Raw genomic sequence first — 131,614 nt, forward strand, 5'->3', positions numbered from 1 at the left:
ATAGAGAAAGAGAGAGTGGAGATAGAGCGAAAGAGAGAGATAGAGAGAGGGTGATAGAGAGAGAGAGTTGAGATATAGAGTTGAGATAGAGCGAAAGAGAAAGAGGGTGATAGAGAGAGAGATAGAGAGAGAGAGAGAGCGAGAGAGAGGGTGATAGAGAGAGAGAGAGCGAGAGAGAGAGATTGAGAGAGAGATAGAGCGAAAGAGAGAGATAGAGAGAGCGAAAGAGATAGAGCGAAAGAGATAGAGAGTTGAGATAGAGCAAAAGAGTGAGAAACACGCATACATAGCCAGTGAAAGATAGAGAAAGTGCGAGACAGATTGAGAGGTAGTGAGCGAGTGCGTGAGGAGGATTCCCCAAAGAAAATCGAACCTGTGTTGCATCTTCCCTCTGTGCAGCTCCTCCTATACCCTCTTCCTTTAAGGTTGCGAGCATGAAGACGCCTCTGCCGTCTCCCGTGTCTGCGGCTTTTTCTGCCCAATAGCGGCTAAGCGCCTCGGCGAGTTCAGCCGCATGCATCGAGACTGGGGTGTCTGACTGTGTCTCTTTCTCTACGAGGCTTTCTGAGGCAGCAGCATGTGCTGCAGCAGACGCTTGCACGGCGGCAGTTGCAGAGGCAGCAGCTTGTGCATACAGCTCTGCGAGGCTCACCATGGAGGCAACATCTCCCTAAAAAGAAAGCCGCTCACGCACATGCGCCGTGCCAAAAAAGCCCTTTGTTCCTTTCGTAAATGCATGCTCCTAGAGAAGACCCCTCCCCGCCTTCCCCCCCTATTCGGCGATCTTTACTCCCTTCCGTGTGTCACAAAGCCTTTGGTTTATTCTGCACTGCTTCCCCATATTGGCAGTCAATTGAAAAACATGTACCCCCCTAGCTCCTCTCCCCTGAGCTCCCTTCCTTCCCTCCTCGAGCCTGCCCTTCCCGCTGTCTGCGCTGACTGCTCGCTAGACACGCCTTACACCCCTTCCCCTCACATACCTGTAAGGCGGCTCTCCTAAGCGCAGCAAATCGACAGGCTGTCGCGGGGGGAGCTCCTGGGATGTTGAGAGGCTCAGGCAATTGCAGCCAGCATCTGACAAACTCGGAAGTTCGCAGATGCTGCAGCTGACTGCGTGCGACAACTGCAGCGCGAGCAGCTGCAGACGAGCCGAGCATGCTCGCCTTGCATGCTTCCCTCGGCTCGAACAAGAGGATTTTCTGGATTGCAGGATCTCCCTCCGCATGCAGTCGCTGACGCTCAGCATGCGCAAACGGAGATACGCGGCGATCAAGCTCACACATGCCAACTGCGGCAGCCACCCTTGCTTCCACGTCTGCTGCTGCAGCCACTGTCTGCGACATTCCTCCTTTTCCAGCTTCTGCAGCACCTGCTGCAGCCGTCAAAGCCACAGAGGGATCAGAATAGCGACTCAACAACAACCTGCGAAGGGCCTCCTCTGCTGAGCCTTCGTCGGATTCTCCAATGGCACCGTCTGCCTCCACTTCCTGCTGCTGCTGCTGTTGCTGCTGTTGCTGCACGTCTTTCTGTACAGGGGTTTGCGCTGCGCTTGCCGATTCAGCAGCGAAAATCGCAGCAGGCACTGCTGCTGATGATGATGCAGGTGCTGCAGCTCCTGCTCCTCCTCCCTCCCCTGCTCGCACGGAAGCCTGCTGCTGCATGCTGCTGCCTTCTGCAGCAGCAGCAGCAGCAGCAACTGCGAAGTCTGCTTCTAAAAGTTCTTCCATGAGCACTCCTAGTGTCTTCTGCCGCTGTGCATGCTGCTCCGCTGCATGCTTCCACAGAGCAGCGGCAGTCACATGAGCTGCTACGTGCCCTACTTCTGAGAGCAACAGTTGAAGCAGCAAAGCCCCCGTGGTATCGTCGCTGCGATGTGCATGCAGAGAAAGCGCATGCAGCAGATTCACGCGGCGGTGCAGCATCGCTACTTTCTCCAAGACCTGAAGAGACACCCCAAATCGCACGTACACCCCACACAACATGCAGAGGCGCACGATTTCCAGTCCTAAAGAAGACAGCCAGCAGGTCGAACTCAAGAATCATGCAGCAGCTCATGTCACACACATACAAACAGATAGACACATGAATACATACACATACGGCAGACATACACACGCAGACATGAACAGACAGGCGAATACACACGAACAGACATCAACATAAGCATACACACAGACAGACACAGACACACAGACAGAAGCAGACAAACACAAGAATACATAATAACACACAAATACAGAAACAAAAACATAGGTCTGAGCGAGCGAGCATGGTTCAAGCCGCTCCAAAAGGGTACGAAGAGGCCTTTCGGCAGCTGTGCAGCAGAAGCCTGAGAAAGTAATGTTAGGAGTGGCGAAAGCAATGTGAGGAGTGACGAAAGTAATGTGAGGAGCGGCGAAAGTAATGTGAGGAGCGGCGAAAGTAACGTGAGGAGCGGCGAAAGTAATGTGAGGAGTGGCGAAAGGGACGTCACGAGGAGTGGCGAAAGTAATGTGAGGAGTGGCGAAAGTAATGTGAGGAGTGGCGAAAGGGATGTGAGGAGTGGCGAGATCGACGAGCACAGAAAAGGGGGCTAACCTTGTAAGCCATGTTGCATCGATCCTTGGGGGATTTGTGCAGCGGCGAGGCTCCCTGCAGCAGCAGCAAGGCTGCGCTGTATGATGCCTCGGGGTGCCCAGCGACTGCCGCTTTGGAGAAGTATATTAGAGCCTCAGTCATGTTGCCGACTGCAACAAGCGGCTCCTTGTCTGCAGCAACTCCTCTGCCCCCCACCGCGGCTGCAGGAGATGCCCCCAGAGGATCTGCTGCTGCTGCTGCTGCTGCTGCTGCTGCAGACGCTGTGGTAGGCGCTAAAGCCGCAAGGTGTGCTGCCGCGTAGAGCACCTGCGCATTGCTATCTCCCAAATCAGCGGCTATGCGCAGCGCCTCGCCTGTAGCAGCAGGCAAGGAGAGAAGCAGCAGCCGCAGTTCTCGGCAGGGGAGCATGCTCGAAAACATGCCCAGCAGCACCAGAAATAACAGCCAGAACGGCGGCAAGACCAAGAAGAAAACTGTCTCTTTTAAAGCCCTCAAAAGCTTGAGGCGCTCAGAGATGAGTGCACAGGGCAGCGCAAGACAGAGGGAAATGCCTAGGAGGAAAACAAAGGCGGCAAAAAGCGCTTGAAGTCGCAGATTCGCCACAGCACTCCAAAAACGCATTTCTTCAAAGAAACGCAGCACGAAGAAAGTGCATCTCAGAGACATAAAGGAAGGGAAGAAAGCAAGGAAGTAAGGAAGAGCGGTAGTAAGAAAGCAAGCAAGGAAGGAAGGAATAAAGAAAGCAAGGAAGAAAGGAAGGAAGGAAGGAAGGAAGGAAGAGCGGTAGTAAGAAAGCAAGCAAGGAAGGAATAAAGGAAGAAAGAAAGCAAGCAAGCAAGGAATGAAGAAAAAAAGCAAGCAAGCAAGGAAGGAATGAAGGAAGGAAGAAAGAAAGCAAGCAAGGAAGGAATACAGCAAGAAACAAAGCAGAAAAGAAGAGAGGCGAGCAGTGAAAGCCCCTTCCTCCATGCACCTGCCAGCGTCGAGTTCGTCTCTCCTGCAAATCCGAATCGCCACGCTAAATATCGTGCAATCTGAGGGGCAGATCCTTCGCCCTCAGACATTACCTGAGGCAAAATACATTTCTCATCAAGGGAAGCCTTACACCACAAATCATTCTCCTTACCATTCCTACGAGCAGGCGCATAGAGATGCCCCTGCAGTTCAGTGTGGCATGCGAGAGGCAATTACAGTAGGAGAAAATACAGACAGGACGAAGCAATACACCCGAGAAAAAAAGAGCCTGTACATACACTAGAACTCTTCATAGGAGGCGCAGACAATGCGGCCCCTAAGCACTTAAAAGGCAACAGCCTGCTTCTGCCCTTCTCTACCCCTTTTTGCCGTCCAACTGCTTCTTTCTCTCTGTTTTCTTTTCTCTCTCTCTCTCTGAAAGAGATTCCTCCTATTTTGTGCCTGATCCAGCCTTGCCTGCTTCAAAAGAGGTTCTGCCGGGTGCTGCACTTCCTCCTTCTTCTTGACCTCATCCTCCGCCTTTAGTCCTACAGCCGACAAAACGCTTCGCCATGCTCCCTGAAACAAACCACCCCATTCTGCAGGAGCTTGTGCTACAGCGTGCCTCCCAGCAGCCGCTAAGCCTCCTGTCCCTTGTATCCCTCCAGCTGCTGCTTCTCCTGCTGCAGCTGCTAATCCTCCTGCTGCTTCTCCTGCTGCAGCTGCTGCCAATCCTCCAGCTTCTCCTGCTGCAGCTGCTGCCAATCCTCCAGCTGCCCCTGCTCCTTCAGCAGCTGGCAATCCTCCAGCTGCTGCTGCTCCTCCTGCTGCTCCTGCCCTTCCAGCTTCTGCCGCTACTTCAGCGGCTGCTCGAGCTGCTGCTCTTCCTCCAGCAGCAGCAGGTGTATGGCCTTCTAGGAGCAGATGCGCAGCGGCAAGCGCTGCATTGGCATCGCCTCTCTCTGCTGCTTCCGTCCACAAGTCTAAGGCGCGTTGCCGATTTCTCGGAATGCCCGCTGCACAGAAAGAAACCCGCAGCAGAGCGAGTCAGCACGCATGCGCGCGTTGCGGTGTACAGACACCTGTCTGCTGCAGCGCACTTTGCATGCAGCAGCGTCCCTCAGGGCAGCCAAACGCAAAAAAAAGAGCGGCAGCTCGCCTCTCCAGACAAGCGCAGCACGCTGGAGAGGACTGACGAGCAACAAGCAGGCAGCTAAGCAAGAAGAAACTCCCGCTGCTCCTGCGCATGCAAGCGAGACGAGAGGAGAACGCCTCCAACACCGCTCCCTACCTTCTGGACTGCCGTGGAGGTACAGATCAGCTAAGGCAGCAAGACCTTCAGGATCGCCATCTTCTGCGACTGCATGCACCAGCATTGCATAGTCGCGGCTGTTATGCGGTGCAGCAGCCTCGGAGGGGGGGCCATACACGATCGGCTCAGGACGAGTCAGCAGTTCGAGCAGCTCGCTGGGAATAGCGTCTTTCGAGGAGAAAAGACTCGCCGGCGAAGAGCTGTTTCTGCTGGCATTCGAAGGAGCCGCGAAAGTCTCCGCTTCCCCAGGGGAGCGCAGGAAAAACGAAGGTGACACGCGCATCCACGAGCCGTATTGCTGCTGCTGCTGCTGCTGCTCTAGAGCTGCTGCAGCAGCAGGCAGCATGTGCCGCAAGGCTGCCGCACAGTCCCCCGCCTCTTCGCTTCCTAAACGATCGAAAAAACACACACGGGCAAGCAGCAGCGGCAACAAGCTCGCACGGATTGACACCGACAACGCGCACGAGAGGAAGCAGCGTTGCAGTGCAAAAACGCAGAGAGAAAACGAGAGAGGGAGAAAGAGAGAGAGAGCGAGAGAGATAGGCACAGACAGACATACACATGGACACAGAAACACAGGCATATATACATGCACACAGACATATATCCATGCACATAGACATAAATACATACACATAGACATACAGACATACACACAGAAACACAGACAGATCCATAGACAGAGACACGCATACTGAAAGAAGGGAAAAAGAAAGGCGTCCATCGAACAAGCCGCATCAGACGGCTCCTGCTGCGGCGTTCTCTAGAGCCTCCCTCCTCACCAAGACGCTGCAGTGCAACCAGATAGCTTGCATCCTTTTCCTCCTCCGAAGGCGCAGATATGATACCTGAGCCTTCGACTGTCGCTCCACCTTTGCCTATTGCAAACCTCGATCGCTCGGCTGCTGGCGACACCGATGCCTCGGCAGAGGCATCCTGCAGTGCAGCAGCAGTCTGCGTGGAGGAAGCAGCAGCAGCAGCAGCGTTGTTGTCAGACGAAAAGGTCGGAGGTATCTGCATCGCCCATAACGCTCGCTGCGTTCCTCCCGCATCAAGCCCAGGAAAACTTCTGGCAGTCCGCAAGTAGTAAGCTGCAGCCAGAGAAGCAATGGGGTCGCCTGCATGCGCAGCGAGGAGATACTTAATCATCGGCGTGTCTGCCCTGCAGAGAGACAATAATTCACACACATTCTTGATACACATTTTTACATAGATTCTTGATACACATTTTTACATAGATTCTTGATACACATTTTTACATAGATTCTCGATACACATTTTTATACACACATTTTTATACACACATCGTTCACAGATTTTTGACACACACATCTTAATACCCATTTTTCACACATTTTTGATACAAATTTTTGATACACACATTTTTGATACACATTTTTGATACACACATTTTTGATACACACATTTTTGATACATACATCTATTACATAGATTTTTGATACACATGTTTTCATACACACATTTTTGATACACACATTTTTGTACTTTTTTTCAAATAGATTTTTGATACACATTTTTAACATTTTTTTGATACACATTACTGATACACATTTTTTACACTTTTAATACATTTTTATTCGCATTTTTTATACACAATTACATTCATGTACACACATTTACACACATTTATACACATGTTTTTCACACACTGACACACAAGTATGCACATGTACATACATTCACACACATTTATAATACACATTTTAAATACATTTACATACATTTATACACAGACAACAGCCATGGAGGAAGCGCAGGAGAACAAAGCATCCTGAGAGAGGGGCACGCACGCGAGGGCGCGAGGAAGGGGAAAAAGCAGGAGAAAGAGCAGAGCAAAAAGGAGGAAACGGACAGGCGGGGGAATCCATGCCTCCACGCTTGCATAGGATGAGCGGAGGAATGGCTGACATGAAGAAAAATACTGTTAGCTGAATGCGGGGAAAAGGGAAGAAGGAAGGATGGGAAAGCTCCCTTGAACCCCCGTCCCCTTACCCCCAAGAGCCGAGGCACTGGCGCACTGTCTATCTCTATTTTTTTCTGTCTACCTCTTTCTCTCTCTATCTTCTTTCTCTCTCTATCTTCTTTCCCTCTCTTTCTCTCTCTATCTTCTTTCCCTCTCTTTCTCTCTCTATCTTCTTTCTCTCTCTTTCTCTCTCTATCTTCTTTCCCTCTCTATCTTCTTTCTCTCTCTTTCTCTCTCTATCTTCTTTCCCTCTCTTTCTCTCTCTCTCTTCTTTCTCTCTCTTTCTCTCTCTATCTTCTTTCCCTCTCTTTCTCTCTCTATCTTCTTTCCCTCTCTTTCTCTCTCTATCTTCTTTCCCTCTCTTTCTCTCTCTATCTTCTTTCTCTCTCTATCTTCTTTCCCTCTCTTTCTCTCTCTCTACCTCGATCTGTCTCTCGTAGACAACACCCGTCCAGCAGACGCAGTACCACGCTACGACAGTTCGAAGGCTGACCTGCTCTTTCTGACGACTGCTTCGCGGTTCGCGAAGAGCGAACTCTGCATGAGGGGTGCATCGAAAGGGCCCCTAACAGGAGGAAGAGGGAGTGTGTGTTTCGGCGAAGCCAGGAAGACGGTAAGCGAAGAAGCGCTCTGCTGTAAAGCCCAGCCCTCGCTCCCCAGAGCGAAGGACGGACAGCCTAGTGACGACAAGAAGCCTAGACGCATGACAAAGCGCAATTCATCAGGCAGCAAACTGGCGATGCGACTGCGAAAGAGAGAAAAAGCTTTCGCTCGCAGAGAGCAGCGCGTGCCTCCTTCGCTTCCTTCGTGCACCGCGCAGAGGGGGGGGAAGGAAGGCTAACCAAGCACCCCCCGAAAGCGAGCAACACACACACAAAGGGACCGCAACATCCGCGAGAATGCGACGCACCATCAAGCAGAAGACACAAACTGCAGGGAGGCTTCTGACCTCTTCCCATGGCAACAGCGCGTGACACCAAGGAGAGATCTCTAGGCCAGCCCCCAGGCAGCTGCAGCCGCCCCTCGGCGTCTGCAATGCCGAAAAGAGACAAAAATGCAACCACTCCGAGAGCCGCCACTCGCTGCTGCTGCTGCTTCGCCGGCGGCAGCTGCTGCAGCTGCCGCTGCACGGCAGCGCTGTGCTGCGGCATGGGCAGCAGCGGATCTGGCAACAGCGAGGCAAAGCGACTGTCGTAACCCTCTTCTTTCGACTCTTCCTTCCCAGGCTGTGGCTGCTGTTGGTGCTGTTGCTGCTGTTGGTGCTGCTTTCGCTCTTGACGCCGCAGTTCCTGAGTAAGAAACGGCTGCGCCTCCGGCAGCTGCAGCACCAGCCGCAGAAAGGAATACGCGTCTCCGAAACTGCCAACAAGGCGTCCTAAGCCCTCCCTCTCACGCGCCAAAGCCTGCGCAGCAGCCATCTCCGCCTCTTCTGCAGCCGCACCAGCTGCTGCTGCTTCTCCTCCTGAGACGGCTCTGCTGCGGAGAGCATGCAGCATAGACAGCTTCCCAGACGCATAGACGGCAGCAAAGTCTAAAACGTCCTCCGGCACAAAAAGGAGGTCTGCAGCAGCCATCTTGCTGCTGCTGCTGCTTTTGCTGCTGCTGCTGCTTTTGCTGCTGCTGCTGCTGCTGCTGCTGTCGCCTCCGTTGCTGGTCACGCCAGCAGCCTGTGAGTTCTCATTAGCAGCTGACTGAGAATTTCTAGCGGATTCTGCATTTGGAGCAGTGCGTTTTTCTGCCGTCTCCAGAGGCGGCATTGCAGAAACTGCAGGTGCCCCACCAACTTCTGCTGCAGGATCTCGCGTCGGGAGTCTCATTTCTTCGGCTGTAGATACAGTGGAAAGCAGTCCGTCGATGGCTGCAGAATTGGTGGGAAATTCGGCAGATGGTGGGGGAGTGGCTAGTTTGCTTGCGCTCTGCCCCCCCCATCTGCTGCTGCTTTCTTGAACTGCCGCAGCTGTGGCATCGGCTACCCCTGCAATAGGCCCTCCTTCTCTTTCCAGGAGGTTAAGCACTAACGCATGCACCCTGCAGCACAAGAAAAGAACACGCACCAGCAGTGGCAGCAGAAAAAGGAGCAGAAAGGCAGACGGCAGCAGCAGCAGCCCCCAGAAACAAGAAGTCGCCGCGAAAACACCACGTCGAAAAACGCCAGAGAGGAGACACTCGTAAAGAGGTGGACACGTATACATATATACATGTATAGCGAGAGAGACATGCAGACACACAGACTTGGAAATATGTGCATAGATATTTACGCACGAATACACAGATGTAATACACGTAGAGAGATAGCCACACGTGGATACATGTGTGTATAGATAGATATAGATATATATATGTATACAGATACATATCTAGATATGCATATTCACATATAGGTCTTCAGATAGACCGATAGAAACATCGTAAAAGACTGTATTTACATCTGTCGTTCCTGTGCAGTGGCTTCAGCTTCTTCGAGTTCGTGATCTTGCAGAGGCGTAAGGAGAGCGCCAGTGGTAGTGGGCCCCTCCTGGGCGCTTCTTGCGACAAACCAGGATTGTGGATAATTGTCTCTGTTGTACAGAGCAGCTCGCAGCAAAACTCCGCGTTCAATCCTTTCCCACAGCGCCTCTGACCAGTCGGGCAGCAGCTGCGGTGGCTGGAGCTGCTCTCGATGCTCTCGCCATCGCTTGCGCAGCAGCGGTTTCAGTTGCTGCAGCAGCAGCGCAACTTCTTCGCTCCCTGAGGCTAGCTGAAAGAGGGTGTCGCCATCTGGCCCTTGGTAGAGTCTGTGTGTTGAGCCTGAGGCAAGAGCTTCCTCGATCTCGTCTAGCCAGCCGAGGCTTCCGAGAGTTGCTCCCGCTCCTCCTTGCCGAAGCGCCTCTGTCTCCGCTAAATCTTCCGGAGCCTCCGCCTCGTCTGCGCTGCTGCTGGCATCCGGTAAAGGAGCCTCCTCCAGTTCATCAGCAAACAGCTCCTCAGGCTCCCCTTCGTCCGCTTCTAAGTGCACGACTGCCCTTGCGCCAAAAACTTCCTCTGCCGCAGCAGCAGCAGCCGCCGATCGAGGGCTCCCCCTCGGAAAAGGGGGGCATGCAAGGAGGAACAGAAAAAGCAATAAAACGAGCACGTATAGCGGCTGCTGTCGCTGCTGCAGCACCAGCACGCTGGAGGGCGCCCTCTGACACATCTTGACGCGGAGAAAAAAGAGAGCAAGAGAGAGTGTTTATGTGCTTGGGTGTATGTGCTCGGGTGTATGTGCTCGGGTGTATGTGCTCGGGTGTATGTGCTCGGGTGTATGTGCTTGGGTGTATGTGCTTGGGTGTATGTGCTTGGGTGTATGGGTGCCTGTGTGTGACAGAGAGGGAGCGCTGCTGTCGAACGAACCCCCTTTCAAGTGGAACCAGCAGGAGAAGCAGCGGCAGCAGCCGCCGCTGCTGCGGCTGCTGCACCCGTGTCAATGCTGGTGCAGCCGCTGCTGCTGAGGGATATACAACACTGACTGATGAACCACAGTGCTTTAGCCGCCCCCCTCCTCCAATGTTCAAGTTGTGCAGCACACCAGAAACAGTGTCACTTTCCCAGCCGCTACGGCGCACGCAGCTGCGCCTACAAGAGAGGCAGCAGCAACTGCTGCCGCTTCCTCCTGGTTGCTCAGAGACAGACAATGAATATGTGCATATATGTTGTACAAATGTATGGAGAGGCAGACATTGGCCAAGAGGAATCACTTCCAGCGTCGCTGCTGCACAGCCGTCAAAGGGCCCCTTGAGCAAGTGAGCAGTTGAGCCAGGAAAAACCACCCCGAGAGCAGCCGCTGCAGCAGCCGCGGCGCTTTCTGCGGCTGACTTTGCAGTCCAACTCTTGTTTCTACAATTTAAGATCCCACAGCAATGTTGCCATTCGCTAGAAAAGGCAGTCTGATGATGCCGCTGCCGCCACTTCTGCGGCTGCTGCTGCGTGCTGCTGCCGCTGCTGCAGGGGGGTTGCTGCTGCTGGCGAGTGTGTGTGAGCATGCATACGCGGAGCATGCGGCTCTCGCACTGAAACAGCAAACTCCCAAAATTATGGTGACATCCTAAGAGCAAACTTTAAGGAGCAGTCCCTGCGGCTGCACTTGCTACTGCGACTGCCGCTGGCGCCACGGCTGCTACAGGAAGGCTTGGACCGGTGGCTCACACTGACTGTACGACAGTGCAGCTTCAGTCTTGCACCAAAGACATGAGTGCTATGAAAAGGGCTCGTTTTCGCCCCCCGCTTCAGAGGCTGCTGCAACAGCAGCAGTCCTGCACGCAGCAACAACTCCACGCTGCCGTTGCCTCACGCATACGCATACACACATACACACAGACATACACGCATACACACATACACACAGACATACACGCATACACACATACACAGACATACACGCATACACACAGACATACACGCATACACACAGACATACACGCATACACACAGACATACAGACATACACGCATACACACATACGCATACATACATGACAGACCTTTCGCTGCGCTTATTTGTCTTCCTTCGCTGCATGCGCGCGCCAGCTCTTGAGCGGATAGGATTGGGTGCCCTGTGGCTTTTAGCCTTCGCCGTCCCCTACACAGGGGTTGCCATTACGCTCAAAGGTTCCCCTCTCCTCCTTCCCCCCACTCTGTTGTGCAGGTGTCTTCCCCTTCTGGAATTACCCTCGGTAGTTGCAGTACATTTAGGCTGTGTGTAGCACGCAGCTCCCTAGCATGAAGAGCGCTAACACGGCTCTCTGCGAGGCGGCTCCCGTGAAGCTGTCTGTAGGACTGAGTGCGCCTTCAGGACTGCACAGTCGCTAGGCGAAGCAGAACTGGCAAAAATTGAATGGCATATCCCTTCCTGTGCAGGGTTGTTTGAACGCAGCTAACTATACACCGGAAGAACCCTACACAGCCCCCACTTATCGACTCCTCACATAGGCCTTGACGTAAACATGCATTTCCAAGCGTTGTTTCCATGCAGCTTAGGCGCCACTCTCGAATAGCCTTCGCTAAAGAGGAAGAGAGCGGCTGCTGGCAGTTGCGGATAACAACTCTCCGCATAAAGCCAAACAAAATCCAATAAGAGTGGTGGCTGGCGAATGTTTTACACTAGTCCACTAGAAGGCTCCACGGTGTGTGCAGGATCTGTCTTGTCAATATCACGCGCCTTTAAGGCAGGAAGAGGCTCTGTCACAAGCATTCCCACGAGCAATCAACCTAAAAAATTTCGCCTAGTGCGCTGACGCAAAGCAGCCACAGGCTGCTACGCTTTCTGAGACGTCGCCTCCGACAAATAGCAAACACCGACTTTATTTGATGTAGCTAGAGACCGTCCACTACACTGGTGCCCATACAAACACACAGAGAGACAGACAGAGAGAGAGAGAAAGAAAGAGACAGAGAGAGAGAGAGAAAGAAAGACAGAGAGAGAGAGAAAGAAAGACAGAGAGCAAGCGCCGGTACGGCTCGCCAGACGGGCTTAGCGAACGGTGTGGCTGCTTTTAAACGGGAAGTTCATCCCTTTTGAGCCGCCCTTGCACCACTGGTGATAAGAATCGAGGCCTGCATGTATATAAAATATATAAATAATATATATAGAATATATATATGTACAATGCATGGGGGGTATTAGATGCAGACTGTGAGGGTGGTAAATGCCGACAATCGCAGGGCCCTCCTTCCTTCTTGTTTGCTGCTAGAGGAAGGCAATAGTATTTGTACAGAGGGTGAAACTCCCCGTGAAAAGAAGCCATGAAGGCTGCCTGCGAGGCTTCCCTGTAAGTTCTGTGGGGAACAGCGCCCACGCTAAAAAGAGACTGTGTTTCCAAACCGTCGCGCATGCATCTGGTCGCGCAGCTAAACTCCTAGCTAGCTGGTGGCACTCCCGCGAGCCCTCTCTTTGACATCGAAAAGTCAGAGGTTCTGCATGTTCAGCAGACGCATGCATACTACAACTGACGGGCGGCAGCAGCAGCTGCTGCTAGTGCAGCCGGAGAGGCGTTCCTCCCAGGTTTGTCAGGCTTCCCTTCTCGCTGAAAGGCAAGAAAATAAGTCTATCAAACTTTGATGCCTTCAAGAAGGCACTAAGCAGTGCTGGAAGGGCGAATCCACACACGCCGCACCGGAGATACAAACACCTGAGAGCAAGTGAACATAAGTGCCACACAGTGCCAAAAATAAGAACTCCCATGCCTCCTCCTTCTCCTGCTGCTAAAAACATCCAACATGCAACAGTACTTTCAACCTTCAAGAGCAAAGTGCAGTGCATGCACCCGCGCATGACATCGGAACAGGGGGAGGTTTCTCTCTTTTTCTTTATCTTTCTCTTTATCTTTCTCTTTCTCTTTCTTTCTTTCTCTTTCTTTCTTTATATTTATCTTTATCTTTCTTTCTTTCTTTATATTTATCTTTATCTTTCTTTCTTTCTTTATATTTATATTTATCTTTCCTTCTTTCTTTATCTTTCTCTTTATCTTTCCTTCTTTCTTTATCTTTATCTTTCTCTTTCTTTCTTTCTTTATCTTTCTCTTTATCTTTCTTTCTAAAGGGCAGCCTTACAAAGTCTTGACCACTTCCCTTCCGAATCGGACAGCTCTCCAAGCAGCACACCGCGAAATCCACTGCAGCCGCAACGGCAATCGCAGCACCAACCGCAAGAGGATTCAGCCGAAGAGGTGCCACAGCACCAGAAAAAGGCACCAGGAAAGACGAATGAGAGCTCTTTCGCCTGCAGAGAGCAAGTGCAACTCCTCATACCTGGCACGCTTGCAGAGGTGGCGCCTGCGAAGCTCACGGGAACAGTAAGAGTCGCTTCCCATCCCTTTTTTCGACGCCATGCAGACAGCCTCCCTGGAGCTGCAGCATGGTCTACTTTGCAGCCGGTAGGCGTGCAGCCGCCTCTGCTGCACTCTGCGAGACATTCTGCGGAAGGCAGCAGGGGAGGATGCTCGAGACGCCTCTTCCAGCAGTCGCTAGGAATGGCGTAGAGGAAGCATTCTGAGGAAGCAGCGTCGCTGCCGTCCTTGCTTTCACTGCGTGTGCTCGCAGCATCCCTACTGCACCTGCTGCGTGCGGTGCGCTGTCTCTTTCTTGGAAGGAAGGGGAAGACACGCTTCTCCACGCATTGCTGCTGCAGACACCTCACCGCAGCAAAAGCCAGCGAGCACGCAAGTAGGCACGCACGCCTTTAGCAGTGTGGCTTTTGCACTTTAAACCTTCTCTGATCCCTCACTGCAGCCGAAACAGCAGCAGCCAACCCAACCGCAGCAGCAGGAGTGGCAAGGCGAGAATTCTCACCGACAGAGCATCACGATCCGCTGAGTAGTCTGTGCCTGGTGCCGCCTCTACAGCCGTGCAGGCTCCAAGGCGAACTTGGGAAAGAAGGCTGCAATGGCTGCTGGCAGTTACAGCCTTCAACAGTCCAGACGGGTGGGAAGCAGCAGCTGCTGCTGCAGCAGCTATTGCTGCTGCTGCTGCTGCTCTGCTGCGTGGTGCTGGCGCTGCAGCAGCAGCAGCAGCAGCAGGTGCCCGCAGGGGAGAAGTGTGGCGGGCACACACAAACAGCGGCTTCGTCTGCTGTTGCTGCATGCAGATCGACACTTTCAAGAAGATCGTGACACCCCCGCTGCAGCAGAGAACAAGTGGGTTTGGATACATCTCGAAGACACACATTCCCACGAGGCTGCTGCTGCCGTCCGAAGAAGTACAGCCAGCAATCCCAACTGCCGCTTGTTTTGCTGCCCCTGTGGCAGGCAGCAGCGCCGCAGAGCTGCTGTCTTGACTAGCTGCAGCCAACATGGTTGCAGCTAGCTGAGCACGCCACTTAACGCCCTCGACATGAACGCGTCTCTGCAGCTGCTGCTGCATGGGAAGCTCACACGAAGCTGCACAGCCGTCTTGCGCTGCTGTGGTACTCGACGCTTCTTGCTGCAAGAACGCTGCAAAGGGTGGAAGAGCTGCTGAAGTGACCAAGCTGTCTAAATGCAGCTCCTGCTGCTGCGATGGCAACAGCTGCAGCAGCTGCCAGTGTGGCAACAGTCCCCCCGGCTGCACGGGCAAGTGCTCCGCATGCAGCAACGCGTTCGCAGAAAGTGCCTGCATGCGTGCCCCTAAAACTGCTGTCTGATGGGGAGCAATCTCCTCTGCGGCAGAGGCTGCTGCTGCCGCTGCTGTTGCTGCCGCTGCTGCTGCTGCTGCTGCTGCTGTTGCATGTACTCCCGCAGCAGCAGCGCTTGTAAGGCGGCTCCTGGAAGTGCCTGTGGCTGTTTCGCTTGGCAGCTGCTGTTGTTGTTGCTGCTGCTGCTGCTGTGCTGGCGTGAGGCATGCATCCAAATGCAGCAGCGCAAGGGATGCATGCATGCGCGCTGCTGCACGAAAGACGACACGGGGTTGTAGAAGGCGCAGCAGCAGACGCAGACGGGGTGGTCGGCAGTCGAGCTGCGTTTGAGATGCTGCAGGCAAACCAGTGGTGCTGCTGCTGCTGCTGCTGCTACCCCGTTCCGCGGCAGCTGCTGCAGTGTCATCTTCGTCCTCCGCTGCAGACGCTGTGCTGCGTCGCACGTGGAGGGTAGCAGCCGCAGCAGCAGCAGCAGTAAAACGCGCTGCTGCACCTGCAGCAAGGGGGTCTGCAGCAGCGCGAAGCTGCTGCAGACGCCACACCGCAGCAAGATCTACCTCACTTGGCATCCAAAGCAGCACTGCCGCGGAGTCGCGAACATGCGCCATGCCTTTGCGCACAGTGGCAAGTGCAGAAGCAACGTCTTCCCCTGACACTCCCCCAGAAGCAGTGGGTGCAGCGGCTGTGTCCTCTAAACGCCCTCCTGCTGCAGTTGCTGCAGTTGCTGTTGCTGCAATTGCTGATGCTGCAGTTGATGCTGACAATGCTCTCTCTGCAACGTCTTCCTTAGATGAAACAGCTAAGGCAGGAGCAGAGGCTGCCACTGCCACTGGCGCTGCAGTCACCCTTCCCGCATCAGATGGATACACACAAGGCCGCTTCCATTGCTGCAGTTGCTGCTGCTGTTGCTGCTGCTGTTGCTGCTGCTGTTGCTGCTGCTGTTGCTCTGCAGTTTCTGACCCCCGTGGCAACGAGTAGTAGTCTGTGCGACTGCCCTTCCGCTTTGCCTGATACTCTCGAACTCCACCCCCAGCCTGTGCGTGTTGGTGTGTATACTCCACGCCAGACGCCCCACACATGTGCAATGCGCACAGCAAGGGGTCTGTAATCCACACTTCGCGAAGTCTCTTTGATGTAACCCTGCCAACGCTACTGCTGCTTGTACTGCTGCTGCTGGCAATGTTGCTTGTTGTACTGCTGCTGCTGGCAATGTTGCATTTACTGCTGCTGCTAGCAATGTTGCATTTACTGCTGCTGCTAGCAATGTTGCATTTACTGCTGCTGCTGGCAACGCTGCATTTACTGCTGCTGCTTCCCCCCGCCAGTACAGAACCTCTACAAAGGGCAGCAGCCCTTCGAAGAGTTTGCAGTAGGCTTGTGTAGCGACAAGGAATTTCTTGGTGGAGAAGATGCCACGCTTCAGGAGTGTCGAGCCAAGTTCCCGAGCAGATTTTGCAGTTGCTGCTGCAGCAGTTTTCGCTAATTCCACCGCTGCAGTCGCAGCAGACGTCGCTTAGGTGCATCCACAGCCCGTCAGCCAAGGCAACGGCGTTCAGGGGAGCGCCATGCCCGCCATCTGCACGAGCGGCGCTGCCTCTGTTGCTGCTGCTGCTGCTGCTGTCGCTGGCGTTGCTGCAGACGCCAGACCTGGCTGCAGCGGGGAGGAAGCACGAGGGATCCGCCACGCCTCCTGGAGCAGCAACGCGAGCAGACGAGGAAATCCGCGGGAATAGAAGGGTCCTCGAGTGAGGCTTCCGCCTCTGCCCCTCCCCCCTCGCTCCTCGCCTCAGGTGCTCGGAGCGAGCCAAGAGACCTCTTTGCGCAGCTAGCGTCAGCGCGATGAGGCAGAGGTTGTCTTGCAGCGCCTCGCGGAGCTCAGGGAAATGCAGCAGCAGCGCCTCCTGCCGCTGCAGCACATCCAAGGGCAGAACGGCAGCAGCACGAGCACTCCAGCCCACGCGCGTGGCTTCCAGCGCGGCGAAAGCTCTCAGCTGCAGCAGCAACTGGTGCTGCTGCTGCTGCAGGAAGAAGAAGAGGCGGTGCTGCTGCTGGTCGAGCGCGAAGCTGCTGGAGGAGCGCCTGCCGCCGAGCGTCGCTGAAGCGGAAAAGGTCTCTTTTCCTAAGGCCAAAAAGGCCTCTACTGCCGCGGAAGCCTTCGCTGCCTTCGCGGCTGCAGCGCTAGCCAGCTGCTGCAGCGAGGCGGCGTTCGGAGGCGCAGCGACGCACAGATGCAGCAGCGTTTCGCGCAGGTTGAGGGCGCCCAGAGGCTCCAGACGCACAGCCGACCGTCCGTGCGGATCCGCCAAGACTCGAAACGCCGCTTGGCGCGCGGCAGGGGGGTACAGACGAGCAATCCTGGCTATGCAAGTCAACACGCAGGCAGCCGGCCCCCCCCCCCTGCCGTCCGTGCAGCAGCAGCTGCTGCTGCTGCCGCTCGAGGCAGGCAGCAGCAGCAGCAACCCCTGCAAGGCTGCCTTCGCGGCTCTTGCATTGTGGACGCTGCAGCAGCCTAGCATCTGCAGGAGCAGCTGCCGCGTCGCTTTGCTGCGCTCGTGCAACAGAGGCGCCACAGCGCGTCGAAGAGATCCATCACGCAAGGCAGACACGCGAGACAGTTCTACAGCCGCGGCTGCCACCATCCGCTGCACCTGCAGAGCCGGATCGCCGATGAGATCCCACAGGAAGGACTGCAGCAGCAGCGAAAGCTTGCTGCAGTCTCCCCGCTGCCGCAGTGCATGCAGCAGCAGGAGCAGCAGCTCGGCAGCCGCGGCTCGCACCGCTTCCGTCTGATCGTCGAGACGCAACAGCAAGTACCCACTGCACAAAGGCAGGGTAAAAATGCGCTGCAGCTGGAGAGCGCCTAGCTGCTGCAGCTCCAGCAGCTGCTGCTGCTGCAGCTCCTCCAGAGCAGCCACGGCAGCCCGTCCGCCCCCCCCACGCGCTGCCACCTCTGCAGCAGCGGCAGGCAACGCAAGCTGCTGCTGCCGCTGCTGCTGCGGAGCAGCTGCCGCAGCAGCGGCACGGAGGGCTGAAGACTGCCGCTGCAGAGACAGCATCGGATTCGAAGAAACTGGCGGAAAAGACTCCCTCTGCAACGCAGAAAGCATCTCATCCTCCTCAAGGACCCCTGCAGCCGCTAACGGCAACATGCCGTTCAAGGCAGCAACGCGCACAGATGCACAACCGTCCGCTGCAACAACCAGCAGACACACAGACAGACAGACACATGCTCACATGCATACTCACATGCATGCACGTAGCACAGTGTGTATGCATGTGTGTGCACATACACACATACAACTGCCTTGCCAGCAGGGGCAGGAAGAGACTCCTCAGCACACCCCTTTTTCTTTTGCGAGGCAGGAACAGAGGGAAAAAGGGAAATACACACATCACATACGCACAACACAAACATACACACACAACACATACACATACAACACATTCATACAATGCATACACATGCAACACATACAAATACACATACAAATACACATACACACAACACATACAAATACACATACAAATACACGTACACATACACATACACATAAATACACATAAATACACATACACATAAATACACATACACACACACATACACATGCAACACATACACATACAAATACATACACACATACACATACACACATAAATACACATACACACATTCACACAACACATACACACAACACACACACATACACACATACACACAACACACACACATCCACACAAAACACATACACCCAATACATACACATACACTGCAGCGGCAAAGGGGAGAAAAGAGCGATAAAATGGACGTAAACGCACAACTCAAGTATGAAAGCCCCACAGCGCAGACGCGCATGAGAGCAAGACAGCGTTGCTGCATGCTGCGGAGTTGCTCCACTTGTTGTGACTGCTGCTTTCGCTGCAGCTGCTGCAGCAGTCTGCCGCTTTCCTCTCGAATGCGAGACGCAAGGGCAGCTCCTAAGGACCAAAGACGCGTCGCTGCAAGACGAGTGGCTGCGTCGGAATGCGTGAGGAGGGCGGAAGCCATCAGGTGTACATACAGCGCCCTCAATGCCTCAACAACGTCATTGCATGCGTCTACATCGACTTGCTGCAGCGGCTTGAGAAAAATTCCCCCCCCAACAACAGCGTAAGACGTGAGAGACAGCAGCAGCTGCAAGCCTTCGTGCTGTGTCACGGGATTATGATCCAAAAGTAACAGAGGCAGCAAACATTGCATTGCGCGCGCTAAGACATGGCATATCCGTCGGCTGCTGCTGCTGATGCTCCCTGAGGGCAGAACTGCATCAATAGACAGCTGCTGCTGCTGCTGCTGCTGCTGCTGATGCTGCACTGCTCCCTGATGCTGCTGCAAGAATCCATCCCCCGCCCTTTGCGCGCCGACAAAAGACAAACGCTGTTGCTGCATAGGCTGTTGCTGCTGCTCCTGCTGCATAGGCTGCTGCTGCTGCATAGGCTTTTGCTGCTGCTCCTGCTGCATAGGCTGTTGCTGATGTTGCATCCACTGCAAGGGAGGCTGGTGGTGGTGGGGTTGTTGTACTTGCCGCAAATGCGGCTGCTGATGCTGCTGCAGAGCTGTTTGGCCGGCTGTTCTCTGCACTGGTGAGAGCTCTGCATTGGAAACATCATCCGCGCAAGCTACCAAAGGAGAGTGCAGGGAAGGGAGAGTCTGCTGTTGATTCCCTTGCTGCGACTGTGTTCTTTGCTGTACCTTCTGAGGCTGGCATTGCTGCTGCTTCCACGGGGGCAGATCAGAGCACACACCGCGCTGCTGCTGTAGATGCTGCTGTTGCAACTGTTGTTGTTGCTGCTGTAGATGCTGCTGTTGCAACTGTTGTTGTTGCTGCTGTAGGTGCTGCTGTTGCAACTGTTGTTGTTGCTGCTGTTGTTGTACATGCTGGGGGTGTTGTTGTTGCTGCTGCTGTAGATGCTGAAGGTGCTGTTGCTGTTGTAGACGCTGCTGCGATTGCAGTTGTTCTTGTTGCTGTTGGAGACGCTGCTGCGATTGCTGTTGTTGCTGTTGCTGTTGTAGACGCTGCTGCGATTGCTGTTGTTGCTGCTGCTGTTGTAGATGCTGCTGCGATTGCTGTTGTTGCTGCTGCTGTTGTAGATGCTGCTGCTGCTGCTGCTGCGCAGGACGGGGATTAAAAGAGGCCGAAGGTTGCTGCACTTCTAAGAAGCCTGGAGGATTTTCAAATACTCTGTATTTCATGAGCTGCTGCGACTGCTGCTGCTGCTGCTGCTGCTGCACACCATAACGACGTGGCGCAGTCTGGAAAATGCCAGGAGGGGAATCAGGATACGCTGGCTGCTGCTGAGGCGGAGTTTGCTGCAAAAAATGTGGGGGTTGCTGCTGTTGACGCGGTATAGGCAAGCCTGGAGGAGTCAAAAGCGCGTTTGTGGACAGTTGTTGCTGTTGTTGCTGCTGTTGCTGCTGCTGGTGCTGCTGTCGCTGCTGTTGTTGCTGCTGTTGTTGTTGCTGCTGGTGCTGCTGGTGCTGCTGGTGCTGCTGGTGCTGCTGTTGTTGTTGCTGCTGGTGCTGCTGATGATGCTGATATATGTGTCGGCGCTGCTGCAGTGGCTGCTGCGCATGCTGATCAAGAGCGTGATGCAGCAGATGCTGTTGATGCTCTGGGTGCAGCTGTGAAGTCTCCCTCTTCCGGAGTAGGAGGCCAGGGGGGAAGTGCTGCTGCTGCAGCTGCTGCAATTGCTGCACAGGCGGGGGGGTTGGCTGCAGTTGCTGCGCGAAAAGAGGAGACGTTTGCTCCCCATGGTGGATCTGCTGCTGCTGAGGCTGCGTGTAAAGGGACTGCAGTGCCAGACGCTGATACTCTTGGCCTTCCCAAGGCAGTTGTTGAGCGCGTTGCAATTGTTGTTGCTGCTGCTGCTGCAGCTGTTGTTGCTGCTGAAGGCTGCGTGTGGCTGCTGAAGCCTCCTGTTGCTGCTGCGGCGTGTAGGTGAGGTGTGGCTGCGACGACTGCACCGATGGAAGCGATGGTTGGAGTCTTACGGGCTGGTGCTGTGCCTGCCAGTGCTGCTGCTGCAGTTGTTGTTGTTGCAGCTGCTGGTGTTGCAGCTGCTGGCGTTGCAGCTGCTGCTGCAGTTGTTGTTGTTGCGCCTGCTGCAGCTGCTGCTGCGTTCGCTGGTGGGGGGGGTGTATGCCGTCCATCGGGAGTCTCGGGAGAGCAGCGAACGCCTCCGTTTGCTGCCAACCCTCGACTTTACGGAGGCCCCTTAGGTGTCGTCCGTACTGCAGCGCATATCTGCGGGGGGAAATGCGCTGAGGCGTTCTTGGAAGGGAGTTTAGGGAGGTGCATGCTCACAGCGCTGCCGCTGCGGCGGTTCTAGTGGCTGCAGCTCCCTCGCCCATTGTTTGCGGAGAAAGAGCAGAGAAAGAGGTGCTACGGAGTGTCCGCACAGCTTTGCGTTGGTGAGGGGAAAGGCGAAGGGGGGAGAGCCGTGGCGAGAAGATCGCAAGATCCTTCCGCCTGGTAGCTGCTGGCTGCTTCAGCGGAAGTTTTGCTGCTGTAGCGGAGCTACGCGCTTGTGTGTCGTGACGCAGGCTTTTCCGAGTGGCAAGGCTTTTTAAAGAGGCACTTTTTTTAAATAAGCGGCAAGAAAGCGTGGACTGTGCGCAAAGCGTCTCCGCTTCCCAGCCCAGCCTGCCAGGGAGCCTCCCCAGGGGTGGTCGTCTCTGCAGGCAGGCACTATACGTGGAGTCTCCGCTCGACCTGTTGCTCTTCTCGTCGTCCTAACAAATATAGAAGAAATAAGGTCGGCAAACTCATGGCCTGGTGAAATACCGCGTGTGAAGAAGCCGCAGCACTCCCTTGTAGAGCCGCACTTCTGCTGAGAGCCGTACGAGGAGTCGTTCGTTCTCTCCGGAGGGTCGCCTCCGTCCTCGTCCAGGGCGACAGCGCCTCGCAGCGATTTATCCGGGCCCATTAATTTGGAATTAAGCCGAAGAGACACCCTTTTGAAACCCCAGAGGAGCTTTCTCCCCGCTAGAATTGGCTGTAAGACCTCCTCGCTAGCCGAGGGGGGTCGACGGAGGGTCACTTCCGCGATTCTGACGGGCTCGGCGCTGGCGCAAAAACCACACATTCCCTCCCTGAGTGCCACAGGCTCTTCTTTCATGAATTTAGATCAGCACAGCACTTCCTGGTGTCGAATAAACGGGGGGATCCATCGCGGAGGCGTCGCGTGTGGCTTGCGAATTTCCTGCCCGCCTTCCTACGCCCTCGAGGATCACCGGATGGACAGAATAAGCGCACCTTCGGCACGCTACCTCCTCCTGAGGATCTTTTCTCCCTCGTCTGCACAGCATCGTGCGCCTCCGAAAACGCAGGGGTTCCGAAAACGTGCGCTAAGATTCCCCTGGAGGGGCTTTTGGCTGCGTGTGCTCCTGTCGCCTCTGCCTCTGCTGCTGCTGCTGCTTGCTGCCGCAGCAGCAAGCGGCCTAGAAGATGAAGAGCCTGCCAGACCAATCTTGCAGCTCTCCCCCTCGGGGCGTTTGTCCAGTCTTTGGGAGAGCCAACAAAAAGCCATAGGTACGTCTGCGGTGCAGCGCTGCTGCTTCGCCCTCCTCCCTTGCACGACGGCTCGCACATGCTTGCTTGCTCGCTCTGATAGCCGTTGCGCTTGTGCTTGCTGTCTTCGCCGGCGCCCTTCCTTCCTCTCCGGAAGCAGGGGGGGAATCAAGCGGCGGAGATGCGGACGGACGCGACAGCGAAAAATGCTTCTGGAGGGATATCCGACTCGGCGTGGGAACCGTTTTCGCCGCAGTGCCCTTTGGAGTGCCTTCTCCAGAGGCCTGCCGCGCGATCTGCAGAGCAGCCGCTCCTCGTTGCAAATACTTTCTCTACGCCACCAACAAACTGCTGCCTCTAGGAATGCAGGTATGCAGCTGCTCCTGCTGCCTCGGCCGTCAGCTGCATCCACGCGAACTGCTGACGCTGTTTGGCGTATCCCCTACTTCTACTTCTACCCCCTCAGAGAGCTGCCGCTACAGTCAGTGCTGCTCTCAGTGCTGCTTTTGGTGCTGCTGCAGAGCTCTTGCCATTTACTTGCAGCGGCAGAACCTGCTCTGCCGGTGTCTGGAGAGCTGCGACAGTGGCTCGTGCTGGTAGGGGGACCATCAGAGTGCTCGCCGCAACATCCTGAGCGACCCCTCCAGCTTCTACCTGATGACACGTGTGCGTAGACTGCTGCTGGGGCATCTGATTTCGCTTCTAAACAAACAAAGAAGGCCTCTGCCCTATTAAAGCCCAGACGCGTATGGCGTACAAGCGATTATGGCCTTAGAATCGACGGGGGAGAAGGAGGCATTCGTTGCTGCCATAGAGAAGACACCCCCTTCGGCACTTCTTGTCTTGTTTCGCGCAGGCGTCAGCAGTCAGATCTGCGACACCGCAGGGCTCTTCGGTCTAGGGGGCAGCCGATTCGATCCGTTTTGCGCCAAAAAAAGCAGCACAAGCGACGACAGCAGCAGCAGCAGAGAGGTGCTCCAGCAGGATACGCCGCTTACCCCTGAAGACAGGCAGTATTTTTGCTCCAAGCAGCTCATGGGGCTTCCTTGCTGCACTCGATGCGGCGACTCAGACTTCAATCTATGTCCAGGTAGGTGTTCGCTGGCGTCGATGTTGTGTGTGCTGCCGCCAACGCTGCAGTCCACATGTGCTAACAGGTGTATGTACCCGTGCATGTACTTGTGTGTGTGCATGTGTGTGTGTGTGTGTGTATGCATGCATGTATATATATATATGTTTATTTGTTCGCAAGAGTGTTGTTTGCACACTTCACACCATCGACTGCGCTGCATGTGTATGCCTTGAGAAAGCCACCCTTCATGCCTTGCCCCTTGCCGCTGAAGGCATGCTTTGGAGCATGCATGCCGTCAAAGACTGTGCCTACTGCTGCTGCTGCTGCTGCTTCTGACACTCTGTGTGTGTGTGTGCTTGCAGAACAGGCGTGCGGCAGTCCAGGTGTGGATTTCCCTGATGGTGAGGAGCTGGGATTTGTCGCCGGGGGCATCCCTTCTCCTGCCGTCTGCAGACGACTGTGTCTCGCTGCTTCTGGATGTACGCACTACTTTTTCTGGACCTCTTCCCTCCTGTCAGAGTCTCTTCGGGGGAGTTGCAGCCTCAGGCGCTACCCCAAGCTTTCTCAGGAGCAGCTGCACGAGCAGCTGCAGCAGCTACATCGGCAGCAGCAACAGCTGAGGGATGAGCGCCGCAAGAAGAAGAGAGAGGCGAGAGAGGCACGCAGACGAAAGCGCATGCAAAAGCAGCAGGAAAAGCAGGAGCAGCAGAAGCGACAGCAACGGCAGGAGGAAGAGAACGCGGAGGAGAACAATCTAACTAACGAAGGGGGGCAGCACCAACCCGAAGAGAACCAGACATGGCGCATGCAGCAGCAACGCCAAGCTCAGCAGGCAGCCACTTCACAGCTGCCGCAAGCACCATCACAGCAGCAAAAATATCATCAGCATCGCGAGAAGTCACAGGACGTCAATAGTCGAGATGCTGCAGCGCCAGAAGCAGAACCCCTACAGGTCAATCGGCAGCAGCAGCAGCAGCAGCAGCAGCAGCAAGAGCCTTTCCAGAAGCAGGTGCCAGATGGGCAGCCACGGAGGCTGGAGGGCCTTCTGCCCGATGCGGAAAAGCTTGACACCGTGCTAGAGAGAAACGGGGATGCTGAAAATGGATCGACGGAGGCAGAAGAAGCGGAACCAGAGAGGTATCGAGGCACTGAAGGGTCAGCAGCAGCAGAAGCTCCAGAACGCGTGTCTGCGCGTTTTTCAAGAAACAGCTCTGTCGGTAGGAGAGACACCGGAGAGGCTGTAGCAGCCATACGCGCATCCGAGGAACCTGCGGCCAGGGCACCGCGTGCCGAAGCCTCAGAGAAAGCAACGCGAGCTTTTGAAGGGAATGAAGTTGATGTTGAAGGAGGCTACGATGAAGAAGACGACGATAAAGAGCATGAGGAAGAAGCGCAAGTCCCCTTCCCAACTCTGCTACCAGGGGCGCCGCATGCGTTCCCCATTTTCCAGAAGCGGCGGCATGCACCGCAACAGCGAGAGCAGCAGCAATGGTCAGGAGAGCCGCAGGAGAGGGGGGAGGCGGAGCACGACGACGACAACGATACGCAGCACCCACAAGCGCGAAAACAGAAGGATGTGGCATCATCGATGGTCCACTCGCCGCGTGGTTTCCAAGCGGCGTGGCAGTCTTCCGATTTTTACTGGCACTTTGGAGCAGCCGCTTGCGATCCCCCCGCGAGGCCGACAACGACCACGACGTCGCCTCCCCCTCTCCCCGCGCATGCGCAGCTTCCTAACGCATGCGAGGAGCACGACGCGGATTACTACGGGCACGACCTCTCTCGCCGGGTGGCTTTGAGCTCTCTGGAGTGCCAGGAAAAGTGCAAAGAAACCGAAGCGTGTCAAGGCTACACCTTCCTGCCCAGACAGAGGATCTGTCTCCTAAAGTGGATGCTGCTCCCTAGGAAGGTCCCCCACTTTATAAGCGGTCCCAGGTGCTGTGAACAGACACCAGAGGCGGCGCTGCTGCTGCAGCAAGAGGGGCGAGCACCAGAAGAAAGCATGCTGCGGACTCAGCAACAGCAACCGCAGACGCAAGACGACGCGGATAGCCGTGCGACGGCGTCTGCCACCAACCACAAGTGTGGCGCTAGCAGCGGCGGCGGCGGCAGCTGCCTCAATAACGACCAGCGCAGCGCCAGCAGCAAAAACGCCTGCCCCCCTAAGCGCACTCCCATGTGTCTCTGGCCAGGAAAGGGGCTTCCAGGAAACGACCTAGGCCCTCTCCTCAAGGAATGCGCCAGTGCAGCAGAGTGCCAGTTGCAGTGTGACCAGCATCTGCAATGCGGCCTGTGGGTGTACAGAGGGTCTCCCTACGAAGACTGCCAGCTCAAGGTGCTGCCTGCTGCTGCTGCGAGTGTGCTTGCTGCTGCCCCTGTCACTGTCTCCTTGAGTGCTCCCACATCCAGCGTCTCTCCGGATGCAGCAGTGGGCGTAGACACCCCGAAGGACCGGCTTAGCAGGCGTCAGATTCTATACCGCACAATCGAGAAGAATGGAGGCTTGTTTCCTTATGGGCATGCAATTACGGGACTGCCCGACTGCCCCTTGTTTGGAGACCCCTCGAGGAAATCCAAGCCGCGGTGGAGGGCCTTAAAGCAGGAGGAGCGCAGACAGAAGCACGAGCGAAGAAAGGCTGAAAAAGCCGCCTCGAGAGCTACAGCGAGACTCGAACGCACTCGACAACGGAAGCAAAAGAAGCAGGAAGAAGGCCTCGAGCGCCAACAGCAGCAAGACCGGCACGCAACGGAGCAGCAGCAAAAAGAAGCACAAGAGTACGGAGGAGAGCAGCACGAGCAGCAGCAAAAAGAAGCACAAGAGCACGGAGGAGAGCAGCACGAGCAGCAGCAAAAAGAAGCACAAGAGCACGGAGGAGAGCAGCACGAGCAGCAGCAAAAAGAAGCACAAGAGCACGGAGGAGAGCAGCACGAGCAGCAGCAAAGAGAAGCACAAGAGCACGGAGGAGAGCAGCACGAGCAGCAGCAAAAAGAAGCACAAGAGCACGGAGGAGAGCAGCACGAGCAGCAGCAAGGATATCCAGATGCGTTGCTGCCAGGGAAAGAGTTAGAGGCGGCAGCGTTTGTATCCTCAGCACCCGAAGAGACACGAGGCACCATGCAGTTGCGCAACCAGAGAGACGTCCCCGAAGAACTAACAGCCAGCTCACAAACGCAAGAGCCGCCACAGATCCACCGCGAACAAGGCAAGCAAGCTTTACAGTCCTTGCAGCCCTTTGAGTGGACGGCAAAGGCCAACCCGGAGCACACCCTAGAGGCACTCCTAGCAAGGCCGCTACAGCTGCTGCAGCCACTAGAGAGCTCATCCCTCATGCAGAAGCCGACGCTACAAAGCGACTCTTCACGCCCAGGAGGGCTGTTGTCTCAACCGTCCTTGACGCTCGCTAACGCAAGTGGGCAACAGCCGCAGCTGCTGCAACTGTTTCAGCCTCTTTCAGCACATCAGCGGCCCACGCACGTGTCACTGCGGCAGGAGACGCAAGGGGTGCCCTCAGAAATGCAGTATCAGCCAGCCTCACAGACTCAAGGTGAGCAGGCACTCCAGACACAAGAGGTAACACCGCCTCTACACGAGAAGCAGCAGGACCACCCACAGCAGACGCCTCCCCCGCCACAACGCGAATCGCGGCAGCAGCAGCTGCAGCCGCTGCAGGAGACGGAAAATCAGCAGCCCGCAGCACCGCATTTTTTGCCGCTTCCACCGGTGCTTCCCAGCAGAGGCGGATTGCAGCTACCCCGCCTGGAACGGCAACAACAAATGCTCTCGAGGACGTGGCCTCCTCGTACTCACCCGCCACTCCGGAAAACAGCAGCGAAAACAGAGCTGCCTCAGCAGTTTGCCACACAGCCAGAACAAGAGCGCCAGCTGCCTCTGTCCCCCGGTGCATTGCCCAAAGTTCGAGGCTTCCTGCACCAGGGAGGGCACTTGCTAGCCAACCGCCAAGCAGGGCAGCCAGTGCGAACCCCTCATGCGGAACCGAGTCTCTTCGGGAGCTCGCTAAGCGGCCGTTCGACGCCGCTGCCGTCTTTGCAGCCTCAGCAAGGGCGAGATCGGCAATGACTGCAAGCGCCTCGCAGAAGCTGTGCAAGAGGAGCGGCTTCGTGTAGGGCGAATTTGACAAGCGGCAGCCTCGCGAGCCGAAGAGACGGCGGCTGTTGGACTGCGCTACCTGCAGAACTAGCAGCGCCTCTAAGCGCATGTGCTGCTCGCTAAACCGTCGGCGCCTCCCTGTGTGCGTGAGGGAAGGTCAGTCCGGAGGCAAGGGAAACAACAGCAGCATCGTCGGAGTTAATAGCCCGAACAACCAGGGAAGGCAACGGGAGCGCTCGCTCAGTTGCATGCCATGCTTACAGGGCTTTTTCAGAAGCTTTCGTGGCGGGTGCACCAAAGCCAGCGGCAGCGAAATCGTCCGCAAAAAACGCCGCAAAAAAGGAAATATGCTTGGTGGCGGGGGCCAGTTGTTTGCACCACACGGGTTGGAAAGAAGCAGAGTCATAGAAATCTATGCAAGCCGTGCAGATCCTCCATACGGACGGTATTACATATTGACACACACCTCCTGTGAGGAGGCGCCTGGTGCGTGTTTCCCGCGAATGCGCCATCAGCAGCAGTTACAGCAGCAGCTACAGCAGCAGTTACAGCAGTTACAGCCGCAAGACCAAAAAGACAGCAAGATCGACCTCCAAAAATGGCAGGTCGACCTCCTTTTGGTGGCAGCAATCATGCACGATACGGAAAGCGCTACTGCTGCGGCCTAGCAGCGGAAGCCCACCGTATCATGCATTGAGTCCTTCTTCCTTTTTCGAGATCTAAATGAAGTTTTTATGGTGCAATTCTAGCAATGCACCGAACTTAGTTTCTAATTGATGCATGTTTTCCGTGCTAGTAGCCAGAGAGCGGCGTTTTGTGCAGCCGCATGCCTTCAGTCATCCGCTGCCGACCGACGCATGCGATCTCTGTCGCTCTCGCGTATGCCACCACAGTTGTCGATACCGCTGCTGCTGCTGCACGAGCTGTCTTGTAGTTTTTGTTGCTATTGCTTAAGGACTGGCCAGTGAATGGAAGCTGCATTCGAGACACGGCTGTGCATAAGCTGGATGTAGTAGTATTCGTATGTCGGTGGTCTCTGGCACGGCTACTGCCCAACAGGCCTAAAGCACACGTGGAGGGGGGAAGGGTTCGTATAGCTCTGAAGGATCCTAGTCACTTTCCTGCTCGTGTTTGCTGCTCACCTGTCCTCTGCTTGCCTACAATATTTCCTGAAGGCTCCTCGACACCACAGGACGCCATGAGGCCGCACTCTCGCCGCAGTAGTAGTACACAGCACGCCCAGCAGCGAGGTGGCCGTTCGGCTGCCAGCCATCGAGCAGCACCAGATGCATCGGAGGAACCAACGGAATCCTGGAATAACATCTCTAGTGGCCCTACTGAGAACGCTCTAGACGCTTCTCGCAGCAGGAAGGGCAGCGACGGTTTGCGGCTCCTCTTCCACACGGCGTGGCGTACATACACCGCAAAAAACCCCAAGCACGTACAGCTCCTCGATGCGTTCATAGTTTGGCTGGTGGTGACGCTTCTGCTCCTGTTGTCTTTTCCAGTGTTTTCCAGAACGTCATTCCCCAAACGTTCCTTCACAGCCGCTGTCTTTTCCTCCGGAGGAACAGCCGCCCTCGCCGGATGCCTACGCGCTCAGGTATGCGCTTTCTGCTTTTCTCGTCATAGGCTATTTTCGATTCTTCTGCCTCTTCGTGCCTGCTGCTGCACGCCCCCCTCGTGTGTCTGTGAATGTCTGTGTCTGTGAATGTATGTTTTTGGTGTGTCATGCACAGCTGGTGGACCCTGAGACGTTCCGGCTGTCGGAGGCGAGAGCAGTAGCAGACTTTCTGCTATGTTGCTTAGTTCTACAGATACTCTGCTTCTGCTTTCTTGGGTAAGAGGAGCTGCGCCTTAGCAGCAGCTCGGCTTCCCTCCCGCGAGAAAAGGGTTCTCTGCTGGGGATACAGCAGGCGGAGGCAGCAATAGCTGCGTTGCCTCAGGCAGCTAGGGATGGGTTTCTTGAACAGCTTCTCTTCCCAGCGAGGCGGCTCCTCGAGAGCCTCCTGAGAGACCGCCTCCGCACATACGTGTACCCCCAGTGTCGAAGCAGCCGGTGACACCGGCAGAACGCAATCGTGTTCATCTACAGCGGCAGACATCGAGGCAGACATCAGCCCGCGATGGTGCACAGCCTAAAGAGTCTGCTCCCGGCATGGCCATGTAGGCGGCCACTGCGCGTGTGGCAGTTGCAGAGCTCCCGTAAATACACAGCTGCTAACACAGCCACAGCTGCAGCGGCACATGAAAGTGTTTTGGCTGCTGTTGCTCAAAAGGTTTTTGGTGCACGGTGTACTTCGTATGCATTTGCTGCGCAAATGATTTTGCGAAACTATTTAGTTAGCTAGATACATGCCCCCTCCTCGAAGGGCAGCCTCTAGCCTTCCGACTAGCGGGAGGGGACTTTGGAGTTTGATTTTTCTTCCGAGGAGCTGGAGGGGGGGTGCCGCGACTGCGTAGACGGCCGTGGCGTGCAGCGGGAGCCGCCGGTACGAGCCGAATATACACCCCAGTCGGCAACTGCGGCTGCAGCAGCAGCGCAGCCGCCTCCAGGATACCTCGGGGAAGGGGGGTCTTTAGAACTTGCGCACAGAGAGCGCCATTCGGATGCGACTCGAGAACTGCCCCCCATAATCTTCTGCTCAGTGGCGTACTGCTGCACTGGCAGTCTGACACCTGCGCGTTCGCGTCGCCAGCTGCGGCGAGACTTCCACACGCCGCTTTTTACCTCTGCCAAGTCGCTGTGCCGCTGCTGCGGGGGATAGCGGCTGGGTTGCTGCTCTGGAGGGGAATAGGCACGGAAGTAGTAGGGTGACTCCGGGGCAGAAGGCTTACCGTAACTGTGCAAGCGCCTACGCGGCTGATCCTCCTGCTGCTGTTTCTCGCTGCAATACTGCGACATTTCGCGCGAAGGCGGTCTCACCTCTCTGGAAGCAGCTCCGTGACTTCGCCAAGCGACAGCGGCGGAAGGAGACTGCGAGCGACGAGCCAGCCTACGAGGGGGGAAGGGGCCATGCGGTGCGCCTTCCCGCGACGCCTCTTGCAGACGCCAGCGCGGCTGCTCTTCCTGTCGCTCTTGCCGCTGCTCGACGTGCCCCCCCCTCGCATGCCCAGACAGCACGGGAGAAAAAAGCGCTTCCTCCTCCTCGCGATGCGCCTCGACTCGGTGCAGAGCAACCGCTTCTCGTGCAAGCGCGGCTGCAGCTGAGTCACCCTGAAAGCCTCGCAGGCTGAAATCTCTTGGAGGCAACAATGCCTGTGGCAAAGGCAGCTCAGGCCTGCCGCTGGGGTGTCTGCGGAGATCTTGTTTCTGCTCCGTTCGTTGCGAGGGAAGACGCACCAGCGCCTGCACCTGTTGCGATTGCCTCTTTGCATGATGCTGATGTTCATATTCATGCACACGCTTCTGCTCCTCCCAGCCTCTCTGCCGCTGCTCGGGGGGGTAATACTCGCTACATCCTGCGGCGTGCTGCTCGCTGCCTCTCGACTGCCTCACTCTCCTCCACTGCTGCTGCGCCTCTTGCTGACGCCAATCCTGCTCTTCCTGATGCAAGCGCCACCCCTGCTGCCTATTGCTGCGCTGCTCGTGTGTCAACTGCTGCCCCCCTTCGTGCTGCTGCTGCTGCTGCTGCTGCTGCGCAGCTCTTGGGGGGAGGCATTCATGCCGCTGCTGCTGCCGCTGCTGCTCAGCTCTCGGGGGGAGGCATTCATGCCGCTGCTGCTGCTGTTGCTGCCGCTGCTGCTGCTCAGCTCTTTGGGGGAGGCCTTCATGCCGCTGCTGCTGCTGCTGCTGCTGCTGCTGCTCAGCTCTCGGGGGAAGGCGTTCATGCCGCTGATGCTGCTGCTGCTGCTGCTCAACTCTCGGAGGGAGGCCTTCATGCCGCTGCTGCTGCTGCTGCTGCTGCCGCTGCTGCTGCTGCTGCTCAGCTCTCGGGGGGAGGCGTTCATGCCGCTGCTGCTGCTGTTGCTGCTGCTGTTGCTGCTGCTCAGCTCTCGGGGGGAGGCGTTCATGCCGCTGCTGCTGCTGTTGCTGCTGCTGCTGCTGCTGCGCAGCTCTTGGGGGGAGGCCTTCATGCTGCTGCTGCTGCTGCTGCTGCCGCTGCTGCTGCTGCTGCTGTCGCTGCTGCTGCTGCTGCTGCTGCTGCTGCTCAGTTCTCGACGCCCCTTCATGCCGCTGCTGCTGCTGCTGCCGCTGCTGCTGCTCAGTTCTCGACGCCCCTTCATGCCGCTGCTGTTGCTGCTGCGGGGGATTGCCAGGCGGAGATATTGCGTCCTTCTGAGCGAACGCTTGCTGCAGGTTGGCGTCTCTGCTGCTGTTGGCGTCTCTCCTGCTGAGGGTGCTGCTGCTGCTCTTCCGCACGGGGGCACTACTGAAGCCGCCTGCCGTTGCCTGCGGCGTCTGCCTCTGCTGCTTGGCATCTGGTTGTTGCCACTGCCGATGAATTTCTTGCCTTCGTTGTTGAGGCTGAAGAAGCCTGGAGAGCTGCGTCTTTTCTTCTGAGGCTTTCAGTTGGTGTTTGCCAAGCCGCTGCAGCTGCTGCTGGTTGTGCTCCTCCTCCTCCTGCAGGGGGAGAGGCGGCAAGCCAGTCGAGGAAGCACCGTTTTTCTGCGTGACTTTTCGGCGAGAACGCTGCGAATCTGCAGAAGGAAGCGCACTCGCGGGCAGCTCTGCCTGCGGCTGTCGCGGCAGCTGCCGCTGTGGTGGCTGAAAGGAATGAAGCTCCGAGGCTGCCACGCAAGTGTCTGCCTCGCGCCGTCCCTCGCGCATGCATTCGGCAGCAGACGCCGCCGAATGCATGGGGGGGAACGCTGGGCAGGGAACGAACGATGCAGCTGGAGCGACACTGGCGCAAACAGACCGTGCAGCATGTGGCGGGGGAGGGGGGGGCAGCTCAGACAAAGCTGACGGCGACATGCGCAGCCGCAGCATTGCCTGCTGCTCATCCTGATGGGAAGATGCTGCTGCAGCAAGCGCAGCAGTACGCGGTCGAAGCAGAGGCATGCGCTGCTCAGCAGTCTCGCGGCTTCGTGCAGCTTTGGCTTGCAGACTCGAAAGTGATTGAGCTGGGGGATGCTCTGCAAGGCAAACACGCATGCGAAGTCTATCGCCTGAATGAAACGAGATGCCTATTCGCGTTCAGAGCAGCAGCTTGTCTTCTGCAGCGCAGACAGACGTCCACACAAGACTCTGAAGCGCAAAAAGACAGGGGATACACAGCCTCCTGGAGGCGCTGTATCCTCTGCTCTGCCAGAGAGAGAAGCCACTTACCCCTCACAGGATATCTGCTGTGCGTACCCACACAGCTGCTGCTTCCGAGAGATGCCGCCTGCGCTTCCTGCTGCTGCACTGTTTCTCCTAAGCCCTCTGGAAGGTTGGGTAGGTAGAAACGCGCTTTTTCAAGGCAGCAACTGCTGCTGCTGCTGCTGCTGCTGCACTGGTAGCGTGCCTGCTTGAAGGACCTCTCCTTACCGCTCTCCCAAGGCGCATCACCTACCGCTGCACTCAAACGAACAGCATACACCGCAGTTGCTGCCAAAAATCGACAAAGTCTCATCACGCTGGAATCAAGAGCAGCAGCAGTAGCAGGCAGCAGACAGACAGACGCCAAACAGCCATCTGGAGGTGTCGCAACGGCGGCAGTATCTCAAGAGCAGTAAGCCAACCTTCATGCACTGTTCGTTTCATCGCATGCCGTATGACGCCCTCTCCACATGGATCGCCTTCCCTGGTGCACAGAAGCACTCTGTATGGTCTTCTTTCCTGCAATACAGGAGCTGCACGCTGCCGCTGCTGCTGCTGCTGCTGCTGCTGCTGTTGTCGCGGCAGCAGCAGCGCGCGGCGACCCGCAGATTCGAAGGCACTCAACGGTGTATTCTCCTTGATGCCTTTTGCCGTCGCAATTGTGGGTGCTGGATTGAGCTGAACTCGTCGGTGTCTGTCTGTCACTGCATGCTCCTGCTGCTGCACGGCGTGTGGAGGGTGCCTCTCGAGTTCCTCCATTTCGTGCAGGTGCTTTAGGGCAGGCTTTGCATGCAAGCAGACGCGAATGCTGCGATTTGTGCATCCTGGCGAGGTGCTCCGGTAGGGGGGAAGCGCGACTGGCTGTTCGTAGTGGTGGTTGTTGCGGTGTAGACGTATCCTGGGGTCGCTACGTTTCTCTGGCAGTGTTGTTTCTCTGCTCCTGAAAGAGGAAGGCGCTTCGACAGAGGCTTCATGCCACCTCGGGGTAGCGGCAGTGCTGCTTCTGCCGCGCAAGCTGCATGCGCAGTCGAGAGCCGTAGTAGTAGAGGGAGCTTCGAGATCCGGGGGGGGGGGGAAGGGGGGAGGAAGGATGTTGTGATGCCCCCTAGCCGCAGAGGCAGGATGGTGACGACTGCCTTTGCCAATTGCCGCGGCAGCAGCAGCAGCAGCGGCAGCTGCTGCTGCTGCGTCTACAGCGCGCGCAGTCTCGTCATATGCCGCATGTCTGTCTGCAAGGGGGGGGGCGGTGACGAGACAGCTGCGAGAGGGGGGGGGGCTGCTGCTGCTGCTGTTGTTGTGCAGCATGGTCGGATCTGTCAATACGCCTTGAGGTGCCTTCTGAGGCAGCCAGCTGTAACGACACTGCTGGCGTTAGTTCGCGCGCACGTGGCTCCGCAGTGTCTACCCAGGTGCTCGGCATCTCCCTTCCGCTTCGTCCTGCTGAAACAAGAAGCGCAATTGGGGAAGAACGCGTGCAGCAGCAGCAGCACTTCAAGGGCTGTCTGTCAGTTTGTGTTGCAACGGCTGCTGCTGCGCCCAGTTTCAATAGTCGCTGCAGCGGAGGCTGCTCATGCTGCTGCCGCCTCGACAGCTACAGCAAGCGGCGAGATATCAAGCATAAAGCAGCACATTCTTGGCGTACTGCATTATTGCGAAGTGTGCAGCCTTTTGTGTGGCTCTTCTTGTGCTCGGCTTGCACTGCAGGAGGAGGCGCTGCCGCTGATGCGGCGTCTGCTGCATGCAGCCGCATGCAGCAGACACCGCGTTTCCACAGAACCATGCGTGATAAAGAATGGGGCAACCTCTGCAATTTAAAGAGTTAAGAGTTTTATGACTTTGTGTGTGTGTGTGTGTTTGTGTGTGTGTGTGTGTTTGTGTCTGTGTGTGTGTGTGTTCGTGTATGCCTCCTTCATGCGCCACTGTCTCCGTCCGGCTGCTGCGGCTGGTGACGGCGTTCTTCGTGCTGGAGGCGCTTCGATCCTTCCTGCCTCTCAGCGAAGTCGCTTTCCAGAAACGTGTTCTAGAAAACGTTTTCTTGGGCTTTTTCGAGGGGGGGAGGCGTGCTCGCGCTCCCCGGGGGGTACGGGGGAAGGGGAAGGAAGGGATTCTTCTGAATTGGCGCGAAAGCAGCGTTCTTGCCTTAGAGTTGCTGAATGTCTTCTGCTTCTTCCGCGGCTGTAGGCGGCAGGGGCTGAAAGCACGTTGAAGTGCATCCGCAAGGGAGGCGTTGTTCGATATATATATAAATATATCGAGTGCGTGGCGTGGTGTGGAGTGGAGTAGTCAGTCACCTTCAAGCAAGGGCCACATTGACAGCAGCTGCCGCTAGCGCTGCTGAAGCGGCATTCAAATTTTGTGGAATTTCGCGTGACACTTCAGTGGGGGGTGGCTGAAGGGGCGGCGCTCGCAGATGTTGGGGGCAGCTGGTAGCCGATTTGGCCCCTCTCAAGCAGCCGGGTAAGAAATACAGAGAGAGAGGGAGAGGGAGGGAGAGAGGGAGAGAGAGGTAGAGAGACAGAGAGAGAGGGAGAGGGAGGGAGAGAGACAGAGGGAGGGAGTGAGGGAGAGAGAGAGAGGGAGGGAGAGTCAGAGAGAGAGAGGGAGAGGGAGGTAGAGAGACAGATATATATATAGAGACACAGACACAGAGAGAGATACAGACACACAGACAGATACAGACACAGACAGATACAGACAGATACAGACACAGAGAGAGAAGAAGTCGAGTAGTGCTTTTACGGGAGGCTTCCAGGAAGATTTATGTGTGTGTGTGTGTCGGACTATGTGTCTCTGTGAGGATGCATGTGCATCTGTCTGTGGTCGTGTGTCTTGTGTCTGTGTTTTATACGCTTGCAGACTGAAGGTTTGTTGGAGTTGCCATGTGGGAGTGCCGCGTGGGAGTCAAAAGGAATCTGGAGGCGCTGACGGGGCAGCAGCAGCAGCAGCAGCAGCCGCAGCAGCAGCAGGCTGGCGTGCTGTAGCCGCTGACTTTGCCGTGGATGGCTCGCTGTTGCTGATTGCGGCAGTAGGAGGAGCAGAAGGCGGCTCAGCGAAGCTGCTTATTGTAGATCTTAAGGCAGGGAGGTGGGTGCATGCGGAGAGGGGTGTGTTGCACGAGCTGGGGAGTGAGAGCAGGAGCAGTGGTTTTTCGGGAAGGGTTGGAAATCGAAAATATGAGGCCATACGTTAGGAAGCTTTCCGAGCGACTGGAGTCTGCGCTTCTTCCAAGGGGGGGAGGTGTCTGCTCCTGCACTGCTGCTTTGCTACTGCGGCACTTTTTCATTGCCGAAGCTGCGGGGAGGGGGGAAAGGAGGGGGAAGAGGGGGTTAATTGCTTGCTCCGGTGATTTCTCTCTCTCTCTCTTTCTCTCTATCTCTCTCTCTGTATGTATGTGTGCTGCCTTTGCTTTGCAGTGTGGCACGTGTGTACGACTGCCCGGAAGGCGGAGTTTCTTCTGTGCGTTTTGTTGCAAACTCGACAGCCGAGTGTCTCCTTGGAGGTGGAGAAGGAGAAAGTGCGTTCTCCGTGCAGGGGGTGGGATTGTGTTGCCGAGATGTGTGTGTAACGTCGGAATGTTGCTGCAAGCTTAGGTGCCCCCGTCCTCCCCCCCGGATGCTGCTGCTGCTGCTGCTGCTCATTTTATGCACAAGCATATGCCTCTTGTGAAGCCGACGCTTGCTCTTCTTCTGAACACTGCAGATTCTGTTCGCCTGTGGGGTTTATTGGAAAATCGACTCGTTCTGGCCTATCCCCTCCCCGCACCGTAAGACACCTTCACGAGCCGAAGATTGCAAAATTCAGAAGCAGCAGATAAAGACAGAGAAAGAGATACAGAGGGAGAGAGAGAGAGGTAGACAGAGAGAGGCAGACAGAGAAAGAGAGATCGAGAACGAGGTATTAAACAGAGAAAGAGAGATCGAGCAAGCTAGACAGAGGCGAGCACGTGGACGGAGAGAGAGAGAGACTCTAGTGCTGCCGTTCTGTCCCTCCATGCCCGTGCCTGTTGCCTCCGAAACAGCAGACCCCTTTTTATGGGAGAGGACAGCTTTTTGGAGGGATATACCAAGGTGCAGTATGCACACCTTGGCTGGGTTTCTCGCTGTGTGTCTCTGTCTGTCTCTGTCTGTCTGTCTCTGTCTCTCTCTCTGTCTGTCTGTCTCTCTGTCTCTCTCTCTGTCTGTCTGTCTCTGTCTCTGTCTCTCTCTCTCTCTCTCTCTCTCTCTCTCTCTCTCTCTCTCTCTCTCTCTCTCTCTCTGTCTCTCTCTATTTTGATGTTGCTGCCCTTCCTCTATTGCTGATGTCGTTTTTTTGCAGCCTTACAGGAGCAGAGGGGCTGCTGGCGCATCCCCGGGAGCGGCTTTTTTTGGCGAGCTGCACGAACGGGGCTGTCTTTCTCTTTGACATGAAAGAATTGCATCCGCTGGTATGAGATCGAATTTTGCTGACGGCGTTTCGGGTAGCTGTTCGGGGTGACTCTCTAAACTCCACCTTGTTGCACATATTTCTGTGGCTGCATGGAGACTTGTATCTGTGCAGCGACGACACACCTCGTGCTCCTTCCGCTGCTGCTGCTGCCTTAGGAGACGGCGGCCTTTCGAGTGCCTCTTCACGTGCAGAAAATATATGTTTGCATGCGTATTGCGGCTGCTCGAGGAGCACACACCACGGCATTCTTCTGCATGCTGCGAACGGTCTGCCTGTGCGGGGGCTTATTGGTCTCCGCGGGTACATCCGTCTCCAGAGCATACATAGCCTGCGCACTGAGAAATGTCGGATTTTTCTTTGCTGCACAGGCTAGCATGCAGTGTAACAATCCTCGACCTTGCATTGCGTTTGACTTGGATGGACTTGTCTTCGCTGTTGCCCGATCGCCTACGCATGTTCACCTCGTGAACAGCGAGCTCACAGATCTCGTCAGCTAAGGATAGCGCAGCTGCATGTTTGCTGTTTTTTCCCGAATTCTCGATGCCACTTTGTATAATACCACGAGGTGGTGGTGTTGATTGCAAAAACGAGCTGTTTCCGCTGCTGCTGCTCGGATCTGCTTGCCAGCCTGTGTCGATACTCGAGGCCTTTCAGGTGTCTGTCTCATGGGACCGTGTATGTGACGCACCGAGTTTGTGTGTATTTATATCTGTATGTATCTCTTTGTGCGTATCTGTATGTATATGTGTGTGCATGTGAATGTATTTCTGCAGGATGTTTGTGTGTGTGTGTGTATGTATGTATGTCTGTATGTGTTTGTATGCGTGCAAATGTCTTTCTCTTGCTGTGTATATATGAATGCATTTTTTCTCTCTCGCTCTTTGCTTGTGTGGTATGTGTATGCGTGTATGTACGTGCATGTATTTCTGTCTCTCCCTTGATGTGTATGTATAGATGCACATGTATGTGTTTGTTTGTCTCCTGCCGCTGCAGCAGGAGTTCTCTGCCTTTGATTTATCAGCCTCCCTAGATCCAGGCAGCTGCATTGCGGTAGGTTCCCCGTGCGTCAGCCTTCTTGCTGGTGATATCGTGCTGCTGCTGCAGCTGCTTTCGAAAGGCGGCAGGCAAAGGCTGCGCTGCGTTCCATGAAGGCGCCCTCTGCGGCACTGGAGCGACTCTGCCGCTGCTTCGACAGACAGAAGTGCCACCCTGGGGCATCTCGAGGAGCTGCAGGGGACAGATCGCGTGTAGCTGCGCGGATTATCTTTGCGATAAATTTGCTTTCGCTGCGAGACTTGAGATGGCGTCCTCGGGTGTGCTGCGCGTCTGCAGAGTCTCTGCTTCAGCCCTGACGGGGAGGTCATTGCAGTAGCAACCAACCGCCAACAGCTCTTGCTGGTGAATGCATTTGAGGGGCACACGGTCAGTCTTTTCTCCGCCTCCATTTGCCTTGCTCGCTCGCTGGGCTTCGTTCCTTTGCCCCTTTTCCGCTAGGGCACAGAATTGGCTAGCCGACTACTCGCGGGTTGGCGCGTCAACTGGCGAGTGGCGAGCTACGCTTGCCACCAACTGCCCGCTGGTGTCTAGCTGACACGCAGTCCTGGCGTAAACGCATACGGCAGCTAGCCAGCGAGGTGGCTACAGCCGAGTCGCTACAAGGAAGGCCCTCGTGCAGCTTTTATTAAAAGCGTATGTTTGTTTTCGACAGCCTCTCAGGGGGCTTCCTGCGGCGCCACTGCATCTCCTGCTGCTCTGCCTTTGCTGCTGCTCTGCCTTTGCTGCTGCTCTGCTCTTCCCGCATGATGCAGATGGCAGAGCTCTGTGAGGCTGTGCCAGACGACCCTCCGAGCGCGTGGCTATGCACTCCTTCCTTCTCCGGCAACAGTCTCCTGCTTTTCTGGTCCAAAGACACCAGCCTATACGTCTTTCGTGTGCCGTCAGCTGCGACCAGCAGCAGTCAGCAGCAACAGCAGCAGCAACAGCAGCTGCTGCAGGCGAAAGGCGTCAATACAGCACTCTTGGTCGCCCAGCACAAAGGCCATTCGGAGCCTATTTCCATCGCCAAGGCCTCTTCCACACATGCCCTTATCCTCACAGGTGATCTTTTGACGCTTTTTTCGTTGCTAGGAGAGGGGCGAGGCGTCTTGTGGGACTGCTTCAAGGATTTGGTCGTCTCATGCCCGCCAAGCTGCCAGAGACACTGCACGAAGGGGCTTGCTGGCTAACTCAGGGTGGCCTCTGCTTACACGGGATGGCGCATGCATGCAGCAGTTTACGGGAATTCTCTGCCGGCAACTGGCTTGGGGCTGCGCGTCAGCACGGAGAGCTCTGTTGAAAGGAGCTCATGCAGTGAATGGGGGCGTGGGTGGGTCTGTCTGTCTTCGTATGCATGTATGTTTTTGTGTATGTATGCATTCGTGTGTATGCATGTATGGGTGTGTGTGTTTGTGTGTATGCATGCATACGTGTGCATGCATGTATGTATACGTGTGTATGCATGCAGGCGTATGGATGCACGTGTATGTATGCCTGAATATGTATAAATGTGCATGCATGCATGTGTGTGTATGTGTATAAATGTGCATGCATGCATGTGTGTGTGTATGTGTATAAATGTGCATGCATGCATGTGTGTGTATGTGTGTTGCTGTGCTTCAGTGGCGGGCGCTGTCGCTGCCCTGTGGCAGCCCGCGCAGCAGTCGTGAGTTGCATGCGTCTGCTGGTGCGTGTATTTGTGCGCTTGCTGCACCCGCGAGGACTGCAGGGATGGCAACTATGTGCAAGCCTCGCGATTGCTGCAGAAGGGTAGCGTTCATACTGAGTGACTGCAGCGGAATTTGTGAGGCCCCCTGCCCGGTGGTTTTTCTTTGTGTTGTGGAGCTTGGGGCTGTTGGCGCTGCTGTGTCCACTGCTCGCATGAGCGCAGCAGGCGTGTAGCGGGTTAGCCGTGGTGCACGCAGAAGGCTTTCCAAGCCTGTGTGGAAGGAAAAAGGGGCTGCTGCACAGAAAGACGCCTCGGATGGGGTCTGTTCAAGTCTCTTGTCACGGGCTGGCTGCACCCACAGCAGAGGGTGTGTTGCGGCATCAGCGTTTGGCCGCCTCGTTGGCGAGTCTGCGAGCTTCACATTTGTGCAATTAAGTTGCCACACACTGAGTTGTAGGAAGTGAGGGGGCAGTGTGTTGCCACGAGGGGAGGGAAGGCACAGGTACCGTCCGGGGAGGGAAGAAAGCAGACAAACTCTAGCCCCCAATAAACTTCGTAAAAAGGGGGACCAATGTAATACACAGCCCACTTGGGAGACTCAGAGACTCTGGGCTGGCACTAGCACTATCCCTTTTTGTTGCGTTCCGCGTTTTTTGCCCGTGGTGTCGGATGCTTTGCTGAACGCCCCTTCATTACACCCCGTGGGCCTAGTGCTGCTAAGGGGCAGCGGGAAGACTGCGGTCCTTAATACATAAGCAAAGCCATAGGGAATTCGCTGCCTGCCGCGTCTGTTTTGATCGCTGTATAGAACTGTAGTGCTGACGAAGGGGGTGGTGGGTGTGGGAAGGGATCCAAGTGAACAGTGCGAGGGCAGCAGGAAGGCTCTCTGACGCTGCTGCCCTCTTCCTGCAAGGACCCCAATACCAACCTGGCTGGCTGGTAGGAGCATCTCGTTTACGAGTGCTCGTACAAGTCTACTAGATGGCGGGAAGGCTCTGAAAATGCCGACATTGCTCTAGCCCTTTGGGGGAAGACCTCGACACCTGCCCCTAGGGGACGCAAGCTGACAGCGGCGGCAGGGGGGCCCTTTGGCTGCAGAGAGGAATGGATCCTCGTGGAAACGCTTGACCATTGCTCTTAGAATAGTACTTGGGGGATGGGATGCGGAGACAGGCCCGCGAACGCTAGAAGCCAGTTAGCTGATAGCAGTGCTGGCAAGCCATGTACGCTGGCTGTACAACTCTTGTGCCATAGAAAAGCCCACCTGAGAGCCCCTGCGGTATCGGTTCCACGAAAAAAAACATCCAACCGGCATCTTTCTCCGTTCCGACATTCATGATCGCATAGCCTAACGGGGGAGCGCATTTTGAAGCTGTGTTTTTGCGCTCTGTAGCCACAGGTTTAGGGTCGTCTATCATGCTGCTACAGCTCTCGCTCCTTCCCTCCCACACCTTGGTGGAGGAACCAAAAGGTCTCGTTTGTAGGGGTCCTTCAGGATTCCCCTGAGACCTCGCTTAGCTCTACGCCTTGGCCTTGTGGCTGGATGTATTCGGCAAGGCTATATCCTCTGTGTCTCTTTCTCTCTCTCACACGGCTCCTTTTAAGGGAACCGGTTCCGTCGTGGCACAGCAGCCTACTGACAGGCGCGCACGGTTTGAAAACCTATCGAAGGCCTCCCTACCCAACGCGGCGGCCCTTCAGCACTGATTGCGGAGCAACAGGGGGGTTTCTTCGATGGGGAAGGCTATTGCGACACTCGCCCGCGCGCGAAGTCACCCTGCGTTGCGACGTGTGCAGCTTATGGCCCTTTGGCTGTCATGCGGGCCGTCAGTTCGGACGACCAATTGATTTCTGTAGCAACAGACGGAGTTGCTGTGATGGGGAATGAGAGGGAAGTGTTTGTTTCGCTTTTGAAAACTGTTTAGGGCCGCCGGTCACTTACCGGAAATCTACGCGGCGTGTTCAAAGAATTCGAGGGTCTGCTGGCTACCCTGCGCCGAAGGAATGAACACTTCGAAGCAAGGAGAGAAACACACTTGAGAATAGCTATTTTTATGGCTCTCCACAATCCAAGGAAGCGCAGTTTCAAGGCACTCACGTGGGGAGTCGCTCGGGGTACCGCCGCCGTGTGGTGGCGCAGGGGGGCTACCCGTTTTCCCGTGGCCTCTCAAAGCGTTTCTGAAGGGTACAGTGGAGGCGAGAAGCAGCATTATTGCATTTTTTGGGAATTCGGCAGCTTGTATAAGTGGGAAAAGGGGCATTGTAGTGCTTGCTACGGGGCGGCTAGCCAGAGGGGTGAGCCACGTCCCGAGGATCCTTCCCTGAGGGGGCAGTAGCGGAGTAGGCACCTGCTGCAGTGGGGTACCCTTCCTACGTTTTGTCATGAGGCTGTTAGGCTTGAAAATGAATTTCGTGTGTTTAAATTGCTTTTAGGTTAGCGGGAAAGGCTTGAAGGTGTCCAGGAATGGGAATTAATGTGCCCTGCATGCGGGCGGGGAGCAGCAGCAAGCAACTGTAGCAGCAGCAGGTACAACACAACAGCGCCTCCTGTGGTCGAGGCTGCACCGCTGCCCATGTTACATAGCCAAATACCAGTTCATGACCACGGTGGCACTTGCAGCCTATTGCGGGAGTGGAGAAGATGTGCTTTATCCACAGGAGTTTGCAGAGGAACTACTCGAAAAGGCCTTAAATAATATGCCCAGCTCTCCCCCTGTGCCTCATATTCACACAGCAGTCCCCGCAGCACCAGACCACCAAGCGCCATATATTTACTTACACTCTTCTAGCGCCCCCAAGGAGGCCCCTTTAAAGAAGACCTTCTGTCTTGATTGGCTTTCCTTAAATTGATTTCTACACCTGGAAGACGCAGAGCTTCCACATGGCCTCAAGAGGGACCCCTCCCAGCAAAATCAATACAACACTGCCCCTTGCGATACACTGCGCCAGCGCAGGCGCTCTCTAACACAGAATATCCGCCACTCGGCCGGTGCTGGAGCTTGTGCGCGCGAAGAGGGAATTTTCTTTCCCTTTGATCCCTCGCAACAGGACGTTTTGGGGTCGTCAGGCGCTGCCACTGGCCTCCCTTCGCCACAGGAAGCCACGCGGCGAGTTCCCAACTGCGTTTGAGGCGGGAGGATCATCCCCTCTTGCTAAGCCACTGGTGTTGGTGCAGCTTGTTTTGGGTCCAAAGTGGCCACGGGCTTTTTGCGGGCTATCCAGCAGTATCCGTATCCTGCCTTTCTCTTCCGCAATATATATGTGTATATATATATATATTCATACGATCCTTCCCCGCGTTCCAGAAAGCCTTTTGATCCTACCTTCATACTGCGTATCTTCGCAAGCACGGATGCACGTGCACACACTACATAGAGACATGCAGGAAGCCTGACCTGACCAGCACGCGAAGTGTAGTTAGAGCAACGCCCCCATCGACGCGAAGAAGAGCAGCAGCAGCTACAGCAACAGATGTCTTGCTGCATTGGCGCGAATCGCCACTGTCTGCGAAGGAGGATCGCATAGTTCGGAGACGTTCAAAGGAGTTTGTCCAGTAGGGCCTCGTGCTCTGTGTGCCTTCAAGAAAGCAACGAGCTTCTTGGCTCTTTCCCAGGTTCCTCGCGGCAGCAGAGAAGCTTGCAGCCTTTGATGCAGTAAGCCTGCGAGCCACTTTGAAGGGCGCCGTCCCTGTCTGCAGGGAGGCGGTGTTTGCGGTTTGCTCTGACTTCACGATGAACCCTCCGATCGCGCGCATTCCGCAGCTGTCTTAGAGAGCACCCCACCCCAGCAACAGCAAGGCTCGACGAAAGCAACGCAGCAAGAGCTGCTTCCACGCGGCAGTGGAGGCAGCCTCGAATGAGGACTGGCTGCTGAGCACTATCCCCGGCGTCTGTGTATGTGTGTGTATGTACGGTAGTAAACGTCCCCATGCAATTGAGTCCTCCTAGTCCGTCCCGCAGCAGGGGCGGTTCCAGCAGGCTCCTTGGCGAGGAAAAAAAAACGGCGAGTCGTCCTCCTAAGGGGTCTTATCTCCCTTCCGAACTGCTGATCGGAGGCTGCAGCTCGCGCTGGTCACCCTCGATCCCCTTGGCGAATCCGCATCCTGGGGGGGATGGCGAAGCCGCCCCCCCCCTGGGGGGCCCCCCCGCACCGCCAGCCTTCGGGAAAGCAGGCTCCTCCCCGCCTCCCGGAGGTGACCTTCTCTCGCCTCCCTGGGAGCCAGAGGCGAAAGAGCTCGACGCAGGGGGCCCCTCGGATCAGCGCCTGTCGCTTTTGAGCACAGCCAGCGAAAGCACAGCCGTCTCCCTGCTTACTGGCGCTCTCCTTAGCCCAGCCGAGTGTCTCGGGGGGGGGCCCCCCTCGAGGAGCCCAGCCTCCCCGCTCAGCCCAGCCTTCTTGCTCGTGGGGGACCAAGGCAGTGGGGGCCCCTCAACTGTCTCTTCCCACAGGCCTAGTTTCCAAGACGGGCTGTCTCCGGCGCCGCAGCTTGCCGACGTGCTGCAAGGTCGTCTGCTGCTGGCCCCTCCGGAGCGGCAACACGAGGCGCTGCAGGCTCTCGGGTGCAGCGCTCGGGAGAGCAGCTGCAAGCAGCAGCCGTTGCCGCGCTTGCTCATCGAAGGTGAGGAGGGTGGCGGCAAATCTAGGGGCCTCCCCGAGGAGGGCTTGCGAGGCTCCCGCGGGAGGCGAGCTCCCTGCTGCCACCACGGCGCAGAGCCATTCGTGGCTCCTGCAATGCAGCCGGCTTTCCAGCGGCGAATGCCAAATGCGTCCTGTCTCCTCCCTCTGAACGCCGCTATTCACCAAAACTCTTGCAGTAGCAGCTCTGCAAGTAGCAGTGCCACCTTTCAAGGATGCGGTCAGCGGCTGGCAGCGCTGTTGCTGCATCTTTCTGCATCGCCGCCCTGCTGCAGCCGTAATTCTTACGGGAGTCTGCAGCTGCACTGGTGCTGCTGCAAGCCCTCCCGCCGTTTCGCTGCTGGCAGGCTCTGAACTGAGGACTAAAGGCCTCTGATGTCGCTTTCTGTGTGCCGTAGGCGATGAGGAAGTGCCGCCTCCCCAACAGCAACTGCTGCAACTCCAGCAGGGGGGGCCGCGTAGTGCAGCCGAAGGCAGCAGCAGCGGCGCCGAGGGCTTGTGGAGACTCCCCGGAGACTCTGCAGTGGAAGCACTTCTTGCGTTGTTGCAGCAGCATCCAGCCCAAATCCAACCCGGCCGGCAGCAGCAGCAGCAACAGCAACAGCAGCCACTGGATCTCGTGCCTTCCAGGAAGGCCTCTCCCGCGGAGGGGCCTTTCAACTCTTGGCACAGTCGGGAGCTTATAGAACCACGACAGCGAGGGCTTTCAGAGCAGACGTCTGCTACCGTTGCTGCTGCGGCTGCAGTCGATGATAATGCGAAGCCGCCGTTGCTCCTACTGAGGCAGCAACATCAACAACAGCAACAGCAACAACAGCACCAACAGCACCAACAGCAACAACAGCACCAACAGACAGCATCGAACAGAGGACCATTGATCCGCCTGCTAGATGAAAAGGAGGCCCCTCAACTGGAATGCCCCAGAGGCGACAGCAACGCGCCAGGCGGTAACAGTGTAGCAGATGGGCTGAAGGAGGGAACTGTTGAATCGCAAGTCTTGCTGCACTTGATGCAGCGCTTGGAGGAAGGCGGCACAGGAAGTCGCGTGTCGCTCTCGCTTCAGCAGCAGCAGGATGCCAACATTCAAAGGATGACAGAGAGCCTAGGGCTGCTGGATCTCAGCGAGGACAGCAGCGCCGGCAGGAAGGTAAGTTCATTCAAAGGTTCCGGCGTGCCTCCTGCGAAACAGCAGCCGCATCAACAGCAACAGCTCGCTGAAGAGCAGCTTTTGATGCTGCCGTCTTGCTTGAAAAAAAATAGCGAAGTGTGTGAGGAGGGACGCTTTGGAGCTGGTGGCCGACAGCGGCGCCGGAGAGAGAGACGCAAAGAAGGGAGATTTTCTGTCTCTTCTACCGCAGGACGCGATCCTGTACGTTTGCAAAACCGTTGATTAGAGATGCGTGGAGCACCTCGCAAAACATCCTGTGTGTGAAGCCAAGCCTCGCGCGCGGCTCGTGTGTTTAAGCCCTCAACTTTGATGTCGGACTCGAAGAAAGCCTTCGGTGCTCGAGCTTGCGGTGTGTGCCCCTCAGATTGAAGGAGCTGCGCTGTCGTCTAGTTGCAGTTTGCTGCTGGAGGAATGCAGGCTGAACGCAAGAGATCTGACACCAGAGGAACTGAGTTTGGTCCTAGTGCGTTTCTGCTGCACGCGAAAGGCTTCGCGCGCTCTCTGCTTATGCTGGTTCTGATGCTTTTGGTAATGCTGGTGCCGCCGTAAGAGCACTCCCGCCTACTTAGCATCCCCCCTTTCCGCCTGTTTTGTTCGCAGCTAGAGTTTTCTACCAACGCCCTAGGAGCCAACATCATCGTGCAAGTACTCGATAATGCCACGGAGGATGCGAGGAGGCTGCTGCTGACGCAGTTGGTGCCCCACATCCGAAGCCTCTCAGCAGACGCTGCTGGGAGCACCATCGTGCACAAACTCTTGGAAATCTGTATGCTATACCCCTCCCGAAAGTGTGGTGCAGAAGCTGGATTGCGCCATTCTGCAGCGGCAGTTGCTGCAGAATACTGCTGCGTGCCCCACACAGCAGAACCCCACTCGCACCTCTTCATCTCGTCGGCTTGTCGCTATATGGCCGCCGCTGACATTTCCTGCTGCGCTTAGGCCCTTCGGAGGAGAAGAAACTGCTGCATGCGCAGCTGCTTATAGACGTCCAGCGGTTGTCTTTGCGGACTTATGGTTGCCGCGTCATCCAGAAGGCCCTTCATGTGCGTCTTTTTGCTGCTGCTGCTGTGTGTGTGTGTGTGTGTGTGTGTGTGTGTGTGTGTGTGTGTGCTGCTGGGCTTGCCGAGGTAGCTGCTCCTGCTGCTCTCCCGTCGTGTGTGTGTCGCACTCCTCTTGCCAAGACATGTGGTGTCTGGCCTTCGCGGAGGGCGGCCTCCCTCGCTACGTACTGCTGCTCCTCGGAGATTGCGGCCGCCTTCCCACGGAAGCAGCGGCGGCAGGGCTGAGAGGAGTTCCCAATTAGACCCAAAGCGCTCCATCTCGTAGTGTTTCAAATGCTGCCTCTTCTTGCGCTCAGACTCTTGATGAGGACGACCGAGTGACACTGGCGAGGGGTCTGGAGGGCAGTGTGTTGACTTGCATCGGTGACCAGAACGGTTAGTTATGGAACGCTTGCCTCTTCGCACCCGTGTTGTTGTTGTTGTCCCTTCTCTCTGATGTCTTTTGTCAAGCATGTGTTTGTTCTTTTGCCTCCTCTGATCGAGTTCTGTGGTGTCTTCAAAAAAAGAAGTCCACTCAAGGACTGTACTCGTCGGAATCTCACTCTCGCGGCACAGCCGTTCCCCCTCACGTCGCGGTCTAAGCTATTTAATTCTCTCCTTCTGTCTTGGTTGTTGTTTTTCTTCTACCTCTTTGGCCTGAGCGGCCTTCCCTTTTTCGTATGTAGGTGTGTGTGTGCGTGTGTGGTACTCGAGGCCTCCTTGCTACTCCTCTGTGTCTCACTGCATAGAACTTCTTTCATCTAGGAGTTGGATTGCATTCTGCGCCCGTGTTTTGTGCTGTGCGTTTACTGAAGGAAACCACGTCATACAAAAGTGCATCGAAAGGCTGCCGAGGGGCGGTGCTCAGTTTGTCTTGGATGCAATTGCGGGACAGGAGGCGAGCCTCGCCTCCCACTGTTACGGCTGTCGGATCATTCAGCGTCTTGCCGAGGCTTGTGACATTGAACAAATCGTGAGCAGCCTCTCGCACGTTTCCCTGCCTCTTGCCCTTCGCCATTCAAAGCTAGCCCTCCACTTTGGGGAGCCTTTCAGGCTTAGCGCGCGCTGGACGTCAGCAGAATGCTGCTGGCACCGGTTAAAGGGTGAGGAGTACTTGTGCATGCGTGTGGCAACCTTTTGTGCAGACCCCGATGCTGGATGCAGTCATGGCTTCTCTGCGCTCTTTGACTGAAGATCAGTTCGGGAACTACGTCATTCAGCACCTCCTAGAATACGGAAGACAACGAGATAAGGAGTAGGGAGGCAGCACATTACTGAAGAGGTTGACGGAGGAGGCAAGAGGGGGGAGGGCGATGAAACAGAGGCCAGTAGCAGCAGAAGCCCATCAACTTGCAGTGCAGCCCATGCGAGGGCAGCTCCGTTTTTCCTGCCTTCGGGAGGGACGTTTTAGAGCACAGCTGCGCCATGGCAGGTGAGGGGACAGTTTCTCAGCAACAAAGCATGCGACTGCATGCGACTTCTCTTGGGCTGTGCAGGGAAATCGTGGAGCTGCTGAAGGCCAACCTGTCGAAACTCGCTACTCAGAAATACGCATGGTATGCAGAGCCTTGTCGCTTGTTCCCTGATGTGTTCACTGTTGATCGGAGCGCAGCCGGGGCTCTTTGTAGCTCTTTTGCATGCACTGTTGGGGGCGGCATTGCTGTTGCTCCGGCTTCTCCAAATCAGCCAGTACCGTCGCATGAAGCCTCGGTATGCGACTTTTCCCTGTAGGCGTGCTGTTTCAATATGCTGCCTGACGCTTGCAGCAACGTTGTAGAGAGGGCGTTAAGCCTCAACACGCTTGGTCGAGCGCAGTCCGAGCTGCTAGCGGTCGCGCTGCATCCCGACACACAGTGAGTGCCTGTGCCCCCTGCCTCCCTTATATCTGCTCCCATTACATAGGATTTCTTGCCGCCATCACAATACAGGACCATATAAAGTTTCCCTAGGACAGCATGCCTGGATTTCCTAGGCATAATACCTGCTGCTTTCCCATCGTGTATCGTCGGCTCGGGGTTAACCGGGTGGCTTCCTCTACCCTTTGCTTGCGCGCGTGCAAAGAAGACCCCCTACCGCAGAAGGTGGTATATGTGGGGCTAACGCCTTGTCAGAATATGTGCGAAAGGGAGACAGCGAGACACTTACTTATGCGGGCTCGTGAAGGATCTCCATCTGCATGCGTTTCCACAGAAAGGGAGCCCCCGTCACCGCTCTCATGCTTGACAGATATGGCAACTATGTCGTCCAGCGGATGGTGGAGGTTGCAGAAGGGAAGCAGCGAGAGGTCCTCTTTCGCCGTTTGCTTGATCACCTGCCCCTCCTGCGCAGCTGCACATACGGTAATCCTAGACTCAGAGTGGCCCCTCTGCCGCTTTGCCTAGCTGCAGCTGTAGGGTTTACGCCTTTCAACGCGCCCTCTAGTCGCGCAGCGTACAAAGTGCTGGAGTCCGCTCAGACGCACAGAAAGTCTCGAGGAGAACTTGATAGGTTCTCAGGGCAACGTTCAAGAAGTGGATGTGCAAATGCATCAATCACATATATGTATATATGTATATATATATATTTGCATGCGTTGTGTGGGCTTGTGGCCTTTCAGGAAAACACATTGTCGCCGCTTTGGACCGTCTAGAGGTTGGCGGTGTCTCGTCAGGGGAGGCATTGGCGAGCTCGTCGGCAACGGACAGCAGTGCAAGTGCAGCGCTACCAGCTCGACGCCGAGGATCGACTCAGCAGCAGCAGCAACAGCCGCAGCAGCAGCAGAAACAAGCAGGGCTTGTGTCACCTTCTGTGAGCCGGCGTAAGACGGTCCCTCAAGATGCTCGCAGCCAAAAGCAAGGAAGAAAACGGCAAGTGTCTCCCAGGCAGGCGGCACGATCAAGTGCAGCGACGGGTTTGGGGGGCTTTGAAGACATCTCCCTGGAAGCTCCCATCGATTACAGCATTTCGAGAGGATGGCAGCAGCATCACTTGAGGAAAGCCTCAGGACCCCCCCCCCAACGCAGTACTAGAGACGGAGGAGGAGGGTCTCCTCCAGGAGGTCATATAGGACTGCAGCAGCGGCAGCAGCTACTGCGGCTTCTGGATGGCCAGTCTGGTGTTACCGCCTGCACTTCCGAGGAATTGCAGCTGCAGTTGGATGTATCTCCGACTGCGGCGCTCCTGGGGCAAGACAACCGGGGGGCCCCTTTTGCACAGGCAGAGCCCAGTACCTGTGGACGAGGCGAACGACAGGAGGGCCCCTCCGTTCTTGCCGCCAGCAATGGCCTTTCGGACTTGCTTGGGATATGGAGGAAGCAGCAGCCTTCATTGTTTAACGGCGGATCTGGCGTATGCCAGCCAGCGCTGGTAGAAAGCAGCAGCAGTCCAGGTAAGGAGGGAACAGGCAGTTCTGCAGGCATTCAAAATGAGTGGGGGTGGGGGCGGACGCCCCTCTTTTACCACCAGCCTCCTCCTCCAACGTGGTAAAGTCCCTTGTGCGCGGGAGCAGCATGCAGGCGATCCTTGAACCGTGGAAATTAGCGAACTTGGTTCCGTACAGTGCCTGCATCGCAAGCAACAGTAATTATGGATCGCGCGAGCAGTTTTTAACTCGGAAGCCGCGGTGGCTGTCTGTCGAGGCAACGGCAGTCCTAAAGGAAGAGCCCGCAGCAACGACGAATAAGTATAGTGTGGAGTACAGGTCGCTGTGGTATGTACCGCAGCTGCAGGCTGATCCTTGTGTAGTGAGAGCAGGGCTGCAAGATTGGCAATTGAGGCTGTGGGCCCCAATACGTTGCACCAAAGAGACATATAGCAGTGGGGAAGGTCCAGTCCCTCTTCCTCGACGGAAGCACCCAGTTGGATTGAGGAAGCCGTGTCAATGCCCTGGTTCTCTGGGGTGTCAGAGTTTTGGTGTTCGGGAAGGGCTGCGACGTCCGCGCGTCATGTAATGCCTTCTGCAATGCAGAGGGCTTAAATAAGCTGTGGCGGGGGAACGATGGTTACAAGGATTTAAGGGAGATATGCCCTTGTCGGGGTCCGGGAAGTGATTACGCGCACGTACAGAGACACAGCCAGAGGAAGACCCCTGATAACAGGCAGAAAGGTTCCAGCTTCTCGATTCAAGTCAAACACCCCGATGGTCTACACAAAGCGTCTTCAGGCGCCAAGCAAACCTGGTGGCACAGCAGTAGTTGCTGTTGCGGATTTCCCCATTCCTATGATGTGGGCGCGAAGACAGGTGCAGCGCTTGCTGCGCCGCCTTTTGCCCGTCTCCCTGTGCAAGGGAGCTATACGTGTTAAATTCATGGCCCGGCTTTTATACGGTATATACCTCCCATTGTTGAGTCTTGTGCAGAGGCCCGCCCCGGCCCGAGTGGGATCTTTTGTATGTCTTTGCTTCATCTCCACTCAAAAAGTGGACGGCTTGTGCCATATAGAGAGCAGCAGAGACACTGCATCTACTACAACGTGTTCTCTCCGGAGAAGTGTCAGTTCGCCTCAGGTCTCCTGCACCTACAATCAGCAGCGTGACTGGCGAGGAATCGAGAAACACATGCAGCGGAAAAAAATGGGCTCACCTGGGGCCCAGCAAGCCACTTTTCCTGTCGCCCTCTCGGGTGATCGTATCAAATGAACAACAGATTCGCTTCAGAACAGCTTTGCCGGCCCTTCGGAAGGGCATCGGCTGTTTTCAAGAAATTCTTGCGTGGCTGTATATGGCGTATGTAATCTGGCGCACTGGGAAGCCCAAGTGCACTGCGCATGTGCAAGTGCCACGCAGGTACTGGCGACATCCTGCTGGGATGTGCGCCTTTCTTTGCTTGTGTAAGGCATTGGCCTGAATGGCTCTGTGGCGCTGGCAGCCAAAGTGCAGCCCCCACGCGTCTAGCAATGTGCCCATTGGGTCAGACACCAGTCTTCTGCCGAAACCTTCGCTTTCTCTATGCGTAGTTGCTTGTGTAGCCAACAGCAGTCCACAGCCCTGCAGTGCTTGAAACTCCTACCCCGGCCGACCCGTATCTAGTACAGGCTGTGGAGGAGAGGGGTTGTTCTCCCAACGAGAAAGGCGAGAGCGATTGTGTAGAGCAGCCTATCAAATCGCCGCGACAAGTAAGAAGAGTCAAAAGCCTTCATCGTAGGAAGGTGCAGAAGGACGGTAGGTAAAGCACCGGACGATGAGGCATGTGGACAACCGCGCTATTAAGTAGCGCAGTTATCCTCATGCCTCACGAGAAAGAGGTCCACGCGGACCTTCAGGAGTGGCGATTCGTGTGTCAGTGTTCCCTTTGATCTTATGCCTTAAGGAAGCAGGATTGCTTCCTTCTTATGTGGCTGCCCCCAAGGTTTTCAACGTGTGGGAGGCGCTTTGGGAGCTCAACGCTGACTTCGGCAGCTAGGTGGCTAGCTGCCTTTCGTTCATAGATCCAGTAGCTCTGTAACACATATATGCTGGTGACGCATGTACGTGTATGGGAAATTACCCGTTACATTTACGCGCTCGCGTAATTGGGGCTGCGATATTCGAAAAAGAATTCACTACTATTCGCTTGCTTATAATGCCTCCTCCTAGGTTTGTGAAAGATGCCAGGCAGCTATGGAGCGTAAAAACTGAGGTGCATCGTTTGTGTACTCTGTAAGCATGCAATGTCGGAGAGCAAGGGCCCCATAGGCACGCATTTCGGCTGCGTGGCGGATACTAGCAGGAACTAGTGAATCCAGCCTACATATGTGTCGTGCATGGTGTGTTCCTGAACAGCTGAATCGGCCTACATGCTTCGCCAAAGTTTTCACAATCAGTGTTGACTACATTATTGCACGACCTGAAAGCTGGAAAGTGCTGCCCATAACGGATGGCGTTTGCCCCCATTCTCCGCGCTTACTGCTTGCGTACCTGTGAAGGTCATGCTAAATCGGTTAGTACGGCGTGAGGTATCCTGTCGGAGGGAATTTTCTACATTTGAAAGAGTGCATGCGTCTGCTCGTGTCCTCTTTCTGCAAGGCGGCGTGGCGATGCGCTGGGAGTTTCCTGGCCAGGCGCTGCTTTCTGCTCTCTAATGATAGTCAAACGAAGAGCACTAGTGAAGCGTGCACGTAACTAAAGGAAGTTCGGGCGCCAAGTCCCAGATGTCAACAGAGTTTGCCACGGCTGCAAAGTGACCGATATGGAGCTGTTAAGCTATGCGGGAAGAGGCAATCATGAGGCAGTCATCCTGACTGAATAGCTTCTGGAGGCAGCGAAGGCCTCACTCATGATGAATCTATTAAAAGAAAGACTTCTATGGAGTCCCACGGACTGCTGAAGCACTTGCCCACACCCTGGCGGCCAGTTTCGGCACTTTGCCTCACTGCTGGAAGCAGGCGACTCGAGCTTCGGGGGGCAACACACGCCCAGTGTCCGCAGCTTTCCCTTAAATGGATTAATTTCACACCATCCCGCGTAACTCATGAAAAAATAACAGGTAAACAGAGTCTTAATGGGCCCGAATCGCGAACGGCTGCCGTCCGGCCTAAGGAGTGGCAAGAGCATTAGACTTGCGGGTATCGAAGTTTACAGTGTCTGAAGCTTTCTTTGAGTCCGCTGTGGATTGTGTGTTGAGTTCCCCAATATTCCAGGAGGAGTTGTAAAAGGCTGCAGCAGCATCGCCAACTGGGCATGCTGCTGCGTTTTGCCGCATAGGAGGGAGCTCGTGTGCTCATGCTCTCGCTGAAAGTTTCGGTTCTTGTTGTATTATCGCGGCTTCCCCCCTCCCAAGCTCAAAAGTAGAGCGGCAGGGGCTGCTGCGGCATTCCTTGACAGGAGGAGCCGGTACTGGAGGAATGAATGCGCGATCGAGCTTTCGCCCAGCCTCTGTTGTGTCCCTACACCCCTTCATGGCCTGCGACGCCGTCTTCATGAACAGCTTATGCAGGGCCCCTTGCAACCGCCTTGCCTCGGATCCGTCGCTGAATGTTTTAGCCCGCTCAGTTTGGGAGTGAAAAGGGCACGCTGGCTGTGGTGGCGGGGGCATGAGCCCTTTGCCGCCTCGGCTGGAGGCGTTCTGGTTTGGGATATCGTGTCGCAGCAGCAGACGACCTCGTTTTTAGGGAGCGTCTGCTGTATTTCCACTCATCACCAGAGGGGGTTTCGGCGGTCCCCGTAAGAGACACTACACCACGCAAGCCGACGAGGGGAGGAATGGACGGGATCGTGGGCGTATCTCAGAACTGCAGCACAGACGCAACACTGCCGCTGATGGAGTTGGCATCTGAAGGCCCCCTCGGCAGGAAAATTCGAATGACTCGTCCCCGCGTTACCCCTAGGCGAGCTGGTGCTGCCCGTACAGCGGATGAAGGCAGCGGCAGTAGCGACACCGTGGCGCAGCCCGTTAAAAGTAGGCCCCCAGCCAGCTTCGACGAGCACGCTCGTACCAGCGAGCAGCCTCACGAAGGAGCATGGCAGGGGCGTCAGCACCAAAGCTGGCAGAGGCAAGCCTCGGGTAAAAAAGCCAGCAAAGCAGAGTCGCTGATTCAAACCCATGCTCGCAGCCGCATGGGCAGCGGACCTGGCCAGCACAGGCGAGAGCACCAACACAAGAAAATCCATCGTGACGCATCCGATCCTAGACGTGGAGAGCCGCTTTCCACAGTGGCTGCACTGGGAACGGTACCAGAGGCGGCAGCTGCAAGACAAGAAGAGCAATGCCCTGGGGGGGGGCTGCCCGTCGACTCGCCATGTATCGCCTCTCGTGCCAACTTCTCCTGCAGAGACTTTGATGCATCTTCTCCCTATTTACCCATAGCCTACCTGGGAAGGGGTGCAATCGGCCGCGTCTTCCACTGCGTTGAGCGGTCCACAGGGGAATGCGTCGCCGTCAAAGTGGTATGTCTGTTTGACGGATGGGGGTTGTATATATGTATATACATAGATGTGTATATATGTGTATATATGCATATGTATGTGTATATATAACTATATATATCTATATATATATACATGGATGTGTATATATCTATATGTATGTATATATATATCTACATATATGTATATATCTATATGTATGTATATATCTATATGTATGTGTTTCTTGTCTTGTTTTTGCGCTGGAATTTGGACTTCGCCTGCTTTTTTTCGTGCTACAGCGGCTGAGGCGGGAAGCTGGTGCCTATGGGGATGCGTTTTAGTGGCCTTTGAGCCTTTAGCGCGTTTTCTGGTAGCAGGCTTGCGAAGGCCAGTGTGCTTGTGGCAATGCGATTTTCACGTCGGAGTCACTCGTGAGTGGCTGTGTGTTTTTTTCAAGGTTGCGAAGCACCTGCTGCGAGGGCGCCGCAGACTGCAGCGCCAAGTACTCGTGGAGAAGGAGGCTCTTGTTGCTCTTAGTGCGGGGGGACGACCCGTGCACCCCAGTGTGGGGTATCTTCGGCGAACGTATCAGACGTCGGAAAGCCTCTACTTCGTACTGCAGTATGCAGGAGCGCGCTCGCTTCGAGACGTACTGACACGACTCAACTGTGCAGGCCTGCGCCTGTCTGTGGGAGCGGCGAGGCTGTGGGCTGCTGAAGCCGCAGCCGCTCTTGGAGCTCTGAGGCTGCGGGGGATCCTCCACAGAGACATTCGGCCTGAGAACATCATTGTGAACGACGAGGGGCACTTGACGCTCGTGGATTTCGACTCGGCAGTGCATCTTGCCGCCTCTTCGGGGCAGCACCGGAAGCCGAAGCATCAGCCGCAGGAGGAGGAGCGGCAGCAGCTCGCGCGGGGAGGCCTAGAAGACGCCAGCCACAAGCGACGCATCCCTGCGCTGCCTCCCGAGCAGCGGATGTGCGGCAGGAGGGGCGCGCTGGAGCAGGTGCAGGGTTCTTTGGGGGAGATTCTGCATGCAAGCGGGCGCTTGCTAACTCCCGTTCTCTCGCCGTATGCAGGCACTGCTGCTTACTCCCCCCCAGAGATGTTTGTCTCCTTGGACCTGGATGCGGAGGCTGCAGTGCAGCAGCACTGCCCTGCTGGCTTTGGCTCCGACTGCTGGTCCTTCGGCTGCTTAGTCCACGAGCTGCTCCTGGGAGAACCACCCTTCAAGGGAGACTCCCCAGCAGCGCTGGCAAGGGCGATCTGTGGAGCTGAGGAGCTGTCTCTCCCGCAGCAGCTGCCCGCCAGCGCATCCGACTTCATCACGCGGCTGTTGAATCCGAGGGAGCAGGAGCGCCTCGGCGCGAGGAATATCAAGGAGCTACTGGAGCACCCCTTCTTCGAGGGCATCGACTGCATGACTCTCCACTATCAACCGCTGCCGATCGATGTGGCGCAGTATGCCTTCGCTTTCCAAGGATCTCGACAGGCCCGCCGTGCAGCAGCCGCTGCGGCGGTTGCCGCTGCAGCCGCTTTGGAAGCCGAGCTTACCCCGTCTGTGGGCGGGCACTTTTCTCCTCTCAAGCTGGCGGCTTCTGAGGCTCCAGAGGGCTGCTGCCCTGCATGCGACTGCAGCGCGACTTGCATGTGCTGCGGCGGGGAGGCCTCCGACGCCTCCCCACGCTCCTCTGCGCAGGCTTGCAAGTGCAGCAGCAAGCCAAAACGGTGCGTCTTCTCGCAGGAACAGAAAGGCGGCAATGGACCGTCCACGCCTTCGACTTCCCCCTTCACGAATAGCGATGCGGGGATCGGCGGGCAAGACGGTGCGCTGCAGCAGTTTGAGGCAACTGAGGAGCCTCGCGCCTCCTGCCGCTGCGCAGTGACGGAGGCAGTGCTCGGGTGGGGTCCCCCCTTGCTGCTGCGTCCTTCTTCTAGTTCGGAGTATGCAGACTTCGTCGCAGACTCCGCAGACGGAGCCGAAGGCAGCAAAAGCCCAGCTGGGGACGAGGATTGTTCAAGGTTTCTTTCCGGCGTAAGCGACAGCACGCCGCTGGCAGCAGACGGTAGCGCGAACGCAGGCCCTGGCGTTCCCAGCGTGAGCGAGGCAGGAGGAGGCAAGGAGCTCCAGCAAGGTTATTTGGCGGTTCAAGAAGAATTCCCCCTTCATGCCGCCAGATGGCTCCTTAAAGGAGAGCATTTGCATTATTACGGCGTTCTCCTGCGCATGCGGGGTGAGGCCCTCTTCCGGCTTTCCTGCTGCTGCTGCATCGTGCCCTACATATAGGAGGTGTTTGGCTGCATCGCTGCTTGTAGGGGGGCGGAGGAAGTGCCTCGTACTTGTTATTAAGGGCCTGCAGCCATGGATCGAGAGGCGCATCATACACGCCTACGGGGTGGGGGGAGGAGGGGGTACCTCAGGCGGCGCACGATAGATTTTACTGCACCCGTTGTTTTTGTCGCAGTGCTGAGAAGCAGAGCAGAGCGGGGGCAGGTCCCCAGCGATTGCGCATGCCTCTCTCTCGGATTGGCGGTATATTCGTGGGCTGCATGCTTGTCTGCAACATGCGCAATGTGGGCCTTGCAGAGCGTCGAAGCTTTTGTGAGCGGCTCTTCATGCGGCTGTGGGGGAGAACCCACAAGGCAAATTGCCAGTTGCAGCCACAGCGCTGCTTAGCACTTCTGACAGACACTGGAAGACTGCTGCTGCTCGATCCGAGTGGCAAGACGCTTCGGGTAAGGGAAGGGCAGGAGCGTTTTGGGGGGCCTAGAGGCATTGTGGCGTAGAGGGCTGTGGGGTTGCGGAAATCTCAATAACCAGAAGGAGCTGGAGGGGGTTTACCAGATTTTCAGAGTTGGCCACAGATGCATGAGCTGGAGGGGATCTAGTTTTTTCGTAAGAAAGCGTAGCGGCGAGAGTGAAGGGCTGCACTCGGAGAGGCAAGAAGGGGGGATTGGGATTCTGGGGAGGGTCAGGCTGCTGTACACACAGAGAAATGTGCATTGATTTGGATAGTTCTTTTCAGAGAAGGTGTGAGTGAGGGCTTGTGTGGTGTGTGTCTCTCAACTGGTCCTTCTCTTTTTTTTCAGAAAACGATTCGCCTCGCTACAGACGGCGAGATATATACCGAAGGGAAGGACATGTTGATCTACTCAAGTGCAGTCGACGGGTGCTATCTACTCTTCGCGTCCGATAATGACAGTGCTGCTTCGTGGGCACGGTCTCTGACTCTGTCTATACATGTGCGTCGTGTCGGGTTTGCCTGCTCTAGGGGCAGCGTGTTTCTTCTTTGTCGCACATCCTGAGGTTCCCGCCTAGGCCAGGGAGGCTCCTCTTAGCTAGCTTGCTTGCTTGCTGTTCCCCCTCTTCCCCTTGATTGGACCCTCGGAAGCTTCGGAGATATCAAGCCTATGCCCGCGCATCCACTAACACAACAGACGCCCTCCTACATTCGCTTGCATGATGGTATTTCCCGCAGGAGCTGAGAACTAGGTTGCAATCTGCGAGGCCTGTTCGAAGCGACGCCGCCGCATGCACACCAAAGGGCGCAGGCGCAGAGGTGACGAACTCCGTGTCGCTTGAAGACCAAGGATCTTGTGGAGCAGCTATCCACGGTTTCGATCACCAGGGAGACTCAGACAGAGACCTTTTCGCAACGTACTCCCACTTCGATAAGGGGCCTAGACAACGCAGCCGCGGCTCCTCGGGTGGGCCCCACGTTGAAGGTCCATCTATGTCGACTGCTGCTACATCCACAGCGCGCGGTGTACATACAGACCGCATGAGTGACCGCTTGCAGAAGCCGAACGGATCTGCCGTGCGACGGAGACAAGATCCTTTCCGCTATCGTTGTAGCAGCACTACAGAGCCTATTCCAATGCCTGGGAAGAGTGAAGTTGCGTACCGTCCGTTCTCAGAAGGCTCCCACCGTTACGCCATGCGATTAAACGCCGTTTATCCAGCCAAGGGAGAAGTGGCATGATTGGAGGGCCATGAAAACAGAAAATTCCCAGACGAATGACGGTAAGGAACCCAACTGCTCATCGTAATCCTGGCCCCGCCGTAAACTTTCGCAAGGAACGAAAGCTTTGCGCAGCAGCCCACACCGCTCAGCTCAGCGGATCAGAGCTGGGGGGTGACTCGCTATCGGCAGTGGAACGGATGATTTCTTAGTTTTCCGAAGTTGCACACAGTACACCCTTGAGGCAGTGCCATCTAGAGCCTAGACGGCACGATGGAATAAATAGCTAATCATAGGCTCTCACGCGTGAAGGGGTCAAAGCCTAGGCTGCCGCAATTTTATGGCGAGTGGCCCAAAGGAGTTTTCGTGTGTTGCTTCTTCTAATTTTCGTTTACATATTAATGTGTCTATATATATATATATATATATATATATATATATGCAAGGGATGCCGACTTTGGCCCCTAAAGCGTAGAATCGTATGGTGTTGGGGTCCTACCAGCCAGCACCACCACTGAGGGAAGGCAGATGCCTGCTGATGATTTCCCGCATTGTGCCACAGGCGCACCGCTGCGCGGGTGGGCGGGATTTTCTGTATATGTTGCGCGCAGTATGCATTTTCCTCTAGTTGTAGTTATGTGGAGGTGTGTTGCCAATCATGGTATTTAGCTCTCTCGATAGATCGATCGATGTCGTGGGAAGAGCCGAATTTGTATCTTGCCTCCTGGGGATTTTTGAATACATATATCACAAGTGTGAATCTATATTTTTTGTGTCCCCAAACCTTCCGTTCCCGCTGTTCCCGCCGATATATCACTGCCTAGAACGCCGCCGGTTAATCTTTTTACTGCCGGGGGAAATCTGGGGTGGATGCCGTTTGCTTCCTCGAGCACTGCTGCATCCTGCTTACCATGGCATGTCGGCCACTTCTGCTTAAGCGCTCACGACTTCCTAGAGGGGTGTTCCTCAAGTGGGCTGGCTGCCCCATAGCGAATCCCTGCAAAGGGGCATTATGTAGACACCAAATGTGCATAGTGAAACCCATGCACTAGCAACAAGGAGGCGCATAATCGATAGTACCCAGAGCTCGTCAGCGCATGCGCAAACACTCGCACTGGCTTGAGGGAGCAATAACACAAACCCTTGCTTGTAAGTGTCCATTCCCTCCAGCAAGCGCTCTCCGCACCGGATTCTATTATTTTTTCCCCCCGTCAGATAGTATAATACGTAAGAACTCAGCTTATAGGTGTGGGAACGCTCGCCGGTGGAATCAAGTGCTGCTGGCATGTGGCCTCCTCTAATTCGCTTCGTCGTTAAGTGCATTAAACTGAGCTCGTGTAAATGCAGTTTACGTCTCGAGTATCCGTCCTGCGTTGCGGGACGGTCGGCAGTGTCTGCGTCTTCTTGAGCGCAGTCCCATGGGTTGTCATTCTGCCAGCTTCATTACGCCAGCAAAAGGTCCGAAAGAACCTAACATTAGCCCGCGAGAGACAACAAGCACACTGTAAGCCATCGCTATTTACGCCGAAGGAATGGCACATGCATTGTAGGGAGAGTTTCGAAGTGGTAGTAATGGGAGCATGCACACACATCCACGATGTCATCACAACCAACTAAAGTGAGGGTGGCTTTTCCCAATAAATTGATAGACGTTGCAACAAGCTAAAAGGGGTTACCTGGACTAATAAGTAGGTTCGTGTCTTCTGGTGACCCTAAGGGCGAGTAGAAAACCGTGCAGTGGGCCCTGAATGTAGGATTCATCAAGCAAACATAGAAATCCGGATGCGCTTGCGTTGCTGTATGTTTAAAGCAAAAAGAAGAGTGGCCTGCCGACAGGGAATAAGGCAAAACTGGCAAATTGCTCACTAGCGAGACGCAGCCCTTCTTGCATGAAACATGTATCATCATGAGGCTTAGGGTAAGCGTTCTTTCTCCCACTCCATTTCAAAAGTTTTTCATTGTCTCTGAGTCAAAATTCGCTTCATTTGTTCAGTGTCTATGATTGGCTGTCTTAAACACCCTGTAATGGCAAGTAAAGAATCTCCACCATTTTGGCAGCTGGGAAAGCTCATCCCTACTCGCTTGTTGGAATGATAGCCACAAATCCATGTACCGTGTTTGCATGTGGTGTGTTGAAGTCGAGAGAATGCTCTAGGTTCCTAAATCATGCCAGCGACGGCAGGATAGGACCCCAAAGATGGATGCCAGCACGCAAAAAGGTCATTTCTAGATGGCCAGCGCCACGGGCCCAGTCTGGCAGTACTTGCTCACACATACAGACAGTGCACGTATGCCCTGTTGGCTACGTTCATGCACCCCTGCAGCACATTACCTGCCTTTCATCACAGAAGTTTCTTACTACTTCTAGCGGTTCAACTTGCCGGTAGGGAGACACCTGTAACGCTGTCTTACAGTGCTCCGTTTGTATTATCCTGAGGGAGACCCCCAGCTCAGTCTGACTATGAAAGCCGAATTACATGTTTAAATCGCTCACCCCAACAATATCCCTGCTCGCATCTCCTTGCCCGTGCACCACAGGATTTTTGTACGAGGGAAGGAAGGAAAGCTAGCATTCGTGTTGCCCCACCCTACAACCCTTCCAAGCCATCACAGCTCGAGTCACACAACATCTGGCCTACAGGCACACAATATAGATGATCGTCATCAACTGACTGTACTCCGCAACCAATATGAGGTACGAATAGGCAAATAATGTGTTCACCTCATTTTGAATATAACGAGTGTAGTAGAAAATGCTCAAGTGTAGCTTAGACTGCTACGTTTTGTGCGCATGAAGACAGTCTTCACTCTTACGTTTCCAGTAACCCTACTCTGCAACCAACCCTAGACACATCCAAACCAAATGTCCAATCACCTTCTGAATACATGCAAGACCAAAAGCCATACAGCCAAGGATTCTGGGTGTAACGCTATACTTTTGAGGTCTCCGTAGAATGACATGTAGGTCCCGACTCTACAAGTTCCTTTACTGCGTGCTCCCCTAGAGAGCTCCCTGCTTCGCTTGCCCACCCCCCTAGGTAGTCGAACATTATTGGAAAGCGGCAACTACGTTGTGCGTTGCTGCACCCTATAAACACTCCGAGCTTGCATCAGCTAGTCGCCTATGCACCTAGTGAAGCCGCATACAACGGAGCGTCTTTTGGGGTCAAGCTACGAGTACTCTGCAATAAATATGATTTGCGAGTTCACTAATCAAGTAGTCAATTTTCTTTTGATTTTTCACCCAGTATGATCAATAGAGAAGAGTATGCCCAATCGCCACCAGCCCGCTACATTCGCTGTACGCAGCATTGCCAACATTTACACCGCGGTTACCCAGTATTTTGAAAGCCATTTCCGTGTGTGTCACGCAATATTGCATTTTAGACGCGCCTCAAAGATAGGCAGATATAGTGCTAGAGTGACTACGGCACGCCCACACCCTGCAGTAGCCATCTGGCCCATTCTGGCAAATTGAGACAAGAGGAATGATACAGCAAGCTCTTAGAGGGCGCCACACGGACAAAGAAGCTGCTGGGCGCCTGTGTGGCGAAGATACCAAGGTGTCTCTCCTTCGCTTGTCCTTCTGTCCCTAGCTGTGCGATTCGCCTTGATATGCGCGTATCTGCGACGCATCGAAACTGGTAGGCAGCGTCGTGAATTCGAGGGCCAGCAAATACTCTATTTCTTCGGCCACGCTAGCTCCAATACGAAAAAGGTGTGGTGAGTCAATGGTATTCGCTTGATATGGCCGTCCATGAGGGCGACACAACGCACACATGGGGAGGGGCAGCAGTGGCGGGCGGCCTTTGGTGCTGCTGCCCGTAGATCCTACGCGCAGATCCCTGGGAAAGGCTGTCTGCAGACTAAGACCTCGAAGCTTAGAGTTAAAATACGCATTAAATTGCACGAAGTCACGTGGTTGACGCGGAAATGCCTGTTTAATTATCTGTCTGCGCGCACCATGGACGCGGCTGCAGTTGCTGGCACCCACCACACCAGCGGCAGCAGCTGCTGCCGCGCGTTGCAGCAGGGGCTGCAGCAGCAACACCAGCAGCTGCACGAGCACCTCATATCCAGTTTTCGTGCTGTCTGCCTTACTGCTTGCGGCCCTGAACAGACTGCCAAGGAGGAGCAGCGGCAGCGATTCACGCTGCTGTCGTCCGGCAGCAGCTGCAGCAGCCGGGTTGTTGCGCCACGCTACAGCCCTCCACTGCTGCTCGGTTGCAGTCCCCGACAAAAGGGAGAGCTGTATGCTTTGCAGCTTACCGGTAACAGCGACAGTGGCAGCGGCAGCAGTAGCAGCAGCGCGTTGCTTCCGCGTTAGAGTTTCTCACTTCGAACAGGGGCCGGCGGCTTCAGTAGGGAGGGGCACGGGCGAGTGGTTTTTCGTTTCAGAGCTCCTGCATTCCTCAGGATCTGGTTATTTCGTGCATTTTGAGTGCCTCCAGCCCTTGCTGGATCCGCTGCAGGAGCCTGCTCCTGCTGCTCGCTCTCCCTCCGCTCGGGGTGTTTGCTTCTCCAGTCGCGATCCAGACGAAGGGGCCCCTCGTGCTTTGCTGCCGCATGCACGACCCTTGAAGGCTGGCGCCTTGTCTGCAGCAGCGTTGCGACGGCTGCAGAAGCAGCAGAGGCAAATTGCAGCGGCAGAGGGCCCTCCTCTGCCTCACGAATACGGTCTACTGGTGACAGTGTTGTCTTTACTGACCACCTCTACCTTTGGTGTCCTACCCGCAGCCGTTAGCCTCTCTCACCTTCTGTTGCGCTTTTTTGTTTGTTTCGGCAGCCTTCGCTTCATGGTCTGGCGTAGTGTGTAGCTGCTTCGTAGCCAGCGCTGTCGCAACGCCAGCAGCAGCAAGGCAGGGGGAAGGCATTACCGTCGGTGATACTTGCGCTTCCCCCTTACCGCCGTCGTGGGGGGCTTGAGGGGGAGGCTGTGCTTCTAGCGCACGAGACTCGGTTTGCCGCAGCAGAAGTAAAGCCACGAGAGCAGGAGGAGCAGCGGCAGGCACCGACTCGCAGCATCCTAAGATCGCATTCGAGTCTTAGGGGGCGCTTTCTTCAGCTTCTTCGTCGATCCTTTGTCTTTCCATTCTGTCCAGGCTTGCGCTGCCGGGCTGAGTGCTTCTTCTTTGTACATGTCCTACGTATACAGCAGCTCTTCAGCTGCAGCAGCACCAGGCACGGCAGCAGTTTCTGAAGCAGAACCTGCGGCTGTGTCAGTCGAGTCCGACGCATCCTTCTATTCTCCCGCATCCTGTGTGGCTTCCTCGCCTCCCGTCGCTGCTGTGTGTGGTGCTTCTCTTCCTCCATCGACGAAGACTGCGGGCTATGTGTGTTCAACGCCTTTAGAGGGGCAGCAACAAGAGGGGGGGCAGCCGTGCAATAGCAGCACCAGCCAGGAGATGGCGCAGTCTGCAGCGGCAGCAGTCGACGGCCTGGCTGCTACTGCCGCTGCCGTTGCAGCGCAGGCTGCAGCGACTTCGCGCGAGCGCAGCAGCAGCAGCGGCTGGACAGACAGCGCAAGTGTCGATTCGTTTTGCAGCGCAGTCATGCCGCCAAGGCGGGGGGATAGCAGCGCAGAGCAGCGGCAGCAGGAGGAGGAGGAAGTAGTCTACATGGGCAGAAATGCGCATGTCAACTCGTGGGTGCCACCGTCCTTGTACGAAGACAGGAACCCCTGTAGCGGAGTGGCGAGTCAGCTGGCCTCGCCCTACTCGTCGTTGCAGCAGGCGAGCAGCAGGAGCCGCAGCAGCAGCAGCAGCACGAGCCGCAGCAGCGGATCTACAGAGGCAGCAGCAGCAGCGGTTGGCTTGGAGCAGCAGCAGCAGAAGAAGAAAGGCAGTCGCTTAGGGGGCAGCAACTGCCGCTCCAGCGGAGTCTTGGATCCCCCTGAGGAGGCCGATGAAGAGACTCCCGAGGGTGCAGCAGATCCCTCTGCAGACAGCGATGTGTATTTCACGGAGAGCGACGACGAGGATCATCGAGAGTACAGAAGAGGAGGTTATCATCCTGTTTCCATTGGAGAAATCTACGCAAACAGATACCGCATCGAGGCTAAGCTGGGGTGGGGCCACTTCTCGACGGTGTGGCTCGCGACGGACCTAAAGTGAGGCTTTTTTCTTGGTTTCTATGTATGAGAGAGTCGGTCTCGCTGTTGTTCAGTCCTCCTAGCCTCGTATAGGCGGGGGAAAGGCGGGGGGAAGGGGAGACGCTGGCAGGAGGTGGGGGGCGGGGGAGGGAGTTTGTTAGGATGGGAGTGTCTTGTCAGCCTCCGTTGTCGTCATGGTTGGAGTTTGTGGAAACGCTGACTGCATGCAGGGCTGTGCCTTTGGAGTTTGTGGCCTTGAAGTTTCAGAAGAGTGCGCGGCATTACACCGAAGCTGCTGCCGACGAGGTGCAGCTACTGACAAAAGTCAAGGATGGCATGCGACACCCCTGTTGGCGAGAATCCGCGAAGTCCTTTTCGGTGAGATGTTGGCAGATGAAGCGGCGGGAGAGGCTGAGCCTTGGCGAGAAATGAAGGGTAGCAACGGGGATGAGTAGGGGGGTTGTCGTGAATGGGGGGTTTTCGGGGTGCATTGGAAGGGAGAAGCAGATAGGCAGAGATGTTTGGTGAGAGTGAGTGCTTCGAAGGGTAGATAGGCGGAGATGTTTTTGCGTAAAAGGGGAATGGAAGGGGGGAGAGAGAGAGAGAGGCAGCATTTTTTCGCTTCCCGAGAGCGTGCATAATTGTCAAGAAAAGAGGGTCAAAAAACACTGGCGAGGGATCGGCTGTGTCTGCGATTATCGTCTGGGGGCGTAAGGAGGGCGATCGAGGCTCAAAAATGTGGAAGGCGGGGGGGGAGTAATAATCACTGGGAAGGGATGCAATTTTCGAATTTCCGTGCTTGCCTGATTTTTCTTGCCTCGTGCAGAATGCGATTCGAGAGCGGCATGAGGCCGCTGGTGTCGCGTATGAGGCTCCCCGGAAGCCGCCTCTTCCTCCTGTGGTGCTTTTCAAGGAGAAGTTTCAGCACACCGGCCCCAATGGCAAGCATATGTGCCTTGTCTTTGAGATGCTTGGTGAGTTGGCGTTAGCTTCGAGGTTGTCGCGTTCGCTAGGCACCAGCAAAGGCTGCGCCTGTCAACCTGGCAGCGTTGCGCAGCAGCGCATTCTAGCCAGTGTGTCTGTGCTGTGTTCTGCTACATGCGCCAAGTCGTCTCTTTTTCCTGTCGGCTATTGGCGCGACTGGCAGACTGGGTGATGGGCTCAGAGGCGGAGGCGGTGGAGTGGGGTTCAGTTCATCCTGTGAACGAGTCGGTGTTGTTTCTGTGCATGTGTGGAGGCTTAGTGGATCTTTGTGCCTCGACGTGCTTGCTTGGTCGTTTGGATGTCGAGTCATGCGCGTTTGTGTGAGTCGTGTTTGTTTGTGGGGAGGAAGCTCTGAGAACGTCTCGAGAAGTGCCTTCAAGAGTTCGCTTGCTGGTGCTGCAGGGCCCAACCTGCTCTCTCTCATCAAGCGATACAACTTCCGAGGTTTGCCGCTTCCGCTGGTCCGCCGCATCGCACACGATATTCTGCATGGTCTTCACTATCTGCATGACGTTTGCGGGATCATTCATACGGATCTGAAGCCCGAGAACGTTTGCGTCTCGGCCTACCCGCTACCCCCCCCTAATCCTCTCTCCGTGGCTTCAGTGACGAACCAGCAGCAGGAGCAGGAGATCGAGGGACTCACAGCTGAGATGCGCAAAAGGCTGAGGAAAAAGAGTGCGTGCGAAACAACTACTCCCGGGCTAAGCGGCAGGTGTCTATGCAGTCTTGGGAGCTTCTATTCAACTACCCCCGGCTCGCTGCCAAAGATTGCCCTCACGAAAGCAATTCTGCCCTTGCAAGGTTTCCTTCTGCTCTCGCCCTCTCCTTGTGTGTATGAGAATATGGGTATGAGAATATGGTCATGAGAATATGGGTATGAGAATATGGTCATGAGAATATGGGTATGAGAGTATGGGTATGAGAATATGGGTATGCGAATATGTTTATGAGAATATGTTTATGAGGATATGGGTATGCGAATATGTTTGTGAGAATATGTTTATGAGGATATGTTTATGAGAATATGTTTATGAGTATATGTTTATGAGAATATGGGTATGAGAATATGTTGATGAGAATATGGGTATGCGAATATGTTTGTGAGAATATGTTTGTGAGAATATGTTTATGAGAATATGGGTATGAGAATATGGGTATGAGAATATGTTGATGAGAATATGGGTATGAGAATATGGGTATGAGAATATGTTTGTGACAATATGTTTATGAGTATATGTTTGTGAGAATATGGGTATGCGAATATGGGTATGAGAATATGTTTATGAGAATATGGGTATGAGAATATGGGTATGAGAATATGTTCATGAGAATATGTTTATGAGAATATGGGTATGTATGTGGCACTGAGCTGTGTGTCTTTTTGTTTCTCCTGTTGGTGGGTGTGCAGAAAAGCGCAAGCAGCAGCGCCTCAAGAAGAAGGCGGCCGCTGCGGCTGCTGCGGCAGCCGCTGCAGCAGACGAAGACGCTGGACAGTCGGAGGAGGACGGAGATGAGGAGGAGGAAGAGGGGGAGAAGCAGCAGGGGGAGGCAACAGCAGCTGCAGGCAGTGCATCTGGCTCTGTATGTTCTCCTGGAGAGTCCAGCAGCAGACTGCCTCAGCAGCAGGAGGAGCAGCAGCCTCATGGGCATCCTGCTCCTCCTTATGTCAAGCATCTCTTGAAGCCGAGTCGATCAGATCCCTCCCTGCTGACGTCCTATAAGGATCAGATTCACGCCCTCCAGTGCTCGCTTCAGAAGTAAGCCGAACGTTGTTTCTTTTTCTTCATTTTTTTCTCATACGTGGAAGTCCAAAAGGATCCTCCTGCTGCATTTCACACGCGAGCCGACATCGCATCCTCGTGTGCTGCACTTCTGCTGCACTTTTTCTGCTTCTTCTGCTGCTGCACTTTTGCTGCTTCTTCTGCTGCTGCACTTTTTCTGCTCCTTCTTCCGCTGCTGCACTTTTTCTGCTTATTCTTCATCTTCTGCTTCTTCTCCTACTGCTTCTGCGATAAGGCCACAGACCCCCGGGAGGGGGGTGTTCGCTAGAGTAAGAGCGGAAGACTGAACCCGTAGAGGTTGCTGTTGTGCTGATGGCTCAAGGATGCCTATCTGTCTGTTGTGCGCAGGCACATGTACAATTATGTTGGCTACTCGCAGTATCAGCCACAGTCCGCCTACTGCTGCCCCAACACAGGGGGTCGCATTTTGTATTGGCTTCCCAGTGAGCGGCCTCGGGAGGCTCTTGGGGAAGATCACCTTGACGATGCGGAGGAGGCAAAGAATCGGCTGCCTCTGCTGCATGACGAGCTGCTGCTTCACCCCGCAGCAGATCGTCTGTACAACCAGAGGCTGAAGGAGGTCGCGCGGGAAAGCGAGAAGAAGCGGGATGCACATGGACATCTCTTGTATGGGCCTTACATCAAACTCGAGAACGATCAACAGGCGGAAAAAGACATGACAGTTGTTCGAACTTCCGAGGGGCCAATTTGCATCAAGTGCGTTTGAATCCACTGCTGAAAAGCCACCCCTAGATGCGACACGAGGAAATGTAGCTGCTGTGTCTGGACGTCCATGTGTGTGTATGTATGTGTACATGTATGTGTGAGGGGCCTACTGACAGAGACGGGGGAGAAGGCAGGCAGACAGGCATGCATGCATGCAAGCACGTCTGCAGGCAGGCAGACAGACAGATTTGGTCTCCGTGTTAATTGTTGCATGTTGTTGGACCCCATTTTCTAGCCACCTTTTAATTTTTTTGCTGCACGCGTGCCTTTGCCCTTTCCCTTCGCCTCACTGCTGATGGTTGCGCATGTGTCTGTGCTGCCTCTGCTGCAACGGCATTGCAGGCCGCTGCCACCTACTTCCTTTGCGTTTGAGCATCCGAACGCTGTTTATAAGCTCTGTGACTTGGGAAATGCCTGCTGGTCACAGGAGCACTTCACCGACGACATCCAAACACGGCAATACAGATCGCCGGAGGTGAGAAGAGTCTTCTTCTGGAGACGCCTGTCTTGCATGCGCTTCTCAAGCCACGGGCTTCCCAGGCAGCAACTGGTGCTGAGGCTGCGCAGCGGAAGTAGTGCAGGCTTCCTGGCGAGGTTGTGTTTGCATGGAGGGAGGAATAGCGCTGCCAGTAATGCTGCTTCTCCTTTTGGTGCTGTTTTTTTTCGCAGGTAATCATTCGTGCGGGCTATGATTGTACGGCCGATGTGTGGAGTTTCGCGTGTATGGTTTTCGAGTTGGTGACGGGAGACTATCTCTTCGACCCGAAGAGCACTAGCGACTTTGATCGAGATGAGGACCACCTTGCCCTGGTACGATCCTGACGGAGGGGGGGTGTCTGTGTGTCTTGCTTGCTGCCTTTTCTCTCCGTCTAAGAAAGCCGATGCGCCGTAAACTTTGCGGTAGGGCTTTCCCAATAGCCTGTTTTGGCGCTAGAGGTTGGATCGAGGCACTGTTGGTGTCGTGTGCGTCCAGATCATCGAGCTAGTAGGACCGATGTCTCTCAACTTCGTATCTCGCGGAAGACATTCCCATGTAAGTGTAGGGGTTCAGGTGTCTGCTGACCTGCCGTGCCAGCGCCAGCTGCTGCCGGGTATGTGTATGTATATAAGGCATGGGTGTGGAAGGAGGGGGGAGGGAGAGGTGTAGGTATGTGTGTTCTGCCTGGAGTTTTAAATATCCTCTTGAAAGATCGCACGTTGTGCTCTAGCGGCTCTCTGTCTGGCTGCAGCGCTTCTTCCGCGATCGTTCTACAGAATTACGAAGGATTGATGAATTGCGTTTTTGGCCTCTAGTATCAGTCCTTAGAGAAAAGTAGGTCCTTTCGCGTCTCGTGCGCTAATCAGGCATGCATGCACGCTCTGTATGCCAATTCCTTGCCTCTCACATAGTCCATGTCTCGATCCGCGTAGTTTGATTTGGCCGCTATGGGTGGGTGGGTAGGCAGGTAGGTAGGCAGGCAGGGTCTTGTGCTGCACACGGCGGATTCGGCAGCAGGTGCAGAGCTGCGCGTCGTTGACTGCAGTGCGTAAAATAGGCCTAAGGAGATGAGAAAAAACACCTTCAGATCTGCATGCCTGGTCCCGTAGTCGCATCAGGAGAGCGGCATATGAAGCTGTGTGCGAGTAATTGTGTATATCAGCGGAGGTGCATGCGTCTAAGAAGTAGCATTTGGCCTCAAGGTCATGCAGCACGTTTCGAACAGTTGCAGTGTATGCGCATGTGCAGGTGTTTGTATATCTGTGTATATATGTATGTGTGTGTATGTATGTATGTGTATGCTTGTATGTGTGTATGTATGTGTGTATGTGTGTGTGTTGCACATAAATGTATTTATGTATATATAAAAATATATATTATGTATGTACATACATACACATATATAAATATAGATGATTATTTTATGTATTCATGTATAGTTTTTGGACGTGCATGGTTTTTGCATGTCAACATGTACGGATGCGGGTCCACGCTATTGACGGAAAAGTTTGGTGTGCCGCTGCTTGGAGATTTCTCTCTTCGGCACTGGTGTGGTGTGCCTCTTTGTATTGCGATCTTCTTAGATACCACATGGGTGAAGCCGAGGCCGTTGCTTTGTCGGACTTCCTCGTACCAATGCTGGCAGCGGATCCCCTGAAGCGTCGAGGGGCGAAGCAAATGCTCAGTCATCCCTGGCTTCGTTTGCGCACTCCCGAGGATGAGATCGCATACTGCGAGATGGTCCGTGTGTGGGGAGAGTGTCTGGGGAGTGGGAATGATGCATGTGCAGCGTTTGAGAGGCCTCTGCATTAGGGATGGTGGTGCTTGCTTGCTTGCATGCTTGTTGGCATGCTTGTTGGCATTCTTGCACCTGAGCCTGCCCCTGCCGCCGCTTCTTTCTTTCTCCTTCCCTTTCTCTTTCCAACTCTGCCGCGAGTCTTGCGGAGAGTTCGGCAATGCCATGCGAGTCGGCGGAGAGCATGCGATAGGATTTCCCCATAATCTTCCGATTGCGTTGCGTTGCGTGATGACAGAGGAATAACATGCATATTTCCCGGCCTGATCTGGACGCACCGCTGCTTACACTCTCCCCAGGTCGAACGAGTGGCGATGGATCTAATGCCCTGTGGTAAGCAACAACTGCATCATCCTGCCGGCATGCACTGCTCTCGGCTAGCTGTTCAAAGCGGTGGTGTAGTATTGCTGCTATCGGTTTGCACGACAACTCGAAGTCTGTAACAACCCTGCTGCCATCCCGTGTGTCGTTTTCGTGCTTCAGCAGGGGGTCGGAGGTACCACACACGGCCGTCCCCCTGAGTGCCTCTGGCGCTGGGTGTATGTACAGCGCGGGGCCGGGCTTTGCGCCGCTCGCTCCTGTGATTGGAGTTTCGTCGCCGTATGCACTGCAGCAGCAGGTGCAGCAGCAGCAGGAGCAGCTGCAGCAGCAGCAGCAACAGCAGCATCACCACCCCCTCTATGGGCCCCCAGCAGCCTCGATGGTGCTCCCGGCTACGCGGGCAGGAAGCGGTGACTCCAGCAATGATCTATTCGCACTCCAGCAGCAGCAGCAGATCCTACAGCAGCAGCTGCAGCAGCAGCAATTCCAGCAGCAGCTCCACCTGGGAGGTCTAGGCTGCCCGGTAGATGGAGATGGCAGCAACAAAGCGGCAGAGACTGCGGCAAGCCTAATTGGTCCATTGTATGTCTCTGATGTGTGCCCTTCGCTTCCTTATTGCTGCCGTCTGTGCTACTAGGGGGCTTCGGCATAGAGTGCCACAAGGACCAGGGGGCCTGTAGGATATGCTCGCATGTCTAGTCAGTGTTTCGTGCGGGGAGGCTCCTAAAAGCTGCTCTAGAAAAGGCAGATCCTTGAGATTTCCGTAGACGCTGGCGGCAGAGCCTTGTCGTGGCCTCTGGCCGCCCTTTTTTCTGCATGTGGCTGTGTGCGCTTATGTGCTTGTTTGCATGCATAGAACGGGGACTACAACAGGCTGCAGCAGCACAGCTGTCACAGCAGCGAGCAGCAGCAGTGGGAAAGCCGCGGCAGCAGCAACGCCAGCGCTAGGAGCACCGGCAGCGTCTAGGGGCCTTGTGGGCTATACGGGGCCAAGTGATCCTCAATATTTCAGTGCGCCTCGCGATTGCTGGGACTGTCAATCTCCCCCCTCTTTCGCACCGATTGGCAGCAGCAGCGCAAGCGCCAGCGCCAGCGCCAGCGCTAGTGCTGCTAGCGCCAGCAGCAGCAGCAGCAGCAGCAGCAGCGCGGTCACCAGCGGAGGCTGTGGCATCAGACCCGAGCTCGCAGGGATGGATTGGATGGTGAGGGGGTTCCAGACTTCAGCTGTTGCTGCTGCAGCAGCCGATGCCCAGCAGCAGCAGCAAGGTCACCTCCAGAAGCAATCGCAGCCGTCGGTCGTTCCGGCAGCCTGCGTCGAGCTGTTGCAGCGCAAGCAAGACGACGAGCTCTCCGGAGGAGCACCTTCTGGTGGTTTTTGCGAGAAACGTGTTGATGGCCTTTATCAGATGGCAGGAACTCGTGTCACGCTTACCCCCGCCGAGACGGAGGGGCAGTCTTTGACTGCCGGCGTAGGTGAGCAGCAGGGGCCTAGTGAAATGTCGAGTTGAAACGAACTGGATGGATGTGCTGCTGCTGGCGAGGGAGACTTGCATCCTGCGTGGCCTGCCGCTTGGGGAGAGTGTGCAAGGGAACTCTTCGAGGGGCTAGAAAGTTTTTTTGGTCATGGTAGCACAGTATTACCCCTTTGTTGAGTGGCTCTTGCTCTTGTAAGCGTAGCGGTAGCTCTCCACGGCTGCATGTGCGTGGCAAGCGTCTATTGGATCCTGGGCCTTCCTTGTCTGTGAACCTCTTCTTATGCACGCCTGTAGGAAGGCTACATGCGGCCTTTTTTCTCTGTGAATGCATGGCATGCGTGCTCAATTTACAGACTGGGGGGCCGTGAGAGGGTCCATTCCATGGATCGCGGAAGCTCCGGTAATGCAGCAGCAACAGCAGCACCAGCATCAGCAGCAGCTAGATCCGCAGCAGGAGCTGGAGCAGCAACAGCAGTTGCGACAGCAACAGCAAATGCGGCGGCACGTGCAAGAGATGCAGGAACGGAAGCAGGAGTTCTTGAGGCAGCAGCAAGAGCTCAACAGGATGCTGAAGGGGGTGCAGCAGCTGCAGCATGGCCTCTCAGGAAGCTCCTGAGGGAGCAGCACGCAAGAGCGCTTGCGGCATCTGTTGTATTCCCTTCACCGCTCATAGAGCCCCGCTGAATGGCAGACACGAAGGCCTCAGCGCATATGCTCACAAGGGTTTACAAGTGGTGCGCCAGCGGCGCTGCTTAAAGCAATAGTTGCTTAACCTATGAGACTCGACTGCTGCGGGGTGGGGGTGACCTTCTTGCGCCGCGCCGCAACGCAGCTGCGTTCAGCGTCAGCACCTGTGGAAGAGTTCGAGTTCAGGCATCGTCTATGTCTATGGTGGGAGTTTCACCCTTTTTTGCAGCCCCACTTGCTTCGGCTGAGGGTGGTACAGCGGCTAGGGCACCAGCTGCTGTAGCGTTTCCGTCTAGCCGAAGAAGCTGTCCTAGCGATAAGGGTTGGCAGGGGCTGCCGCAGCAGCAAAAGCAGACTTAGGGGCCCTAGAGGACAGCGGAGCTCCTGGAACATTGCAGTTGGCTGCTAGAGTGTCAGTTGCTGGCGACGTAACGGCTGTTATGTCAGTGACCACATGAGCAGCCGAAGCTGGAGTAGTGATGCCAGCAGGTGTGCTTGAGCGAGCTTCTCGCCCCGCGCGAGCTTGAAAAGAGAAACGGGGATGAGCTTCATGGCGTCGACAAGATTCATGCATGCTAGTCCTACGGGCGCTTCCATGCAAATCTTAATCATTCCGGCACTCTGGACGTTGTTGTGTGCCTGGGGCGGAAGGCCGCGCGATTATGGGGGGTGGCTGCGAGCTCAGGAGATGCGGCTCGCAACAGGGCTCCTCGCACTGCAGCCGCAGTACTGGAACAGCATTTCTGCAGCTGTCATTCGGAGCTACACATGGCTCGTGGGACCAAGGGACCGTTGGAGCGGCATTTTAGTAGGGGCATTCTGGCGTCGATGTCTAGCCGTCTCCCCTCCTAGGTAGTACCTCAAGTGTTAGCAAAATGCACAAGGTGTTTCAGTAATGCTCAGCTCCTGCCTTGAGTGCTGGCTGAATTTGAAGCCCAGGGGTGCACGTGGCGCAAACATAAGTTGCTTCGCCAGATATTTTGTTGTGTGCCGAGGCTCTGGCTCGACAAGGCGCACAGCCTAAGGGCGGGAAGCAACATGGCTGGACTCTATTCAATTGGTGTACTTTTTGACCTACTAATAGGAGAACGCGGAGAGGTGCCACAGCCTTTGTGCATATATGTCGGGCGCACGAAGTCGAATATTTAGCAGCTTCGCTGGGAGGCAGGTGGCTCCACCAAGGTATTTCAGATGGACACCTAGACGCGAACGCCTCCGCTGTCCTTTTGCATGCTCTACGAATCTTATTTCTAACGGGTTGAGGAGCAGGGCCCTTGAGTTCGTTGTATCCCAGTTAGTCGCGGTAGCATGGCGCTGCGGGGGGCACAGGGAGCTACATAGGCCCAAAGCCTCATTAACACCAGCATTCAGCTTTTCGGTTTCGCCAATTCACTTCCAGTTTAACAAGTTCTGTAAAGTAACGAACGGAAAACAAGAAAAGCGCTACAGCGGAAGCCCCAGCCGCATGCAACAGTCGACCCCTCCAGCGTAGCCCCACAGTTCCCCGCAAAAGGCCTGAAGGCCTCCCCCTGTGCAATTGTCGAGTGGTCAATCATCTTATCCCTACACTCTGGCGGAGAAATACTTATCATTGTTCAGTCGTTTGATTTGTCGTGCTTGGGTTTCCTCCCCTCGATCCTGCTTCAGCGGTAGCAGGGGCCTGAGAAAGTGGAGGTGTTGCTAGGGCCAGTATGCAAGATTCATTTCATAGCCCTGCGTACTTTGAAATTGGGTAGTGTGTCCAGTGGTGAAATCTGACTGATGCTAATTAGGGCTGTGCAAATTGAGAAGCCGCAAGAGCCTCGATTCCCCAGCTGGCCACGCGCAAGGCACCGCCTTCACTTGTCGTGTTGGTGAGCTAGTGTACTGGGTTGTGTAGCCGTTTCATCTTTCACATCCTATTTGTTAAGAGGATTGACATTTTTGGCTGCTTCAGCGTTTGCTGGGACCAGCGTATCCTCTTGCGTGGGCACTCACTTGGCACTTCCATGAGTAGGGCAATCGAGCAGGTGTAGCAATGAAGAACAATCTTGTGCTTGAATCGCATGGTCTTCTCCCACCATCCGATGGCTTTGTCATCATGGAGGGCCGGGCAGTCCTTTACATGCGAAGATTGGCGCGTCGCGTTGCCCTCCATCAGCTGCCGCTGCTGTCTGTGCTGCGACTGTTTGACTCCGGGCGAACAGGAATTTTGTGATTTGTGACAGCAACAGCAGAACCAAGGAGCAACTGGTAGGCAGCGTGGCTGTTTAGTCTAGTGGTATGATTCTCGCTTAGGGTGCGAGAGGTCCCGGGTTCAATTCCCGGAACAGCCCTTTTTCTGCGCATGGACATCTTGGTCGTCTTGTGGTAGTGAAATGCTGTTAGCAACGGCGTACTCTCTAGTATTTATGGGCTCCTAAGCGAAAAGGCCCCCTTTTGCCAGACGAGGATGCAAAAACCTCAAAGTGCTTGCTGCGTGCGGATTTCTCGCTCTAATCTTTGTATTATTAGGATCTTTACAGTGTAGGGAGCGTACTACGTGCTGTGCTGTTTGGTTAAGCAGCATGTGTAGCTGTAAGGCCCCCGCCTGTTCCAGTAGGAGCAAATGAGGCCTTATTGTCACGAACATTGGGGAGAGACGCTTGGGAGTATTCTTTGCGTACGACGGGTAAAGAGGTATGCGCGCGTTTGCAAGCAAAGTCGTCGCTCTATTTGAGCGAATGCAATATCTACCCAAAAGGAAGTGATAGACGAGGAGAGGCATGATGCTGGTGGGTGTATTTGGCTGCAGACAACTGCGCACTTCTACAGTTGTCATCCTGTGTAATGTATTTTAGGAATAACAGCGAAGAACAAAAGCCTTTTTCTCGACTATCATACTGAACTGTAGTGAGAACGCCTGCACGCGTGCCTGTTGCTTGAGCGCTTTCTGCTCGTCGTTCTGGTAGTTGCGACTGCAACGCAGTGATTTTTGGCTGCAAAGAACGCATGCGCAACTAGCTTTTCAGTCAGTGTGCCCTTTAGGTGAGAAGTTGACACGTTTTGCGCGCCACTAGCTATGAAAAATGATCCGTTAGCAAGGATGCACTGGTTTTTAGTAGGCAGTTGTTGAAGGGCCATTAAGTGCAAAGCACTTTTCTACCAGAGAAGGCTACAGGGTCCTAACCAGGACAGTAATAACCTCATGAATGGGAACAGCAAATCCAACGTTGAGGTTTCCTTCGCATTTGTAGCTTGAATTCTTGCCTCTTGACACTCCTCAATCTGATTGCCGCTTGGACCCCCGGGACGCGTATGATGGTAGGCCGAACAAAGGCGCGAAACCACCTGAGCAGAAGCCTTGCTTCAGCATCATGCAGTTACACGTTTACGTTGCAAAACAGCGAACAGTGGCAGCTTTAATCCTAAGGGAAGCGAGTCGCGCCCAATTTGCAGAATAGGAGCAATGGCTTGGGTACTGCGGAGGCCAAACTCAATGTGAACCATGCATCAACCTAATACTTAGCGATGTAACGATGGCTATTCCGAACATGCACATATATCAGCAATTGTTCTACAACTTTGATTCTTACTTCTGGTTTAGATTTTGATAACCAGCAGCGGCAAAGCTCTCGCACAATTACAAGCCCATACCAGCATATACACTTTGAAACGTGGCCCGTTTGTAACTATCCTGGAATGAAATATGAACTACAGTTTATCAACAGACCGTTTACGTTCTACCAAACCAAAGCGAACGGCTTTGTTGGGAAAAGTGCGTGTAGGTCTGGAAAGAGAGGCTACACGAATGTGCATTTCGAACAAGAGAAAATTGGATTTTGTGGAGCAACTCATACTCCACTATGGAAGTAATGCGCTCGTGAATTTCCATGCGTTGAGAGGCGACCTGTAGGGGTAGGCTCTTGTAGGAAAAGACCACTTTCTGTTTCACTCTCCTCCTGTATGGCAAAGCCGCATTCCATGTGATGTTGGGCCACTGTTATCCCCCATATAGTACTTGCCTCTCCTGGGCTTTCTCCTTCGCTGCTTTCTCCTGTACTTTCTGGCACTTCTGCTTTGTCATCTGCCGCACCTAATCGGTTCCCACATAAGCACAATCAACCCTCTTGATGTATAGGTGCATCCGCTCACTTTCACTTGCCGCAACAGTTTCATGGCCTGACACGGCCTTTTTCAACTCGCTCATTTCCTCTTGACTTTTAATTTCGGTTTCCACTGTACATGGTAAGCAAGATGTGGCTGCAGCTGATGAGTTTGTACGAGTATTCCTTTTGATCCCGTACCATCGCCGGCTTCTTGATCTGCAGCTTCAGCTTCGCGTTCAGCAAGAGCAACCTCATCTTCTGAGTCCTCCTGAAAGCATTCTGAACGAAGCTCAGAAGCATCGGCAGTCCAATCACGGCGTACTTCTTTCTTCCCTCCTGTGATTGCTTTCAGTTCCCCGGCCAGATGTTTCTATTCAGCAACAATATTTTATTGAAGTGTCCGTTGCAACGCAAGCTAAATGTCTACCTCTGCGTCAAGGAGCTCCTGTAGCTTTTTCTTCTCATGAGTCAATTCTGCCTGCTTTTTCTGTTCGTGGAGCTCAGCAACCACTTTTTTGCCAGATTAAGACATCACTCGGCTTTCTCCAAAATTATATACGCTCAAACCTATTGCTTCGGCTTCCTCATGCTTCGTCTTTTCCTCCTGTACCCGATTTTTCTAGCATTCTCCGCTCACACATCCAATATACAGTACCTGTTCTCGCAACCTAAGTGGCAGGTTGGTGTACACTTCGCAAGCTATCATGTTCACAAAATGGGTTTACTCATGCTCGGCATCCTCTTCAGCTTCTTTTGCGTGTGTAACTTCCTGAGTTTGCCAGTTTCATGTACAAACTAGCGAATTGGGAGCCGGGAAGCATGATACCTTCTCCGCTTCAGCTAGCTCTTCGACAGCTAAAAAGATAAACGCTCAGCATCTGGCAAAAAGTTCCCCATGGCATGCTGCTAACCTTCTTTGTGTTGTTTCACTTCGGCGTCTTTGGCCTAAACTGCAACATCAGAACCAAACAGATGATGTCTTCTCTCAACAGTTTCGCACCAACTTGCGAAGGAGCGCCGATTCCTCATGATCCAAGTGCACACGCTCCTCAACTTGTTGTTGAATTGCTAAAGTAGATATGCTTTCATGCTTTCTCTGCTAATGCTGCAGCTTTTCAGTGGGCCCACACCTTTTGCGATTTCTTTCTCGCCAGAAGCTGCATCGGGAGGTAAAAGGCGATACACCATGAACAATTCAGCAGTCAAGCAAAGGAGTTACCATCAAGTGGAATGCAGCATCCGCCTGGCTCTTTCTTCAAACGAACGCCGAAGACGCACACTGCGTCGAGGACCAACAACCATCCAGCAAACGCTGTTTCAAGCCGCATCCCGTGCAACTTGACCACTCTCCCTTCAATCAGTGACAGGCTGTGAATTCCATGTAAAACAATATGCAAGGAATCTAAACTGTGGAGATTCGCAGACTCCGATTCTACGCCCTCATACGCAGTGGTGGGCTGCACGATGCAGGCGCCGCAAGAACCGTGCGTACACCGGATAAAGCTTCTGAGCAAGAAAGCTATGATGCCAGCTCTCTTTGAACTGCTTAGTTCACAAAACATTCAAGTTTTTTGGTATAGAGGAAGCTTTCTGGTAAGTTGAAAATTTTTTGCGTTCGGCTGTTGGGGTGGTTTTTGACAACATCGTACGAACAGTTCATGGCCATCCAACCTATGAGTCGTATAAAATTATAAAAGACAGTCAATCTGTTTGCGTGAACACGAAAGTTACAGACCTTCAGACCTGAAACAGCTATTTGAGCAGTCTCCACACACTCACTTCCCCCATCTTGCTTCCTTAGTATCGAAACCTGATCACATTTCATGATATTTGAGAAACGCCAATTCAGAGCCCTAAGATTCACATATAGGAATCTCATATTGTATTAATATCGTGTGTCCACATTTTCAGTCATTTGAAGCAGTAATTCTTCACCTGTAGGCGGGGAAACATGCAATCAAAACGCCCCCTGCGGCGGAGGCGTGGCGATAAGGGATTGCAGTTTATGGCACGGATCTCGGCGCTCGAAAGTACCGACGACGAATGTAGAGTATCGCCATAAACAATGTATGCAAATAAAAGCCGCTCTATGGACACCCATTTTGTAATCAAGAAGTTGTCATTTGTGAGTCTTTGCCCTGCAAATATGGACAGTTTTTCCCTCCAGCAGGTGCGGGGCATGCGGCCAAGCCCACTGAAACCAATGTTCTTGGCAGAGTCGTCCACTCATCTTTTTTACCCCCAGGAACGATATGAATTGGGTGTTAAAGAGCCAGACCAGGCAAAGAGTGAGTTCGTTAGAATGACATGCTGATCAAAGGTCACCTGGCAATCCTTGTGGACGTCACCAAAACCATTCCACATGGTTTCGCTCGGCTTAATGGGCATATTTAGCTCAATATGCACACATGTGTAAGGCTTTTGTTGTATGCGGCGTTGATAAAGTTTTCCTTCCTCCTTCGGTCGCAACCCCAAAGCTGCCTTGGGTCACGGGCTGAATTCAAGGGTACTTAAATAGGACCGCGTGGAACAATGTAGAAACGTTGGAGCCGCATTAAAACTGCTTTTAGAATGTTCGAAAGGGTTCTCTAGCTGTCATGTCCATCTTTGGACAGTTTTTCTGAGTCTTGAGGGACTTCTAGGCACAATCTTCAGCACAATCTTGTTCAAGTATGAAGTATCTAGCTTCCATTAAGCTAATAGCAAGCAGAAGCAAGTGCAGGGATGACGCAGGAGCACCACACGCCAGACGAGTCCTGGGAGATTACGTCGGATGTAGACCGCCCTCCATGGGGGGGCTCTTTTCAAGGCCCTGCCAAAGTGTCAGATAATAATTTTAGGCAGTCGATGTCGTCTTTATCAGGGTCTGCTGAAAGTCTGTGCTCCTCGCTGTGCCGAAATATCGAACGACCCTCAAAATTACTTTCACAGAAACAGAGCCCCGCATTCGCGGCCAGGCAGCCACTAGAAAGCCAGTCGGTGGCGCCTTGGGCAGCTATCCCCAAGGATCGATATGTTTCAGAAGAATCAACTACCCCAGAGGCTGCGGCGATTGTAGATGCTGTGGGGATCACGCCTTCAAAAGCTCCTGCCGTCTGCTCACTGCCCGCAGAAGCCGCCAATGGACCTACGGTGGCCCCTCCAGGGATTCCTGGCCCTGATTCAGCAACAAAACATCTGCACCTAGCAAACCAAGCACATAGTAAAAATATAAGACCGACTGATTTATTTGGGGAAGAGCCAACACGGTGCCACCTTGCCCACTTTTCGCCCTCTAGGCTTCGAAGGGCCCGGAATGACTGTAGGACGCCCCGGGCCAGCCATGGGCTTCAACATTGGCAAAACAATGGGGAGCAAAAGCAGCAGAATGACGGTAAAGGGGAAACGAGGCTGGCACGTAGAGTCCCTCCGTGGACGCGGCCCTTCTTGAGCTCTGGGAGGCTGCGCTCAAATTCGCCGGAGCGCCATCAAACCCCACCACTAGCGCTATGTCCCCTCATAAAGCCCATTGCTGCACAGAGTATGAGCATAAGCCGCAGAGCAAGCACTTCCGACATGCTTTCTTATAGGCAGCATGCTTCAAAGGCTGGCCTGCAGAGAGAGGCTTCCTGGTCTCATCCAGTGCACCACCCTCGGCTACTCCGGCTTATCACTGCCGACAGGGAACGCAGAGGATTTGTGGAGGCACGAGAAGCCTTAGAAAAACTTCAGGTTTGCTGGAGCATGCCGACGACACAAGGCTTCTCTGCATGTGCTGCTGGGGCCAGTCGAGCAGCAGCTGCTGCTGCAGAAGACGTCACATCAGCGCTAAAAGCAAGATGGATGCACTGTCCAGTAGCTTCGTCGGTAAAAGAGATCTCAGAGAACAAAATATCGGGGGTTAATAGTATGAGTGCAACACGAGCCGACTCCTCCCGAGGGATCAGCGATATTTCCACGTCTCATCAGGGGAGTATTTCATGTCCTCATGCTCCTCAAGAAAGCAGCAGTCCTCCAGCAAGTGTTTCGACGGTGCACTGTGGGCGCTACGGTAAACGAGTACCCATGCAGTGCTCCTCTCAGTACGATAATACACCAGCCGCCATGTCAGCTTTGAACGATGCTCCTACAGACGCTGCACTGACGTCTTTAAGCGCCTCTGCAGCATCTGCAGCTCCCGCTGTTGCTACTGTGGGATTAGAGAACCTAGCAGCATTGAACACAGCAAACGTGGAGTTGCAGGCACTGTATGCGAAAACAGCAGCGCTCAAAACAAAAGGGGATCTAGCGAGGGTGGAGGTGCGAGAAACAGCAGGAGCATTAGGAGATGCGGAAAGGGAAACAGGAACTGAGGCAGCAGCCACTCTGCTCGAGTGGCAGAGTTACCATAGTACTAGTGCATGGCACTCAAAAAGAGGCTTTGGCAAAGAGCCCCTTTTTATTTGCCATGACCCCGAGCCACCTGCAGGAGACAAAAATAGTAGTAGCACCAAGTGTGAGACGCCCATTCGCCTGCCTCGCAAGGTCTGGAGGATTTTCAAGACTCCACGGATTTTGAGACTCAAGGTTGTTACCTTTGGGCCCCCTAAAAGTGGTAAAAGCTGCTTGGTTAGGCGTTTTTGTGAGCGGCGTTTTGTTGGAGTCTCTCCAGGAGCCCACGAGCAGCTGTGGGGGACCTTAGCGAATCAAACCATCGGCTCTGACTTTGGCTTGAAGGATGTGGAGCTTGCATCTGGAGAGACAGTCCGATTGCACTTCGTGGATCTCTCAGGGGCTCCCGTGTATGCAGAGGCGGGAGAAGGGGCCTTCCTAGGCGCGGATGTAATGATGTGCGTCTTTGACTCGGAGAACCCCCACTCTCTGAAAGAGGCCCTCGTGCAGCTGCAGCAAGCAAAATCCTTAGCTGGTACCGATACACCCCGTCTTAATACTAAGGTCTAGATATAAAAGCTGTGCAAAGAAATGTGCACTATGCCATTTGTGCCCAACGACGTGTAACGGGAGGGCAGCTGAACCGAGAAAAGATATGTGGAATTTACAGAAACTGCAACTGCAGCTAGCAGCGTGACCCCCGCAACAGCGCCAAGGGTGCATGCTTTCTCTGTATCTGCCTTTGGCACTGCGGGAGTTGATACGGTGCTTCTGTCCAGTTTAGAGTGCAGCTTTGGAGCGTAGGGTTTCAAGCACGGCTCCGATACTGCAATCAGGAAAGAGGTCTGATTTGTTTTCCCTTCTGTGCACGCAGCTGAGAATACCATAATGGCCTTGGTCGCCGCCAAGTCAGGTGGATCTACTGCTGCAGTAGCCGCTGCTGATGCTGGGAGAAAAGCAGCATCTGCGGCTGGAGCCCACTTTTACGCAGTGTGCGCGGAAACAGCTCAGGGCGTCGACACCCTCTTTCTTGAAACAGCTGCCAAGGCAGCAGCGCGAGTGAAATCCAGCTGCTGCTTTCACAATTTCTAGCCTTATATGATCAGCGTATTTTCAGGCAGTCACCCCCTGTACAGGATCAAGGGTCAGCTATAAGAAAGCGGCCCTCTATGAGCGAAGAGGCCTCTACTATGCAGAATGGATCGGCCAATATCTTGCGTGCCATGGTTCAGGCTTTAAAATTCGTTGGTGCTAGGATGCAAAGTTGCTTGCTCGTTGACTGAAGGCCTATACACAGAGGCAAAGGGGGGAGCATTGCACCAGCGCGGGGCCGATAGATCCACGGTTCCTGTTTTGCAGTTCTCGTGAAGCTGTGAAACATGAAGATTTTAGAACTTTCCAGGAAGAGTAAATAGATCGCACAGAGGCACGGCATCAGCCATCGCACATGGCACGGATGCTGCTTCTTTATACATGCCGCTACTGTGTTGTCAGCAAAACTAATCGCTCACTGAGGCAGAGCCGTTGAAAGCAAAGCGGGCATGAAACTATGGGAGGACAATTGACCAACCACATGATCGTTATGTTGCTCTGGCCGCCTTTCAGCATGTAGAAGCCCCCTTTGCCATCTTTACTGTGGCAATAAACAACCACTTGCAAGCACGGATCAGTACGGCATTAGACGAAATTGTAGGACCCATAACATAAGTTGATACCTAATATCTCCCTGAGTTATAATAAGTAACACTACGTGTATATGGCCTGGTAAGCAGGGTATTACAGTTGGAAGCCTATCATGTAGTCCAATTGGGTCAGGAACTGTGCGCCCCAGATGATTGCGATTACGGGTGGAATGATCACTAAAAGCGTGCCTGATAGTCTTTGCCGATTGCTTCTGTGTTGCCGCGCAAACTATGCTTGTCCGGAATATCGTGAGCTGTTAAAGGAAAGCCTGACATCAGCAGTAAGGTAAATGAACCAGACCACTCTTCGCTTACTAGTGAAGCCGTTACCATTGCCAGACTCGCCCATAGTCTGATATTTCGATATTGTTGTTTGAACTAGACATATCTCCTTTGTAGATCGTACAGTAGCTTGCTAATGTAGGAAATAAAATTAGATGTTTAATTTGCACGTATGTCCCCGAGCTCACTCTCTACCTAACAAACCTGTTGCAGGGATTACCGCTATGCCAGATCGAAGGATGCCTTCCAATCGAATACAGAAGCTTAAGATTGGTACTCTGATTTTAAGCACAAACTCTTTTTTCTGTTGAACTGCTAAGTGCCCTGAACAAAAATTCTATCCAAGGTTTAGGAGGAACAACAGTTGGTGCCTTTGGGACCTAGTTGGTCCCACAATAGTCAGTCTGGGCACTTAGTAGACGCATTCATTCAAGGCTTCCAAATTTACATCAGGTTAAGCTACCTAGAAAGCTTTGTTGAAAGCAGAACCCTTGCACTGTATTCTACAATCCTTGATAGCAGTGCGAAATATGCTGGTGATACACATCCATATTTTCTGTGTATCGGCCGTAGGTTGGGCTGCCTATCAGAAGCATTCCAGACACAGGCTTGAATTCCCGTGATCCGGCCATCGGCGAGCCGGGAAAATTTGATGGTTTCGTGAGTAGCATGATTCGCTTTAGCGGTTTGAGGCTTATTATTTCATCCAAGACCCATCAGCAATGTACCGGTAGCACAGTTGGTGGTGGGGCCATTTCGTTTCTGCTGCCCAGGTAGCCCATATACGCAACTGTAAATAGCAGGAATGGTGTCTCTGGAAGGCAAGAAGCAGCACAGAGGGAAGGTGTCAGTCTGCAATAAAGGAATACATGTGGAGTATTTCTACCGTTGTTTGTCGCCTCCCTGTATGCAAATTAGTGTGAGCCCCTAATGTTTTGCGAGGCCCCGCACAATGTAGGGTCAACCCGTAACTCTTGGGGCTGCTTGCCCCCGTGTGGAAGTTACGTTCATATTGCAGTTTATTTATTTTTCGCTTCCTGCTTTTTGTGATGGAGGCGGACGCCCCCCGAACGTCTGAACGGCAGCGTCCTGTGCCGTAAGTGGTCCTCATAACGATCTCCGTTGCCTTGTGTAGTTTTAAAATATTTCTACTGTCCCTGCCGCATAATTGTGGGCGTGTTCTGTTCTCTGTTGGTGTATTTTTCTGGCATGTGTATTTTCTAGCCCTGAGCAGCTTTCTTCGTCCGTAGAACTCCAACAGAGCTAAACGGACAAGTTGGAGGCTCAAGGGTCACTTGGGGCCCCACACCCGATGCGCTCTGGTGTCACTCTTCCTTTGGGCTTGCTCACCATCCCACAGAAAATTTTCTTATTTTATCCTCTTATCTATCTGCTGTCATATTTATCTGCTGCTCCTGCCGGTGGATACTTTTTTTCAGGCCGGGGTTCCCTCGAGAAACCCACCGGAGGCTCCTCGATACACAGGCAAAGGCAGACGCAGCACTCCGTACAGTCAAGCAGCAGCTGATCCCAGAAGTGTTGTTTCTGTCTACGCGGTCATATGAGCACCAGGAGCCTCCGGAAAGCCCCCTTGGGTCCCCCGCATGGGAGTTATGGATGAATTTCCCCCTGGCTCTAACCAAGTAAGGATGGCAGAAAGCAATATCGCACCGAATGCCTTACAAAGAAGCCGCAATATAATACCTCATGACAACAGCGTGGGTCCCTCTAAATGGCAGTCCAGAGACTGAAACCGTTGTACGTAGAGTTCAAAGTGTATTGGAAGGGGAGAAGCAGCAGTCAAGAGTCCCTTCCTTGCCACCTTAGCCCAAGGTATATCTGGTATTTGATTCGTTTCATGCTTGAAATTTCAGTACCCCTGAAAGTTCCCCCAGATCCTCAACTCTTGCCGCTCCGCCGTCGGCAGCTGCAGCAGCAGCTGCTGCTACTCTCACATGCACCGGGAGAGCTTGGGCTGCGTTTCCTGCTGCGGCTGTAGAGGAGGAACGACTTGCACTGCAGCAGCTGGAGCAGCAGTGGCGGCAACAGCAGCGGCCGGTGCCCCTACAGAACCCTCTAGCTGGCTTTGCAATATCAGCCGCTGCAATGGTTACACAGGTGCCTAGTGAGAGTGAGGGCCGCACTAACGCCATGGACGTCGTTTCCCGCTTAGCAAAGTCCTTTGTTGCAGCTGGAGATGTTCTGGGGCAGCATGAGATCTTGAATGGCTGTGAAACATCTGCAAGAGCATCAGCAGCGGCGGTTGCAGATGCTCCGACAGAGATACCTCTGGTCACCCAACAGCAGCATGAGCAGCAGGGGCAGCAGTCTCCGGAATCCGATCCACAAGACGTTCAGCAGCAAAATGCGGTCATATCTGGTATATGGCATGTAAGGGGCACTTCCGAGCTGAGAAGTCATAGCCTGGAGACCCAAGAGAGTGATTTTCTGAAAGAACGAGGGGCTCAAGTTGGCGCCGCGTTATGTTCTGCTCTGCCTACCCCTTCGTGGGGGATATGCTGGCTAGAGGGACGCCGAATAGCTCTCCAGAGTGCCCAGAATGCACTAGGGGAGCCCCCTTGCAGGGAGGGGTGCTCGTGAGGTTCCCTTTCTTTTCTTGCGTAGTGAGAGCCCCTTTGCTTCTGGTTGCCTCTAGAAGTACTCTGAGCTACCCTACCTTTTTAAATTATAGTTTCCAATGGGTCCTTCAGTGAAAATGGCGTCCTTGGACAGAATGCTGCCCTATACGTTTAATGGCAGCACAGTCTGAGGCACCCGCCGCGATGCCGTTAATTTTTTTGTTAGGCTTCGCAGTGCCTGAAGTAACTACCGGTTTACCAGCCAAGGGGTAACTTCCACTGTTGGCCCTGCTCTCAGTGTGTTGGCAGCTGCAGTACACCTCTGTGGCTGCCGAGACACTGTAGCCATAGAGCGGGCCCAGCGCCTTGTCAAAGCAAGGCAACATGGAGGAAATGCACTAGCGCCGGTTGGTGTCGCGGCATTGGTGGCTGCTTCGGCCGCCACACGTTTGCTCCTCTTCGAGAGTCTGTACGACCTGAGGCGAGGAGCCAATCAGAAGTTTAGTCTCTTGGACCGTACGGCTTCCATGTTTTATGACAGCATCCCGTCACTCACACGAGTTCCAAGGGCTTACACAGATAGTTTACGGTGTCGTGCCTGGGGATCGAAACTGCTAACGTACATTGTTCAGTGCTTGCGACATAAATATTACGCCATGCTGTGAGTCTTCTTTCTCCTGGAGTGCATCAAGAGAGCCGACCCATGAGAGTGACTGCCGCTGACACACGGGGATAGCGACACAGTCCACTACCGACCTCCAGCAAAGATGAGCAGGCTGCAAATAAACCCCACGGATAATCTGCGATCTTGCGCGCCCCTAAAAGGAAGGCAGACGAGGCAGAGGCATGCCTTAGAGCCAAGAATTTAGATACTCATGCAGATATATACGTATCCCCCTATACATCGCTCCATATGGAGTTCGTAGTCACATGTCCCTATTTCCGAACAGATAGATATATAATTTAAGCAGCGGTGTGTGTGCAAAGGTACAAAAATATATGTGGACGGACATGCGGAGCCCTGCAGTAGATAATGTCAGCATGCAAGTGACGCACAAACACTGTCTCGATGGCGCCATTTTTAGCTCGTCAGCCTCAGGTGCTACGCAAGTGCCTAGAAGACTAACAGAAGGAAACTGGCAACGAAAGTGCCATACAGGTGTCATAACTGGGCAAGATCCCTAAGATAATTGCGTCGACAGTGGGCAAATAGGTGTTTAGAGTATCCGCGAGTGTGTAAGGCACTTTGGGGGGCAACTCCCACTGGCGTATTGTTCGGCATGTCCGATCGCGCTCAAATCTAAACAGAACACCAACAACAAAATCGAAAAACCGCAGAGCGAGCTCTAGCGCCGCCCTTACATACAATGAGTCCATTTGCCTCCCCACTGATGGCACCGGCATATCCAGCAGGAGCAGAAGTAGTCGCAGGGGAGTTATTGCCGCGCCTTTATTTGTGTTTGCCTGACTTGTATACTTTGGGCAGCTCATCAACCAGCGCTGATTTGTAACGTTCCCAGCGGACAGATTGGAAGTAGTGTCTCAGTAAAGTGACATCTGACGGTAGTGGGCTGCTTGCCAACCCGAAGCAGAGGCGCAAGGGCTCTGTCAGTGTCTACACACCCCCAAAACAATTAGAAAGCAACAACTCCTTGTGTCTGCCCCACTCAAAAATATGTCCGTCAAGCTACGCAAACCGCTAATAAGAGAAGAGTCTTACGAAGACTTATCTGCTTTTGTGTGCCCTTTAAAGAGACACCTATAGATGAAGATGACCCTCTGTACATTAGTTCGTGAAAAGATATGTATGCTTGCACGCGCAGCAGCTCTGACCTTCAGGAACAGCCGTTTTTCAATAACGAATATCTGTGGCAGCACCCGAGAGCAGCAGCAAGGGCAAACTTTTCTTCATATGGGAAGGCTGCGTACTGTGCATGCAGCGACGCTGAAAGCTGGCATTTGTAGGTATAGAACTTATCTTTACCTTATAATTCCTTTCTAGGCACACAAAAATGACATATGTTTGATGTTTTACAATAGCAAACAAAAAGTAATTGGGTGGATTTGACGCAAGTGTGGTGATCGTTTATTACTAAACACCACAGATTTTGAGCGGATCCACTTATCCTCACCTGCGCGGCGGGGAATGCCACAAGGGTTGCGCTGTAAGTGCTTCCACGCTGCTGAACTGCCGTTGCCTTTTCTCCCTCTAGAATCTGCAGCACCAGGCACAGGGAAAGCGGGGGTTTCATGCTGTTACGCAGAGCAGCAGCAATGGCTCTGCGAACGACTTCAGTTCAAGCACGCGACACAGCTGCAAATCCACGTGGACCTAAACTCACTACGAAGAGCTACAACACAATGGATAGAGAAGGCATGATGTGCGGGGAGAGACACAGTGGCCATCCCCAACAGCATGAGCAGCACAGACCGCATTTTTTATCGCACTTCGCGGGCTCCGTACGTAGCTTGCTTTCCCAGAGTCGCAACCTGGAGGACCAGTTTTTTCTGGCAGTCCGTCTCTTGTATACTTGTCTCTGAAAACAATGCCAAACTCTGAGCCCTGGTTAAGCCTTTCTTAATCAAACAATAGAACTTACGGAGTCCGGTAATAAGGCCTGTCGGCATGTAGGAACACTACGCAATGAAGGGTAGACAGTTCTCTTCGCGTGTAGAGTTATACGTTGGGTTCCAGCAATGGGCCAAGTAATAACCATCAAAGTGTATACCTTGAAACTCAACCGTCTACCTGTAGCGCACTTGTTGAACTATTGGTTGCTTTTTGCTTCCCGGCTTGGGATCTAAGCTGCTGGCCATTTCCAGTTTCCTTGTGTTTAAGTCCTACAGACCTTCCCAGATCGTTGATGCTGGAGGGAGAGCCTCCTGCAGGCTTTCTTAGATCAAAGAATTTCCCTTTGGCTCCTGTGTTTACGGTTCTCAGCACCAGCACGGACCCTCTCTTCACCAAGACAACTTGGGTGGCCTCTTGGCCTTGACGGACAATTACCTGAAGGCATCCTCCCATGTCTTACTCCCTAGGTAACTGCTGAGCCCGAAGGTGAGCGCCCTGCCAGCTCGAGATAAGCTGCATTTTTAACAAGCGCATTGCCCTTTGAAGCTCAGACCTTTGAGCTCTTTGCTTACCTCAGGCCCCGAGTAGGTTTTCTCAACTAGTTGCTCAGCCAATGCCTTGATGTCCCCTGTGGGGCAGCCAACGAGGAAAGGGAGGCACTGCAAAAAGCTGACGCTGCAAAAATAAGAACAATGGATAATTCTCCGCAGTGATCACGTGCAGCGAAGGGGCCTACCGTTACCGGTGTTTTCGCTGGACCGCTAGATGAGAACAGGGGTACCTAAATCTGTATGTGTGGGTACTCCATCAGGCGCTAATGCCAGCGTCCACTGTGGTAGAAGCCCCTATCTATGCATGTGCATCTTTGCTTCTTAGTGCAGACCATGCGGGTAGCGAGCCGTGTAGGACTCTCTACACACAGGCCAGCTGGCCCAAATGCCTGCCTGCAAGCGAATCCCTCTACTACACACGGTAAATGTATCAATCCCTCTTGCATACGCAAGTACGCATAGAATCAGGCAAAACTTTGTTTTTAGACTATGTGCGTGGATGTAGCTTTCTGTCCAGTAGTATGCGCATGCTGGACATTAGCACGTCGAGCCAATGCATGCCTGCAGACTTAAAAGTGCTCATTGTGAGGTTGAAGTGCTGACTTGCGGTGGAAGACTTCTCTATGTTTTTCCATAGCAAGGGCCTGGTAGTGTTCTCTGTCAAGCGCTGCGAGGAATCACACAGGTTAGCCAAACCACGTCATCTGCACCTTGATGAATGAGCAGTGCACTGAAGGTACGTATGCACCATTCGCTCTAGATTCCTGATGCAGCTTAACTGGGAAGGCATGGGCAACTCTTTGGTTTGCTCTCAACACATATCGAAACGCCCCTCATTCCGTTCTAGAAAGCCACTGATCCACTTAAGAAGCATCTTTCTAACAGGCCGCCAAGTCGAGAGGAACATGGGCTATCCGGCTGTCTAACCTTTGATGATTCCGCAAGCGGCAATGTATAGGGTAATCAGTTGCGCTGAGTCTTTGTCTAGCATTGGATCTGTCAAAGTCTTACAAAGTGTTTCTGTTGGTTCTAGGGCCTGAATTGTAGCTGATCTTGGCATATCTTCCAATAGCGCCATTTCCCCGAACCCTGCCCCTGCTTCTAAGATGGCAACTTGCAGGTTGTGCATTGCTCCGTTTGGCTGAGGCACGGGAACCTCTACCCCTACTCTGCCCGTCAGCAGTAAATAGTATTTGTCACCATAGTCGCCGTAGCTGAAAACCGTTTGCCTAGGTTTAAAGCGCTCGTACTGCACGCACTTAGCGAGGCTCTGAACTGTCGGCTCATCTAAGCGAGAGAAAAATACTACTGTACTGAGGGCTGTGCAGAGGGCGTCCAGATCAGCCACCTGAGGTCTCACGCATATGAAGAACAAGCACACAAAACCATACAGAATGACGATATACGCAGGGAGCGTGGAAGCCCAGAAGATTATGTCTTTGAGCACCTTAAAGCTAGACATGCTGGCAACCTATTAAAAACAGTCGGCCCTCATTGATGCTTTCTACAGGGCATGTCTGTGGGCGGAAGACTTCCTCTGTAAAGCGACAGGCGTGCAAGTGCACACCCATCCGTACAGGCGCGTACGCACGTACATACGTAGATCATATCGACAATAGACAGCAAATGCGATTTAGAAAGACTACTGCAGCTAAGCTAGGGCGTTGTCACGAGCCCCCCAGCACGGGTCTTTACGATGAGTATCTTCAACATGCACCGACGCCTACATATTGGCGATTGGGGATATATGTCAGTGTGCTTTTATTGCGATTGGTTATAATTGTATTCACAGCTAGTAGACAGATACAAGCGCGAATTCGCCTGCTTAGGTGGACGCCCTTCTAGAAGGCTTGCACTGCTAGATGGACTTGGACACTAGGTGCGTCTACAATGCAGCAGCCTTTCCCCCACCGTTCTATCTACCGGAGCCTGCACAGAGCATTCACACACCACAATAATTGCACAGAATTTTACTTTAAAACTTAGACTTCTGTGGATGCAGTTTCTGCCTTGACCGTATCCACAAGTCCCTTATACCCCCCCACAGTCCGCTTGGAAGCTTTTCCCTAATGCCCCTCCCTCTGGGGCAGGGGTCAACTTTCCAGAGCCTCAAAATCACCGTTTCTTAAGAAAAAGGGAACAGACAATGTCTAATCGTTGGTCTAAGAGCACGCTACTATAGAGTAATCAACTACGGGTGGTAAAGAAAGAAGTGCTGTGAATGGATATGGGAGTGCTGTCCCCAGGACGAACTACAAGACAAGAAAGTGACTGAGGCCAAGTTGGAAAGGGGTCGAGAAATATTCATTTTAAAAGAAGAGGCGAAGTACATACAAGAAGAGCGGATTGGTATTAACAGGAGGCTAACCTTGCTGGACGCCTGCCTCACGGCCTCGAGTTGTAAGAAAGAAAGAGAATTCATTTTGGAGCAACAAGGAACCAGGTCCAGGATGGTTGACTAGGAAATACCTCCTTCATAACAGTCTGGTCAAACAGGTGTTTGCGCTGGCAAAGAGGCTGCGTTTTTGTACAAGAGCCCAAACTTTAAAGGTTCTCAGGGAGGACAAAGAGCCAAATGTAGACCTTAAAGTCTCAGATTAGCTATCCGGGAGTTCTACAGCGTCACAGGAAACTTTCTTAGGGACCGTTGAGTGGTGCACATGTATAGGATTTAAGGGCTTCAGAACCAGGGAAGTGAAGCAACACAGAGCCCTATAAATGGGCCCTTCGAGTTCTCTAGACCATTACGAGTTGCAATTCTTTGTGAGTAGGCCGATAAACCCTAAGCTTTGGGGCGCTCACAAAAGACTATTTTAATAATGTGGAAAGGTAATAGTCTATTGCACTGAAGCCATGCAAGGGGTACCTCAGCACAGTGAAACAAATCCCTGGGGCCTTGTTATCGCATGCAATCAGCGTGGAACACTCATGCATGCCTCTACCTTGTTGTGGCTTGTGGAGCAGAAATATTTGAGCCTTTAAGCAAAAGCTATATTGATCAGCCCGAAGAGGTGACAGCGAGAAATAGCACAAAATTTTTGCACACCCGGCGGCACCCCACGCCTAAAGTGACCCTGTGGACTTTTTAGACGAAATGGGTAGGGCAGCTGGTACACACCATAATGTGAAAATTTTATACAAAATATCTACTGCGTAGAGTATACCGGTACTGGTTAAGGGCGCGATCAGGGGAATGTGGTTGTTCCTAAAGCTAAATCGGGGAGAGCAAAGAAACAAAGAAAAGTGCACGAAAAACTTGAGCACAAATGGGGAAAGCTGGCAGCCAACCCTGCGCAGCTATTTGTGTACCAAAAGAGGCGTTTTGGCAGCCCTTTTATCTGCCTGGGTAGTTGCAAAAGGCCCCTTTCCCCCAGCCGCGAATGCACAGGGCGAACCCGGCTGGGGTGCCCTCTCGAAAAGGGCTAGTATACAGCACTGCTCGCATTGTATTGATGGCAACGCTCACAGGATTCAGAATATAGATCCGCATATCCAAAATTCTAAGAACTAGCAGTAACAGTCCAGCCCTAAAGAGTAACACATACACTAGTGAGGCAGGATAGCAGACCGTGACGTCTTTTAGTGCTCTCACCCGTAGAATCCACATGTGGTGCTGGCTCTGCTGCCTGCTGCTGCATTCATCGTGGGTAGCCTCTTTCAAGGGGGCTTGGAACTGGCGTTTTTTGCCGACGGGAAGAAAGCCCTGAACCTCACAGTGTGGCAGGCTCCCCACACCTTTCCTTTCCCTTGTGGTGAAGCTCCTTGCTGTGACAGCTGCTCTTGCTGCTAATGCTACTGCCGTCAGTATCCTTGTTTTCACTGGCTGTGTATGCTTTTGGCAAAACATTGTGTGCTCCGTCGGGCCAGGACCCCCAAGAAGGATCAGTTGTGCTCGTCGAATACTGCGGTTGGGGTTGTTGATCCTGCTGCGGCTCTTGAGTTTGCTGGTGAAGTAAGGAGATGTCGTCTCTATGAGAGACTTGTGTGTGTTCATCGAGACGTGTAGCTTTTGTCGCATTTACCTCGTCTTCCTTGAAGCTCTCGCCGTGCAAGCCCTGCTGCTGAGAGGCGGCTGCCTGGTGCTGGAGTTCTAGCTCTTGCAGCATTTGCTGCTGTTGCTTATATGACACTCCAGCAGCTGCTGGCGCTTCGTAGGAGCCATGGACGCTGCACCTCTGCTTGCTGCAGGAGTACTGGCCAGCGCTGTGAAAGCTGCTGCAAGGCAGCTGGATATTCCATTGCCAGTCTACGGCCGGCTGGTGACCTTCGTGATGCTGCTGTTGTTGTAGCAACAGCTGCTGCTGTTGTTGTTGAGGGCTAAATTGCCAGCTATCCAGAACGCGTGGAGCCTTATACGCAGTGAGGTTTACAGCACTTATTGGCCACAAGGCTTCAGGGGATCGCAATCCCTCCGGTGCCCCCACCGGTAGTGGCCCCTGCCAGTCACTGATCTCAACCGGTGAGAGAGCTGTAATTACATCCCATGGATAAAGCGCTTTGAACCCGAACGGAGTTGCAGTAAAAAGTGGCGGCTGCTGCAAGTCTGGTTGCTGCCGCTTGCCCTGTACTTGCTGCTGTGCATACTGCACATGCGCTAGCTGCTGCACCTGTTCTAGCTCGTCTTCGCTACCCTCCCTACTGGCAGGGAGACAGCCGAAAGCTGCGATGTGCTGCTGCTGCTCACAAGGCTGTGGTATCTGATAGTTTGGCAGCAGAAGCTGCCTTTGCTGAGGCTCGTAGTGCGTCTTATGAGAGCGGTAGACTGGGGAAGCCTTGTGTTGATTGCAGCTGCTGTGCTGGGTTTGCTGCTGCTTTTGGTGCTGTTTTTGTTGCTGTCTGCGAAGAGTTTGCGACATCCGGACCAGCGCGGAGGGTCTCAGCGGCAAAACGAAGGCTGATGCACGTCTCTCACTCGGCGGTTGCTGCTGCTGCTGTTTCTGCTCACAACTCAACTGCGTGAAGGTGTAAGAGGGCCTAGGTTCTGAAATACGGAAATCCTCAGGACTTGGAAAAACTGGAGGGCTCCAGGAAAGGGCTAGAGATGTCTGACAGAGCGCCCCTTGCTCTCCTACAGCGAAAGGCGCAGCAGAGCACGCCATCATCGCCCACAGCAACTCCTGCTGGAGGTGATGGTCTCGCCACTGTTGCTGAAAAGTCTGTTGCTGCGTGTGGTGGTGGTGGTGGTGCTGCTGAATCCATTTTTCTCGCGATTGTCGCATTGGTTTGTTATGAGTAGTGAGGGCAGCTGCAGCGGCACCGGTCGCCTCTGCTGCTGGCGAAAAATATGTCATCTCTGCCTTTTTTTCAATCCGCGAAATGCCCTCGTACAAGGCCTCTTTGCCCCCCCCTACAGTTGACTCAGCACCCAGTTCTTCTTCTGCAGCTGCTCTTAGAAGCAGTGGAACTGATTTTCTACGGGTGTTCTGTGGCTTTAAGAGCTGCGCTCGCTTAGACTGCAGCAGGGGAGCATCAGGAGGCGTCTGGGGGCACGTAGAGGGTGTGGTTTCACCTTCTGCTGGTGTCGGCGTCGTATATGCGGGTTCACTGTTCGACGAAGCTGCTGGCATCATGCATCTCGACAAGTCAGGCAGTGGGGGTGGGCTTCGCTCTGTGCCTTGCGGCTCAGCCGGGATAGGGGGCCCTTGCAGGTCGCTTGCTGCTGGAGTGTGGGGCCCCCCTGCGGCCGACCGCAGGCCAAGGCGCTCCAGGGGAGGAGGATCCCTAAGAACGCGTGCTCTGGGAAGGCCTGGCAGCTGCAAAACGTTGGCGGCTGAGGCTGCTGATGCTGTGGAAGAATAAGCCTCCACAGGAGTAGCCAAAGCGGCAGCAGCAGCACCAAGAGCACAGGGAGAGGAAGGAGGGGAAGCGGTAGCCTCAGACGCACAAGAAGAGAGCAGCGTAGCGGCTGCCACTGCGGCAGCCTTCGCTGCGGAGCACTCGCGTTCCTCGCTGAGCAGCGAGATGGAGGCGTCGGCAGTCAGTGCTGAGTGTCGACGGCTGCATGGGGGCCCCAGAGTCGCGGGCCTGTTGCCGCCAGGGATGCATTTTGCAGTCTGCCTTAGGGGCTTTCGAGTCCTCAGCGAGGCATTTTGTCCGAGCAGAGATTCAAGCCGATACACCTCCGCCTCTTCAGCGGCAGAACAAGGGGTCCACGGAGAACACCTGGGATAGGGCCTGCTCCTAGGCCTTCCTCGTGGGTGTGCTGCGAGAAGGGTGGGATTTTCTGAGGTTTTTGACTGCCATTTCGCTAGTGACAACGGCGTCTGCGCTGGTGCTGCTGCCGCTAGTGACTCTGATGGAGGAGCCCCTAATGCCTCGGCTTTCTCGCTGAGGCGTGGCTGATGCAAAAGTAAGGAGAGGGAGTCAATGGAGAAGCCTCTGGAGAGAGGCAACCCCAACGAAGAGCCGCTTTCTCCTACAATAAGGCTTTGTTTTGAGCATTTCTGTGGACTCTTAAAGCTCAAGGGCACGGAGGGGCCCTCCGCTTCCCCTGACAGCAAGTGCTGTGCCGTCGGTGAAGTGGGCTCTCCCAGATGCTTTAGCAGCTTGTGCTGAGGCTTGTGCTTCGGCGGCTTTCTACTGGACCGCGAGAGCAGCCGTCTGAGGTGTTCCATGGGTCAAGTGAGTGATCAAACAGCAAAAGGTGGACAGAGGACCTGGAGCGGCACTGTCCGCCGAGTTCACAGCCAAAAATTGCCTCGCTCTCCTCAAGGCAAGACAAACAAGAGCGCGAAGACTCAATAAAGGTGAGCTGCAAACACAAAACAATAAAATGTAGACCCGAGCGGAGGTGTGGTGTGTCAGCGAGTTCTGTGAAGGTGACTCCTGACACGTCGAGAAACGTCTCTACGAGAATGGAGGCGAAAAGCTGCAAAAAGTCATGTAAGATGTATCTTCGTAGTGTTCTCGTACATTTCAGCTATTATTTCAAACAAAAAGGGGGGGTCGGCGTTCTTGTTCGCTTCCAAGAGGGCTCAGGTGTCCTGTGGGACGTGGAGGCTGCGGTCTAGCACATAAGCCGAAGGCACGGGGTCTGGTTTCGTCCACGCACAAGAACCTGATATCTTACTCGAAATCACTTCATTAATTAAGCAAGAAATGAATTCCACATTCTAGTGCAAGGCTGCTTGCTGAGAAAACCGGGTTGTACCTCAAAATTCAACAAGAGCAAGAACTCAACTGCTCGCTCTCTTAGGGAGCGCAGGTCACTGAAGGTAGAAACATTGCACAGAGGGTCACACGAAGGCCCTAAAACTGGTAAAGGGGTAACTGAAAAGAATGGCAGTCATAGTAAAACCGCGCTGTGGCAGGAAACAGGATACGAAAGCATACTTGAGATGCGGTGTCCCTCAGAGACGAAGGAAGGAAGAACAAGCCACACACAACAGCCAACGCATCATGCTTTCTTCCAAGTATACTCCAGCACAGCGTAATGGATGAGTGCATGGAGGATGTGGAACGCTTGGGCAGCCAGCGGAGCGACACCTGGCGCAGCACCCCCCCTCCAAACAGAGTTCTTCTCCATACAGCCCCAATATATCATGCATTCCCACGTGCAAAGAATTTGCGCTGCAGCTGCGAGACTCGGGCACCTAGCAGCAGGCAGATATTCACCCATAATCAATATTGTGAACAGCACTTTTAGAACTAGGAGTGTTCTCTCGTTTGTGAAGTTTCAAAGTGGAAAATGGAGAATCCGGCAATAGTTTCTCCCGATATTGAAGGGGAAGAGGTTCGGAGTACGCCGAGGGAAAGGAGAGATTGATGATTGCGCACTACATTTTGCTGTTCCAAACCCTTCCCAAAACAAGTTGTGTCGAGTCTACTTTAGCTCATGCTGAAGCTACCGTATGACCTAAACCGTTTTTCCAAGTAGACCCAAGATCCTCCCCACCGAGGCCGCTTCTGCGGACTCTTTCGTATCATGACATATCCTTTTAACGGCTCGATCCTTTGCAGCTGTCCTCGGGAACTGCAGGATAGCCTTCCCCCCCTGTAGAGCGCTGTTGGACTTGCGGTATCACCTCATGGAGAGCATATCACCGCGCTTAATAAGCACGTTCAAGAGCAGTAGCTATTTTGGCAAGGAGGAGCTGTGCATGTGAGAATCTACAATGAGTGAGTGCAAGAGCACAGCTGGTTTAAAAGGGAATTCCCTTGTGGGTGCTTGTCCCTCCAACACGTTAGTGCTTTAGCAACGGTGCTTCTTAAAAGTATCACCTCCAGTCTTTGTATGACTGTAGAACACAAGAGTGTATTCTTTCTCGACACGAACGGACCTGCAGGCGCCTCCTACCTTAGAACCTTGATGAAATTTAGAGCTTGTGCAAAAGCAACGAGCCCGTCGCCGCACAGGTTGAAGATGTGGTCAAATACTCAACCCCTCGCGTATGGAACGACGTGAATTACTCGTCAGTACCATGTTAGCCAGTGCCATGGTGGCTACTAACTAGCTACAGGCATCGAGACGCAGGTATATGTCGCTGCCGTTCCACTTCCAATTCATGTCACACAAGCTGTGCCCAGCAATGCTGGTGTGCCTCGACTGTTTGGGTGACCTTGCCGTGAGTGGCCCACATAGCAAAGCATGTGTGGACCACATAGAGTTGCTCTGTTGTCTATCCTTTTTGCGCCTTCGCGCAATCCTCCTTGAGAAATGTCCAGGGGCAAAAGTTCGCGCACATGTACGTAGAGCTGCAGAACCACTAACTTCGTCTGCTGACTGCTACCTTCCGCTTTCGCTCAGATGGCAAGTGGTTATCCATACTGCGCATCTGTCCGTATGCCAAAGTACATTGAGCTGAGAGTGTTTTGTGTGCATTAGGCTTTGTGTATGTATGTATGTATATGTGTAGGCATATTTGCATGCATATATATGTGTGTGTAGGTGTGTGTATGTGTGCGCCACGCTTGTGCAGCAGTGAGTGCCTCAGTCATCGTCTTCATCTGAGTTAGGGTCCACCTTTGCTGCTACTGCTCTAAGGCTACTAATGTCCGCCTTCTGTTCGAGCTTCGCGAGAGCCTCTTGGATGGTGACCTCCATTATACCGAACTTCTTTTCCGCAACAGCGAAGGAGCGCACGGTGGCGTCCATCTGTGCCAGCGCTTCTTCCAGCTTCTTGACAGTGTCCTGAAGCAACTGAGTGCTGTTAGTCAATTCACCGAGTTTAACCTCTGCCCGCTGCGCCGCACTTGTCACTCCTTGGATCGTCTGCTCCATGGCTCCAGATGCCTCTTCAAGCCGAGACACCGTATCCCGCATCACCCGCGTTTCCTGAAGTGTGGAATCCATCTCGCTTCGCACCTGCTTCACCTCCCCAACTGTCCTGGAAATGTCCTGCCGCAGAGATCCCAAAGTCACCGTCGTGCAGACAGGGGCAAGCCGGTACACATCCGAAGAGGGATAGCCTGCAGAAAAAAGCGAGACACAGCGCGTACCAGGAACTGCCTCTAATATTTACGCGTTCGATTGTAGACAAGAAAGCGAGGAGGTGAGCAAACATGCCCAGCCAGGTCAACTTCCTGCGAGCGCATGCCTACAGCCACGAGATACATCGAGCTGTGCGACAGGCACAAAGCGGCCAAAGAGGCATAATTCAGCACTGAGCTAACAGTAACACACACGCGTACTAGAGCGACACGAAGCAGCACAGCGGAAAACAGAGGCCGCCAGACAAAACAGAAAACCCAATAAACGCGGGAGAGAAATAGAGGAAAGCGAGAGCATGTCCGTTCAAGGAAAAGAAAAACTGTGATTCTACTCGCTGATACCCTCAGAAAACTACAAGGGCACAGGGCGTGGATTACCGTGTTGGTCAGCCCCTCCGAAGATGAAGATGGCACGACTTGAGGGCAGAACTGTCAACGAGCCGATGTCCGTGTGGGACCCCAGCTCCTTTGGGTCCACATCGCATTTGAACCAACACTTGGCGAGGAAATCAAATACAAAAAAGTCTGCGCATGCAGCAAACGGACAGATGCGTTTTCGTCTGCCAGGCACCCCGATTCAAGAAAACGGCATTATTTCAACAGGAGACGCCTGAGCCTCCTGGGCCTCGCATCGCCATGAACGCATCAACAAAGCAGTGTGCACTACACGGCATACACCTATTTCTCCAGCGTACTGTTTTGAAATGTGTGATTGACCTACCTGACATCACGTAGTTCTTGAACCATCCACCGTAAGTGCCTCCAATAACCCAAAGACGGTTATCAAAGAAGGCCGCTGCATGCCTGTGCGAAAAATTCCCTCCCAGAAGCAACAAAATACCAGACTCTTCATCTCATACGACCTAGTATCTCAGACATTTTCCTGCACCCGTTCCAACCCCGATTGTTCGTGCGCAATCTTTTCGTCGGCATGACGTTGAAGGAAGCAACCCTAGGACCTCCAAAAATATCTATCTTTGCAGCTACTAAGGCACACTATAAAGGGCATTTTTGCCTTGGCGTCGCTAATATTGCTCTCACTTCCATCTAGGGCAAGGCGGCTCCCCTGCAAAGTCTTCCATCTTTTTCCATTTGTCTTTATCGATATCGTAGAGCCAGAGGTCATTGTCGCCCTTGCCGGAACCCGAGAGGTCCCCACCAAAGATAGCTACCACAGATTTACCTTCCAAATTGCAGAGAGAGGCAGAGTGCCCGCATCGACCAGCAGGGGCGCACTTGTCCTCTGCGGATTCGATGTAAGACCAAGTTGCTGCAACCAACAGAAACAACCGAATAGATGGCGTGTGAGGCGGAGGAGGTCGCCTTTAAAGCTTCAGTTTTTAGCGCATGATTCAAGAGGTATACAGGCCCTCCTCACTCACTTCCTTTAAGGACATGAGCATCCTGGATCACCGTGCCGTCTGCTTTCTGCCCCCCAAACAAGTACAGTCCGTTGGTCTTTTCGCAGAAGACAGCGGCATGAGAATACCGCGCTTCAGGCCTGGACTTCAGCTTCAGCTCTTGCCACGAGCTTTTGTTCAAGTCAAAAGCCCAAGCCTCGGATTTCGCCTCCTTCTCATCATCGATTCCTCCAAACAGGAGGAGAGATGGCTCCCCGCGGCTGTGTGCCCTCCATACATTCAGAGTCGCTCCACGAAGGGGACCTGGGCCGTCGTCAAGATCGTCAACAACTTCGAAACTGAGAAACAACATTGTCAGCATCAGTTCAAAAAAGCATACACACAGGCGTAACAAGTGCAATCCTTTCATGCTGCTTTACAAAATATAGTCCCACAAGTCCCGATGTGAAGAGAATGTCATGATCTCTGCACAAAGCGTTTTTCATCGGACATCTGACAGCGTTACTGTACAGAAGAGTGTGCCTCCCCTGTCGGCCTCGGTATGTGTGCAATAGATGGCTTTAGGAGGCCACAGTCTCACCTGTTGCTTCCAGGGTTAAATTTTAGCAAAACTGAGGTTGGGTTCCCGTCGGGGTCTTCCCCTCCGAAGATGTAGATTAACCCCTTAACCTCTACGACGCAGTGCCCAACTTTCGGAGTGAAACACTGGCTGTCATGAACAATTTTTGAAATGAAAAAGTCAGGAGGAGAGAGGACACCTGTTGCTTTGTCGAGGGCCGGTAAGGATTCGGAGCCACTGGCCATCCGCCGCCCAGGCTGCTTTGTGCTTTTCTTATGCTTTGGAGGTTCCTTCTTCTCACTGTCACTCCCTTTCGACGACTCCTTCCTAGCGGGAGGGTTCTTGGACTTCTCCTCGGAATCCGGTAACTTGCTCTGTGCCTTGGCTGGGGGATCCTTGCTGGTCTTAGCACGGCTGAGGCTCTTCTTGTCCGAAGAAGCTGCCTTGTCAAAGTCTGACTCACTAAAGTCCGAGAGGTCACTCATTTTCAAGTGGAAGGTTCGTAGACAAGAGGGGGTTTGAAAGGGACGCGAGGCAAACGCAAGCCGCAGATTCTGGGGGAAGGGACCCCCAGTGGTAGATTAGCGAAGCACTTCTGCAGCCCTCCTGTTGTTAGCATACACCAGAAACGGAGAAAAGGGTGCAAGCAGCTGCGTCACTGGAAGCCAAAAGTTGGGAACTTTCGTGTTCAGCAACCTGTCCCTTCCCTTCCTGAAACAGAAGCCTCAGGTGTAAGGAATTTCAGTGCCCGAAGAGTTCACTACTAGTAGAGAAAGCTTCTTCTCTGGGACCCTCTAAAGCGGGGACAACTCGGGAGAAAAGCCGAATTGAGTTAGGCCTAGCGCTGATATTTCGCCCGGGCACACAGCTCAAGGCGCGGTTCGCTACGGGGGGGCAGCAGGCCAAATATATGAGCCCAACCACTAATGGTAGTTCGCAGCCGCGAGGGGCATCAGAAAAGCACGACTATTTAGTCAAGCAAGAGACAAGAAAAGGCCGAAGTGACAACCGTACCGCGGCTCCGCTGCAGTTCGCTGGCGTCAGTAAGGCCTCAAGAGGACGGGATTTTCAGCTCTCGTCCCAGCATTATTCCCTAATATATCACCCCGTTTCATATGTCATTTGACCACGGTAGCAACTGGGACAGGAAGCCGCTTACAGCAATGAGACCGTGGGTCCCCTGGTGGCTAGTCGACCCGTTCCCGACTTCAGGGAAAATATGAAGTCCTGAGAAATTCCCTTCACCAATTTCCAAGTAAAAACACTTTCTTAAAGTGCATAAACACCACCAGCGCACGCCAAGTAATGAAAACAGCCCTCCTAGGCCGTATCATAAGTCATGCTCCCCCTACCAGCGGATAGGCTGAACAGTGAGTCCGAAGTGTGCATGCGTGGGCGTGTAATGAATACCAACCTTCCGTGACTTTCCTCCTTAAAAAGTCCCTTATCATTGATCTTAGCATGGTTTTCAATTGGTAGCTCGGCAAATAAACCACCTTTGACTTCTGTGCACAACCCCAAGTCGCCATGAAGGAGTGTGCAGTAGAGCACAACGCACGTGTATGTACGTGCGCTATAACTTCAGCTCTATGCGAGTTCTTTCCTACTCCAGTAACTCAGGTATTTCAAAATGCTTCCCATGAACTTAATTTTACATGAGGAGAAGCAGGCAGGCTCCATCATATAACTCACCAAAGTGTCTTGTTCTGCTCTGGCTTGTGCCTGTGGCAGAGCACGTTCAGCAGGGACATGTTCTCCTGCTCCCCCGGCACACCGATATTTGCGGCTAATTATTTCAGCTTACAGAAGGGGCCCGAAAGCGAAATAAAAGCATTCCACGGACTGCTGTGTGCTCGGGTGACCTGGAGCTAAGCACGCAGTTTGCTTTTCTCATTTCCGTAGGATTTATTCTCCAGTTTTGGGTGCGGAAAACGCGGAGTTCATGTTTAATGGCTTATAATTTGTATTCGATGACGGGCATGAGCCGGATTTTGTATACCTTCCTCTAGGGTCGTCATTAGAAAGCATGACGCGCCCCAATTCCGCCACAAAGTAGCTCTGTAGAAAGTTTAAAAAAGTTCTCTCCAAAGGGGCTTTCTCTAATACCTCCTTCTTTTCACCCCACTGCGGCCCGGCAGGAAAGCAGAGAGGACAGCCTGCGTGCATGTTGCCACACTCTTGAAACACTCGTAACAATTACTTCCACACAGTTGAACATAACAACATAGGGTTGATGATGCACACGGGAATTAATATCATAGGGTTGAGCGAATTCCGGATTGCAGCAAATAACATTGAGTAACAGCGTTTTCAAATAGTCAATTCTCAACAAAGTCTTAAACAGAGCTAGTGTAGTTCACTGCGTAGCCTGCAAAGTGCAACGCTCTGGCGAAGGTCTCTGTAGGGTGGCATCTAACTCCAGAATCAACACAACTCTATTGAAAATCATTGAGTATACACTCAAGGAAACCCACTTTGCCCTGCTCACCCCCCGCAACAGTCGCCGACATTGAGGGAGGAAAACACCAAGAGTGGACATTTCTGCACCTTTGACTCACTCTGAGCGTAAATGGCGAGCTGCCCATAGCATCTAGCTCTCATAGACACAAAAGATTGCGTTCTTTCATTTCAAACTCATAATACTCCGCAGGGGAGGATGTAAGAACAGGAACAAGTCATCAAATCTTTACTAGTTCGTAGTGCGGTGCAGCTCAGCAGCTACATAACGCTACACATTAGCACCTTCTTCTACACCACTAGTATCTAACTAAAAGTAAGTAGAGAATTGACCATTTGCTTTGGCTGTTGGTACACCATTGGTTGCAGGATAGAGCTAAATCCATATGACACAAATCAAGATTGTGTACCTCGATGCTAGACGGTATGTGCAACTGGTTGTGAATGATCGAGCACATCGAAAGTGCATACAACCGTTCCTTAGGTGTTTTTCCTGCTCTTACTCTCTAAGCGGACCCCTGGAGGGTGAGCACACGCAGAGGCAGGAGCTTCACTGGAAAGGCACCGACTCTCGGTGATGTGTTGAGGTGAGTTTGGAGGCTAACTGCATCCCTACACAGACCTTGCATGGGTTGTTGCACAAAACGTCGAGGTGTAGCCTGGCCCGCTACAAATAGAAACAGACATATAACCGGCTGGTGCAGCTTACATGGGTCGGTAGAGGTGTTAACCTCGGATTCTTTTGAAGAGGCCACTGGTACAAGATGATCTTTATTCCGCATTCAGGCCAGGGCTGAAAGAGGAATATCTGCCCCTGGCTTTTTCTGTAGCACACAAAACTACTGAAGCAATATTGTCTCTTGGCTTTCCGTCGGATGCAGGAATGACGATAAGAGAAAGGTACCCTACAGAAATCGCGCAGCGAGCACATTCTCTTGAGATCTTAGGTTTTGACTGTGGAAAGAGGCAAGTGAAGGAACTTCATAAAGCGCCTGGGTCTCTCTGTCCCAATGTTAGGTTTGTAAGGCTACAGCTATAGCTGCCGAAGTCTGGGGACAGGCAGGTCGAAGGAAGGTCTTTGCCGGCCTTCCGACAGCCGTTCAGCCCATTTAAGCCCCGAGCAGGTATTTTTGTCTGCTGGAAAGCAGAGGAAAACACCAGTAAAATACTGACGCAGGCGCCGGCAATAGTGTGCCCCTGGGGCCTGCAGTGAATTGTGCGCTAAGATAAACATCCACCGGAGGTACACTATATTGAAACAAAGGCGAGCCGGTCTCTGTACGGCTTATGGTGTCTGGATACCAAACAGAGAGTCCTGGGATGTCGCCCAGAATACTGTCGGGCTATTCGCTTCAGATACTGTACCTTCACCCAAAAGGTAGAGGCACTCGAAAGCCAGCACTTTTGGAAGGTCCCGGATTGCCCCCAAACCGTTATTTGCACTACTCAGCAAAATCTGCTAGGCAGCAAAGCTGCACGGCATACAAAAGAATGCTTACAGACTTCACGCAGGACCCTCTGGGAGGAGCCCGGGAAGGGTTCCACCTGCGGCCTGAGGCCGCAAGACATTGGGATCAAAGGGCTGCCCCTTGAATGGCGAGCCCTCCATATCCCACGCCTCTCTCAATATATTTTCTTGGTGAATCTCCTCTGGAGTTTTAAGACCTTAGATACACGCACGACAATAAGATTGCACAAAAAAGGAATGACAGGCGTGCAAGCTCAAGGGGGCAGAAAGTAACGTGGATCGCCAGAGTCAAACGGGCCTACAAAAACGCGGGGAGCCTTACCCTGCATCTTGAGTCTCTGCTCAAACACAAGCTTCCGGATATGGCCCTGGGTAGCCTCATCAAAATCTTCAACCCTCTTCACGGACTCGATCTTCGAAAACAATGAACGGGAAGCAATGAAGATAGCCATGAGGATGCCAATAAGGAGTAACACGGAAGCGCACTGAAGACGGGTGTACTGAGTTCATATTGTTAGTGTAGGGTCACAATAAGGCCCGTTCACTCGGAAAAGGTGGAGAACGCCCACCTTTTGTGTATCGATGGTAGGGTCTCCTTGAACCAAACAGTCCCACCAGAGCTCGCTCTTCTTCTCAAGAGTCAGAAGCAGAAAGGTTTTTTGTTCCAATACCCAAAAGCTCTCGGAAGACCGTATTGGGTGGCACCATTTTCCCTCGAACAACACTTGACCTGCAGTGGAATCCATGAAGCCCACCAAGCGTTAACGAAACGGAAGCGCTAGGCTTTTGAAGAGGCAAAATGGTTAATAACCAGATCATGAAAATCTCTTTCACAGATTCATCATGGTGCTGCTAAGAAGAAATACGGGAGTGATGCTTTAAAACATTGTCTCTTATGTAATCGTCAATATCCTCTATTGCACGTGCTGCAAGAGCAGAAGACTACGCGTGCAGTGTTCCCTAGATGCATTCACAGGGTGCAGCTCTCCTTTAGGGTGAAAAAGATTAGCCACTAACGTTGTATTATTGTACATCGATCCCGCGTGGGATGCCGCGCACCCTGATAAGTCACTCTAATAGAATCATCGCGCAGCACGACAGACAGCAGCTTAGTATTAACCTCGGTAACCCGCTTCTGCTGCTGTTGCTGCTCTTCCTCGCTCTGCTGCTCTTGCTGCTGACGCTGCAGCAATTCTAGAATGCGAAGTTGGCAGGTGGCCTCATTGATACTCTGAGACCAAATGTATCGGTCAAGAATGGCACCATTCCAGGGATTTATAAAAGAACTCTTTCCCCGTTCACTAGGAGGCCCTCTGCTGTTGCTGGTGCTGCTGGTGCTGGAGTCCTTGGCATGAGGTTTAAAGGCTTGGTGGCCGTCGGCAGCATGTGCCTGTGGAATTAAGGAAGCATTTGGATCTGTTGGAACTGTGCACGGGGACGCCCCTTTTCCTGCCTCTATCCCTTTGTCACCTTCATGGGCTCCTGCTGATGATACAGAATCCGCGCCTACAGCACAATTTGGTGACTGTGCTGTTTTGGGAGCCCTGAGAGCTGATTGTGGTGATGCTGGCGCGGGACGTGTTGCTTGTGATGGAATTCCCTCCATCGACGAGAGGTCAGGGGGAGAGGCCAATACAGCCAACCTGCACACAGGGCTTGCGTATTGCATCCGTGCTGGCTGCATTTTTTCATTTAGATTTCTTGTTAATTTTTGAAGCTCTTGCACGCTTCTGTTCCTCAAGCTAGGAGGCAGCAGATGCGACTGCTTTGTGGACCTGTACAGGAGCTGTGCCTGACCAAAAGCCTCAGCGATCATCGCCTCAGCAGAACCAGAAGTAAAGCCCATTGATGGCCCACCTTCCTCTATGATGTGGAAGAAATCAGTGCGTGATGCGAGGAAAGAAAAGAACGTTTCAAGCAAAGGCGCAATGCCTTTATGAGCTCGGGCCAGCGCCAACAGAAGCCCCTCGTGATCCATTTTTTAGTCACAGGGAGACACTAAAAGTTGATATTCTACACGGGACAACAACTGCACATGAAGAAAGGAAATACAAGTGAGGTACAGCAGAACCGACGTTAAGCTCCATCCACTGGCAGCAGCGCTTACATGAAAGCATACTGCGTAACACAAAAATCACATTAAAAGATACGGAATTCGTCAATAGTCATGCACTTTCGCTGCTGTCGCCCTAACATCACTTCGGGTCACTTAGATGAAAGTGCATTCAGCGTTGTGGCGGCTGCGGCCCCTGCATGCACGCGAGCATATGCATGCAGCTACTGGCAGAGTTGCTAAATTTGCCTTTCCTAGAGCCTTCCCCCACCTCCTTACGCCATATTCTACTTTTGTTCAAACCTTAGGAGCCCCTTTTGTGGCGGGAGGCGAGTCCTGATGTATAGGGCATCTTGAGTTGGCAAGGAAGCTTTGCAGCCGACTCCTCAGAAAGCTCGAGTTTTCGCCTCCATTGCACAAGATTGTGTTGTTTTCAGGAGGCAGAGTTGTATTACATCAGTAGGTCAGGATTCGGATCTTGTTTGGTTAGGACCTCACCATTTAGAACCACCGAAATCCAACTTTCAATCTTTCGGATCTGTTGGGAAAATGCAGTCTGAATTAATTGCACTAACGCGGGACGGGCTCGAGCTCTATAACGCCTCCCTAGACAATACCGGAGCACTGACGGTCGATAAGATCAAAACCATTGAAGGAGTAGAATCTGCTGAATGGTCTCCCCAAGGCGATCTGGTAAAGGCGCATTTGGAACTAAAATGACCGTTCGATTAATCAGGTTGCGCAGGTTTCGTAGACATGAGCAGTTCGCTTTAAACGAACATCGACTTGAGCCGTAGTGATGCGGATCTTGAGAGAGATAGGACGTTCAGGCCTGGATGCTTTTTTCTCTGCTCAGCATGGGCGGTACTCCAATAAAGCTTGTAGTGCTCTATCTGATTGCAGGTTGCTCTACTTCGAAGTTCTTCGCGTCAAAAAGTAGATGTTTTGGATGCCGATACATGGGAGGTCTTGCATTCTTTTGAGGGACGTGAGTCTGCTCTGACGCATGAATTTTAGTCGTTCCTTTGTATTTCGGTTCCAGTCATGACACCTTCCTTCGTTCAAATCCATTCGTTAATTCTATTTTTAACGATGACGCCGCACTTGGATACATGCTGCGTTGTGGGATAGCACAAGTTCCCCGCCGATGCTTGCTAGCGGCACGTCGATACATGCCCTGTAATGGTTTCAGGCTGTTTGTATCATGCCCTTTAATCTATTTCAGTGGTATTTCCTGCTTTTGTTTTCAGCAACCCACGTCTCCAAATTCTCATTCAGCCCATTAGGGCGATATCTCCTTATTTGTTTTCGATTTGAACCAGACCGATGCCCTGAGAACCTCCGACTTGTGGAGGCCCGCAGCGCGCGTGAAGTTTTGCGTATGCCACAGCGTAGTGTTGGAGAGCTCTCATGGCCTCCCCTCCGGTGGACTGGGGGTGAAAGCTTCATGTGTCGCATGGTGAGCAAGTGAAGCCACAGCGGCTTACTTTCGTGGTTAGGAGCACTCAAGTTTCCGCAGAATGCACTACACGGCCAATGTGAGCGGGAGCAACATAGTTCAACGCCAAGTCGTGCTATTCTCAGCTGCAGCTTTGGGGTCTTAGTGATGATGCCCATCCAAACAGAAGTTAAGGGCGCCACGGATGTGCTTGCTAGTGGCTTATACTGCTGGTATGGCCATTCCGAATATCAATACCTGTGTGATGCTCCCTCATATAAGTGTTGAAATTTGTGCAAATGGCTTTGTTTTGAGGAATTTCGTTTGCTTCACGTTGGCTTCTTTCCCTTTTAGGTGAAGGACTCAGTTCATGTGTTCACCCGTGAGAGCCTAGACTCTCCCAATTTCAGCATCAACCATCCTGCATTGCGGATCCCGGCTGCTGGAGCATCTGCTTTCTTCCCGAGTCCGGAGCGTCCCAATACTACTAGCTGTACGGCAGAAAAGGAAAGGGGGAAGGACGGCGGCAACAGCACTCAGGCATCGCCCCAAGGCCCTTACTGCGCCATTTTTTCAAAGGAAGTGAAGGGCGCACCAGCCTCACTAGAAATTTATGCCTTGGGGGCAGAAGCCAGCTGCGTAGCTAAGAAGTCCTTCTACCAGGCGCAAGAGGCGGAGTGCCACTGGGCGTACGATGGCAGGGCGGTGCTCGTTAAGACACACACCGATGCTAGCGATCTGACGTACTACGGATCCAGCGCGCTGTATTTTCTCAAGGTGACTAACTAGCTGAACATAAGGTGAAACAGCTATGGATTCTGAGATGCTTTTTCGTTTGCTTCAAGCCTGCCGCAATCGGGATGCTCGACTTAGCTGTCGAGTTCTAGCGCAACCATCAGGGCTTCTTTTATCGGTCTGTTTGTCAAGCCCTCCACGCAGTCATTTCAGCTAGGGGGGAAACAAATGTCTCAGACCAGGTAGTGCACGTCATAATGAAGCATGACAGTTTGTTACTTGATCTGCTGTGTTTTTTCGCTGCTCAGTCGCAGGGGCCATATGACACGCGTCTTGTGGCGCCGGAGGAAGGCCCAGTACACGCATCCATATGGAGCCCCTCGACTTTAGAATTTGCAGTTTGTTACGGCAAAGTGCCAGCCACTGTATGTTTCTGTATTCCTGTCCTGTTTCATGGCTTCTATGCGTAGCCTCCCCTGAGTGCACTTCTTTCCCCATTCGACTGCCGTGAGCTGTTAGGCGGATACGAAGTTTGCGGCCATTTGGTTTGAAGCGCTTGAACCATTATGCAGTTCAGCGTGCAGAAGCGAGTGCTTTCCCGCGGTCTGTGGATTCATTCAGGTGGCAGTATACGACGGCAGCGGCAAAGCGACATCTCCCAAGTTCCGTTTGGGTGAGGGGATGCGGACTTCTCTGCAGTTTTGCCCCTTCTCCAAATTGTTGCTGTGGGGTGGATTCGGCAATTTGGCAGGGGAGGTTGAGGTGTGGGCCCCCCGAAAGAAAGGCATCCTCGGGAAGACAGTGGTGAGTTACGCTGCATATTTTAGTGAAATAATGGCAAGTGATGCTGCTGTTTATTGTAGTGTTTTGGGGGCACTAGGAAGAGTTGGGCTGTTTTTGTCCGTCACTGGGTATATGTGACACGTACGACCAGAAGGGCATGGTAGACTGGTTTGTGTACCGAAGGGATGATGTGATCCGTGTAGATCCTACCGAACGATGCACAGTATGATGGGCTCATTGCATGCAAGCGATACTTTTCTGAGCCTCGATCCTGCAGTGTAATCGACAGGCCACAAGCTTTATGGGTTGAGGGTGCACGGGCTAAGGGCTCTGCCGTGCTGTTTGTTTGTGCAGTCCCCATCCGCTGTGTGCGAGTGGGCATCGTGCGGGTGTTTCTTTGTTACTGCAAATATATCCCCTCGGCTCCGCGTAGACAACAGAATCTGCGTAGGCCGCCTCGACCTCCACTCCTTTTGCCCTCTCCCTCGTCCCTCCTCATCCCCTTGTGGCAGTGACGACTGATAGCCCTGGTTGTTTTTGCTGGGTTGCACAGAGAGCTGAAACTTTTTGTCTCTATCATATGTGTACGGTGCTGCTGATCCCTTCGAGGGGCAACTGGTCTCACTTTTAAAATGCCCATGTACCTGTCTTTGGTGTGTGCGTGCATGTATATATATATGTGTGTGTTTGTGTTTCTGTTTGCTTGGTTTTTTGTTTGTTTGCGTTCATGCGTACAGTTTTTCAGCCTTTCTGGTGCATTGTTGAAGCGCGTGGAGTTCCCGTGTCTGTACAGCGTACAGTTCCGTCCTTTGCATGCACCAGCAGCTGCTGCGGCTGCTGAGGCTCAGAAGAATCTTTTGGAGAGTCTCAAGATCTACGAACCAAACAAAGCACCACTAGCTCCTGGGGCCGAGTGCGCCCCCAAAATCGGCAACTTCTCTTCCACAGGAAGGTCCCTGAGCTCTTTAACGCAGAGCAAGGTGCATAAGCGCTCTCTCACACTCAAATAATCTCGCTTTGCGATTTTCGCCTCGCAGTGCCGTGGTTCGCTGAAGTAGCACTTGTGTTTCGAATAAGGATAAAAGGTGGAGTCCATGTGTCGATACGCAAAGTTGCTGAATGTGCTTTCCGAAAAATCATATGTGCAGTCTTGAGTGACATGTGGCTTCATGACAGATTTGTTGCTTGTCTCACGTACTAATTCTTTTGATCTGCTGGATACTTTTCAGTGGCTATATCCCTGTTCGCCGGAACTGTCGAATAAGTTTCCCATCTCTATTAGTTGTGTTTGTCTACTGTTTCCTGCGGAAGCAGGCAGGAGCCCCCCCAGGGGCTTATAAGCCCCCAATGGCGCGGACTGCATGCCCGAGGTTGCCTCCTGGGGCGGCTGAGCCACCAGCTGCTGGTCCTTCGAAGAGCTCAAAGAAAAGGCAGAACCGAAAAAACAAACAAGCTGGTCAAGGAGACGGGCAGGCAGATGCGGAGCAGGGAACCCACGCTGAGCAGAAGACTGCTAAAGACCAGGCGCAAACAGCAACGCAAAACGACCAGCAAGAAGGAAAGCCACCAGTGGCAACCGCGAGCTCAGAACCGAAAGAAAACGAAGCGAAGGACAGTATAGTGCGTCTTGTATCCCATTCCCAACAAAATGCGACTAAAATAAGATAAACGGCCTCCAGTTGAGCTGGAGCAGCTTATGTGCTCGAATCATGCATGACTAGCAGTGGGTCAAACAGAGTGAGCGGTAAAGCAATAATGACATGTTGAGATTCTGTAGTCTCTCTTCACGCCAGGAATATATAAGAAGGAGGTAGTACTTCAGCTGCCCACTGCACAGCCACTTGCTGCGCAATGTATCGCGTTCAGACAAGCTATCCGCACATGTAGAATTGCATGTGCATCTCCTTACTTATTTGCCTCTGGGCCAATTCGTATTTGTCTTTCAAAGGCTGAAGAACTTCGCAAGTCCATCCGTGCAATCAAAAAGAAACTGACGGAAATCGAAAGGCTCAAGGTACAAGTTATGGAGACCTTTATTATATATGTTTTTCCTGTCGTTGCTTGACCGTGGTTTCGTTTTTGCTTATCAAGAGCTCCCATTGTTTGCTGTCCGTATACCGTTTTGGCATCATCCTGTTTTGGTGACTTTTCATGAAGTGGCTTTTGTAGTTTTTGTGTTTAGCGGTGATTTGGGCCTTTTTGCTCCAGCAAAACCATTTTAGTCTAGTGTAGTTTTTGGCTTTTTCCTCGAGCAAAAATGCAGTCCAAATTATTCATGTATTCTTCTTTGCTCTGTCTTTTGCGATATGCTGTGTCGTTAGGGGAGGAACGACCTGAACGACATGCAAAAGGTGAAGGTTGGTAGCGAAGAGTCTTTGAGAACTGAGTTATCCAAACTGGAGACGCAGTTAAAGTCCCTCAAAGTCTGATGTTATACCGAATTGTCTATCCAATCATTTCGTTCCCCCACTCTCCTCGTTCTTCAGTGTAGCAGAGACGAGGAAGAGGTGCCATTGCTTTGGGTGGCTACAACATCGAGCCGGCCACCAAACTTATTTTCCTGAATTATTGTTTGCTGCGATTCGCATGGTTGTGTCCCGCAAATTCTACCGATGAAAAAGCAGGGACGATATACAAATGCCTAGATAGAGGCTTTCGTAGTGCAAATAGTTGATGGCGCTACTGGGGCTCAGAAGCAAACCACTGTTGATGGGCGTATGAGTCTGTCAGGGACTGCCCACCCTACAGCCCACCACTAGCTCTCACTTGGTTCTAAAAAGAGGTTCTTAAGGGATAGAGAAATAAATTCATATTCGAGAGAGGACATGTCTGCTCTGCACACTTCAGGGGTGTCCCACATGCCTGGGAATTCCTGCCCGGCAGTACAAGAGCTGTGAGTTTTCACGCACGAATGTGTCTTCTGTTAGGAACCGTACTCAAACATCTTTGGTTATTGCGGTTATCCTATAGGACGAACAACATCCCGACAGCTTGACGTAGTCAGCTGCAGCACTAGATCGTTGGAGATCGCGCTGTTCATTGCAAATAGTAATGTTTTGACCTTTATTCCTGGCCATTCGGCTTCAAAGAATACTTTCTACAGGTCTGAGGCAAATGAGACGGAGTACATGCGTGCAATTCCACTTCAATATTTTTCGAAGCGAGCGGTGTTCGTGGGGCTGCACACCGGGGACTCCAGCGGCGCCAAAAGCTGCCCTATTAGGGCATCTTGGTGTATCTTGCAAGTCCTATTAGCGGGAATGAACTATTTGATTGAATATCGTATGCTTTCGAGAACAGAGCAGGTAAAACAGCTGCTGCGACCTGATAGCGACTGAAATCCTTCGCGAGGTGGCGCCTTCTGCAGCAGTTATTGACCGCTTTCTGACTTGATTATAATTTCTACTTTGGGCTTGATGCTATTGCAAAACGTAAATGAACTTATGTCAGTTGGCCGTCCTGAGGGGCATGAGGAGATGATCAACCTGCAGCTGTGTCCGAAGTAGCAGTGGTTGTGCTTCCATTAAACGCTGTGCAGTTCTCTTCAACAGCATTATTACAAGGCCCATTTTTCCCTCCGTTATACTCACAAGCGTATTTCTTGTATCCCCTAGTGAAATTTTCCCAAATCGCATCGGTCCCAGGAAAGTATGCGGATGATGGCTTCCTCCTCTGCTACCGCCCAGCAGAGCCTTTGCAGCAGATGCCACCAATATTTCGACCTGAAGGACCCAAACAATAAATGCTGCTTTCACCCAAAACCCTATGTCTGCCGATACCACCCCGAAGGAGAAAGGTACTATGCAGCAGTGGAGGTCAACGAGGCACACAGAGGATGGCACGGAAAATGCTGGTACGTCTTCATGTAGACACCCCTCTGCTGCATTTTGCGTTCTTCTAAAGCAGCAAACCGTTACACATATTATACGACAAGCGTGTCAACGTCTTAATGCAAGGTACGAAGTGCCCCGCCTAGGAAGTAGTATACAATAGCAGCGCCAACACAATACCCTGGTGAATGAAGGTGCCATGATTCCTCAGGGAGTGCTGTGGAAATGAAGACAAAACTGCACCAGGCTGCGTATCTGGACATCATATGAAGTACTAGCCCTGTTGTGCAATAGTTCAACGACACAACGTTGGAGCACCCCCGCTAAAGACTATGCATTGCCTTAAGGCTTTGTCTGCATAAACTGTTTTTGGTCTACGAGTGCATGTGAGCAAACCAACACTTTCCACCTCTTCAAAGAGCTCCTAGAACATGTATGAGAACTTAAGCACTGGCGGGGAAGTATCTTAAACTGTCCTTAATCGGTAGCTTCGTAAACGCACGAAGGGGGAAGGGCTGCGCGAACGAAGTGCTGCCGCTCTTTCACGTGCAAATGCACCCTAAAGGAGAACGGGAGCAGGATAATACAGAATCGTTAACCCCGAGGGGTCGAGAGGGTACGCCGCTCCCGCCGACAGTGCAAGGGCGGGGCAACGCCTGAAGGTGAGCAGAGCAAGCTCTAGACTCATCCCTCCCCAAGCAAAAATTGTTGTGACATTGTTGGATCCAGTTGGATCCATATCAGTTGTCACACTGATAAGAACAGATACTACACTTGATCATAGCCAAAAGGCCGAGAAGGTATGAAGGTTGGGGACTCGACGAAGCAGTACCCCCACAGGAGATGAACAGCGGATTGTCTTCGGATGACAAAACGGCCCCCTGTCGTCCAAGACCAAACAAGGCTCCTATGCACTTGATAGGAGTTTTAATTCGTAAACTTTGTAATTGCATTAATATTAGCAAAGTAATTACTATGATAAGGCTCTTTTGCCCGGTAGAGACGACAGAAGAAAGCTGCATGTCACTGACCGCTGGGATAGCCACGCTGTCACCGTTCGTCCGTGCCATTGTGCTACCCCATGCGCTCTACGCTACGCTCCAATGATATTTCCGTTGTATCGAAATAGCGCACTACAGTCGGTTGTACGCGTTATTGTAGCTGCCACGCGAGTTACTGCTGCGTACCACGTATAGCCTCCGTCGCCCTCTACGCGCATGCTCTCCGACTCGGATCCATTGCAGAGGAGCAACAACTTGTACGCGCCGACGCAGTTACTGGTGCAGTTTCTGTACCATTTCTCATATGGCTATCGTACCTGCCGCTCTCAAATTTCCCCTTTCCATCGGAGCTACAAAAGACATGCAGTTTAGATCACCCTGCAGCATGCCGCGTTTGCCGGACCAGTCTCGAAACCCAGCTTAGTTTAATGGAAATAAGTGACTGAGGACTACTTGTGGTTTTTCATGCGGAAGCTCCTCCTGGAGGCTCCAGACTGGTCCATTTAAAGCCGCACCTGTGAATGGCTTTACCCTTCGGATGCATTCCACAACACATGGGAGGAGACAGTGTCTAACCCGTGCGCTTCTGTCTCCACGGCATTTATTTCAAGCACACTGCCATGATGGCGTTTAAGAGGCTGCTGTGGTCGAGTGTTGACGTCTCTGGCGCCCCTGGCAGCCGATGTAATAACAAGAAACTGTCAAAAACCGCTTTCCTTCAGAAGATCAAACGAAGGGCGGGGGTCTGGGCTTTCCTCCTCCTCCTGAGCATCTGTATATACAATGTCATCGTGTTCTGTGGTCTGCCTAGACTATTGCCCTTGCCCAACATCTCTCAGGGCATTGCAGACCGCAGCGCTCTCGTGAAGTTCATAGATGATGCCATATTTGGAGTGGCGCTTCCCCTGGTTCCCAGCCACGACCTATTCGACCAAGCCGCAGTTATTGTGGGCCCTTATGGTAAGCTGGCCAGAGATTCCTGGTTTTGTGTAAGCAGTGCTGGGGGTTTGGGTGTCTACAAGATCATGGCGGAGGTTGTTTGCTGCAGGCATGTACAACCGCTTTTGCCTGGGCAGCGAGCGTGTAATCTGCTTGTGCTTTTCTAGCTAAAGAGCCTCTGCAGAGCTTGCAACAGCCTTGCCTGGTGCTTCCTTTTTATTTTCGTAGATACGGAAGAGTGGTTAGAAGCAACCAACATTTGCTCTAAATGTCTCGGCACAAGTTTACTGTCTCCCACTTGTCCGTCTTGCCCATACGGATCAGACGCGCAAAAAAATGATTGGTTCGCAATGCTAGGTATTTTTGCACTGGGGCAAATAAATCTGTGCAGGCCTTTTTGCTGCAGGTCCCGTGAGGGCACCTTATACAAGGAAGATGGCCATGTTGATGCGAAGAATTGTGCAAGACATTTGGCTTGACAGAGAGCCTAAACAAACAAGCAACGACTTCTCCATAATCATCAGCGCCAGAAACGAAGAGGTCGGTAGGTGCAGGGGCTGGCCGACGCGTGAACTTTTTGGCCAGTACGGAGGCGCAGATAAATAGTGAATACCTTATCTATTGGCTTGTCCAGCACCAACCACAGCCTTTTGACCACTTATGAGCTATTGCTTGGTTAGGCCTGACTAGACTGGCAGTGTCCATGGTTTGCTTGATGGTGCTGATATGAGGGTGCCGCCCGCATCGGCTCATTCCCTTGTACTCTTCTGCACAGAAGTACATTGTAAAGACTTTGGAATTTTTGTTTAAGAACACCGACTATAAGGCAATAAGAGAAGTTATCATTGTGGACGACGCGAGCACCAAGCCCGTCAAGGATTTGTTGAATGCGGATGCATTGGAAGCTCGTGTTCTGGATAAAATTAAAGTCATTCGCTTCGGTAGGAACTGCAGAAGACGTAACAGGATACAAAAGTGATAGGAATCTAATCTGTTAACATACGCCCTTGCTGTAGGAAAGATCATATGGCTTCACTGTGTGCGTTGATTTGGCGTATACACGTATATCGATACCTACAGGTTATCGTGTCCATATCTTACCTCTGTGTTTCTGTGTGCCTCTCTCCCAGATAAGCCTCAGGGCCTTATACGGGCCCGCATTTCTGGCGCGGATTCTGCGTTGAGTGACAATCTCTTCTTTCTGGATGCGCACTGTAAACCCCGCGCTGGGTGGGAATATCCGCTGTTGCAGCACCTGAAGACGAATTACAGGAGGGTGGCCTGTCCAGTCATTTACGTAAGTCTCTTCCCAGTCACTCAAACAGATAGAAGTAGACATAAGGAGCGCGATCCGCAGAGGCAACCTAGAGGAATCACACGTTCCTGCTCATGTAAAAACAAAGGGCTTCAGGTCACCGATGTGCCCAGTTGCAGCATTTTAAGGCTCTAACGCCGTCCTCTGGAGTCTGAGAAGCTAGCTGATGTGCAATTAGCCTACATTATTGAGCCCTTACTTTCAGGGTCAGAGTGTGTTGTGGAAATGAAAGAAGAAATAAGCAGTAGCAGAACGAACTAGATTGAGGAAGACAGAAAGAGAGAGCTCTTGTTTTGGTGCTTCCCAGGATGTGAAGGAGCACAATTGGGACGATGTAGGCACACACGGCTCCAAGATGATGTTCGAATGGACGTTTGAATTTGGCTGGTTTGAAGACCTGGAAGAGGAGATTCCTTTGATGTCTGGTGGCATACTGGCTATGACGAAAGAGTGGTGGTTGGAATCTGGTAAGCGTTCGCGCCATTTGGTTAATGAGTGGCCAACAAATCGCAAGCGAAAAGGAGAAGGCAAAGCTCGATAACAATAACTCGGGGCTGACTCTATACAGATACCACGTTTACGCCAATGCAAACCCTCGTCAAGCAGCTGCGTGGCAAGGGCCTTCCTTATTGCTGTGCTTCCCTACTTCTCGTGCCAGGGGCAACTGCATCCCATACGTTCATGTGCTTGTCTATGTCTGCCTCTGTTTTCTATTTCCGTTGAAAGAGAAGAGGCTTGTAGCGACATCTTCGCCCAGATGTTGCAGTAGCTCGGATGTTTGGTCCACAACGGCTCGAAGGCTGGCCCTCCCCGTACTGCTTTCAGCCTCCCTTTTTGTTTCACTGTCTGTCTTGGCATTTCTTGGACAGGGAAGTATGATCCGGGAATGCTGGAATGGGGAGGAGAGAACCTTGAGCAGTCGATGCGGCTATGGATGTGCGGAGGCGAAATCGTTGTAGACAGACGATCTGAAATAGGCCACATCTTCTCCCGGCCTCCGAAGCCCAACCCAGGAAACCGGTTGGTCATCCAGGTATGCCACAGTATTTGGCCAAGTGACAGACAGCCAGTAGCTGACAAGACGGTCCCTAGTAGGAGCATGGCACCGCTGGGCATGAACGAAGGCTTGCATCACAGCCCCGGCATATGCAAATAGGCTATCGTCCCCCCTAGAGCTTTCAGAACATCATAGCCGTGGGCCTTGCCTATGAGGTGCTCCGAATTCGCGCTCATGAGATGAACCTTTGGGATAATTTATCATGGGAAATGGATAAATGACCACCCAAGGGAACCATGAAAGAGGGCCCCTGCAAGGTGATCTCAGAATCAAGCACTGGGGGGCAGCTCTGCGACTTGCTACCGACTCTTTTACAGGTGCAGAAAAATCAGAAACGTGCAGCGAAGGTGTGGTTGGACGAGTATTACTACCTGTTTTACAAGTACCACCCTGAGGCTCGGCCTCATCAGGAGGGCGACATTACATCACGACGCCTTCTGCGGTACGAACATCTCACCTGCATGCCTTTCCAGTGGTACGTGGACAAATTTCGGCCCGCATTTGAGCGGAACCTTCTCCTGGACCACGATTTCAAACACATCGAACACGGAAATACAGGTAAGGCTAGGAGGGAGGCAACAGAGTTTGTAGAGGATGCTTTCCTCAAAAGTCATCGAGGTTGATGAGCTCTTAAGTGGATTTGAAGGATTCTCCAGTGCCTAAAACCTCCAATAAACGTGACATACAAAAGTCCCCATGAAAAAAGGAGAGCAGGATGGAGGGGTTGAATCGGAGACGGCCCCTCGGGAGGGAGAGCGTGAATGCACTACGGGTGTAATGATACAAGCGTTCACTTCATCTGCACTGTGACAACACACACACGAAGCAGCCAACAAGGTGTTTGCGTGGAAGTGTGCGGTTTCAATGACCTATTAATTACACTCAACATTATGTCATGCTGAGGGCCACCAAGATGTAGATCCGAGCAGTCCTTGATTGTCCACCCACGGCTGTTTCGTATTCACCCCCCGTTCCTGTTTCCCTATGCAGTGCTAGGCGTGCTCTCACTCTCCAGATGCGAATCATTCTTTTTTGATATCCGGCTACTTGTTTTACATGCAGGTTTGTGCCTCACAGCGGATAGACGCACACAGGGGCATGACCGAGTAAAACTCGAGCGCTGCGATATTTCCAACCGTGACCAGGTGAGTTATTGCCACGCGCTGCCTTTAGTTTATGCTGTCATATTTGTATCATAGCCCTTTGAGAGGCATTTTACGCGTGTATTGATGGGCGACCCTAGAACTGCTCTTCCAGCCGCACATGGTCGAACACTGCGATTAGGTGCTGCTGCTGCTGCTGGACCGGCATCTGTTGCTGATTTAGGTGTACCCGTGCATCACTTACTCCCAATCTTTATCCTACTTCTTGTGTGCATCGTGCAGCATTGGCAAGTGGTAAGTGGTAACCGGATGCTTCAGAACCGGGGAGTCCGCAAGTGCTTGGACGCCGCGTCATATAAGGACCCTTCTCCCATACTCTACATGTGCGACTGGTCCGGCGTCATCAGACGAGTAAACACCAACCAATTCTGGCAGTGGGATGCCAGCACAGGCATCGACGACGTAGAGGCCACCGGCAGAATCTTTGTCTATGACGAGTACTGGAGTCAGTCTCTCACAGGCGCTGATATCTTCCCCCTACAGCGTAGCCACCTGGAGGGGCCTCAAGCCAAGTGTCTCGCGGCAGAGGAAACACAAGGAAGCCGGGGGCCTCTTGTCTTCATAAGGCCCTGCCCAGGTGTGCAGACGGGCAGGGAGGACCCCATGAGGTTTATTCCAAAGTGGGTCCGGGCGCCTCTCTCCACACGATTCGGAAAGAGAACACTGAACGACGCAGAAAAAGTCACAGACCAGGCAGCGTTAAACTACCTCAAGAGCAGCTTTTAATGCCGACGATGGAGCGGATGATTTCTGCGAGTGGCGAAAGCAAAGGGAATTCTAGGTAGGGGAGGGAATGAAGAAGGAACAGGGACAAGGGGGTGAGCCGGCGATAGCTTGTCTATTTGCCGTGGAGCTTGTGCAGCGCTTCTGCTAAGCTCGTCAGCTACCAGCCAATGCTTTTCGTTTCCCTAACCATACCCTTGTATGTACAGTCTGCTATTAAGCAGCGACATGCCATAGGGAACGCAAACAAAGTTAAACGGGAGTAGAAAACGTGGTTGGATGCCTTTAGTAGGAATCAAAAAAAACATGAGAGGATCAAGAAGTGGGGGCCAGTAGCTGGCCTACATAATGTACCTGCGGCACTGCAGAAGATGCCTATAAGAGAACATTGTTTCTACTTCCAGTGGAACTGCCAGGCAAGGCAGAACAGAGTTAGCGACTGCCTTTCAAGTCCTATGTTCACACGGTGGATATTCATATCAGTTGGCCGAATGCTCCTTCTCATGGTGTTGTCACTCGCTTTAATTTAAGCAGTTCGTACATGGAAAAATTCGTCCTGAAGGTCAGAGGCAACATCGGCCACAGTAAAGCCTCCTCGGGTGCACACAGTGCACGACTCTTTGCAGTCCCGCAATCACAGCAAATGGTACCTCTACAGCTCACACTTTTGTTTTGCCAAGTTCATACATGCGGCGTACAACTGTGGGACATCGGGGGGGGGCCCTCCAGGTCCCGCACCACAAGGAGGCACGGCTGAAACTGACGTGTATGCAAGGGGCACAGGGGTTGCCGTGGATTTGTTGAGTGCCTTGAACTCTCTGGCCAGGAGGCTACCCGTTGTCAGGTCAAGAAAATCATCCAGAGCGACCTTCTTTGCCGACGGGTTGATAAAATCAGCAGCAAAGAGCTCTGCTAGTTGCTGCACTGATTTAAGAGAGTGTTTTCTTAAAATGTCAACTTCCCACAAAGACATGCGCGCCTCCTTCCTTGTTAGGGGCTGTATCTCTTCCTTGCTTATTTGCATGATCTTGGGGACCGCCCGGCTCACCAACTCCAACACTGGAGTCCCTTCGCTCACTTTCTTCTGCACCTCATCCTCGTCAGAAGAGAAGGAAGGGTGTCCGGCTTTCTGTCCGCCCTGCTGTCTGACAACCAGCGTACTATAATCAAAGCTGTCGCCCTGCACTCTCAGCTGGGAGGAAACGGATTCGGGCACGCTCAGCAGGGGTTTGCAGGTGGTGTGGTACTTCTGCAGGAGAGACAATACGAGGGCCTCTAGGCAGAGTGTTGCCGGTGGGGGCACAAGACATGCAACTCGGCTGCATTTCTTTATAAACGCAGCCACAAGGCACGTAGGCAGGAGATCACTCCTCAATGCCATGTTTAAAAGACGGAGGAAACGAACTCGCAGGCGAGGAGCAAAAGCTGCGGGGGTGATAAGCCTGAAAAGCCGCTGATAAAAATGTGCGCCAGCCGCCCCTGCTGACTCCGTCTCGTCTAGAGCAGGGACGGGAGCACTTCCTTGTGTGCTCTCAAGCACGTCTGGGTTGCCCAATCGGTGTTTCGTCAGGAGATAAAACAAACCCGAGAGAGCTGAAATGCGAATGGAAATACGATTGGCTTCGTTGAATGCTTTAAGGTAGAAGTCAGCAAGGAGAAGAGGATTCGATAGAAAGGGGAAAACCGTGCGAGGAACGCGAACCAATAGTCGCTGTGTCGTGCTCGTATCATGCTCCACATTCAGCAACAGCGACAGCCAGGTATTCTGATATGCAAGTCGATGATTGCTCATCTCCAACGCCTTCGAACTCCCCAAACCCTCGATGAACGTCTTTGAATGGGAGGAAGCAGCTTTTTCATCGTCGCTGTAAGGTGCTTTTACCTCCTCTTCTACCTCGGTGTCCGTGTCGCTACTGCGCGATGCAGGCGGAGGGCCACCAGCTTTCCGTTTTCCTCGTAGGGATACCATCTGATCAGCATCAGATAAGCACTTTGAAAGCCGCAGCAGCAGAGATGTCATCCTTTTGCTCAGCTCGGCTTCGCCTTTTGTCCAAACAAACCATTCGCAGCCCTGAGACGACGCTGCATTGTCATGGCTGCTTTCATTTACGCTGGGAGGTTCTACTTCGTCGGTCGCCTCATCTGAGTCAGATCCGCTAGCTCGATGTCGCTGTTGTAGTGTACGGGCAGCAATGTTTCTGTTTGTATCCAACTTCCTGTTCACAAACTCTCGTAAAATCTTGCCGGTGACAACGAGTAAATAGTAGCGAATATCGAGGTACCTAGTCACGTACTCCTCCACCAACAGCTCCTGCACATAATCTGAGAAGCCGTCTGACTGCAGAAGCCTGGCTACGAGAAACTGAAATGCAGAAAGCGGGAAAACAGCAGACTTGTGCACTTCGGATTCGTGCTTGACGATCCGAAACAGGTATGCGAGGCCAAGGCGTTGAACATGGGGCTCTGAAGATGCAAGCAGCTCGAATACAATAGAAATAAAGACTTGATAAGACTGCTGCAACCATTGCAGGAAGCCTTTTTGATGCCCATCACCCCCCGCAGAAGCGGCAGCAGCGCAGGATGCGAGGAAGGGGGCCTTGAGTTCTATCTTTTTGTCCCTCAGTAGCCTGAAGAGGTTCTCGCAATTCTCCAAAAGGATCTTGGCGTCCGTAGCAGCTTGGCAAGCAGCCACGAGATCTTGAACTTTAGCTGCAAAACCGGTAGAAGAGCAACGAACAGACACAAGTCTGTCTTCCGTCATTTTCCCGCTATCTTTTCATCATACAGGGCCATACTGAAAGCTTACGCGTGCACGAAAAAAGTGAATAGGTCTAGAAACAAGTATATAGAGAGGGGAAGGCATGTGCCGTCGATTATTCCGAAACAGGGGGGCCCCACGCCACAAGCCTTGGCCGGGGCTGCCTTCCACCTTCATAGGCGTGTAAGTTCATTGGCTGCAGGTTGCTGAGCAATGGCAAATAAGGTATAACTACTTTCTAACCCTTCATCTAGGCTATGTGAAAGAGAAGGAGAAGGGTACTGCCAAATTGCTCCACTGAGCTAACCGCTTTACTTTTGTACGTATCGGGTGTGGGCAGGTTTGGTTTGTGTGGGCGTGGCCCATACTCAAAAATCAACGCTCTACCCACCAATAAAATTGAAGTGAGTTGAACGTGTTTACCTGGCTATATCCTTATTACTTGCTCTTTATGAATAACCTCAAATTGAATATCTGTCCACGGTACGCGGTGCGCAAAACCACGCGCTCTACCGCTAAGACTCCACTGACGGCTAATACAAACCTGCTGCGCAGTAATCACACTTGCCTATAGCAGATGAGTAATTTTTTCAGAAGCAAGGGGCTTAAGCCTTAGCTGCTGTTCTTGGGGCCGCTTTGTATGCCATAGTGGCGTGAAAAACTAGGAGATAGAAAAGGAAGTCGAATTACAGTGGCACTTAAGGTGAACAGGTAAAAACAATATAAGTTCATCGTTATATGTGACGAATATCCAAGAACACAAGATGTTTTTCGTAAGGAAAAACTCGAAGGGAAATGCAAGTGAAGCAAAGCTCTTGCTCGCAGTGGACTGAGTTACACGTAAACACTTTTTACTACCCCAGTCATATTTGGATAGGAATTAGCAGCGATTGACTAAGCGTTCGGTCTACTCATATATATTATTTATTGCAGAGTACTGCAAGCTTGATAACGGAGGCACAAAGATGTTCGCGTGTGGGCTAAATGTTGTTTGCAACTAGCTGTGAATGTTCGGAGTACCTAGAGGGGGCAACACCACGCACCGTAGTTCGCTCCCCCCTTTTGGCAAGAACACTGAGGGTCGCGTGCAAGGAAATGGGGTTCTTATGAGAAATACTCAAGAACTTGCGACCAAATTTGTATTATCTAAAAGTGGGTGTCTCCCTGTGGGGACGCTAGGTGAAGCGCTACATTTTGTAGCCTGGTTGTACTAATTTACTATCTATTCCACAAGCGATCTACACCGCTCCTTTGGATAACTTACTGCCTGTATCTGGTGCACACACAGTCGCAGCTAGCCGATGCATCACATAGCCTTCCTAAATGCCCAACATGTGTTTAAAGGAGACACTTCTCTTAATCACATTCCAGAGCATGAGAAAAGCATAGCTTGTGTTTTTCAAAAAAATACTCGATCACCCTAGCCTTACGCCGTATGGCGGTGGCACCGAGAGAAAGGAGAACCGAGGTGCATGTGGATCCAGCAGATGAACACTTCGAGAATTTGCAGCCGCTTGCATAGCCTAAATTCAAGACAAGCGCAGTATTTCTCCTTCTTCTATCCTGATGCTATTCACAAATGCTGAATTGACCCTTAAGTTCGGTATGGAGATAACCGTTCATTCAATCAGCGCATACACTAACAGTCAAACCAAATAATCACTTCTCAAATAATCCGTAACTGACTAGAACTAATATAATGCAACGCGTTTTAAGGTAACTCACCCCGTTCCATCTATCCTCCCATAACTACCATTGGCTGAATACTCAATAGCTCCGAGTTCTTAAGCCTTTTAAATGCTATATTTGATCGGTCACCTCAAGGTCCGAAGATAAGTTCCAGGTATGCATAGTGCTCCCAAGGCGGTTGACATGCTGTACATCCTTCTGCGCAACCTGGGGGCGCTGAGCATCAGCGTAAACTTCACGCCAAGGGTTTAGGCCTTATTTATTAATCTGACTAATTCATAATCGCCAGAAGTACTCATCTTTTCAATGAATGATGCTTTGTAAGTTTTCGGTGTGAAGATGTCGAGCGATATTAAAAACATTCTACGGAAATCATGATTTTCTGTCAGTGCGATGGGAAAGAGAAGAGCGTCACATCGCTGAGTGACCCTCTTCTCTTTTTATACGCCTGTGTGATTCCCCATGTCTCCTTGTTACTGTACTCGTAGTCAGGAGGCCCTCCGTCTTGGCACCTCCTTGTACACAAAACGCCAAAAGGATATCTTTAACGTCGCTGACGTAGATGTACTTGATTACTTGCCTTGCTTTGAAGAAGAGGGAGGGCGTCTACGCGCCATACAGTGCTCTCGATGGGGAGTCCAGCCACAATCCTTTGGTTCATAAGACCAAATATCGGAGGAGCTGAGCTACGGGAGCAGCCACGCGGCGCCACTGATGGAACGCTTATGTCCTAATGCTAGGCAGATACCTCATTTCCTCCACTTTCCTCATCACAAAGAATTTTGTGTATTAGCCAAGAGCGCTGTAAAGATTGATCGTATGGGGTCATCAGAGTCTCAATTTCGGTATGATATCAAACATTTGAACCAGAAACCCCAGATTAGTCTTATCATGACCGGTTTACAAGTGTTAGGTACAAGCACCCTTCTTCCCTCGTGTGCTTCTATGTCCAGCTAGGTATCAGGCTACCATGAACTGAGGATCATGGATATAATGTGTCTTCTTCTAAGTACCGTAGTAGTAACAGTATTGGCACTAGTATCTGCGGTAAGACCATGGGAACATTAGTCCTACTAAAGCGACCAGACAAAGCCTCACGACCTCAAATACAAACATGATGGATATTAGTTCCTAACTTGTACAATAAAATCAGGGTAGCAAAAGGAAGAAGAGGGAGACTGGCACTCCAAAAAAAAATGTTGCAAGCTTCTGCTTGCACTTGTGGCGTTGCCTGTTCGGAGAAAAACGAAGCAGTGAGAAGATGGACTAACAAAGGAAACAGAGAAAGCATATTGCTTTCAACCAAGTTGTTGTATAAAAATTGCTCGACTGAAACGATTTATCTCCACATTGTTATCGCTTCTCATTTATTTGTATTCTTTGACATCTTGAGGAGCAGCACATCTACCACATTCCCCATTACGAGTTGGCCCTTTTTTGTTCTCGCTTGCAGCTTCTTATTGGTTAGCTTATTAAACCGTCGCTTCTCCTTCTTCCTCTTCTCCTCCTTTTCTGCCTCAGCTAGCTGAGCAAGCCGTATTGCCTCCCTCTCCCGCTGCTTTGCTTCGAAGGCTCTCTGCGCTTTCAGAAAAGGAACATAGCCTTTCTTTTCACCCGAGGTAGGCACCACCAAGCCCGTCATGCCATCTTGTTCTAGCGTTTGTTGTTCTCGATCCCCACTTCCGACTGACACAGATTTGGTCTCCGCTAGAGGGCCGGTCTCCACCGCAGTTTCACAAATCTCACGGGGTGAACCTTGGGCCTTACAGTCCCCATTCCCTTTATTACCTTGCCCTCTCCTGCCTGTGTCCTTCCCCACTCTTCTGGTGGCTGTAGCAGACGAAGAAGATGAAGAGGCAGAAATATCTTCCATGGGCTTCAATTTGGCAAACGGGTCTAGCAGCTTCGCTAGAAAGGCCTCGTTGCTCTCTGCAGAGCCTACTGGGCCCCGCGTGAGAGCCTCCTTCGCCGTTTCAACATTGTCGGTCTTCCTCTGCATCTTGGAAAACTCGCTCCTGGCCCTTGCATCCCGGATCCTGAGGAACTTCTTGCGAACCAGCGTCTTGTCCTTTGGCTGGACCCATCGCCTTTTCTTGCTGGCCTTTGCCCCTCCTTGAACCTTCGAGAAAGAAGAGCCTTGTCGCAGCCCCCCTTTGTTGCTCTCTGTGGGGGATTTCTTAGAGATCCTGCGGCCGCCATTCGGCCGAGATCCCTGGATATCCTTCATGGAGCGGTGACAGAGACCAAGAATGGGGGGGCGGGGGTGCTCCAGCGTTTCTCTACAGATGGAGGGGACCCCACGTAGGGCACAAAAAGGGCTCTTAGCCAAAAATCAAGTAAACCAACGGAACGCTTTCAAAAGAAGTATACGGACAAGCAATCAGATGGCCAAAGAAGATGAGCTTGGACCCTCGTAGATAGTGGCAGTTTCTACACAATAACCATTCGTCTGGCCGCTCTGGGAACTATGTTCTGCTCAAAAGAAGTGATGCGGGAAACAAGGAAACAGTAAGGTGTTCAACGGAATAGCCCGAATGGATCCGGTCAATATGGCGGCAAAGTTACATTCGGAGAATCTTAACAGAAGCACGCGGTGGGGGCCCCTGGACGAGCCAGAAGGGGCCCCTCGCTGGGCATGCACTCTCACGAGGCCTGGCTGTTCAACTTTTGCAAGTGCATATTAACTCCTACGAAGAAGTACAGCACTGAAGTTTAACTTTTTCTCCCAGTTATACGTTAGAAAAGGACTACACAAATTTTCTCCTCTTCTAGGGGCTCGAGTACTCACCCCTCTTGCTACCAAGCTCTGCGCATTACACCACCAAGCACTGATCGGAAGATTGCCCAGCTACCTACATCCAACAAGCTGCGCGTCATCAGGGCCTAGGGTGTATATGGGCTGGGGTTTCCATATCTTGCCTGGTGCAATGGGGAGCTCAGCATCCTCCGCTCGTTCATCCGAATCTGCCGCCCCCGGGAGTGGTGCTGCTGCTGTCGCTTCGTCTTCGTGCCCTTCATCGTCATCTTCTTCCCCTCCAACAGGTCAGTCTAAATGCCCGGTGCAACGCAACGCCGCAGGGAAAGGTATCTGTTGCGTCTGCAAGGAGACAAAAGCAGCCAGGGATGAATGTGTTCTTCTTAACGGCGAAGACAATTGCCTTGCGTTCATTGAGGCGCACAAACGCTGTCTTCGCAGCGAGGGATTTGATGTTTGAGGCTGTATTTGCCGCTTCTACGCTCATGAGGACGGCACCTCATGATCACCCCAGTAGCAGGAGAAGGGCTACTGCCTATCTCTGCACTTGCTCGCTCTAACATTAAAACACTCTCTTTGTCGTTACCAAGTTGTCATGTAGCTTGTAACCTCCTCATGTGATCTCTCAAAATAATCGTGGTTCTTCACATGAAACTAGCCCCTTAAGGCTCAGTGGGCGTACTCTATAGGATCTTTAGCCAGAGAATCTTGGGCAAGGGCATGAACGGAAGAATTATGTGGATAGATACGCAGAAATAGCTTTGTGCACGAATGGAATCGCCGCCGTTGCTTTTTGTGTCCCGCTAGTTCAAGAACGATGCCCGTGCATTGCACGTCCTCTGCTTTCCCCCTTCCTCAGAGTAAGGTGTCACTACACCTGATGAACGTCCGAGTGAGCTTGCTTAAGCTTGATGTCACGACTTTACTGTGGAATACTGTCGTGTTTCGCATCACGGTAGAAAGGGACTTTTTATGGGCTGAATTTACACTCCAGGTGCCCCTTTCTGCACGTCTGCTTTTTAAAAGTCCTTACATTAGTTGGTTCTGTTACAAGTGTGTGAAGCACATCATATATATCCGTACTTAGATAGATGTACGCACTTTCACTACTCTTCATATTATTCTCTCCATCTGATCCCCTCAAAGCCCTTCTATTAAGGGTCGTCTTCTTCGAGGCTTACCTGGCTAGGACCCACGCGGGGATGTGCTACGGGAATAGCCTACGGAGATGCAGAGAGAGGAGGGCCACAGCATATGCATTCTTTAGGGGCTGATTCTCTGATTTAGCCTAGTAGTGATATTGGACGGTTCATGATGCAGGACATGGCCTGAATCAGGGGAACGCGGAAGATCTGCAGGCTAACGTGACGAAACGTATTTGATGAAACGGTAAAGGCGCACCCCAACGCCTTCCACTGATCTGGCTTGGTTTCGCAACTCGATTCTGCTTGTAAAGTCAGTTGCGGGGTAACCTACACCTAGAGAGTGCGGTGGGCTAAGTCACACTTAAGCACTTTTTACTACTCTCGTCATATTTAACGAAGAGCTGGGCAAGTTGCCTACTTGTTTTTGCTTGTGTATGATGTCGTACTTACTGGGGAGTGCTGCTTGCTCATTACGAAAAGATGCAATGTTTGTGTGTGTGTGTGGGTGGGTGGGTGTGGGTGTGGTAGATGTTATGCGCAGCAAACTGCGAGTAATCGCAGTGCTTAGATGATGCATCTACGTTGAACTCCCCATCAATAGCTCTGTCCTAAACTTGTATTGAGCCTAGTGTAGAAAAGTATCTGTGGAGACCTCAGCCAGAGCGCTATTGTTGGTAACCCTGCATGGTTCGATGCAACAGTTACCGCTCTCCCACTGGCTGTGGACGGAGTGGGATGTCAGGTTTCCCTACAGCAATTGACTGGTTTCAAATGAAATATTTGGTCAGCTAATAACTTGCTTTATGTTCGCAAGATGCTGGGAGGAAGACCATGTGGCGATGAAAGTAGATGGTGGCACAATGCCCATCGGGACGGCAGAGGCCTCAATGAAAGCTGATGTGAACGCAGTAGCTCCACAGCTGGTAGACAGGTATGGTGTTTCCAGCCGAGAAAGTGCTCAAAAATTGCATCGATGAGGGCATGCTGGCCAGAAGTGCTCCTCAAGGCATTTTGATCAAAGGGCGAAGCACACAAGTGGCTTGCTTTATGTAGAGGATGCCGCCTGCGCACTGAGATTCTCACAGTTTAAGCCTTCATACAAGCCGTTGCTCATCGATGTATTTGGAGAGCATATTAGCAGTATGGCGTTCTATCTATAAATCGATGTACCAAGAAACCTAATACTCTGATTTGCGGAGCAACGAAGTACACGAATAGCTGCTTTATCAGTGGTCTATAACACCGCTGCCCATAGTGTCACGTCGAGGGGTTACAGGATGGAAGACCACCTCAGTGGCGAAACAACCAATCGGTTAGGCTTCAGCAATTGATGGACTACCTGAGGTCTCAAGAGCAAATAAGTGTAATGGGTCACATCCGCGTCGATGTCAGCTTAGGCTAACAATCAACAATTGCTAGTATTATTTTACACTAAATATGAAGTGGATCTGTAATCCGAGGAGACGGTACAAAAGTGCTTTGCTTGTTCCCTCAGTAGCGCAGCCCCTAAGACTCAGATTGACTGACAGGCTGCAGAACGCAAGGATCGGCTAGCCTGCGGCAGTCGAGCGCCACTTCAAGTCGAAAATGCGTCCGATTAGCATGCTCCGTCACTTCTGTATTGGATCTGTGCACTAGGATGTCATTCTAGGTATGCCACGGGTGAGCCAGTGGAGGGAGCACGTGCAGCCAAAAGCTGCGCGCTGTGGAGGTTAGTATGCCAGGAGGAACTGGAGAGAACCAAATCCTTGCTCTTTATCCAGCGCAGGCACTGAGCTAAAATACATAGAGTCTATCCCAAGCAGTGTTTCGGGGGATCGGGAGCCCCCACAGCAAAAGAGGAGATTGAATGGTAGGAGGGCGATTTGTAGAGGAAATGCAAGGTGCAGTAATCGATTGGTGCCTTTAGGCATATCCCGGTGTTGACTTTAAAAAAGGATGAAAGGTGGTACATGTGCGATAGTTTGCATTAGCCTCTCTCTAAGGGTGTTGCCGAGCAGAAGCTTCCAATGCCCAATATTGATGAACTCCATAAAGCTCACGGATCTCCACAAACATCTGATTCAAAGACGCTTACTTCCAGATTCATTCACCTTGATGAAAAAACAAGATGACTTCCCACGCTCACATTCGCAAGGCTCGAGTACACTACGGCACCGTTGGTCCTGTCAATACTACAGCTGAGCTGAAATCAGGAGTCAATAGGGATTCTTTAATGCGTGTCAAGGAAGAGTGGATGGCTCTCTACTTGAACAGTGTTTCACTCTACAGCAGAAACATCCGAGGAAGCCTGCAGCATCAACCCCGTGAGCTTTAGCGGTTGGGGGAAAGGCAGATGTATATGAAGGCACGCATTCGTATTTATGAGTACGTTCCTGCTCCTGGGACTCGGTGTGTCAACTGCAGCGATTGATCCAGATTTGCCTAAAATTGAAACGATCAAGATACACATACAAGGACTTTACGCATTTCTCTTCATTTGCACCGTATTACCTAGATTCACTAAAATCGCTGCTCCTCTAATTGACTTACTAAGGGAAGCACAATCACTGATCTAAACAGAGAGTGCTGATGCCACTGCTGGGAGCTTCTGGGCCGCTTGACAGCCCCTCGTATGCTTGTGCTGCCCAATCATGAGCGCTGTCTTAACTTGACAACGCATGTTAGGGATGTGGAGGTGGATACTCTTTTCTTCCAGCAGGTTATCAAGCTCTTCGAGACATTGCTTCACATTCTCACGCTGTCGTCGAAACCAATCCGTAGCATCCAATACGGGAAAAGAACTCTATGCAGTGTGATGGGACGTAAGAAAATGATGGCCCTATAAGCATGGGCCATTTATGCAGGCCGCCGCAGCGCGCTGCCAGAGCAAGGAAAGAGGATAGGTCGCCGGGGGAAAACTTCCAACTTGCCCTGAAAGCGACTAAAGCAGTGCAAAGTCTATTCAAGTTCGACTAATCAGCAGTAGCAGGAGCATCAACAGCAGTGCCCGTAGCCTTAACAGCAGCAAGAACACTAAATGGTCACAAGAGGAAAACAAGGGTAGTAAGCGAGAAGACCAGACAGGGGCTTCACGTGTAGTAAAATAAAGGGTAAAAGAGAAAGAAAAAATATGGTTTCTCTAGAATCCTGAATTTGCGTGTCAATTTTACTGAGTGTCTCAGTGTATCACACTTCGTGGTAGTGGTCTAGGCGGTTCCACTTAGCTTCCACTTAGCCTATTGGCGCATAGCTCATAAACTATGAACCTAGCTTTGTACATTCAGAGATTAAGCCATCTTGTACTTCTACCCTTTAAACTGAATATATACAGCACTGCTGCAAATTTCGATTAGTGAAGGCATATTAGCCGGACGCCGAAAGAACGAGCTCGGTAGGCTGTGCCCCGGCAAGGAAGCACGGTAGCAACCCCTTTTAAGCCAAGCGCGCAGAGATAAGAGTTAAAGCTACACTGGAGCAGAAAAGAACAGCGCGTAAAAAGAGCTCGTTGTAACCTTCACATGCTACGGTCTACCACGGTCCTAAAATGTGACTCGTCTTGGGGCCCCTCGGTGGGGCCCCCTCCGCATAAAGGGGTTCAAGCAGGGCTAGAGTAGAAGATAAGGCATAATACATTTCTTTAGCATAGTACGCTTGTTCAAAGAGAACGTTTGAATCTTCAATGAATTGTCTTTTCCTAATGAAGGCTCTTTGCTTCTGCGTTGGAGTGTGAGCACACACTCCAAATTACATTTGGGGCTTTTCTCGGAGTTTCTTTAACCAAAATCTTTGTTCACCACTTTTGGCTCCTCCTTCGTTCTTTCGTTCCCCATTTGTGAGGGGCCGTTCCTTCCACTACTCCCCTTGCTGATGCAGAAACAGTGGGTCTCAGCACTCA

At 53.0% G+C, this 131,614-nt stretch overlaps 19 protein-coding genes and 2 non-coding genes across 21 annotated transcripts in view; 11 read left to right on the forward strand and 10 right to left on the reverse strand.

Annotated features, from left to right (window-relative positions):
- Positions 1-373: 373 nt before the first annotated feature.
- On the reverse strand, positions 374-12,032 carry LOC34623771 (the record flags this gene model as incomplete). The annotated part of the gene is made up of 14 exons (XM_026338187.1): positions 11,941-12,032; positions 10,548-10,679; positions 9,254-9,886; positions 7,738-8,855; positions 7,321-7,522; positions 5,813-6,005; positions 5,626-5,764; positions 4,823-5,230; positions 4,348-4,547; positions 4,009-4,110; positions 3,551-3,644; positions 2,578-2,930; positions 981-1,940; positions 374-670 (listed from the first exon to the last, which is right to left on the reverse strand). Coding segments are annotated over exons 1-14 (4,923 nt in total), but the record flags the coding sequence as incomplete, so codon positions are not given.
- Positions 12,033-12,780: 748 nt separating this feature from the next.
- On the reverse strand, positions 12,781-22,103 carry LOC34623772. The gene is made up of 13 exons (XM_026338190.1): positions 21,633-22,103; positions 20,977-21,216; positions 20,790-20,910; positions 20,588-20,697; positions 20,299-20,505; positions 19,735-20,094; positions 18,765-19,455; positions 16,270-18,138; positions 15,976-16,140; positions 14,129-15,663; positions 13,589-13,910; positions 13,391-13,452; positions 12,781-12,864 (listed from the first exon to the last, which is right to left on the reverse strand). Exons 1-13 carry the CDS (start codon positions 22,101-22,103, stop codon positions 12,781-12,783), a joined length of 6,237 nt encoding a protein of 2,078 aa, XP_026193975.1.
- A 329-nt stretch (positions 22,104-22,432) lies between these two features.
- LOC34621984 lies at positions 22,433-26,562 on the forward strand (the record flags this gene model as incomplete). Its single annotated transcript, XM_026338192.1, has 7 exons — positions 22,433-22,443; positions 22,534-22,864; positions 23,017-23,161; positions 23,352-23,585; positions 23,930-24,368; positions 24,506-24,629; positions 24,682-26,562. Coding segments are annotated over exons 1-7 (3,165 nt in total), but the record flags the coding sequence as incomplete, so codon positions are not given.
- Positions 26,563-30,067: 3,505 nt separating this feature from the next.
- On the reverse strand, positions 30,068-34,225 carry LOC113147475 (mediator of RNA polymerase II transcription subunit 15-like). The gene is made up of 5 exons (XM_026338193.1): positions 33,515-34,225; positions 31,578-31,816; positions 31,362-31,531; positions 30,813-30,900; positions 30,068-30,671 (listed from the first exon to the last, which is right to left on the reverse strand). Exons 1-5 carry the CDS (start codon positions 34,223-34,225, stop codon positions 30,068-30,070), a joined length of 1,812 nt encoding a protein of 603 aa, XP_026193978.1.
- Positions 34,226-35,330: 1,105 nt separating this feature from the next.
- LOC34617758 (WD repeat-containing protein 82) lies at positions 35,331-40,050 on the forward strand. The gene is made up of 10 exons (XM_026338194.1): positions 35,331-35,377; positions 35,777-36,004; positions 36,334-36,434; positions 36,620-36,683; positions 37,235-37,343; positions 37,714-37,833; positions 38,339-38,395; positions 38,678-38,767; positions 39,154-39,442; positions 40,004-40,050. The coding sequence occupies exons 1-10, from the start codon at positions 35,331-35,333 to the stop codon at positions 40,048-40,050; spliced, it is 1,152 nt and encodes a 383-aa protein (XP_026193979.1).
- Positions 40,051-43,976: 3,926 nt separating this feature from the next.
- LOC34617759 lies at positions 43,977-50,357 on the forward strand. The gene is made up of 12 exons (XM_026338195.1): positions 43,977-44,904; positions 45,083-45,441; positions 45,586-46,053; positions 46,453-46,618; positions 46,792-46,895; positions 47,210-47,288; positions 47,708-47,865; positions 48,038-48,147; positions 48,389-48,448; positions 48,659-48,745; positions 49,083-49,231; positions 49,489-50,357. Exons 1-12 carry the CDS (start codon positions 43,977-43,979, stop codon positions 50,355-50,357), a joined length of 3,537 nt encoding a protein of 1,178 aa, XP_026193980.1.
- A 3,790-nt stretch (positions 50,358-54,147) lies between these two features.
- LOC34617761 lies at positions 54,148-58,676 on the forward strand. Its single transcript, XM_026338196.1, has 6 exons — positions 54,148-54,732; positions 55,151-55,563; positions 55,681-56,927; positions 57,281-57,429; positions 57,784-57,950; positions 58,187-58,676. The coding sequence occupies exons 1-6, from the start codon at positions 54,148-54,150 to the stop codon at positions 58,674-58,676; spliced, it is 3,051 nt and encodes a 1,016-aa protein (XP_026193981.1).
- A 5,384-nt stretch (positions 58,677-64,060) lies between these two features.
- LOC34617762 lies at positions 64,061-72,925 on the forward strand. The gene is made up of 15 exons (XM_026338184.1): positions 64,061-64,764; positions 64,977-65,124; positions 65,573-65,720; positions 66,133-66,408; positions 67,142-67,490; positions 67,863-68,231; positions 68,583-68,715; positions 68,910-69,050; positions 69,214-69,273; positions 69,470-69,552; positions 70,302-70,458; positions 70,752-70,846; positions 70,997-71,416; positions 71,691-72,307; positions 72,663-72,925. Exons 1-15 carry the CDS (start codon positions 64,061-64,063, stop codon positions 72,923-72,925), a joined length of 3,963 nt encoding a protein of 1,320 aa, XP_026193969.1.
- Positions 72,926-75,239: 2,314 nt separating this feature from the next.
- Trnap-agg lies at positions 75,240-75,311 on the forward strand. The gene has a single exon. It is a non-coding gene; the product is annotated as a tRNA-Pro (tRNA).
- A 4,476-nt stretch (positions 75,312-79,787) lies between these two features.
- LOC34617763 lies at positions 79,788-82,505 on the forward strand. The gene is made up of 2 exons (XM_022731120.2): positions 79,788-81,948; positions 82,288-82,505. Exons 1-2 carry the CDS (start codon positions 79,788-79,790, stop codon positions 82,503-82,505), a joined length of 2,379 nt encoding a protein of 792 aa, XP_022587304.2.
- A 1,027-nt stretch (positions 82,506-83,532) lies between these two features.
- LOC113147476 lies at positions 83,533-86,621 on the forward strand. The gene is made up of 5 exons (XM_026338197.1): positions 83,533-83,650; positions 84,612-85,020; positions 85,252-85,390; positions 85,448-85,968; positions 86,219-86,621. Exons 1-5 carry the CDS (start codon positions 83,533-83,535, stop codon positions 86,619-86,621), a joined length of 1,590 nt encoding a protein of 529 aa, XP_026193982.1.
- A 1,320-nt stretch (positions 86,622-87,941) lies between these two features.
- On the reverse strand, positions 87,942-91,501 carry LOC34617764 (cAMP-dependent protein kinase regulatory subunit). Its single transcript, XM_026338198.1, has 7 exons — positions 91,448-91,501; positions 90,091-90,427; positions 89,683-89,746; positions 89,101-89,203; positions 88,706-88,963; positions 88,405-88,593; positions 87,942-88,172 (listed from the first exon to the last, which is right to left on the reverse strand). Exons 1-7 carry the CDS (start codon positions 91,499-91,501, stop codon positions 87,942-87,944), a joined length of 1,236 nt encoding a protein of 411 aa, XP_026193983.1.
- A 2,258-nt stretch (positions 91,502-93,759) lies between these two features.
- LOC113147477 lies at positions 93,760-95,693 on the reverse strand. The gene is made up of 4 exons (XM_026338199.1): positions 94,925-95,693; positions 94,288-94,693; positions 93,872-94,053; positions 93,760-93,824 (listed from the first exon to the last, which is right to left on the reverse strand). The coding sequence occupies exons 1-4, from the start codon at positions 95,691-95,693 to the stop codon at positions 93,760-93,762; spliced, it is 1,422 nt and encodes a 473-aa protein (XP_026193984.1).
- A 2,315-nt stretch (positions 95,694-98,008) lies between these two features.
- Positions 98,009-100,913, reverse strand: LOC34617766 (actin-fragmin kinase). The gene is made up of 6 exons (XM_022731123.2): positions 100,450-100,913; positions 99,891-100,207; positions 99,550-99,778; positions 99,230-99,312; positions 98,887-99,033; positions 98,009-98,487 (listed from the first exon to the last, which is right to left on the reverse strand). Exons 1-6 carry the CDS (start codon positions 100,911-100,913, stop codon positions 98,009-98,011), a joined length of 1,719 nt encoding a protein of 572 aa, XP_022587307.2.
- Positions 100,914-104,389: 3,476 nt separating this feature from the next.
- LOC34617767 (nudC domain-containing protein 3) lies at positions 104,390-106,331 on the reverse strand. The gene is made up of 4 exons (XM_026338200.1): positions 105,413-106,331; positions 104,923-105,083; positions 104,676-104,766; positions 104,390-104,550 (listed from the first exon to the last, which is right to left on the reverse strand). The coding sequence occupies exons 1-4, from the start codon at positions 106,329-106,331 to the stop codon at positions 104,390-104,392; spliced, it is 1,332 nt and encodes a 443-aa protein (XP_026193985.1).
- Positions 106,332-106,955: 624 nt separating this feature from the next.
- LOC34617768 (eukaryotic translation initiation factor 2A) lies at positions 106,956-112,036 on the forward strand. The gene is made up of 11 exons (XM_026338201.1): positions 106,956-107,099; positions 107,310-107,394; positions 107,657-107,865; positions 108,199-108,621; positions 108,888-109,004; positions 109,201-109,383; positions 110,100-110,342; positions 110,677-110,982; positions 111,311-111,376; positions 111,684-111,785; positions 111,854-112,036. Exons 1-11 carry the CDS (start codon positions 106,956-106,958, stop codon positions 112,034-112,036), a joined length of 2,061 nt encoding a protein of 686 aa, XP_026193986.1.
- A 1,767-nt stretch (positions 112,037-113,803) lies between these two features.
- LOC113147486 lies at positions 113,804-113,996 on the reverse strand. Its single transcript, XR_003297374.1, has one exon. It is a non-coding gene; the product is annotated as a U2 spliceosomal RNA (small nuclear RNA).
- Positions 113,997-114,816: 820 nt separating this feature from the next.
- On the forward strand, positions 114,817-119,393 carry LOC34617769 (polypeptide N-acetylgalactosaminyltransferase 2). The gene is made up of 9 exons (XM_022731126.2): positions 114,817-115,153; positions 115,539-115,672; positions 115,908-116,073; positions 116,263-116,429; positions 116,755-116,914; positions 117,317-117,480; positions 117,822-118,062; positions 118,567-118,649; positions 118,890-119,393. The coding sequence occupies exons 1-9, from the start codon at positions 114,817-114,819 to the stop codon at positions 119,391-119,393; spliced, it is 1,956 nt and encodes a 651-aa protein (XP_022587310.2).
- A 649-nt stretch (positions 119,394-120,042) lies between these two features.
- On the reverse strand, positions 120,043-122,151 carry LOC34617770. Its single transcript, XM_022731127.1, has one exon. It carries the CDS (start codon positions 122,149-122,151, stop codon positions 120,043-120,045), a length of 2,109 nt encoding a protein of 702 aa, XP_022587311.1.
- Positions 122,152-125,200: 3,049 nt separating this feature from the next.
- Positions 125,201-126,064, reverse strand: LOC34617771. Its single transcript, XM_026338202.1, has one exon. The coding sequence runs from the start codon at positions 126,062-126,064 to the stop codon at positions 125,201-125,203; it is 864 nt and encodes a 287-aa protein (XP_026193987.1).
- A 3,783-nt stretch (positions 126,065-129,847) lies between these two features.
- The window catches only part of LOC34617772 (lariat debranching enzyme), a 5,244-nt gene continuing 3,477 nt past the window's right edge, over positions 129,848-131,614 (forward strand). Inside the window, exon 1 of the mRNA XM_026338203.1 lies at positions 129,848-129,976. Coding sequence (XP_026193988.1) covers positions 129,848-129,976 — 129 coding nt within the window. The remainder of the gene's footprint in view (positions 129,977-131,614) is intronic.

The sequence above is a fragment of the Cyclospora cayetanensis genome, unplaced genomic scaffold, assembly GCF_002999335.1.
Source record: "Cyclospora cayetanensis isolate NF1_C8 unplaced genomic scaffold, CcayRef3 CcayRef3_contig_24, whole genome shotgun sequence".
Taxonomy (NCBI): Eukaryota; Apicomplexa; class Conoidasida; order Eucoccidiorida; family Eimeriidae; genus Cyclospora; species Cyclospora cayetanensis.

What these genes read in the sequence shown, in the direction of transcription:
- LOC113147475 (XM_026338193.1), bottom strand. Translation starts at nt 34,225, where the DNA reads ATGCTGCACAACAACAGCAGCAGCAGCAGCCCCCCCCCCTCTCGCAGC. An exon ending in CAGCAGCAGCAGCGGCAGCA is followed by an intron (nt 31,532 to 31,577) that starts GCAGCAGCAGCA and finishes CCGAGAGTTGAG; the next exon opens with CAGCAGCAGCAGCAGCATCA. An exon ending in CATCGCGAGGAGGAGGAAGC is followed by an intron (nt 30,672 to 30,812) that starts GCTTTTTTCTCC and finishes CCCCCCTCGTAG; the next exon opens with GCTGGCTCGTCGCTCGCAGT.
- LOC34617767 (XM_026338200.1), bottom strand. Translation starts at nt 106,331, where the DNA reads ATGGATCACGAGGGGCTTCTGTTGGCGCTGGCCCGAGCTCATAAAGGC. An exon ending in TATTAGAGTGACTTATCAGG is followed by an intron (nt 105,084 to 105,412) that starts GTGCGCGGCATC and finishes ATTCCACTGCAG; the next exon opens with GTCAAGTGTTGTTCGAGGGA. An exon ending in CTACCATCGATACACAAAAG is followed by an intron (nt 104,767 to 104,922) that starts GTGGGCGTTCTC and finishes TTGTTTTCGAAG; the next exon opens with ATCGAGTCCGTGAAGAGGGT.
- LOC34617761 (XM_026338196.1), top strand. Translation starts at nt 54,148, where the DNA reads ATGACTCGTCCCCGCGTTACCCCTAGGCGAGCTGGTGCTGCCCGTACA. An exon ending in AATGCGTCGCCGTCAAAGTG is followed by an intron (nt 54,733 to 55,150) that starts GTATGTCTGTTT and finishes GTTTTTTTCAAG; the next exon opens with GTTGCGAAGCACCTGCTGCG. An exon ending in CGTTCTCCTGCGCATGCGGG is followed by an intron (nt 56,928 to 57,280) that starts GTGAGGCCCTCT and finishes TGGGCCTTGCAG; the next exon opens with AGCGTCGAAGCTTTTGTGAG.
- LOC34617764 (XM_026338198.1), bottom strand. Translation starts at nt 91,501, where the DNA reads ATGAATTCTCTTTCTTTCTTACAACTCGAGGCCGTGAGGCAGGCGTCC. An exon ending in AAACCTACTCGGGGCCTGAG is followed by an intron (nt 88,964 to 89,100) that starts GTAAGCAAAGAG and finishes GGATGCCTTCAG; the next exon opens with GTAATTGTCCGTCAAGGCCA. An exon ending in CTACGTACGGAGCCCGCGAA is followed by an intron (nt 88,173 to 88,404) that starts GTGCGATAAAAA and finishes CTGGTGCTGCAG; the next exon opens with ATTCTAGAGGGAGAAAAGGC.
- LOC113147476 (XM_026338197.1), top strand. Translation starts at nt 83,533, where the DNA reads ATGTTTAATTTGCACGTATGTCCCCGAGCTCACTCTCTACCTAACAAA. An exon ending in AATACAGAAGCTTAAGATTG is followed by an intron (nt 83,651 to 84,611) that starts GTACTCTGATTT and finishes AGCCCTGAGCAG; the next exon opens with CTTTCTTCGTCCGTAGAACT. An exon ending in GAGCCCCCTTGCAGGGAGGG is followed by an intron (nt 85,969 to 86,218) that starts GTGCTCGTGAGG and finishes CCGGTTTACCAG; the next exon opens with CCAAGGGGTAACTTCCACTG.
- LOC34617758 (XM_026338194.1), top strand. Translation starts at nt 35,331, where the DNA reads ATGTTGGGGGCAGCTGGTAGCCGATTTGGCCCCTCTCAAGCAGCCGG. An exon ending in TGAAAGAATTGCATCCGCTG is followed by an intron (nt 37,344 to 37,713) that starts GTATGAGATCGA and finishes TTTGCTGCACAG; the next exon opens with GCTAGCATGCAGTGTAACAA. An exon ending in ATGCATTTGAGGGGCACACG is followed by an intron (nt 38,768 to 39,153) that starts GTCAGTCTTTTC and finishes CGCATGATGCAG; the next exon opens with ATGGCAGAGCTCTGTGAGGC.
- LOC34617768 (XM_026338201.1), top strand. Translation starts at nt 106,956, where the DNA reads ATGCAGTCTGAATTAATTGCACTAACGCGGGACGGGCTCGAGCTCTAT. An exon ending in AAAGCTTCATGTGTCGCATG is followed by an intron (nt 107,866 to 108,198) that starts GTGAGCAAGTGA and finishes TTTCCCTTTTAG; the next exon opens with GTGAAGGACTCAGTTCATGT. An exon ending in CGGAAATCGAAAGGCTCAAG is followed by an intron (nt 111,377 to 111,683) that starts GTACAAGTTATG and finishes CTGTGTCGTTAG; the next exon opens with GGGAGGAACGACCTGAACGA.
- LOC34617763 (XM_022731120.2), top strand. Translation starts at nt 79,788, where the DNA reads ATGACGCAGGAGCACCACACGCCAGACGAGTCCTGGGAGATTACGTCG. An exon ending in GCAAGCAAAATCCTTAGCTG is followed by an intron (nt 81,949 to 82,287) that starts GTACCGATACAC and finishes CTGTGCACGCAG; the next exon opens with CTGAGAATACCATAATGGCC.
- LOC34623772 (XM_026338190.1), bottom strand. Translation starts at nt 22,103, where the DNA reads ATGAAAGAAGAGCCTGTGGCACTCAGGGAGGGAATGTGTGGTTTTTGC. An exon ending in GGCAGGCACAGCACCAGCCC is followed by an intron (nt 20,911 to 20,976) that starts GTAAGACTCCAA and finishes TACACGCCGCAG; the next exon opens with CAGCAACAGGAGGCTTCAGC. An exon ending in GGAAGGCCAAGAGTATCAGC is followed by an intron (nt 20,698 to 20,789) that starts GTCTGGCACTGC and finishes CAGCAACTGCAG; the next exon opens with CCAACCCCCCCGCCTGTGCA.
- LOC113147477 (XM_026338199.1), bottom strand. Translation starts at nt 95,693, where the DNA reads ATGGAACACCTCAGACGGCTGCTCTCGCGGTCCAGTAGAAAGCCGCCG. An exon ending in TTCCCCTCCTTCCTCTCCCT is followed by an intron (nt 94,694 to 94,924) that starts GTGCTCTTGGTG and finishes CTGAGCCGCAAG; the next exon opens with GCACAGAGCGAAGCCCACCC. An exon ending in GCAGCAGCAAACCCAGCACA is followed by an intron (nt 93,825 to 93,871) that starts GCAGCTGCAATC and finishes CGCTCTCATAAG; the next exon opens with ACGCACTACGAGCCTCAGCA.
- LOC34617762 (XM_026338184.1), top strand. Translation starts at nt 64,061, where the DNA reads ATGGCGCAGTCTGCAGCGGCAGCAGTCGACGGCCTGGCTGCTACTGCC. An exon ending in AATCCGCGAAGTCCTTTTCG is followed by an intron (nt 65,125 to 65,572) that starts GTGAGATGTTGG and finishes TGCCTCGTGCAG; the next exon opens with AATGCGATTCGAGAGCGGCA. An exon ending in CCTTGTCTTTGAGATGCTTG is followed by an intron (nt 65,721 to 66,132) that starts GTGAGTTGGCGT and finishes CTGGTGCTGCAG; the next exon opens with GGCCCAACCTGCTCTCTCTC.
- LOC34617771 (XM_026338202.1), bottom strand. Translation starts at nt 126,064, where the DNA reads ATGAAGGATATCCAGGGATCTCGGCCGAATGGCGGCCGCAGGATCTCT.
- LOC34617769 (XM_022731126.2), top strand. Translation starts at nt 114,817, where the DNA reads ATGGCGTTTAAGAGGCTGCTGTGGTCGAGTGTTGACGTCTCTGGCGCC. An exon ending in GAAACCGGTTGGTCATCCAG is followed by an intron (nt 117,481 to 117,821) that starts GTATGCCACAGT and finishes ACTCTTTTACAG; the next exon opens with GTGCAGAAAAATCAGAAACG. An exon ending in CATCGAACACGGAAATACAG is followed by an intron (nt 118,063 to 118,566) that starts GTAAGGCTAGGA and finishes TTTTACATGCAG; the next exon opens with GTTTGTGCCTCACAGCGGAT.
- LOC34617759 (XM_026338195.1), top strand. Translation starts at nt 43,977, where the DNA reads ATGCAATTGAGTCCTCCTAGTCCGTCCCGCAGCAGGGGCGGTTCCAGC. An exon ending in TCATCCAGAAGGCCCTTCAT is followed by an intron (nt 46,896 to 47,209) that starts GTGCGTCTTTTT and finishes TCTTGCGCTCAG; the next exon opens with ACTCTTGATGAGGACGACCG. An exon ending in CTTGTGACATTGAACAAATC is followed by an intron (nt 47,866 to 48,037) that starts GTGAGCAGCCTC and finishes CCTTTTGTGCAG; the next exon opens with ACCCCGATGCTGGATGCAGT.
- LOC34617770 (XM_022731127.1), bottom strand. Translation starts at nt 122,151, where the DNA reads ATGACGGAAGACAGACTTGTGTCTGTTCGTTGCTCTTCTACCGGTTTT.
- LOC34617766 (XM_022731123.2), bottom strand. Translation starts at nt 100,913, where the DNA reads ATGAGTGACCTCTCGGACTTTAGTGAGTCAGACTTTGACAAGGCAGCT. An exon ending in TTTAACCCTGGAAGCAACAG is followed by an intron (nt 100,208 to 100,449) that starts GTGAGACTGTGG and finishes GTTGTTTCTCAG; the next exon opens with TTTCGAAGTTGTTGACGATC. An exon ending in CAAGAACTACGTGATGTCAG is followed by an intron (nt 99,034 to 99,229) that starts GTAGGTCAATCA and finishes CTGCATGCGCAG; the next exon opens with ACTTTTTTGTATTTGATTTC.